The sequence below is a fragment of the Nicotiana tomentosiformis genome, chromosome 2 (assembly GCF_000390325.3).
Source record: "Nicotiana tomentosiformis chromosome 2, ASM39032v3, whole genome shotgun sequence".
Taxonomy (NCBI): domain Eukaryota; kingdom Viridiplantae; phylum Streptophyta; class Magnoliopsida; order Solanales; family Solanaceae; genus Nicotiana; species Nicotiana tomentosiformis.
The window spans coordinates 122,150,536-122,294,714 of NC_090813.1; the positions used below are offsets into that span (position 1 = coordinate 122,150,536).

A 144,179-nucleotide genomic window follows, 5' to 3' on the forward strand; every position below is an offset into this window, starting at 1 on the left:
AGAGTGATTGTGAGGTATGCCCGAGTGGCAAGAGTGATTGTGAGGTATGCCTGAGTGGCACGAGTAACTGTGAGGTTTGCCCGAGGGGCTGTATATGAGTGATGTTTTGCCCGAGGGGCTGTTTATGATTTCATCATTTTTGCTCACTTTTGCATTGAGCCTTCGTTTGAAAAACTGTTGGAAAAATATCTTTAAATGATTTTTACCGGAACTGGGTTTAAACGAGATGTTTGATTCAAATCCTGATTTTAAAAGCATGTGGTATTTTACTGAGATTTCCTGATATGAGCGTTATATGTTTTATTGCTCACCATTACTGCTCAGTCTTTATTTATTGTTGTTACTTACTGAGTTGGCGTACTCACGTTACTCCCTGCACCTTGTGTGCAGATTCAGGAATAGCTGGACACGGTAGCGGTTATTGAGTGTTCGGGTTGCAGATTTTCTTGGAGATAGCAAGGTAGTTGTTTGGCGATCGCAGCCCCTGCTCTTCTCCCTCTTATCTTCCTCTAGTTGTAATTAGCTATTTTCCAGGCTGAGTTAGCTTTGATATTGTTAGACAGATTATAGCAGATGGTCATGACTAGTGACACCCCGATGTCGGGCTTTTCTTTTTCACACTTCTGTTTTTCTTTGATTTGAACTCTTTAAATGGAGGTTTTATGTTAAATAACCTTGAAATTATCTTCAAAATGAAAATATTGGTTTGTTTTGGAAATGAGTCGGCTTGCCTAGTTCCACGATAGGCGCCATCACGACATGGGTTAGTTTTGGGTCGTGACAGATTGGTATCAGAGCCTAGGTTACATAGGTCTCACGAGTCATGAGCGGGTTTAGTAGAGTCTTGCGGATCGGTACGGAGACGTCTGTACTTATCTTCGAGAGGCTGCAGAACCTTTAGGAAACTCCACATTCTTGATATCTTGTCGTGCGAATCTGTTGATTCTAGTAACTAAACATATGTTGTTTCATTCTCTCATAGATGGTGAGGACTCGTACTACCGGTCAGGAAGGCCAGCCACCAATACCACCAGCCAGGGCCGCGAGAGGCCGAGACCGCGGTAGAGGTCGTGGTAGGGGCAGAGGTGCAGCCCGTACAGCATTTGGGGCAGTACCCACAGATCCACCGGTTGTCCCAGATCAGGACCAAGTTCCAGTTGTTGATGCACCAGGTCAGGCACCACCTATGCCTATTGTGATTCCAGGCCTTCAGGAGACCCTAGCTCATATTCTGACAGCGTGTACTGGCCTTGCTCAGGCGGTCTCTATTTCGACGGCTGCAACCACTTCTCAGGACAAGGGAGGCACTCAGACTCCCGTCGCTAGACACCCGAGCAGGTTATTCAGGGACTTAAGACACCAGAGGCACCACCAGCCCAGCCAGTTGCTGTTGCTCAGGATTATGTGGTTCCTGCTATGCCTGAGGATGATCAACGCAGGTTGGAGAGGTTTGGGAGACTTCAGCCACCACCTTTCAGAGGCACAGAGAGAGAGGATGCTCAGGACCTTTTGGACAGGTGTCAGAGGATACTCGGTACTGCTGGTATTTTGGAGACTTGTGGGGTCTCATTCACTACCTTTCAGTTTTCTGGGGCTGCACTCAGATGGTGGGAGACTTACGGAGGCGTAGGCCTGTTGGCGCAGCACCCCTTACTTGGCAGCAGTTCTCCGTAGTCTTTTTGGAGAAGTTCGTGCCTTGATCCCGCAGAGAGGAGTTGCGTAGACAGTTTGAGCGGCTCCGCCGGGGTGATATGTCTGTGACGCAGTATGAGATGCGGTTCTCCGATTTGGCCCGTCATGCTATCTGGTTGGTTCCCACGGACAGAGAGAGGATCATGAGGTTTATTGATGGCCTTACTTATCAACTACAGTTGCTCATGACCAGGGTACGGATTTTGGGTTCTACTTTTGATGAGGTTGTCGACATTGCTCGGTAGATTGATATGGTTCGCGGTTAGGAGAGGGTTGAGCGGGAGGCCAAGAGGCATCGTGGTCAGGGTGGATTCACTGGTGCTCCTTTTGGGGGTCAGTTCCAGCACGGTAGAGGTTGTCATTTCAGGCAGGCTCAGTCAGCTCAACCATTTCATCGGGGTGCATCATCTGGCCATAGTTCTCACAGTTCTCATCATGGCCACTCATCACTTAGTGCCCTTCCAGTTCAGAGTTCGTCCCGTGCTCCACCTGTTCAGGGCTCTTCCATGCCAGGTTCTTCTACCAGTCATCCCGGTGCTAGGGGTTCCTTCAGTTTCCGCCGCCAACACCAGGGAGTTATTTTGAGTGTGGGAAGCTTGGGCATATGTGGAGGCAGTGTCCTCGTCGTCATGGAGGTCCATCACAGTAGAGGAGTCAGCCTCCGACTACAGCACCAGCTACCTCACCACCCGCTCAGTCAGCTCGGGGTGGAGGTCAGTCAGCTAGGGGTTGCCCTAGAGGGGGAGGCAGATCAGGGGGTGGTCAGGCCCGTTTCTATGCTCTCCCTGCCAGACCAGATGCTATTGCTTCAGATGCTGTGATTACAGGTATTGTCTCAGTTTGCCACAGAGATGCCTCAGTATTATTTGACCATGGTTCCATGTATTCATATGTTTCCTCGTATTTCGCCCATTTCTGGATAAGCCCCGTGAGTCCTTAGTTTCATCTGTACATGTATCTACTCCTGTGGGCGATACTATTATTATGGACCGTGTATATCGGTCATGTGTGGTGACTATTGGGGGTCTGGAGACCTGAGTAGATCTATTGTTGCTCAGTATGGTTGACTTTGATGTGATATTGGGTATGGATTGGTTATCTCCATGTCATGTTGTTCTAGATTGTCACGCTAAGACGGTGATGTTGGCTATGCCGGGAATTTCGAAGGTTGAGTGGAGCGGTTCTATAGATTATGTACCAAGTAGGGTGATTTCATATTTGAAGGCTCAGCGCATGGTTGAGAAGGGTTGCCTATCTTATTTGGCTTTTGTGAGGGATGTTAGTGCAGATACTCCTGTCATTGATTCTGTTCTGGTGGTACGTGATTTTCCGGATGTATTTCCTGCAGACCTACCGGGCATGCCGCCTGACAGGGATATTGACTTTGGTATTGATTTGGTGCCGGGCGCTGAGCCCATTTCTATTCCACCGTATCGTATGGCACCGGCGGAGTTGAAGGAATTGAAAGAATATCTTCAGGAACTCCTCGATAAGGGGTTTATTCGGCCTAGCGTGTCACCTTGGGGTGCACCCGTTCTATTTGTGAAGAAAAAGGATGGTTCCATGAGAATGTGTATTGATTACAGGCAGTTGAACAAGGTCACAGTCAAGAACAAGTATCCTTTGCCTCGTATTGATGATTTATTTGACCGGCTTCAGGGAGCGAGGGTGTTCTCCAAGATCTATTTGAGGTCCGGTTATCACCAGCTGAAGATTCGGGATTCAGATATTCTTAAAACAACTTTCAGGACCCGATATGGCCATTATGAGTTCTTGGTGATATCTTTTGGGCTGACCAATGCCTAGTAGCGTTCATGCATTTGATGAACAGTGTATTCCATCCCTATTTGGACTTATTTGTTGTTGTATTCATTAATGACATCCTGGTGTACTCTCGTAGCCAGGAGGAGCACGCTCAGCATTTGAATATTGCATTACAGAGATTGAGGGAGGAGAAGCTTTATGCAAAGTTCTCCAAATATGAGTTTTGGCTCAGTTCAGTTGCATTCTTGGGGCACATGATGTTCAGCGAGGCTATTCAGGTGGATCCGAAGAAGATAGAGGTGGTACAGAGTTGGCCTAGACCATCCTTAGCCATGGAGATTAGGAGCTTTCTTGGTTTTGCGGGTTATTACCGTCTCTTTATGGAGGGATTTTCATCTATTGCATCGCCCTTGACCAAATTGACCCAAAAGGGTGCTCCATTCAGGTGGTCGGATGAATGTGAGGAGAGCTTTCAGAAGCTCAAGACTTCTTTGACCACAGCTCCAGTGTTAGTTCTGCCATCAGCTTCAGGTTCTTACACCGTGTATTGTGATGCTTCGAGGATAGGCATTGGTTGTATTTTGATGTAGGAGGGTAGGGTGATTGCCTATGCCTCGCGCCAGTTGAAGACCCATGAAAAGAACTATCCTGTCCATGATCTTGAGTTAGCAGCCATTGTTCACGCCTTGAAGATTTGGCATCATTATTTGTATGGGGTTCATTGTGAGATCAATATAGATCACTGGAGTCTGCAGTATCTGTTAAAGCAGAAGGATCTTAATTTGCGTCAGCGGAGATGGTTGGAACTTCTTAAGGACTATGATATCACTATTCTGTACCATTCGGGGAAGGCCAATGTTGTAGCCGATGCTTTGAGTCGTCGGGCAGAGAGTTTAGGGAGGCATATCTTCTAGTAGCATAGAGACCTTTAGCATTGGATGTTCAGGCCTTAGCGGGCCAGCTTGTCAGATTGAATATTTCGGAGCCTAGTCGGGTATTGGCTTGTGTGGTCTCCAGGTCTTCTCTTTATGACCGTATCAGGGAGCGTCAGTATGATGACCCTCACTTGCTCGTTCTTCAGGACAGGGTTCGGAGAGGTGATGCTAGAGATGTGACTATTGGTGATGATGGGGTGCTGAGAATGCAGGGCCGGATATGTGTGCCTAATATAGATGGGCTTCGAGAGCTGATTCTTGAGGAGGCCCACAGCTCGCAGTATTCCATCCATCCGGGTGCCGCGAAGATGTACCAGGATTTGAGGCAGCACTATTGGTGGAGGTGGATGAAGAAGGATATAGTTGGATTTGTGGCTCGGTGTCTAAACTGTCAGCAGGTTAAGTATGAGCATCGGAGACCGGGTGGCTTGCTTCAGAGGTTAGAGATCCCAGAGAGGAAGTGGGAGCGGATCACTATGGACTTTGTAGTTGGGCTCCCACAAACTTCGAGGAAGTTCGACGCTATTTGGGTTATTGTGGATCGGCTGACCAAGTCCGCGCACTTCATTCCAGTTGGTACTCCTTACTCTTCAGAGCGGTTGGCTGAGATATACATACGAGAGGTCGTTCGCCTGCATGGTGTTCCAGTTTCCATCATTTCAGATAGGGGTACTCAGTTCACATCGCAGTTTTGGAGGGTCGTGCAGCGAGAGTTAGGTACTCAGGTTGAGTTAAGTACGATTTTTCACCCTCAGACGGACGGGCAGTCCGAGCGCACTATTCAGATATTGGAGGACATGTTGCGTGCTTGCGTCATTGACTTTGGAGGTTCATGTGATGTTGAGTGACTGGGAGGCATGAGTGATTGTGAGGTATGACCGAGTGGCATGAGTGATTGTGAGGTATGCCCGAGTGGCAAGAGTGATTGTGAGGTATGCCCGAGTGGTAAGAGTGATTGTGAGGTATGCCCGAGTGGCACGAGTGACTGTGAGGTTTGCCCGAGGGGCTGTATATGAGTGATGTTTTGTCCGAGGGGCTGTTTATGATTTCATCATTTTTGCTCACTTTTGCATTGAGCCTTCGTTTGAAAAACTGTTGGAAAAATATCTTTAAATGATTTTTACTGGAACTGGGTTTAAACGAGATGTTTGATTCAAATCCTGATTTTAAAAGCATGTGGTATTTTACTGAGATTTACTGATATGAACGTTATATGCTTTATTGCTCGCCACTACTGCTCAGTCTTTATTTATTGTTGTTACTTACTGAGTTGCGTACTCACGTTACTCCCTGCACCTTGTGTGCAGATTTAGTTATAGCTGGACACGGTAGCGGTTATTGAGTGTTCTGGTTACAGATTTTCATGGAGATAGCAAAGTAGCTGTTTGGCGATCGCAGCCCCTGCTCTTCTCCCTCTTATCTTCCTCTAGTTGTATTTAGCTATTTTCCAGGCTGCGTTAGCCTTGATATTGTTAGACAAATTGTAGCAGATGCTCATGACTAGTGACACCCCGATGTCGGGCTTTTCTTTTCCGCACTTCAATTTTACTTTGATTTGAACTCTTTAAATGGAGGTTTTATGTTAAATAACCTTGAAATTATCTTCAAAATAAAAATATCGGTTTGTTTTGGAAATGAGTCGGCTTGCCTAGTTCCACGATAGGCGCCATCACGACAGGGGTTAGTTTTGGGTCGTGACAGGTTCGGCGATGGTTTCGCCTGAAAGGTTCCAAAGTTGTAATTCAATCCAAATCCTTTTTACCCAAATCCTTTTCAAGTCCTTCCGATCAATCAACGAGAAAGTTCAAGAATTGGATTACAGTTACTTGGATCTGATACAACAAAATGAGAGAAGTAAAATGATAGAGTCTTATTGGTGAAAACCCTCACGGGCATTGTAAGGCGATGGTGAGTAAAGAAACCAAAATGAGAGTCTTGTTAGTGAAAACTCGCAAAGAGCATTATAAGGCGATGTCGAAAAGATAAATGAGAGAGGTCAGTTGGTGAAAACCCACAAAGGGCGCCACCGATCGAAAAGAGGATCCTCACACCCATTGGCATTGACACAGTCCTAGGCAAGGTTTCTCGGTTTCAAGGCAAAAGTTGTGATGAATTTCTGAGAGTTGTACAGTGGACACAGATAGGGCATCCAGTCCAAAAGGCATGTCATGTTCATTGAAGTCCGCATATACTCTAGATAAGTCCTTCTTTCCTTCCCCCGAAAGGGATATCTCTTGTCTAAATTCATTGTCCATTTCATTATTTGTTGTTCTTTGAATCCCTTTCGGTCTAACTCTATTCCAAAACTAAGGCAAAGAAGAAATAGCAAGACTGATTTACAGGGTTTTCGTTTGATACAAGCTAATATTCAAGAGGCACCCAGCCTTGGCAGGGGCATCAAGTCAACCCCAATTCGCCATGGTGGCTGATGCTTTGAAATCAAAAACTCTCGAAAGGAGGATATAAAATTGAAAGTGCCTACAAGGCAAAATAAAGTTGAATAGGTTAAGTCTCAAGTGGATAACCATTTTGGTAAAGTTTAAAAAGCCAAAGGTTCCCCAATGCTCGGAAATTGAAAGTTTTGGAGGAAAGAAGTCGAAAGTAAAATGCCACAAAGGCAAAAATAAAGTTGAAAAGGTTAAGTCCCACGCGGCCAACTGTCATGTAAAAGTTTGAAAAGTCAAAGACTCTCCGAGGCTAGAAATGCAAGTGGTATTCACGAAACATCTAATGGAAGGTAGAAATCATCATAAAAAGAAGATGGGCACAAAGCCAAGTTGCCAAAGACATCAAGGCATCAAACCGACCACCACTTTTAAAGCTCACAATTTTTCTTTATTTTGAAGTAGGAACAAAGCAGTGTAGTATGGCGATTCTTAAAGGACGAATGTCACCAAAGGTAAGTTTCACAAAATCTCCATTTTCTTTTATTTTCAACATGCATCACTCATAGTAGGTTTTTATACATAGCTTAACCCAGGTAAGAACCTTTTCGCTAAGGGTATCCAACTCATAGTTTCCGGGTAGAAGTACTCTTCGCCCAGGCTTATTTTTCGTAGCTTAACCCAGGTAGAACCTTTTTGCCTAGGGGGATCCAGCTCATAGTTCTGGGTAGAAGTACTTTTCGCCCAGGATGTTTTACGTAGCTTAACCCATGTAGAACCTTTTCACCTAGGGGGATTCAGCTCATAGTTCCGGGTTGAAGTACTCTTCACCCAGGCTTGTTTTTCATAGCTTAACCTAGGTAGAACCGTTTCGCCTAGGGGGATCCAGCTCATAGTTTCGGGTAGAAGTAATCTTCGCTCAGGTTGTTTTACTTAGCTTAACCCAAGTAGAACCTTTTCGCCTAGGGGGATCCAGCTCAAAGTTTCGGGTAGAAGTACTCTTCGCTCAAGTTGTTTTACGTAGCTTAACATAAGTAGAACTTTTTCTCCTAGGGGGATTCAGCTCATAGTTCCGGGTAGAAGTACTCTTCGCCCAGGCTTGTTTTTCATAGCCTAACCCAGGTAGAACCGTTTCGCCTAGGGGGATCCAGTTCCGGGTAGAAGTAATCTTCGCTCAGGTTGTTTTACGTAGCTTAACCCAGGTAGAATCTTTTTGGCTAGGGGAATCCTGCTCATAGTTCCGGGTAGAAGTACTCTTCGCTCAGGTTGTTTTACGTAGCTTAACCCAATTAGAACATTTTCGTCTAGGGTGATCTAGCTCATAGTTCTGGGTAGAAGTACTCTTTGCTCAGGCTTGTTTTTCTTAGCTTAACCCAGGTAGAACCTTTTTGCCTTGGGGGATCCTGCTCATAGTTCCGAGTACAAGTACTCTTCGCTCAGGCTGTTTTACGTAGCTTAACCCAGGTAGAACTTTTTCGCTTAGGGTGATCCAGCTCATAGTTCTGGGTAGAAGTACTCTTCGCTCAGGTTGTTTTATGTAGCTTAACCGAGGTAGAATATTTTCGCCTAGGAGGATCCAGCTCATAGTTTCGGGTAGAAGTACTCTTCGCCCAGGCTTTTTTTTCTTAGCTTAACCCAAGTAGAACCTTTTTGCCTAGGGGGATCCAGCTCATAGTTTCCGGGTAGAAGTACTCTTCGCCCAGGGTATTTTTCGTAGCTTAACCCAGGTAGAACCTTTTCGCCTAGGGAGATCCAGATCATAGTTTCCAGGTAGAAGTACTCTTCGCTCAGGATGTTTACGTAGCTTAACCCAGGTAGAACCTTTTCGCCTAGGGGGATCCAGCTCATAGTTCCGGGTAGAAGTACTCTTCGCTCAGGTTGTTTTACGTAACTTAACCCAGGTAGAAACTTTTCTCCTAGTGGGATCCAGCTCATATTCCGGGTAGAAGTTATTTTCCCCCAAGCTCGCTTTTCGCAGTTTAACCCAGGTAGAACCTTTTCGCCCAGAGGATTCATTTTCATTTCAGTAATACATGGCACCAACCCCTGGTTACATTTCTTTTCCGTAATATAGGGTGTCATCCCCTGGTTACAATTCCTTTCAGTAATACAGGGTACCAACCCCTAATTACAAGCTTTTTTCGTAATACAGGGTATCAACCCCTTGTTACATTTACTTACCAGTATCAGGGTACACCAATCCCTAGTCGTTTTTCCAATATAGGGTCTCCACTCCTTAGCTTCTTTCATTTTAGACATAGGGTCTCCATTCCCTAGTCTCTATTTGTTTTTTTTGGGTACACCATTCCCGACCTTTTATTGCTTTCAATAAAGAACTAGTTTAGAATTTTGTTACAATAACACACGAAATTTTCCTAGTGCAAACTGGGGCAGAAAAATTTCGTTCGTTTGTTTGTTTTGGTATCTGAGTAGGTTTTACCTCGAGGAACAGGGTTCGAGATGGCCAAAAGAAGAAGTCTCAATTCAGAATAAAAGAAAAGAAAAAATAGGTAAATCCAAAATGCAAAAGCAGTTGAAAAGATGTGGAATGCTCAAGACATGACTGAAGCCACGAGCATTGGAGTCCCGTTTTGATTAGAAGAAGCTATAGAACAATGAACGAGCACCTACAACTAGCGAGCATCAAGGTTTAGATCAGAGTCTGCATGAAGAACCAGTCAAGACTCAATATCAAGTTTTAGAAGACTCATTGATAGGAATCTTGTAACTCATAGCTGATAGGTTTGTTTAGTTTCTTTTTTTTATATATTTTATATAATAGCAGGATCGCGGACCGAAGCCTCGACGGAACCTCACTCGACTCCTCAACTCATCATTTCACCATTCTCCTTGAACTACACGTGACATGATTCCCCTATAACCCGGGATATGTAGGCAGTCCAAAATCAGGACTCGGTTACACCCTATCTTTTATTTCTTTTTCTTTTGAATAACGGTTTGGTCAAAAATTAGTCATATGGCTCACCTAGTCTTTGCCTTAAAACTTTTCATGTTTCCAAGCAAAGAGGAGCAGCTGTGAGCACCTAACTTTTGACTATATTTGAATTTTTACCACCTTCTACTATGTAAATATTTTTAGAAATTTAATATATATTATTTTAGCTTTGTTACATTTTTTCTAATATAGGATAAGAATTAAAAATAATTTAAAAGGTCAAATTATTATTATTAATATTATTTTTATTTTTTATCTTTATTTTAAAATAAAATAAATTTAAAAAAAACCGAATTGTTTTTTTTTAATTTTCGGATGGGAATAAAATAATAGGAAAATTATAAGTATGGAATAAAAATTTAAAAGTAAAAGTAGGTGGAAATAGTTTTTTAAAAAAAAGTAAAAGGAAGTGGAAAATTAAAAAAATAAAAGTAAAAGAATGTGAAAATTTAAAAAAATTAAAAGTAAAAGAAAGGTGAAATTAAAAAATAAAAGTAAAGATAGCTGAAATTTTTTTTAAAAAAAGTAAAAGAAAGTGAAAATTTAAAAAAAAAAGTAAAATAGGTGAAAATAAAAAAAAAAAAAAAAGTAAAATAAGTGGAAAATAAAAATAATAATAAAGTAAAAAAAAAGTGGAAAATTAGAAAATAAAAGTAAAGGAAAGTGGGGAATTATTTTTTTTAAAAAAATAAGAAAAATAGGAAGTGGGAATTCTTTTTAACTAAAATATAATAAAATAAATAGAAGGAAGAGAAAAAATAGAGGAGAGAATTGAAAAATAATAATTCTTCTTTTGCGCTAAGTGAATTTCTACTCGTTTCATTAGTTCTTTCGAAAATTCAAGCAATTCATTAAGACCCAAAAATGCCTCAAATTCAAGCCTAAAAACACCTTGTGAAGCTTCATTGATAGTCACCTCTCTCACGCCAAAAACCAGCAGTCTCACGAGGTACAGTCGAGTTTCGGTCTGGGCTCGAATTTTAGAAGGTTCGTCGCTAGATTTTCTGCTCATCTGCGGATTTGCCCTTGGTTTGGTGTATTTGCTCGGCTCAAAATTGTTTTTGCATTAATCAAGTTGTGAAGAAAATTTTTTGCTTAAAGGTTCATTGCTTATCCTCCCTTTGTTAATTATTTCATTGTTTTGTGTGATGTTCTTATAGAGGTTCATGTGATAGTTTTTTGTGTTGTTTTATTTATACACATTATCATGTTGTGATTTCTTTTAAATATAGTAGTATGTTGTAAATATTTCTAAGTGTGGATGACTTTTCAATACTTTAAATAACTAATATATTTTCCGACTTCCAAATAATTTCCTATCCATAAATTCTTGGTCTTACAATAAATTCAAATTAGTTTAGGAAAATAATACAAGTGCACGTTCACATGACTTGACCAATCAACTTCGAATAATAATAAATGTGTTATTGATTGTGTACACGTACGAGTTACATGATTCTTGACGCCAAACAAAAATGAGTACACGTACGCGTGACTTATTTCAAGATAATTTTTATATATCTAATCAAGCAATAAAAGCGGACATAGGTAAAACATGAGAACCAATAAAACACAGGTTATCCAAAAATAATATAAGCCAAATGTAGTCAATAAAGCGACCGTGCCAGAACCACGGGAATCGGGGAATGCCTTACACCTTCTCCCCGGTCAACAGAATTCCTTACCCGGACTTTGTTTTCGCAAACCAATAATAATAGAGTCAAACCTTCCTTTGACTAGGGATTCAAATAAATGGTGACTTGGAACACCCAAAAAATCAATTCCAAGTGGCGACTTTGTAAATAAAATAATCTCAACTCAAATTTGTCACTTTACTTGAAAAAACTCTTTAACCCACAACAATTCATAACACATATATATCTTTTGGGGCAAAAAGAGGTGTGACAGTGGTGTTTGGCCAAACCTTTTTGGAGAAAAAAAGTGTTTTTGGGAAGAAGCAGAAGCAGTTTGTTTCTGAGAAGCAGAAAAAAATAGCTTCTTCCCAAAAGCAGAAGCAGTTTTGACTTTTCTTCTTACCAAAAATACCCTTAACAAAATATAGTATATATCAAAATAACAGTTAAACCTAATACTTAGGATATTAATGTATAAATATTTTTTATTATTTTAAGGATAACTTTCTAATATATAGTGACTTTAGGGTTGAATGTTTTTATATTTGTTGAATGATTTTTAATATATTTAATTTATATTAAAAGAATTAAGTACTTTTAAATTTTACTTTGATATTTTATTTAAATAAAATGAAAAGATTTAATTATTGCCTGTAATAACAAATTTTTAAAATTATTTATTTACTTATAATATTAACTATTAAGTAAATCTATTCATGTCATTATTCGTAATTTGATACTTAAAAACACTTTTTGAAAAGCTTTGTCAAACACAAATTATTGCTCAAAAGTGCTTTTTAGAGTGATTAGCCAAACACAAACGGCTTCTCTTCAAAATTATTTTTTTCAAAAGTACTTTTGAAAAAAATATTACTCAAAATAAGTTTGATTTCTCCAACAGGCTATTACTCTATCAGACATACACGGAAAATTATAGGGCTTGTAAATAAAGACAATGATAGATCCTTAAATGCACTCTCAATTCCATTTTTGTTGGTATACAAGTACAGTGGGAAAAAAAAGAAGGAAAATGGCAGTGCATCAACAAGGATAGCCTAGTGTATGCACACACAAAACCCAGCATGGAAGGTGAACCATACATATGTATATGTAAGTTGCACTGTTCCATGTCCAAAGGGACTCAACCCAGTTCCAGAAGTCACCAATTCTTGCATTGTCAAGACCTACTAATGCTCCCTTCCACAAATAAAAAGTGACTGGAGGGAAAAACAGAATTATTAAGACTACATTGCAAGCCGCCCTAGAAAATGACTTCAAGGTTTTAGCTTTAGCATCGATCCTCAAGGGTCTAGCCATCAAACACATAGGGACCAGCATAAGTGCTCCGATTTCTGCAGTTGCAAAGTTTATGACTGACATTATACAAAGTCCAGTACAGGCGGCAGCAATTGTCACTGATTTCAAAAGAGTCCATTCCATTCCTTGAGTTTGATTCATGCTTGGAAGAGAAAAGGAGGAACCCAGAATCACTTGCAAGATCAAGAGGCTGGACACTGAAAGCACGATCCAGGTCAAGAGGTTGGTCAGAGGTGGGGAATCTGGTACTAGAGACAGAAAGTGTGGAAGCAATGTTACAACGGCACCCCAAAAGTGGACAATAAACACGGTCTTGGCTGCATGAAGCCATCTCCAGGATCCAAATGTGATGGTAGGGATATCAGAAAAAGCTGGAAAAGTTGTGACCTCTTTGTTTTCCATCCCAGAATTCTTTCTGCTAGCATCAGCAAAAAGAGAAGCTGCGACCATTGGAAGGGGAGCAACAAGCAAGGCAAAAGGTATCATGTAGACTCCAACAGACACAAATCTATTTGGAGATGTCAGAAGATAGAGAAAAAAGGACTGGTGAAACTTCTCGAGCAGATTATTTACAGACCGGATCACTCCTTCAACCAATCTGCAACAAGACCAGAAATTTTGGAAGACAAATCAGCTGTGCTATTACTACAAAATATAGGGGAACAAATAAGAGGTAATGCAATCATTAGCAAGCCAAAACCACTTCCAGAGTTCCAAATTGGCCTTCCCTTTTCCGTTTCAGGGGATGCCCTAAAATGACCATCCCTATCTAGTAGTAGAGTTCATTATCCCATCTTGTCCTTTTTTGTTCCCTTGATGGGCCCATTTTTGTCCATAAAGACTTTAAGCTAAACCATGAAAAAGATAAGGTTTAACTTCAGAAAGTAAGATAACACTGGACCACATGATGTGTGGGTTAGGCGCACTTCACAGGTTCGATATCATAAGGTCGAGACAAATAAGAGGACAACAAAGATAACATCGAGCCATATGTGGACTGTGGAGATGAGTCTTATTACTCAAATAGCAAAGTTGACTTCTTTTCCTTCCTTTTTCTCTTTTGTCTTTCAATCTTTTAAAGTGAGATTTGAAGAGTCAACCACTTCTTATTGGATTGCTATTGGCTAAACGCATAGTTCTCTGAAGCACACGACTTCACTCATGAAGCCACATGCCCTTGTTGCATGCTTTGCCGCTAAGAGATGGCTTTTAATAACACTGGGGGAGGGAAGGGGCACTGAATACTGACCTGCCACCTTGCAAAAGTAACTCGCTATGTCGGTTCTTGTAGTTTGCTAAACGTTTTGATAAAATTTCCATAGTAATGGCATCAACTTGATAATCACGAAAAACACCATGAGGACCTGTGGGAACACCCAGTGCCTAAAATAGAATAACAATTGCAACATATGAAAAGGGATCCAACTTGAACAGAGTAACATACCTAAAACCAGATGTACATAGATTAATCCTGCATATTAAGATGTTTTTCGTGATTGAAACTTGTGGCCTCCAACTGGAAGGACACGCAATCCAACCACCAACAATCCAAATATTCTGCTTCTCGGGGGGGGGGGGGGGAGTTTAAAGCATGTACCCACACAGTAAAAGTGTTACACCGAAGTGTTATCAAAAGGGTGCTAGACTGAAGTATATACCTGGTTATATAATGAGCTAGCAAGTGTAGCAGTGCTTTCAATATATTCTGCAACAGAAATACCGAAGTTCCATTGGGGATTCAAACTTCTAGCAACTTTCCCCAGTTTCTGAAACAGTTCACCCAGACTTCTCAACCACCAAGAGTCGAGCAATGACCCTAATTTTTCAACCTTCACCCGTAACCCCTGCCCATTTACAGCCAAATAGTTCACAACATTGATCAGATCAAGGTTTGGCATCTGCCCATTGGATGCTTCAGCATATAAATTGAGAACATCTCTTTCTGCTTTCTCACTGCCATCTGTAACCTTTATGACAAGGGCAGCAGCCATCGTGCCAGCACGTAGAAAATCATTATGTCTCTTTTCTCCCGTTGTTGGACTTGCATTTGATTCAAACAGACCTCTCCCAGAACGACCAAATGATGGTGTGTGATACTCTCTTAGCCATGCAGCAACTGCAGCATATTCCCCGTGTTGTGAATCCGCAGCAAGCCATATGATATCTTTAGCTAACCACGTCACTCGAGTAAGCAGGGAGAAAATTGAGTATGCAATGCCTAGTGATAAAGCCTCACCAGTGCTGGTCTTTACAGAATTATAAGGGGTCACCAATACAATAGCCTCCTTCCCGTCACCATTTGGAGCTCTTATAAATCCAACTGTATTGATGCCATATGATGAGCAACTATAATTCTCTTGGACTATTCCTTGATCAGGACTGGAGAAAAAATGCAGGGGGTTAAACTTATTCACTTGAGGTAGGAACTTATGAAAATTAACTTCACCGCCCAAATCTGCAATATGTTGTGCAACCAATTCTTGAAGTCCTCTACATCCATGAAAACAAATGAATATATTAGTTATATAGATGCATAGTAGATTTAGGCCGTCGAAAGTACATAAAAAAAAACAAGGACTTACAAAGGTACTAGTGACCTCAAATAACCTCTTCCTATCCCCCTTACAAACCTCAGTATAAGTACAGTGATTTTTTATAGGAGAAGTACGGTGGTTTAGGTTGGTGAAACGATACTGCACTCCCCAGACTTGGCGAAATCAGACAAGACATTAGTATCCAACTTCCCAATTAAGTTATTACCTTAAGTTTTCGTTTTGCTCCATTATTATATCACGAAGGAGACGAAAGGGTATAAACAGGTCAGAACCTTAATCAGCACAATGCTACTAAGCCAATTCAACATTTTACTACTCAATCTTCTTTATAGAAATAGCACTCGATCAAAGGGGAGCACAAGCAAGTTCAGTGATAGAAACATTTGTAATCGATCGATGAGAACCTCGAAGCTGACTGGGCAGGAGAAAACTCATATTAAGCACTGCCACAGAATCAACTGGCACAAAATTGTAAACAAAACTGTATAGAATCTTTACTATATTTAGCTTTCCCTGGCAACATAGTACAAATAGAGAAGGAAGTCCCTTATTAGGTGATCATCTCTAAAGAGTATCTGAGAGTGTACACATTTCACCGAATTAAGGACATCAGTATATTTCATAAGAACATATCAGTCAGCAAGGAAACAATGTTCAATTACTGGTTTCTACTAAGGACCAGGTCTACATTAGAAAACAAAAAACATGGAGGAAAGATATTCGGCATAAATAATGTGGAGGCAAGTACATACATGCTTGAGGTATCAGATTTGGAATCAAAGCTAACGACCTTGTTCACAAATGCTCTAGCCCGTGAAACATCATCATTTGAGAGCATGGGACTAGCAGAACCTGCAAAATAATGGTCGAAACCAAGTGTTAGGGTGAGTCTTTTTGGAACAGTAAGCACTAGAATTACACATCGATAGATTAAAACAAACCAGGCATGAGGGCATTTTCGGAAATGTAGGTGTTCTTAGCGAGAACGGGTAAGAGCAAGAGAGCAAAAACCCCAGCTACGCAGCAAACCACACTGAAGACATACCAAAATGCAACATTAATCAGCGAATAATTCAAAACCTTTATAGCCTTCATTCATATGCTTGCTTCTTTAAAAGTCTCCGCAAGCAACAAAAAGAGAAAAAAAAAGAAAAAAAAGTGTTATGAATTCAGTGTAAGAGGCGAACCTGACGACGAAGCTGTGGGAAATAAGGAAGAGACCAAGACGGATGATTGGTCGAGGCTTAGGCTTGGCTGACTCATCTTCCGCCATCGTCTCGATCGGCCTCTATACTTTCTTACTTTGAATTCGGATCTATCACTCTGCGCTCTTCATTGCTTCATCAGTTCGTTGTCTTCAAACGTCGTCGTACAAGTTACTCTCTCCTCAATTCGGATCCCGACAATGGGGCTTTTGGTATCTCAGTGTTTTTTTTTTCCTTTTAATTTCTATTTTGGGAAAATGTTTGAGCTGAAATTGAAATTGAAGATGAAGTTAGGAGTTGAAAAAAGGAATGATTTTGAATCTGTGTTTTAATATGAAAGACTTATATTTTAATATTTCATATAAAGTTCAAATAATCATGGTGAAATCGTATAAATTTATAAAAACTGAAGTTCAGTATGTTTAAATATGAAATGCAATATTTATTTGCAAATTCAATTTTAATCATGTATTGGATTTGGTGTGGCTTGAGTCCCTTCGTTATTAATAATTTCAATTCTTATCGTCATGATACCTAAGTTAATTGTTATCACCTCCTTATGTTAATTAAAAAAATGATAACTTTGTGAATTTGGTTAGTGGAGGATCAAAAGCACACAACTCTATGTCAATATGGAAATAAGGATAAGATTTAGAGACCCTCTAGTTTGAGTCTTTGAGATAATCATAATCTGATTAAAAATATAAATTACTTAATATTGGGCAAAAAATAGACCGAATAAAGAAAATGTATATGGAGGCTACATGTAATTGACCCAAATCATTTCCGGATTGAGATGCTATTGATTGATTGATTTCATCTGTTAAAATTTTAAGTGCTCCATAATTTTGGCTATCATATTTGCTCTTTTATGATGTTCTGAAAATCTTGATATATTTTCCCCCTAGTTTACCATGGTTACCGTATGGGTCAAAATCTATCTTTAAAATAATATTGGTGGATTGTTCCCAGTTGTCGCTTATCGAAATAATCTAAGAAACGATGAAGTTTGTGGTCGAAGAATCAGCAAGGGCTGAAGCCGAAGAGTCATCAAGGATCAAGGCCGAGGTCGAACACCCTTGACAGAGTTATAACGGCTGGTTTCAAGAGAGGACATAAAAGATTCTCTGCATTTGTACTGTTAAGGTTTTTAGGAACATGTTCCCTATAAATAGAAAGAGACATAATGATTGGGAACATATGATATTCATTTGTAAAATACACTTTGACTTTAGATGAGAGAATCGGATCTTATTGCAAGCATACAAACACAACTTTTTCACCAAGATTCTTGTCTACATTTTTCTACTAGATCCGAGAATAACTCAGATACTCAAAGGATTATCTATCACTCATCATTGTTGTTGTGAACAACTAATTTTTTACCACACCCAAATTCTATACTATTTTAGTATAAATATTTTTTTTAGGTCTAATTTTAATATTTTAAACTTTTATCTTACTCTTAATAGGTTTTATTAAAAAATTAATTAAAAAAAAACTACAAAAATATTCACATAATTATAGTACAAATTTTATTTTTATTTATAAAGAGAAAAAAAAAATTTACAAAAAATATTTGCTTTCTTTTAATTAATATTTTAATAAGCAAGCTATAGAATCTTTCTTAGTATCATTTAAAGTACATGTAAATATTTAATTTTCTTATATTGTAAGAAATGTTGGTTATTCTTCTTATCTTCATAATTTAATTAGCTTTTAAAATAAAAGACAAAAAAAATCAAAAATGAAGTAAAAGCACGTTAAAGTGATAAAGTTTGTTAAACTTTATTTAAAATCTGATTTTTACTTTAAAAATAAAATATCATAAGCCCCATTTTCTCCAATATTCCTCACGTATCCCCCACATATACACCCCTCATTTCCCATTTCTCCCACTCTTCTCGCCACTTCCTCACATCAGTTATACAACATACACATCTATATAACATACTTCACAAGAAAGAAGGAAAGGATTAAGAGAAAACATAATGGAAAAAGTATGACTTTCTTCTTCGGATAAAGCTCTAGTTCAAAAAGAAAGACACAACCTCTGTTTTCCTTTTATCAAAAGAAACATAAATTCTATCTTTGTGGTCTGAGTTCGAAAGATTGCGGGTTTGCTCGAGTTTATTGCCGTTGAGGTTCGTGTTTTGGTCGTGGTTCGCCTTTATTGATCTAATTCAGTCGCCGGAAGTTGTTGTATTCCAGATTCTTTCTATATATACTAAAATCTCCTTAAGGTCTGCTCTTCCCCACTTTCCTTTTGCTAGTAATACTTGATAATGATGAATGAGATAATTGTTTTGAGTATCTCTTGTTCTTCCTTGAATGATTTGTTGCGAAATTTCCTTTTGATTTGATATGTTTCACTAAATTAGTTTAAAGAATATCTAAGCTATTTAGATGTGTGTATTTCTATTCAAAATATACGAGGGAATCGGATGATTCAATAGAATAAACTAACGGAGATAATAATAATATGTAAAAAATTCCTAAGTTACTTTCTGGGTTTTCTCATATGAATCAATATACTGGGAGTTGTAGTTTTCCTTTAATCATATTTTGTGAATTATTTAAACAACTTAATTTTGCAATTCTTATCTCATTTGTTAGGTTCGTTAGTTTTGTTTTTAGCAGTTTAAGTCTTAGATATTACCAAATTCCTGATCAAGTGCAGTACATCATGTCTATCAACTTTGTGTTTGGTCGAGGTAATTATACTTTGTTACGTTGTTCTTTACTATATATTTCAACTCATCTTAGTCTTAAATGAATAATCTCATTGTATAGATATATTCTCATTAAGTAAGTTCAGCTTGGTTAATTTTTTTCAAGATGAAAATAATAATATTTTTAAGCTTGTTTATGAGGTTCTAAATCCCTACGGCCTAAATCGAGATTTGAGTAAACAATTTTAGGAGGAATGACCATTTGGTAAACCTATATAAAAGTTGGCTGAATTGAGTTTGGCAGACTGTTCAGTTTAGTGTAGCGCAAAGTCAAGCCTCATTTTTTAAAATTTTATTATTTATGTGTATTTAGATCCACTTGTTTCATTAGACTGTAGCCTTTGAAGACAATTTAAGGAAATAAAAGTCACCAAAAAAAAAGTTCACTTCTATCTCACTTTATCTAGGTGTTTGTTATCGTATCTCATTTTTGTATTGATCTACCTGTTATTAGCCATTTTTTATGTATCTAGGTGTTTGTATCTCACTTTTATCTCACTTCTATTTAAGAAAATCTCATTGTATTGATCTATCTGTTATTAGCCATTTTCTATGTATCTAGGTGTTTGTTATCGTATCTCATTTTTGTGTTGTGATGGAACTTTGCTCGTTATTAAGAGGCCTATTAGCTTTATTGATAAATAGATATGAAACATTGTTTGGATATGACTGAGATTAGAGTTGCTTTTGTTATATTGTCTCCATTCTCTTTTAATCTGCCAAATTCGCTAGGAACAAGTTAGCCACAATTTTATTTTTGTTTTATAACTTAGTGGTATAATCGACCTTGTAAATAAATTAGCAAAAAGATTTCATATTCCTTCCATAACCATATATCCATAAATCATGACCTCAAAATAATCTCAAACTTAGAAAAGAAATAAATTATGAATACGCTAGAAAAGTTTTAGATGCACTTTAAATATTAGCCTATGTATTCATACCCGAACCTTGGATTAATATGCTTAAATAATAAAAGGATCATGTGCGCATTTCGTGTCTTGATACCTTTAAATTTAAAATAATTATGTTATAACCACGTGTACATTCCGTACCTTGATTTAACATTCAATTTTAAATAAATACCTTGTATGCATACCGCATCTAGGTCAAAATAATTAATAAAAATTAATAATTAGTTAAGTGGTAATAGGCAAACCATAATCAATAAAAATACAAGAATAGCCAAGAATTGATTTAAGCCGGACATAAGTCAACAAAGCGATTGTGCTAGAATTACGGGACTCGAGGGGTGCCTCACACCTTCCCCTCGGTCAACAGAATTCCTTACTCAGTCTTCTATTTTTGTAGACCATAAATTAGGAGTCAAACCTTCCATTTGATGAGGGATTCAAATAAAAGGTGACTTGTGTCACGACCCAAATTTCCCCTCCGTATAACGTCGTGACGGCACCTAGTCTCTACGACTAGGTAAGCCTAATATTCGCGGAATAATAAAATGAAAACAAAATTTTAACACCTAACTGTTCAAAAATACACAGCAAATCCCAAAACCCGGAACATCATGAATCACAACCTACAGAAGGAAAAATCTAGTGTCTCTATACATCAGAATTCTTACAAGGAAAATACAGAAGATAATGGACATGAGAAAGAGTAGAAGGGGACTCCGAGGTCTGCGGACGCGGTAGATATACCTTGAAGTCTCCAAAGCTGTCCCGGCTCACTGATAGTGCGGCTGATAAGGTGCACCTGGATCTGCACACGAAAAATATGTGCAGAGAGTAGCATGAGTACACCACAATCGGCACCCAGTAAGTGCCAAGCCTAACCTCGGTCGAGTAGTGACGAGGTCAGGTCAGGGCCCTACTGATAATTATATAATAAAATAATATAGAGTGTAATATCGCAATAAAATAAAGGCTGAAATTTAACAACAATGGAATCATAAAAGGTAACAGCTCAGTACACAGAAATACAACAGGGGATCTCCCGAGATACCGTATCGTAGTCCTAAACGTAAATGAGCAGGGGAATCTCCTAGAATACCGTTCCGTAGTCCCAAAGTAAATGTGTAGGGGAATCTCCCGGAATACCGTTCCGTAGTCCCAAAGTAAATGTGCAGAGGAATCTCCCGAAATACCGTTCTGTGGTCCCAAAGTAAATATACAGGGAAATCTCCCGGAATACCGTTCCGTAGTCCCAAAGTAAATATGCAGGAAAATCTTCCGAAATACCGTTCCGTAGTCCCAAAGTAAATATGCAGCGCGAGTGATAGAAAGACAACTACATCACAAAATTCTTACAATTTAGACTGAGTACCAGTCAGGGAAGAAGCAGGAAATTCACTGAGCATGCTGCACATAATTCACATAAATAATTAAGACACGTAGACATACTGTATTAGACTAAACATGATAGCTACACATATTGGAATAACTCAATTAAGAATGAAAATAGATTAGTAATCATTAAAATGGTATAACTCAAAATAACAGGAAAACATGTTTCTTCTCGGCAAGAAAATCGGGTTTTTTCACAACTAGCCCGTGTACGTACTCGTCACCTCACGTACACGGTACTCACATAGCATAATAGTTCCAAATCTTAAGGAAGTTTCCCTCATGCAAAGTTAGGCAAGCCACTTACCTCGAACCAAGCTCAATCAATCGGCACAATACCTTTCCCACGAATATCCGGCTCCGAATGGCCCAAATATAGCCTAAAGAAATTACATAACATAAATGCGACAATAATAGACTCATCTAATTAACGAAATCAACATTTTAACGAAAATTCCGAAATTAACTCAAAATCGCCCGTGGGGCCCACATCTCGGAATCTGACAAAAGTTACAGAATATGAACGCTCATCCAACCACGAGTCCAACTATACAAATTTTATCAAAATCCGACATCAACTTGAACCTCAAATCTTCAATTAGAGTCTATGAAGATTTTTATCATTTTCAACCCAATCTTTACCCATTTGAAATTAAAAATCTTTTCACAACCTTATTGGTATGTATATATAATACTCTTATACCCAAGAATCATACTATTAATCACCCATCTTTACTCCAACCCAAAATTGAAAAATTGAGGAAAGAAATTCTTACCTCTATGAAGCCCTAGCAAGATCCTTGTGAAATCTTCAAACCTTGAACAAGAAATTGATGGATAAAGGACTAAGTCTTCACTTTCTCTCTCTAAAATGCTCTCACCTCTCGCTAAAATATCAGATGAAACCCTTCAAAATGACCCCCAATAGTATTTTATAAGAATGGGGTCGGGTTTATAAAATCAGAAAAATAAAGCTTCGGAATAGGTTATGCGGTCGCATATGCGACCGCATAACGGTTATGCGGACTGCATATCGGTCGCATAATCGGTGTCCAAAATTGGCAAACATCTGCCTGTGTATGCGGTCACTATGCGGCCCGCATACCTGTTCTGCGGTCGCATAGTGACCGCAAAACAGTTATGCGGTCGCATAGTCGACCATAGATTTCATCCAAACTAGCCCTCTTCTGCCTCACTTCTGCGGCCATTATGCGGCCCGCAGAGTAATTATGCGGTCGCATAATAGACCGCAGAAATGCATTTTTCTGATAAAAATTTTTCTTTATTTTTCGGTGCATTGTTCAACCCAAAAAGTCCGAGCCGTGGCTCACAAGCTCGCCGCGAGAAATTTCTACAACCTTTGTACTAATTGATCTACCTCGACGCCACAAAACCTTAATTTCCTTAGAAAATATTTCTCCGGGGTCATTACACATAAGTCAACATCTGGTCAACCTTTTCAACTTAAATTGTAAAACTTGGAACTAAGTGCTCCAAATCATTTCAAAACCTCACCGGACCCAAACCAATTACCCCGGCAAGCCAAATAACAACTATAATTTACAATTTGAGCAGTAAATGAGGAAACGGGATTATAATACTCAAAACGACCGATCGGGTCGTTATAACTTAGAACACCAAAACTCAATTCCAAATAGCGACTCTAAATAATAAATAATCCCTTTTTAAATTGTCACTTTAATTGGAAAAACTCTTCTAACTCAACCTCGTAATAAGGGTTGCGGGAAAATAGAGCTGTGACAACTTTGGCGACTCCGCTGGGGAACTACTAATAAGAATTAGAGCTTTTTATATTGATTCTTGTTTGGCTTTTATCATGTTTGGATATTATAGTGTTTGGAAGCCTAATGTGCTATTTGTCGCTTATTTGTCGCTTTAACATTTATTTGAACTATGATATAAACTGTATCCTCTCTCGCACCCCTCTAAGTCTTCTGATAGGTAGTTATGTTGTGTTTGCCTACCAGCATCACAAAATTTCTATCTTGAGATAAAGTCAGTTAGCCTACTAGCTTCTGGTGAAGGATTTAGTCACACATGTTTAGGTGGGAGAGCCGTTAGCTAGACAGTGCTATTCTACTACAGGTGACACTTGACGCTCCTCGACTCGGGTTGTCCGCCCAGGTAAGCCAAGTCTAGATACCATCTCCTTTAGGATTTGAAAACTTAGAAGAACAAGCCACAAGTAATGAATATCCCTAGTAGGCTACGCTTTATTTACATCATGTGCATTGGACTTAGCGGGACTCGGCACAGGGGTCGGGCCCGTCTAGGACATGTACCAATTTTTAAGACCAACATGTTCATTTTTTGTGCTATATGTAACATTATTTCGTAGGCTTTACTCAAATGTTGACTGGCTTTAGGATAGATTAATTAAACAAAGGAGAGAGAAAGAGAAATTTTCCTCCAAGTTTGCATAAAGTCCCCTTTTTTAAAAAAATTTTAAAAAAATAAAATTTTGAAGGGTTTTGGTGTGTAAAATCATAATTTTAAAAAAAAAATTTATTTGTTTTAACCGGACTACGCGAGTCTGATTCTCACCGGATGTGAGATACATAGGCAAACCTCATCGGTTCCGGCCCCCAATTTTCAAAAAACAAATCCAAAAATATTTTCTCTTTCCTTAATTCCTTCTTATAATTCTTTCCTCAGAAAATTCAAAAAAAAAAATCATTAAATCCAAAAATATTTTTCGTTTTTCCAAAGTCTTTCATTCGAAAAAAATAAAAAATAAATTTGCAAATCAAAATCCAAAAATATATTTTTTCCTTCTTTAGAAGTCTTTCTTCCAAAAATTCAAAGACAAATCAATCAAAATCCAAAAGAATATTTTCTTTCTCCTTTTAGAAGTCTTATTTTTCAAAAATCCCAAAGAAAAAAATAGAGCTAGCTTAGGTACTTTGTTCCCGGTATTCCCGAACTACGTAAGATCTGATTCATGCGGTATCATGGTACGTAGGAAATCCCCATCGGATTCGATCATTGCCATCAAATAAACTGAGTGAAAAAAGAGAGAAGAAAGAAAAAGAAAGAAAGAAGTGACAAAAATAACAAAGAAAAACAAAGAGCGAAAAGTAACAAAAAAAAGGAAGAAAGAGTGAAAAAATATAAAAAGAGAACTCTTTGTCTAATTTGAAAAAGAAAACAGCGTAAAGTCTCCGTAAATGCTGTCAAATGGCGCATGCAAGCCGTCAGGGTAAAGCCTCCAATAGATAAAGCAAAAATGGTTACGGTCTTCCTACAGGCCCAAGAGGCAGACTACTTCCAGAACATGATGTCCGTTATAAGTAATCTGTTCGCCGAGGCTATCAAAATTGGGGAGATGGTCGAAAATAGTTTTAAAACGGGCCAAAACTTGAGTCATGCTGCCTTTAAGGCCACATCACAGACCTTTAGAATGGTTCGGGGGTTTGATGAACAGACATAGGAGGGAAGAGGGAGCCATGATGGCTTTGAGCTCAAGAGGGACCCGCAGGTCATTCAACCAATCATATATACTTCCTAAGGTACCACAACACTATTTTCCCCATCAAGATGTTGCTTATGCCGTGGCACTGCCTCTCTATGCGGTGATGAACACGCAACCTTACACACGGCCACAATATTAGACACAAAGTCGAGCTCCACCTCCCATAAAAGCATGTCCCTACCAAGCTCCATATAATCCCTAACCAAATGTTCCCCAATACAATCCTCGCCCAAGAGAGCCCCTCAAAAGGAATCATTTCACCCAAATTGGTGAATCATAATCAAGTTTGTTTCAAAAGCTAATCGGGCTAGGTCTGCTGCAACCAGTGGCCCCGAACCGGCCAAATCCCGAGTCCCCCTCGCACCAAGCTGATGCTAGATATGAATACCACTATGTAGCAGTGGGACATGATACGGAGGACTGTTGAACCCTCAAAATGGCAGTTGAAGAGCTTGATCCGGCACTGAAAGCCATTGTAGCCATTGTCGCGACAAAAAAGAAACCTAAAACGGTCGCCAAGCCATGAAAAGTTCTCCATCGGATGGGATCTCAGTAGTCGGTCTTGCTGTCCTTTCTGCGTCCGAATTATTTTAGGGTATAATCTAGATGTTTTACTTTATTGTCTTACTTTCTGATGTAGATCCTTCTATTTTTTTTAAAAAAAAATTATTCAAATAAATGAAATTAATATTTCATCATCCATGAATTCTCTTTTATAAATCTTGTCACCTTTCTTATTCTCTTTTAAATTTTGTTAATGCATATTTTAATAGCATGACATGCTTGCAGACTTCTTGCCCAGATCCTAATACAATGTCAGACCTTGAAATAATAAATCAAGAAATAGAATGTGCCAAAGATAAGGCTTGTAAGAAAATAAACAAAGTAAGGACAACAAGCCTAAACCAAGTCCAAACGAAAATCACCCTTACTTGATTGGTTTATGGCATTGACGTCGTGATATCAGTAGAAGTTGAAATTCCCTCTCTTCGGATCATTGTTGAAACCGAGTTCGAGGATGAAGATTGGGTCATGACCCGATTGGAGCAATTCACTTTGGTTGATGAAAAGCGATTGGCTGTAGTTTTTCACAGGCAGTTGTACCAACAAAGAATGGCCTGTGCCTACAACAAGAAAGTGCGGCCCAAGAAATTTGAAGTAGGGTAACTCGTTCTGAGGTGTATTCTTCCGCATCACGAGGAAGCTAAAGGGAAATTTGCCCCGAATTGGATGGTCCATACATTGTAACAAGAGTGCTGCCAAAGGGAGTACTGTATTTGGGAGACATCGAAGGAAATATTCCCGATACAACTGTCAATGCAAAAGCGGTCAAAAGATACTATGTTTGACCCTTTACGCAGCTTTAATGCTCTCTGATTGGGATGACTAAGGCTTTCATTCTCAGTATCCAAATACTATTAACCCTTTGAGCCGGATACTTTTTCCTTGGCCATCCTCTTTGGAACCTTGTATGTAATGAGAAAGAAAAGGAAAAACAAAAAGAAAAGAAAAAAAACAAAAAAAAATAGAAAAAAAGGAGAAAAAAGAAAACAAAACAGAAGAAAAACAAAACAAAAATCAAAACAAGTTCAAGTTAATTGAACTACGTCCGACCTAATTCTGAAAGGATATGTAGGTAGCCTCACTCTAAGGTTCAGTCATACCAAAAAAAAAATCCACATTCCCTAAAACTGAAAACTGAGGGAGATGTTACAATGGTTCGACGATGGTTTCGCCCGAAAGGTTCCAAAGTTATAATTTAATCCAAATTATTTTTACCTAAATCCTTTCAAGTCCTTCCGATCAATCGGCAAGAATGTTCAAGAATTGGAGGATACGGTTATTTTGATCGGATGCAACCAAATGAGAGAAATAAAATGAGAGAGTCATATTGGTGAAAACCCTCATGGGCACTGTAGGACGATGTTGAGTAGAGAAAATAAAAATGAGAGAGTCTTGTAAGTGAAAACCCGCAAAGGGCACTATAAGGCGATGGCGAGAAGAGAAATGAGAGAGATCAGATGTGAAAACCCGCAAAGGGCACTGTTAATCAAAAAGAGGAACCACGCAGCCATGGCATCAACACAATCCTGAGCAAGAGTTTTTGGTTTCAAGTCAAAAGTTGTAATGAGTTTCTAAGAGTCGGACAGTTTATACAAATCAGACATCCAGTCCAAAAGGCATGTCATGTTCATTGAAGTCCGCATGTACTCCCAGATAAGTCCGTCTTTCTGTTCCCCGAAAGGGACCCCTCTTGTTTTAAACTCATTCTCTATTCCATTTTTTATATTTCTTTGAATCCCTTTTGGTCTAACTTTGTTTACAAAATAAGGCAAAGAAAAGACGGCAAGACCGATTTGTAGGGTTCTCGTTTGAAGCAAGCTGATACTTTCAAAAAGGCGCCCAGCCTCGGCAAGGGTATCAAGTCGACCCCGACTGGCCATGATTGACCGATTCTTTGAAATGGAAAACTTTGAAGAAGACAAAAGCAAAATGCCGACAAACGCAAAATAAAGTTGAAAAAGGTTAAGTCCCACACGGGCAACCATCATGGCAAAGTTTGGAAATGCCAAAGGTTATCCGGGGTCAGAAATGCAGTTGGTATTCAGGAAATAATCAATTGCAATTGAAAATAAGATGAGCCGAGATCAAGAGATCGAAATAATCAAGGCCACAAACCGACCTCCATTTTAAAACTAACGAATCTTTCTTTGTTCAGAACAGGAACAGAACAGTTGTAGGAAACAGTTCGTGAAAAGACGAACACCACCAAGTGTTCTCAAATCCTTCATTTTCTTTATACATGTAATCATTTTATTTTTAGTTTCATTTTAGGGAACCAATACTATATCTTCAACTTAAGGTACTACATCCCTTGATATTATTCTTATTGCCAACACAGGGTACTGCATCCCTTGATTGCATTCTTATCGCTAATATAGGGTATGACATTCCCTAGTAGCATCCCAGAGTGCCAAGAGCCTCACCTTATTGCCAACACAGGGTACTACATCCCCTGGTTGCATTACTTTATGCCAAAATAGGGTACGACATTCCCTATTAGCATTCTAGAGTGCCACAAGCCTCATCTTATTGCCAACACAGGGTACTACATTCCCTGGCTGCATTCCTTTCTGCCAACATAGGGTACGACATTCCCTAGTAGCATCCTAGAGTGCCATGAGCCTTATCTTATTGCCAACATATGGTACTACATCCCCTGGCTGCATTCCTTTCTGCCAACATAGGGTACGACATTCCCTAGTAGCATCCTAGAGTACCACACGCCTCATCTTATTGCCAACACAGGGTACTACATCCCCTACTTTCATTTCTTATTGCAAACATAGGGTATGACATTCCATCGTAGCATCCCAAAGTGCCAAGAGCCTCACCTTATTTCCAACACATGGTACTACATCCCTTAGTTGCATTTTTTGTTGCAAACATAGGGTACGGCATTCCCTAGTAGCATTTCAGAGTGCCAAGAGCCTCACCTTATTTCCAACACATGATACTACATCCCCTGGTTGCACTTCTTGTTGCAAACATAGGGTACGGCATTCTCTAGTAGCATCCCAGAGTGCCAAGAGCCTCATCTTATTGCCAACACAGGGTACTACATCCCCTGATTGCATTTCTTATTGCAAACATAGGGTACGACATTCCCTAGTAGCATCCCAGAGTGCCAAGAGCCTCACCTTATTGCCAACATAGGGTACTACATCCCCTGGTTGCATTTCTTGTTGCAAACATAGGTTATGACATTCCAAAGTAGCATCCCAGAGTGCCAAGAGCCTCACCTTATTGCCAACACAGGGTACTACATCCTTTGGTTGCATTTCTTATTGCAAACATAGGGTACGACATTTTCTAGTAGCATCCCAGAGTTCCAAGAGCCTCACCTTATTGCCAACACAGGGTACTACATCCCCTGGTTGCATTACTTTCGGCCAAAATAGGGTACGACATTCCCTAGTAGCATCTTAGAGTGCCACAAGCCTCATCTTATTGCCAACACAGGGTACTACATCCCCTGTTTGCATTTTTTGTTGTAAACATAGGGTATAACATTCCCTAGTAGCATCCAGAGTGCCAAGAGCCTCACCTTATTGCTAACACATGGTACTATATCCCCTGATTGCATTTCTTATTGCAAACATAGGGTACGACATTCCTTAGTAGCATCCCAGAGTGCTAAGAGCCTCACCTTATTGCCAACACAGGGTACTACATCCCCTGGTTGCATTTTTTGTTGCAAACATAGGGTACGACATTCCCTAGTAGCATCCCAGAGTGCCAAGAGCCTCACCTTATTGCCAACATAGGGTACTATATCCCCTAGTTGCATTTCTTGTCGCAAACATAGGGTACGACATTCTCTAGTAGCATCCCAAAGTGCCAAGAGCCTCATCTTATTTCCAACATAGGGTACTACATCCCCTGGTTGCATTTCTTATTACAAACATAGGGTACTACATTCCCTAGTAGCATCCCAGAGTGCCAAGAGCATCACCTTATTGCCAACACAGGGTACTACATCCCCTGGTTGCATTTCTTTTTGCAAACATAGGGTTCGACATTACCTAGTAGCACCCCAGAGTGCCTCGAGCCTCATCTTATTGACAACGTAGGGTATTACATCCCCTGGTTGCATTTCTTGTTGCAAACATAGGGTATGACATTCCTTAGTAGCATCCTAGACTACCACGAGCCTCATCTTATTGTCAACATAGGGTACTATATCCCCTGGTTGCCTTCCTTCTTGTTAACATAGGGTACGACATTCCCTATTATAAAATATTTTAAAATATAAAAAATATAAAAAATAAAAAAATCTCATTTCTTTTTCAATTCTTTATTTTGCAATAGAAAGATAGTTTATTGTATTTTCAATAACTCACAAAAAATTTCGACTGCAAACTGGTGCAGAAATGTTTTGTTCATTTTGTTTGTTTCTGATGGCTTGCAGGCTTTTCTGCAAAGTACAGATTGGATGTGCAAAAATAAGATACAAGCTCTCGCCAGAGAAAGTGAAATTTTTTATCTTAAATACCAGTCGCAACCAACTTTGACATAATGCATGCAAGCGGAGACATAGAGTCTCAAGATCTATCATCTTATCATTTGATCAAGGAACAAGCTGTGAGAATATTTCATAGTCTGTTGCATCAAGAGGATCAAGTTTCAGTCTAAAGTCAATGGGGGAAGCAAGTCAAGAATCAAGACAAGACTTCAAATGGCATTAAGATAGGAATTTTGTAACTCTTAGATTTCAAGAGTATGTAATCTTCTTTTCATTTTGATGTAATAGTAGGAATCGCGGATCGGAACCTCGACGGAACTTCACTCGACTCTCCCTCTAAGCATTCTCCATCACTCTTCTTTCACTTGAACTACACATGACCTCATTCCCTTATAACCCGGGATATGTACGCTGCCTAAAACCAAGGCTCGGTCACATCTCTTTCTTTTATCTTCTTTTCCTTGTAAAATAATAGTGAGGTCAAAAATTAGTCACCTTGTTCATTTTCTTTGCCTGAAAACTCTTTATGTTTCCAAGCAAAGAGGGGCATGCTGTGAACAACTAATTTTTTTACCACACCCAAATTCTATACTATTTTAGTATAAATATTTTTTTTTAGGTCTAATTTTAATATTTTAAACTTTTATCTTACTCTAAATAAGTTTTATTAAAAAATATTTAATTAAAAAAAACTACAAAAATATTCACATACTTATAGTACAAATTTTATTTTTATTTATAAAGAGAAAAAGAAATTTTACAAAAAATATTTGCTTTCTTTTAATTAGTATTTTAATAAGCAAGCTATATAATCTTTCTTAGTATCATTTAAAGTACATGTAAATATTTAATTTTCTTATATTGTAAGAAATATTGGTTATTCTTCTTATCTTCATAATATAATTAGCTTTTAAAATAAAAGACAAAAAAAATCAAAAATGAAGTAAAAGAACGTTAAAGTGATAAAGTTTGTTAAACTTTATTTAAAATCTTATTTTTACATTAAAAATAAAACACCAAAATTTTCTAAGTTACTTTCTGGGTTTTCTCATATGAATCAATATAGTGGGAGTTGTAGTCTTCCTTTAGTCATATTTTGTGAATTATTTAAAGATCTTAATTTTGCAATTTATCTCATTTGTTAGGTTCGTTAGTTTTGTTTTTAGTAGTTTAAGTCTTAGACATTACCAAATTCGTGATCAAGTGCAGTACATCATGTCTATTAACTTTGTATTTGGTTGAGGTAATTATACTTTCTTAGGTTGTTCTTTACTATATATTTCAACTCATCTTAGTCTTAAATGAATAATCTCACTGTATAGATATATTCTTATTAAGTAAGTTCGACTTGGTTAATTTTGTTCAAGATAAAAATGATAATATTTTTAAGCTTGTTTATGAGGTTCTAAATCCCTACGGCCTAAGTCGAGATTTTAGTAAATAATTTTAGGAGGAATGGCCATTTGGTAAACCTATATAAAAGTTGGGTGAATTGAGTTTCGCATACTGTCTAGTTTAGTGTAGCGCAAAGTTAAGACGAATTTTTTAAAATTTTGTTATTTATGTGTATTTAGATCCACTTGTTTCATTAGACTGTAGCCTTTGAAGACAATTTAAGGAAATAAAAGTCACCCAAAAAAAAAGTTCACTTCTATCTCACTTTATTATATCTCATTTTGTGTTATTGATCTACCTGTTATTAGCCATTTTCTATGTATCTAGGTGTTTGTTATCGTATCTCATTTTTGTGTTGTGATGGAACTTTGCTCGTTATTAAGAGGCCTATTAGCTTTATTGATAAATAGATATGAAACATTGTTTGGATATGACTGAGATTAGAGTTGCTTTTATTATATTGTCTCCATTCTCTTTTAATCTGCCAAATTCGCTAGGAACAAGTTAGTCACAATTTTATTTTTGTTTTATAACTTAGTGGTATAATCAACCTTGTAAATAAATTAACAAAAATATTTCATATTCCTTCCATAACCATATATCTATTAATCATGGCCTCAAAATAATCTCAAACTTAGGAAATAAATAAATCATGAATATGCTAGAAAAGTTTTAGACGCACTTTAAATATTAGCCTATGTGTACATACCGAACCTTGGATTGATATGCTTAAATAATAAAAGAATCATGTGAGCATTTCGTGTCTCGATATCTTTAAATTTAAAATAATTACGTTATAACCACGTGTACATTCCGTATCTTAGTTTAACATTCAATTTCAAATAAATACCTTGTGTGCATATCGCATCTAGGTCAAAATAATTAATAAAATTTAATAATTAGTTAAGTGGTAATAGGCAAACCATAATCAATAAAAATACAAGAATAGCCAAGAATTGATTTAAGCCGGACATAAGTCAACAAAAGCGACTGTGCTAGAACTATGGGACTCGAGGGGTGCCTCACACCTTCCCCTCGGTCAACAGAATTCCTTACTCAGTCTTCTATTTTCGTAGACCATAAATTAGGAGTCAAACCTTCCATTTGATGAGGGATTCATATAAAAGATGATTTGGAACACCAAAACTCAATTCCAAGTGGCGGCTCTACATAATAAATAATTCCTTTTTAAATTGTCACTTTAATTGGAAAAATTTTCTAACTTAACCTCGTAATAAGGGTTGCGGGAAAAAATATGTGTGACAATTGTTAGAAAGAACATTCATCGATTTCATCCTTTCTTGGGTGACTCATTCAATTATTTACTTAAGTATCATTTATTGCTATTCATCAATATTTAATGCTACATTATTTCCTTTGACTCCTTAAATATTGGGTGTGTGTTGCCGCTGCTATTAAGATATATCTACGTAGTATTTATTGCACTTATGAGAACTTCATTTTTGGAATATTATTGTTAACTAAGATTAACCCTCATTTATATAAATTTAATTAGTTGACCCAAGATCTATATTTTTTGGTCAAACAATTTGGCGCCGTCTGTGGGAATTTCTTAGTTAAATTTTTAGTTTTCTCTAAATCTACGTTAACGCAAGTCACTAACATCACAAAACCCGAGATATTTTTTCTTTGTACGTACAAAAACCTACATGGCAGGTTACCAAGGAGAAAGGACAAAAATAACAAGTGATTTCCTTAGCAACCTCATGAATGTTATAACCGAGAGCTGCAAAACAGTAGGCGAGGATGTGACGCCCAACGCGTCCCCTAGGCGCGTGAGGTCGCCCCCACCCCACTGCAACATAACAAAACCTCGTGGAAAAGGGGCCTCCACGTCCGCAGAAGAAGGGGCGCCCCCAACTGTGAAAAAACACCTCAAAGCATGGATGACCGACATGTTAGTGAGCGTCCTCAACAAACCTGCTCCAGGCATGACTACAGAAACCGCAAGAGCTAGCATGATGCAATAAACAGACGAGCAGTACAACCGACCAAGACCTTCGACGACAGGTATAACTCACAATATTACTAACAGTGCATGTGACATCGCCCTCGCCGCCGTTCTAAAGAGGATGGAGGAAATGGAGAATGAAAACAAAGCATTCCGAGACCAGATGAAAGAATACCAAGAAGAGTCGAAAAGATACCGGACGCTCCAAAGTTGCTGCCAAAAGGGGACGCCGACAGGATCATAGAGCAGACGTACAGTGATGATACAGCCCTGCATGCCATATCAAAATATCGCCCTACCTCAAGATATACGATGAAATGACAGATCCTGAGGATCATGTGACTCATTACGTCACCGCCGTGAAAGGCAACGACCTCGCCAAGGAACATATATCCTCTATTTTGCCGAAGAAGTTTGGCAAAACCCTTACGGGAGGGGCATTAACATGGTATTCACGGCTACCAGCCCGCTCCATACAAACTTTCGAGAAAATGGCCGATAAGTTCGTAACTTCCCATGCCGGAGCCAAGAAGGCCGAATCAAGAGTAAACGACATATTCGCTATCAAGCAGTCCTTAGGAGAGACACTAAGGGACTTCCTCGCCCGATTCAACATAGTAAGGATGACTCTGCCGAACGTATCCGAAGGGATGGCGGTTGCAGCTTTCCAGAAAGGGTTGAGTAGAGATGGCTCAAGAGCGACTAGAAAATTGTTAAGCCGGTTGATGAAAAATCCTCTAATCACTTGGGACGAAATCCATAATGCTTATTGTGCCGAGGTCCGAGCAGACGAAGATGACCTCAACGGACCAACTCAACGGCTAACCTCGGTACAAATCGAACCCATAAAGGAACAAAGAGACAACATCAGGAGGGATCACCCGGTGTCGCGACCCAACAGGGAACGACACCAACCATATGTCAGGGGGGCCGCCACACCTTCCCCCCGCTATGAAGAAGGCCCATCCAAGCCAAGCACGAGGACTCACCAGAACGAAAGAGGTATGCCACCTTTGTTATTTGCTCACAATTATTGTGTGTCACCTACAAAAATAGTCTACGCTCTTGAGAAACTCGGAACAAAGGTGAAGTGGCCGCCAAAGATGAGATGAGACCCGAATACCAAAAAATCTGACGCCCTCTGTGAGTTCCACCAGGAACGTGGGCACAAAATAAAAGATTGCATCGCCCTCAGACAAGAAGTCGTAGACATGTTGCGATAGGGACACCTCAAAGAACTATTAAGTAATAAGGGGAGAACCAACTTTGCCGAGGGACGTGAACACCAAGGCTTGTCGAAGTCGCCATCACCAGCAAGTACTATCAACATGATCATTGACGGCGGCGGCGACGCCTCTATCAATGGAATAAAATTCCACTCACAATCTCAAGCGGTCTATCACCCACGAACGGCGCGATGGACTCGAAAAAAGTATCAACTTCGATGAGTCGGATGCCGACGGTTTGACATTTTCTCATAATGATGCCCTCGTTATTACTTTAAGCATTTTAGATACCAATGTATAATGCATTAGGGTGGACGATGGAAGTGGAGCATGCATTATCCATCCCCAAGTCTTCACCCAAATGAGACTCGAGGATAAGATAATGTCGCTCTGCATCACGCTAACCAGCTTTATAATGCAAATGAACGGACGTCCTGGGAAATTACACTCCCCGTCTTGGCCGACGGCGTGACTCTGGAGACGACATTCCACATCATGGAACAGGACACCGCGTACAACGCCATCATGGAACGACCATGGATACATCCCTTGATAGACATCCCCTCCACCCTATACCAAGTAACTAAATTCCTAACACCATAGGAAATATTCAGCATACGCGGAGAATATCGCACGTCTAGAGAATGCTACCGCATTGCCTTAGATAGCACGACAATCCAACAAAAAAAGACAAGCAAAAAGAGGCATAATAATCAACAAGGCCGAGGTCGACGCAAGAAGAGATCGGGGACGTCATCATGGATCCCGACACTGTCGAGGCTACAGATTCGATCATAGAAGACCTTGACCCCGTTCAATTGGACCTCAACGACCATAGCAAAAAGGCCTATATCAGCTTCAAACTCTAGGAACCAGGTAAATTTAGTCAATTCTTAATATCTAATGCAGATTTATTTGCCTTCAGCCATGAAGATATGTCGGGCATCCCAAGGGAGATTGCCATACATAAATTAAACGTTGACCCATTCCACCCCCTAGTAAGACAGGTCAGGCGTAAGTTCAACTCCGCCATCAACGAGGAGGCAGAAAAACTGTTAGAGAACGGCTCCATCAGGGAGTCGAAGTACCACAAGTGGATCGTCAACGTAGTGATGGTCAAAAAGAAAAATGGTAAATGGCGGATGTGCGTATATTTCAAAGACTTGAACAAAGCATGTCCGAAGGATTCGTTCCCATTACCCCATATCGACTAACTCATCGACGCAATAGTCGAACACGAACTATTAAGTTTCTTGGACGCTTACTCAGGCTATAACCAAATTCTTATGGAGGAAGAAGACCAGGAGAAGACCACACTCATCACCCACCAAGGAATATATTATTACATGGTCATATCGTTTGAGCTGAAGAACGCGGAGCTACATATCAAAGATTGGTAACAAATATGTTCAAAGACCAGCTCGTTAAGACCATGGAGGTATATATAGACGACATGTTGATCAAGTCCGAAAAGGCAAAAGATCACATTGATTATTTGAAAGTAACTTTCAGCATACTAAGATGGTACGGAATGAAGTTGAACCCGGAGAAATACGTGTTTGGCATAGCCTCGGGAACGTTCTTGGGTGTTTTGGTGTCACAGCAAGGGATCGAGGTCAACCCAGACCAAATCAAAGCTATCGAGGGGATACTGGAACTCTTAACCACCAAAAAGCAAGTCCAAAGGTTGACTGGTCGAATCACCGCCCTATCGAGATTCATCTCGTGGTCGTCGGATAGATGTCATAAATTCTTTGGCGTACTAAAAAAGGACAACGACCTCGATTGGACTCCCGAGTGTGTCCAGGCTCTGCGAGAACTAAATCCATACCTATCAGAACCACCCTTACTTTCAAAACCCGAGCCTCGGTAGCAACTCCTCGTCTATTTTGCCGTCTCCGAAGTAGCAGTAAGTGTAGTCTCGATCCGCAAAAACAAAGGTACGCAATCTCCCATCTATAACATTAGCAAAACACTCATCGACGCCGAGATGAGGTACCCGCACCTCAAAATATTGTCTCTAGCCTTGGTCGTAGCTTCACGAAAGCTTAGACACTATTTCTAATGCCACCCCATCTCGGTCTTCACAACCTTTCCCCTGAGGAGCATTTTGCATAAACCCGAGCTATCGGGGAGGCTGACCAAATGGGCCATTGAGATAAGCGAGCACGACATCACATGCCAACCGCGAATGGCATAAAGTCGCACGTGCTCGCCGACTTCGTCGTCGACTTCAGTGCAAAAATAATGCCTAAAGTCGAAAGGGAAGCCGTCCAAGCTTCCCTCCAAACACAGGACCTCTGGGTCCTATACACCCATGGCGCATCCAACGCATCAGGGTCCAGACTGGGACTCTTACTCGAGGTCTCTAAAGGTGAAGTAATTCGTCAGTCCATAAGGTGCCCTGATATGACTAACAATGAGGCCGAGTATGAGGCCATAATTGCAGGGTTGAGGCTAGCACTCAAGTATGGAGGTAAATGGTTGAAACGCCGTTATGATTCCCATCTCATAGTAAACCAAGTCACAAGAACTTTCCAAATCAAGGAAGAAAGGTTGAAAAAATTCTAGACCAAAATCTGCAAGCTATTACCTGAGTTTGACGAATTCTATCTCGACAAGATCCCACAGGCGCAGAACGTGGAAGCAGGCGGCCTCGCCAAACTGGCTGCCGCTACCAAAAGCATCACGACCGAGGATAAAAGCGTAGTCCATCTCCTCAACTCTTCACTAGACCAAATCGATGTAAGAACCATAAACTTAACTTAGGATTGGCGTAATCGTATTATCGCATATTTGCAGGACGGCACACTCCCCGGCGACAAGAAAGAAGCCAAGAAACTAAGAATGTAAGTGGCCAAATACAGTCTCCTACATAGAGACCTTTACAAAAGGACTTGTGGCGTCCCTCTGGCGAAATATTTGGAGACGAACCAGACCCAGCACGTCCTCAAAAAAGTTCATCAAGGCCATTGCAATACTCACTCCAGCAATTAAGCACTGGTCAGATGCCTCATACGGGCAGGATATTATTGGCCTTCCATGAAAAAAGACGTCGCAGACTTCGTGAGGAAATACGAACAGTGCCAAATGTATGCCCCAATGATTCACCAAGCAGGCGAACATCTCCACTCAATCACCTCCCCTTGGCTGTTCATCAAATGGGGAATGGACATCGTGGGCCCCCTCCTAGCAGGATGAGGTAATATACGATTTCTTTTGATTTTAATTGACTATTTATCTAAATTTGTGGCAGTAGGAGAATTCACCCAAATAAGGGAACATGAGGTAATCACATTTATATGGAGAAACATCATCTGCCGATTCGGCCTATCCAAGGAGATCAACTGTGACAATGAACCCTAGTTCATGGGAAAGAAAACTGCTGAATTCGTCAAAAATGGCATATTAAGAGGATACTCTCAACCCCATATCACCCAGTGGGTAATGGGCAAGCAGAGTACTCTAACAAGTCCATACTAAATATCATGAAGAAAAAGCTCGAAGACGCCAAGGGACTGTTGCCGAAAATACTACCATAAGTATTATGGGCCTACCGAACAACCCCGAAGACGAGCACATGAGAGACGCCCTACTCTTTGGTCTATAGGACCGAAGCAGTAATACCGGTCGAGGTCGGAAAACCCAACCTAAGATACTCCCACAAAAGCGGTATGAGTAACGATGAGAGGAGAATGCAGGAACTCGACAAAATTGAGTAACGGAGAGATATGGCGTACATCAGGATGGTTGCCCAAAAATAACAAGCATAACATTATTACAACAAGAAAGCAAAGGTCCAGCCGCTTAAAGTCGGAGACTACGTGCTGAAAGCCAAAACTCAAGCGAGCAAAGACCCCCAGGAAGGCAAGCTGGGAACAAACTGGATGGTCCAAACAAAATCACAGCCAAAGCGAATAAGGGTTCGTTCCAACTAGAGACATTAGAAGGAAAGCAACTACCAAACAAATGGAACATTAGCAACCTCAAATACTTCAACTTCTGAGAGAAAAAGTGTCCCCCAAGTCGTACTCTTTTCCCCTTACTTGATATTTATCCCATTTGGGTTTTCTCAAGGAGGTTTTTAACGAAGCGACGAAGGGAACACTTTGAGTCGAAGTACGCGAGGGAGGGATCGTTGTTACTTTTTCATTGCTTGACTCCTCAATACTCTCCAAGTCAAATAATGAAGGGATTAGGTAGACTGGGACTGGAACACCAGCCAACTCCTAAAATCTGTAATTTTCTCCAAGTATGTAACCAAAGTAACAATGTCAAAGTAATAAGAAACTTACGTTTATCAGGACACCTTTTTCGTATTAAGGTTACGTTCGACCCCTCTCGAACAAACACCTACCAGCCCTCGGCCGCGACTTAACAAAAGGTTATGTTCGACGAAGCACGAACAAACACCTACCGGCCCTCGACCACGATTTAACGAAAGGTTATGTTTGACTAAACTTGAACAAACACCTACCGGCTCTCGGCCGTGATTTAACGAAAGGTTATGTTCGATTAAGCTCGAACAAACACCTACCGGCCCTCAGCCGCGATTTAACGAAAGGTTATGTTCGACTAAGGTCAAACAAACACCTACCGGCCCTCGGCTGCGATTTAATGAAAGGGTATGTTCGACTAACGTCGACAAACACCTATTAACCCTCGGTCGCGATTTAAAGGATATGTTCGACTAGGCTAAAACAAACACCTACCGACCCTCTATCACGATTTAACATAGTCACGATAATTTATTAAGACCCCCTAAAGTAACTAATATGCGCTTATGATTCTTCTTCCAAATTGGAATTTGATTTAAAAGATCATGGACGATGGGATTACTGTCGAAGAATTATTGAGCCTTTTGTAATTAATATGTGTCAGTTACTTTCGTCATAGATAAAATGGACAAGCTTTGGTATATAACGGAAGTGGGCCAACTATTACTACAAAGAATTGGTCCTAAAAGAACCGACTCTCCTATGGCACATACCAGTTAATTCATTCAAACTACAAGTATGCCCACTCATTATTAATCTTTAATTAAAATTTGGGGCCACTTCCATTATCAGATTTATGGGCAGTGTCGTTTTTCTTTCTCTTATTGTAACTAAATTACTCCTGTTTCCTTATTTTGTTATATATTAAAGGTTGTGTTCGACTAGGCTCGAACAAATATCTATCGGCCCTCGGCCGCAATTTAACGAAAGGTTATGTTCGACCTCGCTCGAACAAATACCTATCAACCCTCAGCCACATCTCAACGAAGAAATGTACGTGACCTATGAATATTCGGTTCATAGGGCATGGCCAATTAAAAGACAACAACAATAAGAAGGACAAAAAGCGAAACGAGCAAACAACAGAAGCAAAAAACATACAAGTACAAAATATAAACCACATGAACAGAAGAAGATGCAAGGAACAACTTTGATATTTCATACTTAAACTGTTTACAGAGGCTCATGAAGACGCCGACAAAAATACACAAAAAGTTCAAAAAGAAAACTACTGGTTAACGCCATCACGACCTTCAATGCCCTTGCCAACTCGGTCGTTAGCGGCGTCACCACCCTGACCACTGATACCCTCACAATCTCGATCCCTCTTGCCATTGCCACCTTCGCCCTCAGGATAAGCAGTATCATACCAGGCATTCTCCTCAAGCCGGTCTACACCCCCGTCCCCATCCTCCTCCCCGGCCTCAGGCGTAGCAGGATCATATCTATATGTGACTCAAGCTTCACGAGCCTTAACACGAAAGCCTTCATGGCAGCCTCAGAAATGGACCCCGCTACATGCAAATTTCGAAATACATCTAACTAGGCCTCGGCATGAATCCATTCTTCATATAACTCCCGAGGTACATTGGGAAAATCTGAAATATGGGAAGAGGACGTCTGTGCAAGTAATTGGGCCTTCTCAGCCTCCAAAGTGGCCACTCGTCATTGATTGATGGTTCTCCCGCTCGGCTCGGAGAGTCCTATTCACCAACTCAAGCATCTCCGTCTTCCTCTGAGCATCCAAATGAGAGGACTCTGCCTTCTCAATCTCCTTTTGCTTCTTGGCGATCTCACTATTGAGGGCCTCCAGCTGAAGTTGGAACTCTTCTAACTGCCCCCGCAACTCGACCACTTGAGCTTGAAGGTCACTGCAATGGGCCTCCACGCCCCTGCTGACCTTAAGCTCATATTCCCTACTCCTCAATGTCCCTTAAAGGACGCTACATTTCTTGATGGCTTGCACCAGTTCATTATCCTTCTCTTTCAACTCGTCCCAAAGGGCCTGCATATTGCCGCCTTCGCAAAATCGCCTGCGGAGATCTCCATACTTGCCACAACACTCAAAATACTTATCTTTCAATTTCACAAATATTTCTTTATGCCTCTTCTCCCTCCGGGCGCTCTCAATCTCCAAAATCACCATTTGTAATCATAAAAAGGGAAGAGAAGAAAGAAGTCAAAACAAAAGACACCCTAAAAAAAAAAGAAGAGAAAAGAGGTCGAAGCACAAACTCTCACCCTAAGAGTAAGGCAATCAATGCTCCTCGACAAAGCACCATCGTCTATTTATTTAAGGGTCTTACCCTCTATCTCGGAACAAAGAGGGTTGAGGGTAGGGACTACCTCCTCGATGTTCTTCAACAGGTCACGATCCATGGGGATCACGAAAGTCCTCTGATGGTAGGCTATAATCACGTGTTTTAGTCGCTTATTGCACTCTAATTCAATGCACTTTATTGAGCTTTAATTAGTAGTGTTTTGCACTTATTTTATGTTTTATGCCGTGTAGGAGTGATTTACGAGTTATGTATATATTTTGGAGCTAATTCGAGCTATTTGGAGCTTTAAAGTCTGAGTAGAAGCCCAAGCAATTAAGTCGGGATCACGTTCGGGGGTCGAAAACCAAGTATGGACATCAAATGAGAAAACGAATTTACTCCGAGAAAATTGCACTACCGCCCCGCTGGCCTCATAGTGCTAGTGTAATTTTCCTGCAAAGTGAAAAGAAACTCAATTTCTGGCCAAATTTACACTGCCGCGCCACTTGGGGCGGCATGAGGCGCGACGCGATAGTGCAAAAAGTGGCTAGAAATGATGTTTTCGCACGTTCAGGAATTTCCTACATGCGCACTGCATGGGGCACCGGGGGGCACGATGCGGTAGCACAAAAATGTTAGAGTGACTTCCCATTTTCGCTAAAAAAAAGGGGTAGTTTCGTTCGAGATTTGTTTTGGGGCGACTTAAATACATCAAAACACCATTTTAGAAGCGACTTTTGATACATTTTCAACCTATGAAGGCTAAGGAGGCTAAGGAGGAGTTGGAAGAACACAAGCACAACGACTTCATCGATCCTTCCTCACTCAAGATCCGGGTTTGGATTGAATTTATATTTTCCTATACTTTAGTTACCTTTATGAAGAATTTCTCCACGTCTATGGAGTAGATCCATTTGGGTTTTGATGTATTTGGTGTATTGATGATTGTTTGTGGATTATAACTCTATTTTTATGTATTTGAATTATTTTTTGGAAGATTTAATTATTGCATCTATATTCATTTGTTCTTCACTTGTTCTTGTAATCGAAAGAGGCATAACTTGTGATATCTTTGCATTATCTTGTTGGTTGAGTTCATAGATTCGTCTAAGTAAATGAAAGAGTCTAGTTGAATCATTGATTAAATCTAGTTAGGATAATAATCGAAAGAGGTTTTCCTAAAGACCAATCCACTATGCATTCTTGCATATCTTCACAGTGTTTAAATTGGTTCATCTCGTGAGGTTAAGACTTAATCAAGAGAGGAGTTTTTGCTGAACGTTTGAACTAATAATAGAGTGAATTCGAGAGACTTGCTTGAACATTGGAAATGAATTATCTAGAGGTCGACGCCTCCACTCGCCGCGAAATGTCAATAACGTCAGCAACCATCCCTTCAGTTTCCACCACCGCAAAAGAAAGAGACACATCCACATCATCTCCCACCGACCTCGAAACCTCGAAACTAGGCTCAATATCATCTCCCACAAGAATGGTCGCCGTCTCATGTAGCGAAAAGTCCCCTTCCATCGCATCAACGGCCGGGGTGACTCTGTCACCAACTTCTACGGGCCTCATCTTTCGAGGCAGGAGATCTCCATCACTAGCCAAAGGTTCATCGTCCTCCTCAATGAGAGAATATAGAGGAGAAGCCGAAGTCTCCACGGCCAAAGCAGGAACAAATTCAGACGCAGCGACAGAGGGAACTGGAACAAAGATAGGATCAGTCGCGGTTGAAACAAGGGTAGAAACTGAGGGCGCAGTAGCCTTCCTCTTCCGGAACGAGGGCGCGGGAGCTCTCGACCTCCTCATAGAACCCCGCCTGAAGCTAAAGAAAAACAGGAAAGGCAAAATCAGTGAAGGAAAACAAAAAAAAATCAAGACACTGATGGTAAAAAGGAAATTACCAATCGAAGGAAGAGCAGGCCCGAATTTCTTGAAAAAACGTAGTCATTCACGAACCCCTCCAATGTGATGGAGGAGTCGCTTGACCCAGTCAGAAATATGAGCATCCAAAGGAGGAGGCGAGGTCTTGGCTGCAAAAGAAGAAGGCGAGAAGTCAAAATTCAGGACCGAACACGGGGGAAGAACCAAAGTACTTATGAGTATAGTTCCAAGCCTCAGGAAAGCCGTTGACGTCGGCCACAACGTCCTCGGTTCTGACAAAAAATAAGTTAAACTAGAATTGACGACTGGACTTGTCGTCCATCTTCACCACCAAGCATTTACTCCCTCGATGGCAAAGGTTCAACATTGTTCCCCTTTAAAAGCTAGGAGAGAATAGATAAATTAAATGCCGCAGTGTCAATTCGACCTCGGCCAGCTCAACAAACTTGGTAAGCATCTTTATGACTTTATAGATATACGGCGCGAGCTGGGCAGGACAAACGTCGTAGTGATGTCAAAACTTTTCCACCAACGGAAGGAGGGGAAAAGAATAGCTGACTTGGAAGGGGTAGGTGTAGAGGGAGCAATACCTAGGACGGTGGACCTATACCGTATCCCCCTCGGACGAGATCAACTCGATATGATTGGGAAGGCCGAATTTAGCCTTAAGCTCCGCCAATTCCTTCACCGTTATCACTGACCAAAAAGTTTCAAGTTTGGCCTCTGGTGATGGTGATTTGGTAAAATCGGATCTAGAATCAAGGTTGCGTGGGATTATCTCCCCCACCGACGGGAAGTTCCATCCTCGACTGTGGCAGAAATGCTCTCCTCATGGGAGGGGAACACCATTGCCAAGGGAGCAACATGAATCCCTTCTCTAGCCTCAAAAGGTACGTTAGTCATGATTCAACATAAGGAAGGATAATAACCAACTAGATGGAATGAAGAACAATGTATGTCGCTAAAACAGAGAAGAGAAATTCTAAGAAGAAGAGAGCAAGAGAAACGTATGGGATTTTGAAGCGTTAGAAGATTTATACTCCAAAATTGTGTTCAAAGACCTATATTTATAAAGGTCATGGCACCGAAACCAAAAATGGCTCATCATGATTGGTACCAGAACCAAAGCGGGAAGTCTAATCAAAGGTCACACGCGAAACAAAGCGACACATCAGGAATATGCATCATAATGATGCATGACTTCATGACGTCATCCGAACTCATGAACAACATAACTCCAGCAAATTGCCCATGGAATTCGAAGCATTTGAAATGTGCGGCCCATAGAGGGCCACGTTACCTGCTCGTCGCAACAACCACGCCTCTGTAGTCCGCTTGATTAGCTCGACCACCACCAACATGATCCGCTCATCGAACCCGTCCGCGAAGGCTGCTTCAATAAGCGGAGGGACTAACTGTATGAGTCAAAATCTATCTTTAGAATACTTAAGTCAATATAGTATTGGTGGAATGTTCCCAACTGTCACTTGTCGAAGTAATCTAAGAACTGTGATGTCCGTGGTCGAAGAGTCAGCAAAGACTGAAGCCGAAGAGTCATTGTGAGCACCTAATTTTTGACCATGCGTGAATATTTTCCCGCTCATCTTACCAATATCTCACTTCTCACTCCATCTTTCCCGATCCAATCTTCCCACGCATGTCTCCACCCACTTTCTTTGTCCCTCATGCTTGTCCCCCCACACTTTGTCCCCACTCCACTTTCCCTTATTTCCCATGCTTGTACCCACTCATAACCCCCACATGTCTCCTCCTTCATAAAAATATCAGCCATGAACACCCTACGGGTGGTCTCGAATTCCAGCTTCAAAACAGTCCAAAAAACCGGACAAAATCCAGTCCCAAACCACCACAAAGCACCACCCAAAACAACCCCAAAACCAGCTGAAACTGACCGTGAAACAACCAAAAAAATGCAGCAGTGTTCATTTCCAAAATCGAGCTGCGTCACACCACATGAACCATCCAAAATTGTTCGTTTCCACCACCGTCAAAGCCCAGATGATGTTCGAGTTTAGAGAGGTTCGTTCAAGGTGAGTTTTTCCCGGTCATTTGAGCCCCGATCGAGGTGCTTGTATGCGGTCCTGTTCATTTTCGAGTTTCAAGTTGTTAGACAAGCAAGGTTCGAATTAAGTTTAAGGGTCTATTCTTTATCATCTCTCTTTAGAAATATTTTGGGACCTAAACGTGTTCTTTGTGATTAGATTATTCAATGAACTGATTCGAGACTTGATTTGGCCAGATTATGATTTGCATGTTACTTTATGATATTGCCATTTATCTGAGTTAAATTAAAAGCCTTGTGTGGGTTCATTTTGAGTTTATTTTGCAAATATTGTTCCCGTATCATAGTCATGATACGTAAATCCAAATTCAAGTGTGCGTTTCACGCGACTTGACCATAACTTGAAATAATTAAAATAAACACGTTGTGAATCACGGGTGCGTTTCATGTGGCACAGTTTGCAATGTGTACAAAAATGACAAGTGTATGACATCGTAGCTGGTTCAAAAATAACTTCATAAATACTAAAAAGCGATTGAGTTAAATAATTAAAAGCGGTAAAGAGTAAAATGCACAATAGGATCAAAACAGGTAATTAATCAGATAATTAGGCTAAGTATTAATTATTAAGAGACCGTGCTAAAACCACGAAACTCGGGAGTGCCTCACACCTTCTCCCGGATTAACAGAATTCCTTACCTGGTCTTCTGTGTTCGCAGACCATAAATAGAATCAAATTTTCTCGATTTGGGATTTAAAATAAACCGGTGACTTGGGACACCATAACTTATTCCAAGTGGTGACTCTGAATTAAATAAATAATCTCATTTCGATTAATGTCACTTAAATTGAAAAAACTCCCTATCTCTCGGGAAAAAAGAGGTGTGACAGCTCTGGCGACTCTGCTGGGGACAAGAACCCAAAACTTCTGGTTCAGGGTTCAGAATTCGAGCTTAGAATAACTGTTATACCTGGCTTTTATTTATTATCTGATTTTTTACGTGTTTGAGCCTAATGTGCTAAATGCCTCTTTTTACCGCTTTGATATTGCTTGAACTGTATATAGAACTGTTACGAAACCCTTCTTCCCACTGAGTCTTCTGATAGTTAGTTATGTTGTGTTTGCCTACCAGCATCACAAAATTTTTGTCTTGAGATCAAACCAGTTAGCCTACTAGCTTCTGGTGAAGGATTTAGTCACACATGTTTAGGCGAGAGAGTCGTTAGCTAGATAGTATTGTTCTACTACTAGTGACGCTTGACGCTCCTCGGCTCGGGTTGTCCGTCCGGGTAAGCCAGGTCTAGATACCATCTCTTTTAGGATTTTTAAACCTAGAAGAATAAACCTCATGCCGGATATCTCTCCCTAATAGGTTCGCTTTATTTGCATCATGTGCATTTGACTTAACAACACTCGGCATAGGGCTCCGGGTTCTGTTTTAGGATAGGTACCTTGTTAAGACCAACATGTTCATTTTTCTGTGCTATATGTAACATTATTTGGTAGGCTTTACTCAAATGTTGATCGGCTGTAGGATAGATTGATTGGACCGAGGAGAGAGAAAGAGAAATTTTCCTCCACGTTTTCATAAAGTTCCCATTTTAAAAAAAACTTTTGAAGGGTTCTAATTTGTAAAATCACAATTTTCAAAATATTTTTGTTTATTTATTTTGAGCGAACTACGCGGGTCTGATTCTCACCAGATATGAGATACGTAGGCAAATCTCATCGATTCCGGCCCCCAATTTTCAAAAATCTAAAAAATATATTTTTTCTTTAATTCCTTCTTTAGAAGTCTTTCTTTGAAACGTCAAATCCAAAAATTCAAAATATTTTCTTCCTTTTTAAAAAAAAAAGTCTTTCTCCCAAAATTCAAAAAAAAAATTTAAAATCCAAAAAAAATATTTTCTAGTCTTTTTAAATTTACAAAAAAAAAATGCAAATCCAAAAAAAAAAAAAAATTTAAAAGTCTTTCTTTCGAAGAATCCCAAAAAATAAAGGAAAATCAAAAAGAATCTTTTGAAGTTTTCTTTAAACAAAAAAAAAATCAAAAATAAAATCCAAAAAAAATCCAAAATATTTTCCTTGTTAGGAGCTTTTATGAGATTATTTGTATATGAGTAAAAACAAGTTAGTTTATTTACTTTATTCCTGATTTGAGCGAACTATGCGGGTCTAATTCTCACCGGATGTGAGATATGTAGGCAAATCTCATCGGTTCCGGCCCCCTTCTAAGAATTCTTTCCTTAGAAAATTCAAAAAAAAAAATCAAATCCAAAAATATTTTTTCTTCTTTTCCGAAATCTTTCATCCAAAAAAGAAAATCAAATCAAATCAAAAGTATTTTTCTTCTTCTTTAGAAGTCTTTCTTTCAAAAGTTCCCAAAAAAAAACATAAAACAATATTTGAAAAAATCAAAATCCAAAAATATTTTTTTATTCTTAAAAAAGTTATTCTTTCAAAAAATTCTCCAAAAAACATAAAATAAAAATAATAATTCAAAATTCAAAAATAATTCCCATTTTAGAAGCTTTAGTGGTCTGTTTTGTATATGAGTAGAAATAATAAAGGAAAAAAATGGTTAGTTTATTCATGATCTTTCCCTGAACTACGTAATGATCTGATTCATGCGGCGACATGATACGTAGGCAACCCACAAAATGTTCGATCAAAATATTTTTCAACGATTCTAAGATGAGGGATCAAAATGAGGCGTGGGTGAAAAGAAAAAAATGGTGATAATTTTAGGAGCGTGGCATATTACGTGTGATTCATATCTATAAAGTGCCTAACCCTAACATGTTTGCTCTCTCTTATATAGTAAGCTTAAGGTGGTTGGTTTGTGCTGAAACTCGCAACACATCATTACTTCACCAGATCAAAGGGAACGGTAGTAATGGATAACAGTGATGAAATCGAGTTAGTCAGTGACAATCCCCAAGGTTCGTCAGTTGAGCAAGAGTCGAAGGAAATAAGAAAATTGAGACAAAAACTGTCTGATGTATATCAAGCTTGGATTTTCGGTCATCCTCCACCCCATAGCCCCTCAGAGGGAACTTCTACCGTACCCCGAGCTACTCAACCACCGCTCCATGCAGTGAGCGATCACATTCTACCACCAGGGTATGTGCCAAACTACAGTCTTCATGCTACCCCTTGTACCTCTAATATGCGACCTCCAGTCGCACCGGTCAGGAACACCCCTCTCGTCGTGTCTGGCGCGCCGGTATATACAATCCTGCCACTACCTCCTGTGACGAGGCCAAACAACGAGCCACCACCTCATGCTTATGATGGCCAATACTACTCTCCAAATATGGCTTTTAGGGTCTCAACTCCATACAATCAGACTCCTCAGTACGAGTCATGAGTGAAAAATGAAAAGCCTGCCTCGGTTGAGCCGGATGAGATGGCCAGAAAAATAAAAAGTCTTAAACAGAACATAAAGAACATACAAGGACTAGGTGGACACAAAAGTGTTTCATTCAGTGATCTATGCATGTTCCATCACATCCATTTGCCACCAGGGTTCAAGACTCCAAAATTTGAGAAATATGATGGACACGACGACCCTATCGTCCACTTGAAAAGGTACTGCAACCAGTTGAGGGTGCGGGTGGAAAAGAAGAATTACTTATGGTTTATTTTGGGTAAAGTCTTGTGGAGGTAGCCTCCGAATGGTTCATTGACCAAGATATCTCTCACTGGTATGTCTGGGACGACATGGCCCAGGCCTTCGTCAAATAATTTCAATACAACATTGATATTGTGCCAGATCGCAATTCCATGTCCAATATGAAGAAAAAGCCAACGGAAAGCTTTAGGGAGTATGCCATCAAGTGGAGGGAGCAAACGGCTAGAGTTAAGCCACCCATGGATAATCATGAGTTGATCACTGTTTTTCTAGAGGCTCAAGAGCCAGATTATTTCCAGAACATGATGTCTGCTATGGGTAGACCATTCGCTAAGGCTATCCAAATTGGGGAGATGGTCGAAAATGGTTTGAAAACGGGCCGAATCTTGAGTCGAGCTGCTTTTAAGGCCGCATCACAGGCCATTTAGAATAGTTAGGGGGGTTTGATGAATAGAAACGGGAGAGAAGATAGAGCCATGATGGCTTCCAGCTCGAGTGGGGACTGCGGGGCATTCAACCAATCATATATGCTTTATGAGGTCCCACAACACTATTATCCCCACCAAGATGCTCCTTATGTCGTGGCACTGCCTCCCTATGCGGTGATGAACGCGCAATCTTACACGCGACCACAATATTATACACAAGACCGAGCTCCACCTCCCGAAAATGCTCGTCCCTACCAAGCTCTATATAATCCCCAACCAAATGTTTCCCAATACAATCCTCACCCAAGAAAGCCCCTAAGAAGGAATTAGTTCACCCCTATTGGTGAATCATACTCTAGCTTATTCCAAAAGCTAGTCAGGTTAGGTCTGCTGCAGCAAGTGGCCCCGAACTAACCAAACCCCGAGTCCCCCTCGCACCGAGCTGATGCTAGATGTGAATACCACTCTGGAGTAGTGGGACATGATACTGAAGATTGTTGGACTCTCAAAAGAGCAGTGGAAGACCTCATCGAAGTCAAGGCAATAGTTCTTCAAGACGGGGAGGCTCATGATGTGAGAAACAATCCCTTGCCTGCTCACAACACTGGGCCAGTAGTCGGAATGATTTATGAAGATAAGGAATTTGATCTGACACTGAAGGCTATTGCAGCCATTGCCGAGATAGAAGAAAAGCCAAAAAACAGTCACCAAACCTGAAAGTTCCCTATCAGACGAGAGTCTCGGTAGCCGGTCTTGCTATCCTTTTCGCTTTCAGATTATTTCAGGGTGTGATTCGGATGTTTAACTTTGTTGTTTTACTTTCCGATGTAAACCTTTCTATCTTTAAAATTAAAAAAAATCAATTGAAATAAATATTTCATTATCTAGGAATGTCTCTTTTCTTAAACTTGTCACTTTTCTTATTCTCTTTTCAGTTCTGTTAAATGCAGATTTTGATGACATGACATGCCTACGAACTTCAGGCCCAGATCCAAAAACGTTGTCAGACTTTGAAATAATGAATCAAAAATCAAAATGCAATGAAGATAATTTTAAATAAAATAAAGAATCAAAAATGTCAAAAGGTCCATACATTGTAACGAAAGTACTGCCAAAGAGAGTGTTGTACTTGGAAAATATCGAAGGAAATATCCCTGAAACAACTATTAACGCAGGTGCAATCAAAAGGTATTATGTTTGATCCTCTATATAACATTAATGTTCTCCGGTTGGGATGAAGAAGGCTTTCTTTCTCACTATCCAAGTACTATCAACCTTTTGCAAACCCTTTGAGTCGGTTCCCTTTATTATTATTATTTTTATTTTTTATTTTTTTTAGTATTTTTTTTATTACCCTCTTTGGAACTTGGAAGTTATTATTGAAAAAAAATGAATGAAAATCTAAAACAAAAAGGAAAAAGCAAGATAAAACAAAACAAAACAAAACAAAAACAAACAAATAAAAAAATTGTTACATTGAACTACGTTTGACTTGATTCCGAAAGGATATGTAGGCAGCCTCTCTCTGGGCTTCAGTCACACCAAAATAAAATTTAAATTCCCCCAAAAGTGAAACTGGGGCAGATGTTATAATGGTTCAGCGATGGTTTCGCCTGAAAGGTTCCAAAGTTGTAATACAATCTAAATTCTTTTTACCCCAAATCTAGTTCAAGTTCTTCTGATCAATCGGCTAAGAGGTTCAAAATAGGAGGATACAGTTACTTTGGATCTGATGCAATCAAATGAGAAAAATAAAATAAGAAGGTCTTATTTGTGAAAACTTTCACGGGCACCGTAAGGCGATGGTAAGCAGAGAAATTAAAATGACAGTGTCTTTTTAGTGAAACTCACAAAGAGCACTATAAGGCGACGGTGAGAAGAGAAATGAGAGAAGTCAACTGTTGAAAACCCGCAAAGGGCACCATTGATCAAAAAAGGTTCCTCACAGCCATTGACATCGACACAATCCGGGGCAATGTTTCTCGGTTTTGAGGCAAAAGTTGTGATGAATTTCTGAGAGTCGGACGGTTTACACACATCAAGAATCTAGTCCAAAAGTCATGTCATGTTCATTGAAGTCCACATGTAATCCAGATAAGTCCTTCTTTCCTTTCCCCGAAAGGGACACCTCTTGTTTAAACTCAATTTCCATTCCATTGTTTGTTTTTATTTGAATCCATTTCGGTCTAACTTTGTTCCAAAACTAAGGCAAAGAAGGGATGGCAAGACTAATTTATAGGGCTTTCGTTTGATACAAGCCAATATGCAAAAGAGGCACCCAGTATCGGCAGAGGCATCAAGTCGATCCCGACTGGCCATGGTGGCTGATGCTTTGAAATCAAAAACTCTCGAAAGGAGGAAATCAAATTGAAAGAGTCTACAAGGGCAAAATAAAGTTGAAAAGGTTAAATCTCAAGTGGCTAACCGTCTTGGCAAAGTTTGAAAAGCCAAAGGTTCCCCAATACTCTAAAGATAAAATTTGAAGAAAGAAGTCAAATGCCCACAAAGGCAAAATAAAGGTGAAAAGGGTTAAGCCCACACGACCAACCATCATGGTAAAGTTTTGAAAAAGCCGAAGATTCTCCGGGGCCAGAAATGAAATCGGTTTTCAGGAAACAACCAGTTGCAGTTGAAATTATCATCAAAGAAGTAGGGTTGGTATCAAGTAACTGAAACACTCAAGTCCATAAAATCAACCACCGTTTCAAACTAACAATTGTTCTTTGTTTGAAAAACAGGAAACAGGTGCAATCCAAAAGCAACCTTGCAAGAAATAGGTGCAACCATAAAAAAGAAAACAAGAAGAAATATCACGGGAGCTAGAAATAGCTTTGCAACAACAACAACTCCAAAAGGGAAGTCTTCTCCAATTTCTTTCCCGTATTTTACTCATTCTCTTTTTAGAAAAAAAAAAAGGTTCAAAATCATGGTAGTATAGGGTCTCCAATCCCTAGTTGCATTTTCCAACATAGAGTCTCCACTCCCTAGTTAATTTTATTTTAGACATAGGGTCTCCACTCCCTAGTCGCTTTTCCAACATAGGGTCTACACTCCCTAGTTGATTTTATTTTAGACATAGGGTCTCCACTCCCTAATCGCTTTTTCAACATAGGGTCTTCACTCCCTAATTGATTTTATTTTAGACATAGGGTCTCCACTCCCTAGTTGATTTTCCAACATAGGGTCTCAACTCCCTAGTTGAAGTTATTTTAGACGTAGGGTCACCACTCCCTAGTCTCGTTTCCAACATAGGGTCTTCACTCCCTAGTTGATGTTATTTTAGACATAGGGCCTCCACTCCCTAGTCGTTTTTCCAACATAGGGTCTTCACTCCCTAGTTGATTTTATTTTAGACATAGGGTCTCCACTCCGTAGTTGATTTTATTTTTGACATAGGGTCGCCACTCCCTAGTCTTTTTTCCAACATAGGGTCTCCACTCCCTAGTTGATTTTATTTTAGATATAGGGTCTCAACTCGCTAGTCGCTTTTCCAACACAGGGTCTCCACTCCCTAGTTGATTTTATTTTAGACATAGAGTCTTCACTCCCTAGTCGCTTTTCCAACATAGGGTCTCCACTCCCTAGTTGATTTTATTTTAGACATAGGGTCTCCACTCCCTAGTCGCTTTTCCAACATAGGGTCTCCACGCCCTAGTCTCCCTTTCCAACATAGGGTCTCCACTCCCTAGTTGATTTTATTTTAGATATAGGGTCTCCACTCCCTAGTCTCTTTTCCAACATAGGGTCTCCACTCCCTAGTTTTCTTTTCAGTAATACAGGGCGCCAACCCCTGGTTACATTTCCTTTTCAATAATACAGGGCGCCAACCCCTAGTTATCTTTCCTTTTCAGTAATACAGGGCACCATTCCCTGGTTATATTTCATTTTCAGTAATACAGGGCGCCAACCCCTAGTTACATTTCCTTTTCAGTAATGCAAGGCGCCAAATACAGGGCGCCAACCCCTGGTTACATTTCCTTTTCAGTAATACAAGGCGTCATCCCCTGGTTACATTTCCTTTTCAGTAATACAGGGCGCCAACCCCTGGTTACATTTTTTTTTCTGTAATACAGGGCGCCAACCCCTGGTTACATTTCCTTTTCAGTAATACAGGGCGCTAACCCCTGGTTATATTTCTTTTTCAGTAATACAAGGCGTCATCCCCTGGTTACATTTCCTTTTCAGTAATAGATTGCGCCAACCCCTGGTTATATTTCTTTTTTAGTAATACAGGACACCAACCCCTGGTTACATTTCCTTTTCAGTAAATCATTATAGGGTACCAACCCCTGATTATATTTTCTTACCAGTATAGGGTACACCAATCCCTGATCTCCTTACCAGTATAGGGTACACCAATCCCTAGATATGTTCTCCAACATAGGGTATACCACTCCCTAGTTGATTTGATCTTAAATGCATGGTACACTACTTCCTGATATCATTGCAAATATAGAGTATACCATTCCCTGGCCATATTTTCCTAACATAAGGTACACCAATCCTTAGTTAAGACATTCTTTTGGACAATAAATGAACACCATCCAAAAAAAAACACAAAAAATCATCATGATCTTTTCAGGGTACATCATTCCCGATTTTTTTTTAATGCTTTCAATAAAGAAGTAGTTTAGAATTTTGTTACAATAACTCACGAAATTTTCCTAGGGAAAACTGGGGCAGAAAAATTTTGTTCGTTTGTTTTGGTGTCTGAGCAGATTTTACCTCGAGACACAAGGTTCAAGATGACCAAAAGAATAATTCTCAATCCAGAATAAAGAAAAGAAAAGGAAAAAAAGTGAATCCAAATGCAGAAGCAGATGGAAAAGATATGGACTGCTCAAGACATGACTGAAGTTACGAGCTTTACATTTCCCGTTTTGCTCAGAAGAAGTCGTAGATGAACTAGCACCTGCAACTAGTAAGCATCAAGGCTCAGATCAGAGTCTGCATGAATAATCAGTCAAGACTCAAGACCAAGTTTTAGAAGACTTATAAATAGAAATCTTGTAACTCATAGCTGATAGGTTTGTTTAGTTTCTTTTGATTTTGATGTAATAACAGGACCACAGACCGGAGCCTCGAGGGAACCTCACTCGACTCTCCAACTCATCATTCCATCACTTTTCTTAAGCTACACACGACCTGATTCCATTATAACCCGGTATATGTAGGTTGTCCATAACCAAGACTCAGTCGCACTCTTTTCTCTTATCTCTTCCCTTCTGAATAATGGTATAGCCAAATATTAGTCATATCGCTCATCTTTCCTTTGCCTGAAAACTCTTCATGTTTCCAAGCAAATAGGGGTATGCTGTGAGAACATAATTTTTGACCATGCTTGAATTTTTCCCCACTCATTTTACCAATATATCACTTTACACTCCATCTTTCCTGCTCCCATCTTCCCACGCGTGTCCCCACCCCACTTTCCTTTATCTCACATGCTTGTCCCCCCACACTTTGTCCTCACTCTACTTTCCTTTGTCCCACATGCTTGTCCCCACTCACAAACCCCCACATGTCTCCACCTTCATAAAAATATTAGCCATAAACACCCCACAGGTGGTCTCGAATTCCAGCTTCTAAACAGTCCAAAAAAATAGCCAAAATCCAGTCCCAAACCACCAAAAAGCACCACTCAAAACAACTCCAAACCCAGCTGAAACTGATCGTGAAACAACCAAAACAATCAGCAGTGTTCATTTCCAAAATCGAGTTGCGTCGCACCACATGAACCATCCAAAATTGTTCGTTTTCACCACCGTCAAAACCCAGCTAATGTTTGAGTTTAGAGAGGTTCGTTCAAGGTGAGTTTTTCCCGGTCATTTGAGCCCCGATCGAGGTGCTTGTATGCGGTCCTGTTCATTTTCGAGTTTGAAGTTGTTAGACAAGCAAGGTTCGAATTAAGTTTAAAGGTTTGTTCTTTATCATCTCTCTTTAGAAATGTTTTGGGACCTAAACGTGTTTTTTGTGATTAGATTATTCAATGAACTGATTCGAGACTTAATTTGGTCAGATTATGATTTGCATGTTACTATATGATATTGCCATTTATCTGAGTTAAATTAAAAGCCTTGTGTGGGTTCATTTTGAGTTTATTTTGCAAATATTATTTTCTGTTTGATATATAACAAAATAAGGAAACATGAGTAATTTAGTTACAATAAGAGAGAGAAAAACGGCACTGCCCATAAATTTGATAATGGAATTGACCCCAAATTTTAATTAAAGATTTAATAATGAGTGGGCATACTTGTAGTTTGAATGAATTAACTGGTATGGGCCATAAGAGAGTCATCTCTTTTAGGCCCAATTCTTAGTAGTAATAGTTGGCCCACTTCCGTTATATACCAAAGCTTGTCCATATCCTCTATGACAAAAGTAACTGACACATATTAATTACAAAAGGTTCAATCACAATTCTTCCACAGTAATACCATCATCCATGATCTTGACTTTACATCAAATTCCAATTTGGAAGAAGAATCATAAGCGCATATTAGTTGCTTTAGCGGGTCTTAATAAATTATCGTGACTATGGGTATGGTTCTCATGGCATAGTCATGATACGTAACTCCAAATTCAAGTGCGCGTTTCACGCGACTTGACCACAATTTAAAATAATTAAAATAAACACGTTGTGAACCGCTGGTACGTTTCACGTGGCGCGGTTTGCAATGTGTACCAAAACGATAGGTGTATGACATCGTAGCTTGTTCAAAAATAACTCCATAAATACTAAAAAGCGGTTGAGTTAAATAATTAAAAGCGGTAAAGAGTAAAATGCACAATATGATCAAAACAGGTAATAAATCAGATAGTTAGGCCAAATATTAATTGTTAAGCGACCGTGCTAAAATCACAAAACTCGGGAGTGCCTCACACCTTCTCCCGGGTTAACAGAATTCCTTATCTGGTCTTCTATGTTCGCAGACCATAAATAGAGTCAAATTTTCTCGATTTGGGATTTAAAATAAACCGGTGCCTTGGGACACCATAACTAATTCCAAGTGGCGACTCTGAATTAAATAAATAATTCCATTTCGATTAATGTCACTTAAATTGGAAAAACTCCCTATCCCTCGGAAAAAAGGAGGTGTGACAGTCATCAAGGATCAAGGTCGAGATAAAGCACCCTTGACAGAGTTATAACGGCTAGTTTCAAGATAAGACATAAAAGAGAAAATTTTTAGGAACATGTTCCCTATAAATAGAAAGAGACACAATGATATGAGACATGTGATATTCATTTGTAAAATACAGTTTGACTTTAGATGAGAGAATCTGATCTTATTGCAAGTATACAAACACAACTTTTTCACTAAGATTCTTGTCTACACTTTTCCACTGGATCCGAGAATAACTCATGCATTCAAAGGATTATCCATCACTCATCATTATGAGAAAGAACATTCACTGTTTCCATCTTTTCTTGAGTGACTCATTCATTCTATTTACTTAAGTGCCGTTTATTGTTATTCATCAATATTTAATGCTACATTATTTTCTTTGACTCCTTAAATATTAGTTGTGTGTTGCCGCTGCTATTAAGATATATCTACGTAGTATTTATCGCACTTCTGAGAACTTCATCTTTGGGATATTATTGTTAACTAAGGTTAATCCTCATTTATATAAATTTAATTAGTTGAACCAAGATTTATATTTTTTGATTAAACAGTTACGATGAACAATTTCTTGGTCTCATTTAGGATATTGACTATTCATTTTTTTTAAAGGATACTTTGATTCAACTGCAACACATAGCATTACTAATTGCCACCATCTTTGGAGGAAGAAAATGTAAAACATTTACCTGAGAAAATCATGTATAGAGAAAGAATTGTTTGGCTTCTCAAATCACTTCATACAGATGGGGCATATGATATAGTAAAGGTAAAAGATGTGTCTACCAAAATCATTTTTGCAAAACATATATTTTTTTTTAATCGTTTACCTTCCCCCCTCGGCATGCAAAATTGTTTATACTTGCATTACTCCACGGTCTTCAACTGACACAGGAAATGAATATTATTTCCTACCTCAAAGTGTGCTAAAGGAGGTCGATAGTAAGTGTAGGAATTATTTGTTGGGCCGGTATGATAAGCACAAAAGGGTAGCACTTGTTTGGGATAAAGTATACGTTCCTAAAAAGCACTGGGGCTGAACATTAAAAAATGCAGAAAGTAGACTATAGCATCAGTAGGAAAGTTGTTGTGTCAACTGGCAAGCAAACAGGACATCCTATGGGTGAGATGGGCTTTATATGAAACATGATGTGTCTATCTGGAATCACCAACCACCAATTGACTGTAGCTGGTATTGGAAAAACTTAATTCCCTTACGTTGATAATGACTCAATGGTATCAGGATGAGAGGTATTTACTTACTTCAAATGGTGCCTACTGAGTTACTATGAGCTATAATACCCTAGTAGGGAATATGGCGGGACTGCAAGAGGCTAATTTAATAGGGATAAGGATAATGCTACCAAATCAAAGGTTTATAGTCTGGCTTGCTAGCCAAGATAGGTTGTTGACTAAGGAGAAACTTCAAAAACTACAAATGCTAGTGAATAATGCTACATGTTGTTTATGTGAGGAGGAACTAACTGAAACTCAGACTCATTCGTTTGTTGAATGCACATGGATTACTGAAGTAAGGGGCAAATTGTCTGCATGGTCAGGCTTCCAATTCCAAAAGCATGGGGTCAGGCAAAGCATAAGGTGGATCAAGAGGAGGCATTAGAGACAAATAAAGAAGGAACTAGTCATGGCAGTGTGAGGGCTCATGATTTACTATACATGGAAAGTTAGGAATTGAAAACAGTTTTGGAACATAACTATAAATACCTATTTTTTATATAATAGATAGGAAACTAAGTGTAGAATAGAGACAATACGGGTTACAAAAAGAGCTCGCATATATCAAGTGTTATTTTAAAGATTATGTAATCAGAATTTCTAGTGAGGCCTGATGACTATTAATACCATTTCTAGATGGTTGTTGTAGTCATAGGTGCTCCTTAGGTGTCAATTTTGTTTGTCTATGATAATATTTCACAGTTATTACCAAAAAATGAAGGAGAGTTGAACAAAAGAAAAACTAAAGTTGGTGAGAAATGCTGAAGGTAGTTCTTGTGAAAATCATAAGTCGAAGGCTATTTCTTGTTGTGTTCTTGAGCTTTTCTCCTTCCTATGTGGATAAATAAAATATCTTTTAGACCTAGCCCACTTTATCATATAGCTCACTAATATCACGACATATAAATATGACCTATTTTATGTTAGAAACACAACAAGAGAGAAAACACAAGGGAGTAGCCGTTTTTGAAGCCTTGTGAGAGAGAAAAATATGTTTTTTTGCTCCAGAAAATTTCTGCTCGGACAGTCCACTTCGTTAACCGTTGGATTGTGCTCAAATTTGAACTGAGAGTTATCAACATCTGGTTCTTAACGTTCAACAGTGAAGATTGGATTTGGAGGCTTGTAACTTTGATTTTGGAGCCATGAACAATAGCTCGTTCTTGAAGATGGAAGCACTCAAGCAGCAGCTAGAGTCACTGGAGTTGTTGCTCTGGCTGAAGTCCAGGCACTTTATTGTTCGGCTCCGCACTTGATTGTGCGACTCCGCACTTTTCAGAAGAAATGAAGCTGAGAAACTAAGTGAAAGGAATCTATCAAACTGTGTCAAGCATGGGGAACAAAGGGATTATTTCTAATTGGTATAGTACAATATGCACTTATTTTCCTCCTTAATATATTAGATGCATTGATGTACTAGAAGAAAATGAAACAGGGGAGAGGATGCGGTGAAAAAGGGAGAAAAGGATGCCATTAGAAAGTAATTTATCAGTTCAAAAGGAACCAATTCCAATTGTTAATGGCATAGTGATATGAACTTCATTGTCATTGACACTTTTACATTAGAGTTAGAACAAAGAATAAACTATGTGCTTTTCTTGTTCCAACGAAAGTGGTAGATGCTAAGCTTGACAAGAAACCTCAAGAAGCCATAAGCAGTGCCACAGTTCCATAGATGCCTTTCCTATATGCAACATTCATGTCATACCAAAAGAAAAGGAAAAAGTGTGACGTTTGGGTCATGTATTCAATAATGTTACACTAATTCATTGAACTGCTTCATGCATAGGGCCTACAAAAGATTTCCGAATTGAAAGACAACTATATAAATGCATTGCAAGTGGAGAATAGTTCATTTAAGTTGCAGAACTTGAAGTGCTGTAGAGTGTAACAAATTGAAAAAGAGAAGTAATAGTATAACGAGTTATGTTATATATTGGAATATTTACCAGCACAATCTTGACTTTGATGTGATTTTCATTTGCTTTGTCAGTCATCAACTTAATTTCAAATAAGTTAAGCATTCCATGTATCTATTTTGCTTTATTTCGATTCATATTCAGTATTAGTAGGATTATTATAATTAAATTATTTTTATAAGCATTCCCGTATGAAATCCTAAAGTAGAAGCAGATAGAAAGGAAAAGACGGTAGAGAGAAGCGAAATTTGTGCATTCCCGTATCTAAAGCCAATGGGGGAATGTATATGAGGAAGGCTTTTGATGGCCTCCACTAGAGTTAATCAAGGCTAATGATGTTATTGATATAAGTATGTCGCGTTGATTACAGACAGTGGTCCGTTGGCTTAGCACACACTGTCTCTTCTCTTTTCCAACGCGTGACAAGGCACCAAGTCTTTAGATTTCTATATGAACCATCACTAACATGATTATAATAGCAAGATTACATAATAACATTATTTAGCTAAATTTTTCATTTGTAGATATTTAGTTTAATATAAGTCTGATCAGTGTCGGGGTCAAGATTTTCGCTAAGGGGGTTACAAAATTAAAGAGACTGGCCAGTGTGAATTGAACCAGCAACCTCATATAGGTTTTGAACTCCCTTGACCAATGAGCTATGCTTTTGAGATTCAAACTATAATATATAGATGTACAAAATAGATTTTGCCTTTCCGGCAAAGGAGGTTTGGGTGAACCCCTTTCACCCCCTAAATCCGTCCCCGAGTATGATAGCTAATTAAAAAACTTAAATTGTTTATGAAAAAATATTTTATTTATATAAATGTGTCTTAGGTTTGTAAAACGCCTTTGATATGTGCTCTCAATCTTTTGTTCGGAGTAACCATAAGATTTTAAAAAAAAAAAAAAAAAAAAAAAGTGATGTAAAAACTTGAAATCAAGACCTTTATGTACTTTGATATCATATTAATAGTGCGATAACTCATTGTTAGCATGGCAAAAAGAGAAAAGAAACTATAGAGTAATTAGTAATAGCGTTCAATTCATGATGGACAAGAAGACATTATAGGTAAGTATTCAATAATATTCCACAATGATGCATATATATAGGCGTGCTGCCTAAACATTGACCTATGTTCTTATAGGATGAATTTATGTCTAGATCAATTGCCTGGTTTCTATTTTTCATTTTGTTTATGTACAAGTACAGGATTAACTTGCCGTAAACAGAGATTAATTTAATGGCCAATCCATTTAATGAGCGGAGAAGGACCGGCGGTCAACTTGCGATGGTTCTAATTCACGTGCGTGCATGTGACACCTCTCCTCTATGCCCGCAATAGTAGTTGTTTTTCAAGTTTCAACTTAAATACTTAATTAATGATGGTGCCCCTCAACCTTGTAATTACTTTTGATACAGATATAGAATTTTACTGTAACCAAATACAAGTACAAAATTACTCCATTTTAGTTTATTATGATTAATTACATTTAATGAAACAAACGTAACTTATTAGTCGTACAATTAAATATATAACAATGAGAAGCCTTATTTAAAAGAATTACAGTCATGCGCTCATTACTTTAAACTTTAAAGTCATGGTGCGAATAATCATTTCTGCATAAGGACAGCTGGCACTTCGTCAAGGACTCTCACATTGTATTCTACATAGTTTGATTTTAAAGAAACCATAGTTATTTTTATCTTAATAATTTCATAACTTTTATTTTAAATAGGACGTGGTCAAGTATAAAAGTTGAACTTCAGATTTTTCATTGAAAGTTGTGTTAGTCCCGCCAATATTGCTGTATTTGTAAATAATAATTCTGTAAAATATAAGTTATCGTAATGAAACAGTAATTAATTCGAGCCCACTGAATTCACAGTGTTTCCTTAAGGAATTTAATCCCCTCCTAGTACCCAAGGTTATGGATTATTTCCTCCCAGGATAGAACGAATCACACACTGGTGTAGCGGTACTTCAAATCCCAGTGTTTCAGCGAACACAAAGTTCGGTAGTAAATCATACTTACAGTTGCTTTGTTTGAAGTTAAAACAATGCAGAACAAAGGAGTAGAAACTCAAAAAATCATATGAAAATGCTGAGAGGAAGGAGTGCAATGTATAGCCAAAGTTGAGCATTTTCAGTTTTTGTGTTGTGTGTATTTCTTCAACAGCTGCTTCACATATTTATAGCAGTCAGCTTTGAAGATGAACGACCCTCCACCCTCCATTGTGGAGCATGCACTAGCTTGTTTGTGGAGCAAGCACTTGGCCATGGTGGGAAGAGCATTAGGCGGCTGCTATTGCAGCTGGTGGTCAATACACGGATTGGAACATATCCGTTACAAATGCGGATAATCTTACGTTAATATTTACTATTAACAAATAAATTTGGTCCAAAAAATTAATCAATCAATCGATCATTTGACCAAATCCAAATCCAAATCCGAAGCCGAAGCCGAAGTCGAAGCCGAGCCTAGCGAGCGACGACGACGACGGCGCGAGGCTTGCTTTCTTCTTAACTCTTTAAGAGCTACAAGAAGAGCAATTATATATATACCCACCAAAAATCTTTTTCTCTTCCAATATGGGACAATGTCTCATTGTCAAGAGGGGAAAACTTAAAATTTTACTCAAAAGTTTTATTTTTCTTCCATTTCCCATTCACCTTCATTTTAAGACTATTTCATCTTAAATAACAAAAACCTCAACAATCCCCCACATGAATGGGGAATGGCTATATCATGGAAGTATGCATGGAAAAACTGTGTGATTTGCAAGCAAGGATTAATCGCATCTGGATAAGTAGGTTTCCCTTTGAACTTTCCGTAGTGAACTTATGTCGGATATACTCGGTCAATCAGTAGATTTGATATCTTTGAACCGTCGAACTTTGGTGTATACCTAGACAACCATAAGTCACACAACCGACCCTTAACCGTCTTTGGCTCTCATTGTTGTGTTCGTTTCAGCCATGAACACCGCCTGGTTTCATAAGTGCGTAGAGAACTGGCCTTACAAAGTTCTCCTTGAAGCGGCTAACACTTCACACTTACATAGGTGATTCCTAAACGTGTCATCCTGTAGATACACTATTTGATATACCCCGTATCAAATTTAGAAATTATTAAAAAACCTTAATGCTTTATCCTTGGTACTGAACATTGTCTCATCACGAGAACAGACTAAAATTTTATTTGACAATGTTGAATCGTCATTAATGACTTTGTTTGATCTCCTTGAACCTAGATCTTGGGATCTCCAGTCTTCTAGGTAGAGTTACCGCCACAATGACTTGTTCTCGGCCATAGCCCCATTCCCCTTGATGATTTCTCAACTACCTCTCTAGTTAGGCCTTTTGTAAGTGGATCCGACACATTATTACTTGACTTTACATAGTCAATCGTGATAATTCCTCTAGAGAGTAATTGCCTAACGGTTTTATGTCTTCGTCGTATATGACGAGATTTACCGTTATACATAACGCTCCCAACCCTTCCAATTGCTGCTTGACTATCACAATGTATGCATATTGGTGCCAACGGTTTAGGCCAAAATGGAATGTCTTCCAAGAAATTCCGGAGCCATTCAGCTTCTTCACCAGCTTTATCTAAGGCTATGAATTCAGCCTCCATTGTAGAGCGGGCAATACATGTTTGTTTGGATGACTTCCAAGATACCGCTCCTCCACCAATAGTGAATACATATCCACTTGTGGACTTAGAATCAGTTGAACCGGTGATCCAATTTGCATCACAGTATCCCTCAATCACCGCAGGAAATTTACTGTAGTGCAAGTCAAAGTTCTGGGTATGTTCTAAATATCCCAAAACTCGTTTTATTGCCATCCAATGAGATTGGCCTGGATTGCTCGTATATTGACTCAGTTTACTTATAGCACAAGCTATATCTGGTCATGTACAATTCATGATATACATTAAGCATCCCAACACACGAGCATAATCCAATTGTGATATGCTTTGTCCTTTATTCTTTGCTAATGCAAGATTCACGTCAATTGGAGTCTTTGCAACTTTAAAGCTCAAGTGCTTGAATTTTTCAAGTACTGTCTTAATATAATGAGATTGTGATAATGCTAGACCTTGAGGAGTCTTATGGATCTTAATTCCCAGAATTAAATCAGCAACTCCCAAGTCTTTTATATCAAACTTGCTATTGAGCATACGCTTAGTAGCATTTATGTTAGCAATGTCATTACTCATTATCAGCATATCATCTACATATAGGCAAACAATGACTATGTGATTTGGAACATTTTTAATGTACACACATTTATCACATTCATTTATCTTAAAATTATTTGACAACATTGTTTGGTCAAATTTCGCATGCCATTGTTTGGGTGCTTGTTTTAGTCCGTACAGAGACTTAACAAGTCTACATACCTTCTTTTCTTTACCTGAAACCACAAACCCTTCAGGTTATTCCATGTAAATTTCTTCCTCCAACTCTCCATTTAAGAAGGCCGTCTTAACATTCATTTGATGAATTTCAAGACTATACACTGCAGCTAATGTTACTAACATCCGTATGGACGTAATTCTTGTAACTGGAGAGTATGTATCAAAGTAGTCTAGACCTTCTCGTTGTGTATACCCTTTGACTACGAGTCTTGCATTGAATTTATCAATAGTGCCATCATCTTTGATTTTTCTCTTAAAAATCCATTTAGAACCCAAAGGTTTATTTCCAGGAGGAAGATCAACCAATTCACATATATGGTTGTTCAATATGGATTCTATTTCACTATTGACTGCCTCTTTCCAAAATAATGATTCGGAAGAAGTCATAGCTTCTTTAAATGTTTGAGGCTCATTCTCCAATAAGAAAGTCACAAAATCTGGTCCAAATGAAGTAGAAGTTCTTTGACGTTTACTACGTCTTAGATCCTCCTGATTACATGTACTTTCTTTTGTTTCTTCCCGAGGTCATTTAGATCCTTCACCAAATGACTCACATTCCTTTTTATACGGATATATATTTTCAAAGAACTCAGCATTATCTGATTCTATAACCGTATTATTATGAATGTCGGGATTTTCTGATTTATAAACCAGAAATCGATATGCTTTACTATTTGTCGCATATCCTATGAAAACACAATCAACGGTTTTCGGTCCTATCTTTACCCTTTTGGGTTTAGGAACTTGCACTTTTGCCAAACACCCCCACACTTCCCCCCACAAGTTTTGTGGCAAACCAGAACTTATCAACAACGCGTTCATCATCTCCTTTAATGTGCGATTCTTTCTTTCCGCAATCCCATTAGATTGGGGCGTGTAAGGGGCTGTTGTTTGATGAATAATTTCATATTCTAAATATATTTCTTCAAAAGGAGATTCATATTCACCACCCCTATCACTTCTTATCATTTTTACTTTCTTGTTAAGTTGCGTTTCAACTTCATTTTTGTATTGCCTGAATGCGTCTATTGCTTCATCTTTACTATTCAGTAAGTAAACATAGCAATATCGAGTACCATCATCAATAAAAGTTATGAAATACTTCTTTCCACCGCGAGATGGTATTGACTTCATGTCACAAATATCTGTGTGAATTAAGTCTAAAGGATTTGAATTCCTTTCAACTGACTTATAAGGATGTTTAACATACTTAGATTCCACACATGTTTGATATTTTGATTTTTCGCATTCAAACTTAGGCAGTACTTCCAAGTTAATCATTTTCCGCAAGGTTTTATAATTGACATGACCCAAACGTACATGCCATAAATCATTTGACTCAAGTAAGTAAGAAGAAGCTGAAATATTATTATTGTTTTCCACAACCATTACATTTAGATTGAAAAGGCCCTCGGTGAGGTAACCTTTTCCTACAAATATTTTATTCTTACTTATGACAACCTTGTTGGACACAAAAACGTACTTAAAATCGTGCTTAACAAGAAGTCCAGTAGAGACTAAATTCTTTCTCATTTCGGGAATATGAAGGACATTGTTCAAAGTCATGACCTTGCCAGAAGTCATTTTCAGAAATATCTTCCCATATCCTTCAACTTTTGCTGTTGAAGTATTTCCCATATAAACTGTCTCTCCGGGTCCAGCAGGAGCATAAGTAGCAAAAGCTTCTCTAACTGCACAAACATGGCGAGTGGCTCCTGAATCAAACCATCACAGTTTAGGATTTCCCACCAAGTTACATTCAAAAAGCATGTCACACAAGGTATCAACATCATCATGCTTTACTACCATGTTTGCTTGACCCTTTTTCTTGTCTTTCTTCGGAGCACGATACTCCGTAGATTTATGTCCGATTTTCTCACCGTTTTAGCAGTTTTCACTGAACCGCTTCTTGCTTGGGTTGTATTTCGGACCAGAAGCCTTCTTCCTCTTTTTGTTATCTTCAACAATATTTGCTCCCATTATTGTTGAATTTCCACGGCCTCTCCTTTCAGCAGCTTTATTGTCCTCTTCGATTCTCAACTGAACAATGAGATCTTCAAGGGACATTTCCTTTCGTTTGTGTTTCAAATAATTTTTGAAGTCCTTCCACAACGGAGGCAACTTCTCAATCATTGCTGCTACTTGGAATGCTTCATTGATGACAAGACCTTCAGCAAGTAGATCATGAATAATCACTTGCTATTCCTGAACTTGGGTAATAACAGACTTGCTATCTACCATTTTGTAGTCCAAAAAATTTGCGGCAACGAATTTCTTCATCCCGACATCTTCAATTTTATATTTCTTTTCAAGCGTATTCCACAATTCTTTTGACGTCTCCATGCTACTGTATACATTATACAGATTATCATCCAATCCGCTAAGAATATAATTCTTGCATAAAAAATCAGAATGCTTCCACGCTTCAATCATGATAAAGCGTTTATTCTCTGGAGTTTTATCTGGCAGATCAGGAACATCTTCCTTGATGAACTTCTGTAGACATAACGTAGTTAAGTAGAAGAACATCTTCTGTTGCCAGCGCTTGAAATCAATCCCGAAAAATTTTTCGGGTTTTTCTGCCGGTGCCAACGCCGGTATTCGGCTTGTCGATGCGTTGACAGTCACCGTCGGAACAACTTGGTTTTTGCTTTCAGTCGTCATTTTTTCTGTAAAAGAATGACACAAACAAACGTTTAATAAACGTTTTCAAACTGGAGTAAAAATCACGTAGATTTTAATCTCCAACAAAACGCCACGAAGGTTTTACTCTCCAAAACGAGAGTACACAAAACCACAAAGGTTTTAGTTTGCAGAATAATAAGAATAACACAAATACAGAAATAAATATTAAATTTCTTAAGATTGTTAGTCCCGCCAATATTGCTGTATTTGTAAATAATAATTCTGTAAAATATAAGTTATCGTAATGAAACAGTAATTAATTCGAGCCCACTGAATTCACAGTGTTTTCTTAAGGAATTTAATCCCCTCCTAGTACCCAAGGTTATTATGGAGCAAGCACTTGGCCATGGTGGGAAGAACAGTATTGCAGCTGGTGGTCAATACACGGATTGGAACATATCCGTTACAAATGCGGATAATCTTACGTTAATATTTACTATTAACAAATAAATTTGGTGCCGAAGCCGAAAGCCGGAAGCCGAGCGAGCGACGACGACGGCGCGAGACTTGCTTTCTTCTTAACTCTTTAAGAGCTAAAAGAAGAGCAATTATATATATACCACCAAAAATCTTTTCCTCTTCCAATATGGGACAATGTCTCATTGTCAAGGAGGGAAAACTAAAAATTTTACTCAAAAATTTCATTTTTCCTCCATTTCCTATTCACCCTCATTTTAAGATTATTTCATCTTAAATAACAAAAACCTCAACAAGTTGCATTTACCTCCATTAAATGAAAAAAGAGAAAGATAGAAATTGCGTTTTGTTATACTTCTTGTATCTTAAATTAGCTAACATTTAGACGTTTGCAAACTCTATAAATAGTAAAGAAAGAAAAGACTGTTTCACATTTTAAAAATATGATGAAAAGACTTTAGCCAAAAATAAAGAGTTTTACTTTCAAGTAAATGAAATAAGGCTTCGGCATTTCTTATTTCCAAGTTCCAACAGAAATTTCAAAATTGTCAAAACCGAAAACTCATTAGTCCTTAATTACAACCGGAAAATTTGCTTTTCAAGGTTTGCATGAAATTCAGTTGGGTGTAGGCGCCACGTCAAAATTCGAACTCTTTCACACCAATATCTAGTCTATGTGAATTTAGTAAAATACTTTTTGGTTCATATTATCTGTCTGTTAAAATTATTGTGCATTCTTTTTTAAAATATTTAATAGTCTTAATTATATGAGTACTCGTCTAAATTATTTCTTAAATACCTCACTTAGTTAACACAATAACAAAAATAAGTTTAAAAACGTCAAATATTTTGAAGTACATTAACTAGCCAAAAAACTAATATTTAGGTCGTGGTAATATAATCTATTTGAACTTAAATAAAAGAGGGAAGTCCTGCTAAATTAACAATAACATAAAAATAGTCCTCTATACACAAATTAAAAAATAAAAATATTTATGTAGCTGGTCTCAATTAATTTGTGATTTAATTGCTCTCCGAATAAAAGTTGAGAGTGCGGTGAAAAAAAAAACAGAATAGAAGTTTGAGAGTGCCAATAATAAAATGCATTTTCCAGTCTTCTCTCTCACCTCTCTCAGACTCACTGTGATAAGTTACAGTATAAATTTTTGTATTTTACGATAAAGAAGAGCTCTGTATAGTAGTTCAGTATAAGCGTTTACATAAACAAGAAAGGTGAAGGTAAAGCAGAAAGACAGAGGCGAGAAGTTAGATTTTTCATTCTTTTCTTTAATTTCTCTTAAAAGTGAAGACAGCTTTACTCTTTAGCTTTGCTTTGTTTCCCTGTCTTTTTGCTTTGCTTCTGAGTTTTCTTTCATATCATTCATATAACTTTCTCTCCTTTTCTTGTTTCTTTTCTTCTCCATTGTAATTACTAAAAACTCAAACTCACAAAATCAGTAGAATTAGAATACTTAACATTCTTTCTTGTTTTCCGATCGGATCTGAAAAAGAAGTCCGAAAAACAATACAGGAAAAAGCAGTTACAAAGCAAAAGATTGTTTCACTTTTCGAGTGAAGTTCTTGAAAGGTTCTCTGTTTCGCTCTAGCTTTTGTTGAATCTCAACAATCATGAAAGATTAATTTACTGTTCTCAGTTCTTTAATCAGGTAATTTTCAAGAACCCGTTATTTGTATTTATTTATTTCTCTGTCTCTGTTTTGGTTCTTGTGGAAGAAGCAAAAGAGGAAACTTCTGAACCATGCAAGCTTTCTGTTGTGAAAGATCTTTGATTTCTGCTGTAATGCAATTGGGCAGTTAAAATGTAATCTCTCTAAATTTTAAGTTCTCTTGGATTTTAATTAAAGCATTTATCCGCTCTTAGATTTTTATTAATAGGAATGAAATGGACCCTAATAGAGTGTAATGGTTAAAGTTTGTTCATACAGATACAGCCGATTCCAGCTAGTTTTATGTTGCGTCATAGTTGATTGATTTGTTAATTATAAGTTAAGTAGCTTTTTCTTGTTAATGGGAAACTGTGAATGATATTGTACCTCTTATTTCTCTGCCAAAGATTCCTTCCCATTTGTTTAAGGATTTTGTGCTACATTTTGGGATCATAGAGCCAATTTCAGATTTATTACTTAAAAGAAAAACCTTTGTTCAAAATGGCTTTAAGTGCTTATTTTGTCTCATAGAGTAAGTATGAGGTAATACTCTCATTTTTTGATTGTACAATGGCAGTGTCTAGGCCAAAAAGCAGAATGGAGTCACTTGCTGAAGGAATTAGTTCCTTACCAAACAGTCATACTTCCTTCACTCCTATTAAGGGTGACGCCTCCTCAGCTTCCCGGATTAGCCGTCCTCCCCATCCTACATCAATGAGACAATCTAGATGTAAAGAGTTGTCCTTCGATCCAATAGCTACTGACTTTGGGTCAAAGACAATTGATACCCCAACAGGGTCGGTGACTGCTTCTAAGTGTTCATATAAAACTTCCAGTAATCGTATAAAGAGGGATAATATGTCTGATTCGATGAGACACTATTCGACTAAAGGAAAAGAGGACATAGAAGATACTCTTGATCAACAATCACAAGAATGTTCACTGGATCGGGTTTTAATCTTTGAAACCAAATCATCTATCAAGGATTTACTTCATGATAACAAGAACACTACTTCAAGTAGCTTTGTGGAGCGCAAGGATTATATGTTACATGCTGTCGCCAGAGGAGATGCTGACCTTTTAACATCTCAATCTGGAATAAGCTATTGTCCTAGTCCTCAAAACAGCTTTTACACTGCAACGCAGTACATAGAAGCCAAACAAAGTTTCACCACTACAGAAGTCATCAGTGAATGCGCTAGCAGCATTGCCAAGTCTGGTGAAAGCGGTGATGTTAGCAACTCGTGTGATATCAGTGAGAGCAGAAAAACAAGCTTCTATAGAGGCAGCACAGGTAGTGATATCAGTGACGAAAGCAGTTGTACTAGTTTCAGCAGTGCAATATATAAACCACATCAGGCAAATGATACAAAGTGGGATGCAATTCAAGCCATTAGATCTCTTGACGGAACACTGGGATTCAACCACTTCAGACTTCTGAAGAGATTGGGAGGTGGTGACATAGGAAATGTTTTTCTAGCACAGTTGATTGGCACAAGAGATTTCTTCGCCATGAAAGTGATGGACAAAGCAGCTCTAGAGAGTCGCAAGAAAATCGTGAGAGCTCAGACAGAAAGAGAGATACTGCAGTCTCTGGATCATCCTTTTCTACCAACACTCTATTCACACTTTGAAACAGACAAATTTTCCTGCTTGGTGATGGAATTCTGCCCTGGGGGAGATTTGCATGCACTTCGGCAAAGACAGCCAGGAAAGTTTTTCCCTGAGCATGCTGCCAGGTTAGGCTAGTTTTTTATTGAATATTTGTTGATGTTGTAGCTATTTTACTTTGAATCTCCATTCAGCTGGAAGCGTTTTCTTTGTCCATGTATCTATATATTCAGGACTTCTTTGATCTGATGATCAGTTTCATGGTCAATATGTTCAGTTCTTGCTGCAATCGTAGTGATCAAAGTACAATACATTAATTTCCCGATAAACCAGTCTTCACATATGATTGGTTTTGGTAATGTGAACATATCTCTTATCACAACCTGCATTATTATCATGATTTAAGGGTTCCAAGAAACCTTGTTAAATTGGAATTCTTTTTCCTAGATCTCTATGGCATAAGGGAGATCCTGCATAAATAGTAGTTAGGTTAGAATATTATTGTTTGGCAAATTCTCTCACCTCTAGTGGTCTTGCTGTTCAACCCATGATGATGCGTGTTGTCATATTCAGCACTATGTTTATCACTTATCACTGTTCACTTGATGTCAGGTGAGATAAATAGATTGCTTATTTTACCTAACTCTCTTCTCTTTTACTCAACATTAGGCTCAAAGTGATACTTGCCTTTTATCCAATATGCAGATACTGCATTTATATTATTTTCTTTACCAATACATGTCGACATTCCTAAGTAAATCATTCAGTTAAGAAACGGAAACTGACTGGTGTAGGGTTTGTAGCGTTGGTTATTAGCTCTGCTAGAGAGTCATAGATAATGGTGTAGTCTTCTCAACTCAAGATTAGTTTACTCATTGAAGATCCAGAAATCCAGTCTTTGATGATTTTGTACAGGAAATGTGATGACTGTTTGTTGTTTTCAATATCATGCACAAAATCACAAGGACGCCTTGATTCAATGATGTTAACTTGCACTTGTTATCTTGTGTTTTGGAGTATAGGTTCTATGTAGCAGAAGTTCTCCTTGCTCTAGAGTACCTGCACATGCTTGGAATCATTTATAGAGACCTTAAACCAGAGAACGTTTTGGTTCGAGAAGATGGTCATATAATGCTATCTGACTTTGACCTCTCCTTGAGGTGTGCCACAAGTCCAACTTTGGTTAAATCCTCAAATTCAAGTTTAGAGTCGAAGACTTCATCATACTGTGTCCAGCCTGCTTGTATTGAGCCATCTTGTATCATCCAGCCTGCATGTTTTTCACCGCGTTTCCTAAGCAAGCCCAAGAAAGGAAAGAGCACGAAACAGAAAACAGAGATGCACAATCAAGTGAGCCCCCTGCCAGAGCTCCTTGCTGAACCAACAAATGCTCGATCCATGTCTTTCGTGGGGACACATGAGTACCTTGCTCCAGAAATCATTAAAGGCGAGGGACATGGTAGTGCCGTTGATTGGTGGACATTTGGGATCTTTCTCTACGAGCTCTTGTTCGGGCAGACACCTTTTAAAGGAGCAGGCAACAAAGCCACCTTGTTTAATGTCATTGGCCAGCCCCTGCGATTCCCTTCATCACCTAGTGTTAGCTTTGCTGCAAGGGACTTGATAAGAGGTTTACTTGTGAAAGAGCCACAGCATCGCCTTGCATATAGGCGGGGCGCTACAGAAATAAAACAACATCCTTTCTTTCAGAGCGTGAATTGGGCACTTATCCGATGTGCTAGTCCTCCTGATGTACCAAAGCCGTTCGTGCTACATGATGTCCCCAGCGCACCAGCAACAAAGGTCCCAGGCGCTGATGTTAAACCTGCTGATAATTATTTTGAGATTGATTTCTTCTGAGTAAACTTGTTTACTTAGCACTTAAGTCCATGTCAGGTTATATGAAGAGCCCCTTAGGAAGAACACCGATTTGTTGTTACCTTTCATATGAAAATGTAAAGTGCATACTCTCCTGAAATGCTAATGCATAGGAATTGGATATTTGAAGGTCACTTTTCTAGTATCTTCTTTATTTGTCAATGTTTATGCTTGCTGCTATTTGTTGTCCTCTTCTCTGGTTGATAAAATCTTTGAAGATCACTTTTCACCATCACTCTATCCACAACCACCACCAACCACCACCTCCACCATCACAACCACCACCACGGTCAACCACCACCGCGTCAACCACCACAACCACCACCTCTAGTCACTACCACATCAACCCACCTCCGCCATTACAACTATCACCACTGCCAACCAGTCAACTACCACCAAAGCTACATAGGGATGTCAAGCGGGGCGGTGCGGGAACGGGGCGGGTTTTCTCTTAACCCGCAAAATTTCAACCTGCCTCACCCTGCCCTGCATAGCAGTTGCACCCGCGTTCACCCGCCCTACATCCACACCTGCGTTCGCCCGCCCCGCCCCGCATAAATGTTTTATTTTTCATTTTGTTAGTTTTAAATTTTTTTAATCTTTTGGCTAGAATTTTTTTTAAACTTTTACTATATTTACTCGTGCTTTTTATTAATTCTAACGATTACGGAGTACCTCAGTTATGGAAAGAAGAAGATAAGATACTTATGAGAATTAAATCTTGCACATATGCAATAAAAGTAACTTAAAAAATGTTTTTGATATCATAATGCCTCTTTGTTTTTTAACTTTTAATATTTGATAAAAGTATATATGTTAGTTTTAGGAAAAAGATTCAGTCAAGTAATATCACCTCAAGTAATATTCAATGAACTTTTAGATTTATGCCACGTGGATCATAAAATAATTAATGGCTAAGATTCATTTTATTCTTATACTTATCGATCAGAAGAACTAATATTGGCAAAAATTACTAACAACAGTCGTTAAGATTAATCATGTTTCTTACTTTTAAAATGCAAAATAAAGCAAAATATGGGCAGCAGATGAATTTTCCGAAGAATCGTTGTTAAGAAATTTGATAATATTTGGCACCAAGTACATAGAAAAGATGGATACTTGTATTTGTAATTTTGAGTTATTATTTGTAAAATTGCTTTCGAAAAATGGAAGAATTATATGCACTACATTTTACTTTATTTTGCTTCAATATATTACGTTGAATCAATTTCATTGTAGAAAGTCAGAAATTTGAGTTTTCTTTTTTGATGAAGTTTTTAAACTCGCACCCACACCGCACCTACATAGATTTAAATATTTTTTATTTTGCCCCGCCCCACACCCGCATATGTTTAAACACGTCCCGCCCCCGCCCCGCCCCTCCCATTGCCATCCCTAAAGCTACACAATTTTATTACTATTAACACCACTGGAAGAAAAGCGCACAAATTTCTTGTAATACAAGTAGTTTAAACTCATTTCTACTAAACTATATTATAGTTAACTTTCAGGATTTCAGATTGTCCTCAACGTATACAATTGAAAATATACTCTCCATTAAGCAGAGTTTTGTGTAAACCTGAACTAGAGTTTATCAACTTGTTTTCTAATTTTCAAGAGGGGAAATTATTCAAATGTGTTCCTTTCTATTTCTATCCACACCCACCATTCAGAGTTAGAAAAGTTGGTAGCTGGAATATGGCCTAATGCCCACAACACGCACCTTAATTTTTTTATCTGTAGTCCTTCTGATTGACCCTTTACTCTCAATAGCACTAAGCTCCAGTCCCCTAGCCATTTTTTACGAGCGAAGAAGTAAAGCGGTCAAGATTAAAATCACAATGTCACAAGTTTGACTCTTAAGTTTAATCAATTTTTCTCTATGCTTTATAATTAGCTAATTGTTGGTAAGGTAATTTCTTGAATTGTTTAAAATATTTTTCTTAAAGAAAGTATTTAGACAAAAAATGAGTTATCACGAAGTCATTTTTTCGTGTGCAATATTTCAACTTTTATCAAATATGTATCACTTATTTCAATCAATACCTAAACCTTGTCGTCAACTGTTAACACTAAAAATAACAGAGTACCTGTATCTCTATATCAATCATCCATATTTTACCACTAACATATGTCACATACATTTATACTTAATTATAAAATGTCAACGATTATCATTCCTCACTGTTCAATTTCTCCCCCATAATGTCCAAAATTCCAAAATCTCCCCAATTAGTCCAAAAAGGAAAATTGTCCTTTTGAGTTGAGCAAGCGACCTAAGACCAAATCATTAGCCCATTACTTGTTACTATTTAATCCTTGGCTCGTTCTCTCCACGTTCCCATTTTAATTTCTCTGCTCTCCACCAATCTCTCTCTCTAAAATGGCCGGAAACTCGGAGGACATCGTCACTGACGACGTTAACTTCGGGTTCAAACGTTCAGAAATGTACGAACTTAAACTCGCCGGGACTGCTACCGTTTACGATCGTCACGTTTTCCTCTGTTACAAATCACATGAAACTTGGCCTTCTCACGTTGAATCCTCCGACTCCGATCCACTTCCCAATCTACTCGCTGCTTCTCTTAGAGCTCGTAAGGATGAAATCAAGCTTAAGGTTAGTTTTTTTCAACTAATTTCTTTAGTCAACGGCGTTACATTGAGCTTCGTTTCTATTATTTTTAGTTTCCGACTCACAAATTAGCCGATCGGTGCTTTTTAGATCTAGTTTAGATAATAGTTTTGATAACTTTTGATCTAATATAGATAACATTAATGTAGTTTTTAAGCTTTTGGAAGTTTATATAAAAGGATTGAAGTATATATACTGACAGTATAAATGATTTGTGCATACTACTAGTGTTGTTTAACCTCCTTAGCTACCTTTTTTTTTTATCAGGTTACTCATAAATACTTATTGTAGATATTTACTTGTACTTACCTTGCAATGAATTAATATTGCATAGTCAGTGCACAAAACTTAACCTCTATGCGAAATAATGAAAAAATGTGTCGTATAATTTTAAGAATTCTACACTAAATGTTTTAAGTTCGATACAAAGTTTATAAGAATTTTACCTGGTCGATTAGAATGCAATTAGTAGCTTTAAGTTATTAGCCTTTCAAATGTGTAGTGGATAAATTTAATACACAATATAAGAACTCTATCCGGTCAATTAGAATGCCTTTAATAGTTTTATGATGTTAGCTTTGCAAGTGTGAAATTGATTTTTTTTGTGTTTTTTTGCCTCGGTGATTATTTGCGGTAGACTGTTTTGACGATTTGCGAAGTACGTGAAGACATTGGACTATCTGATGGAGATGTTCTGATTTTTCCAGAAATGATCAAATATAGGTAATATTCGACATTCTTCTATGGGGTTTTAATTCTATTTTGTTATTTTTATTTTTATATCATTGTATTAAGCTGCAGAAAACTCTTCCTTCTTCAGTATTATGTGTGAAGTAGTGATGAAATGCATAACTAGTCTATCTGAAAGCAAGAAAAGAGAAATATACATCGTGATTTTGACTTGATTCACTTTTTAACAACCTTATGCTATTTCGAAAGAAATTAGTCTGAGTAAAATGAAAGTACCCACACTGATGTACTCTTCTATCTCAAAATATTTTTGGCACTTTTTGCATTTCTAGATTCAGACCAGGTGAAATTTGACCAACATATAAATATGTGCTTTTTCATTTGAGAATTGTAATGTATAGTATTTTTTTTAGTAATTTCTAAATATCCAAATTTTAATTAAAAATAAATGAATTAATCTAATTCAATTTAATTCCAATAAGTTAGTCAAATTGACTCTCAATTAGCAAAAAGTAACAAACAAGCTGGGACCAAGGGTGTACGTTTTTAGTTACCTCTTGATTTTGTTGCGAAGTATTTGACCTAACCATTGTATGCATCTCCAAGCATTACCTTACATTGAGCTCGAGTTTATGTCTGGTACTTTTAATCAGGAATTTGAAGGAGTCGGATGTCGATGCTTTTGTTGAGGATGTGCTTGTGAATGGCAAGCCCTGGACTTATGGAACGCAGGAGCCACTAAGCGGTTCTTATGTATTTGTCTGTTCTCACAACAAGCGAGATCGAAGGTGTGGTGTCTGTGGACCAGTTCTGATTGAGGAATTTAGCAAGTTGATTGAGTCCAAGGACTTGAAAAACGAAGTTCATGTGACAGCTTGTTCCCATGTTGGTGGCCACAAGTATGCTGGTAATGTCATAATCTTCAGTACAGATAAAGAAGGGAAAATTGCTGGGAATTGGTAAGCCCTAGTTTTGTACTTATAGAGGTGTTCTTTTAGTTTCCATTAGTTTCTTGACCAGTTCCTTAGTATGTGGCTTTTTAATGGATCAAAGTGGTGAAGCTCCTTGTTAGACTGTCAATTTTACATATATATGTGATCCGTTGTCATAATGCAGGTATGGCTATGTTACCCAAAGTGATATACCTATTTTGCTTGACGAACAGATCAGAGAGGGAAAAGTCATTGAAAGACTTTGGAGGTTTGTATTGGTTGTGCTTTGCTATGTTTCTTGCTTGCATGATTTGGGGTTTGCTATATACATGGTACAAATTCTTTATTTAATTTTGAGAAAATCCCATAGTGCACTGTTCCAGATTATCTTTTTGCAGTTTCCTTAACAGAACCAATCACAATGAGTTTAATGTACTTAGCCAAGCTCAATTGCTATTTGCACCATGCATCCACCAATATTTCTTTTTTTTTATCCAACGTCAAAAATAGCTTAATCACTGGCGTCAGTAATAGAAATATTGCTGAGTGATTATAGGATAATGTTGTATAATTGCGTCATTTGCTTATGTTGCCAAATTTGCCTTAAAAGGTAAAAAAAAGGGTTGTTATAATAAAATTTAGTCCATTTGTTTTTCATGCTTGATCATGATCTTTGCTTTTATAAAGCTTTAATGATTGCATGTTAATTAATAAACTATCTTAATTAAAAGTAAGTAAAGAGTGGTAGAGGATGATGGATCTTTTGCTCTTGTTATTTGGATCTATCTTCTTTTCTCTGTTGCTTTTTTGCTGGGAGCTGGATGCTATTCTCAGCATTCATTTTGAGATGGGCATGGATGGGTATGTGAAGGGTTTGAACAAGTTAGATCAATTTTGCTGACTAGTTATGAAATAGAGTGCAAAAGGAAAAGCCTTTCCAATTATAGAACAGGGAATTTCTCACATTCTAAACTTCTTATTTGATCTCTCTAAGTTTCAGTTGGAGGCAATCTCTTTAGCAGTTGCAAAGTTAAATATGTTCTGCTCCTTTTCTCATATTATTGTGAGTACATTCATGAAACACTTTATCCTGGTTAACCATAGGGGCCAAATGGGACTGCCTGCTGAGATAACTGATAAGGTGAATGAGCAGAGGGTTCCCAATGGAACCAGTGCGGACAAGAAAGGGGAAGCGCCTGTAGAAACTGCTAGTCAGGGCTGTTGTCAAGGTACTGCAGGATTTTCTTGTTGTAGAGATGCGAGTGCGGAGGTGAAAGAGGAAAAGGGGCAGGGAAGACTTCCGTGCTGGTCAGGGAAATGGGACCGGCCTGAAGTTTTCACAGCCATTGGCGTGGTTGGAGCAGTGGCTTTTGTGGCTGTTGCTTATGGATTTTACAAGAAGTCACACTGAAATGCTGTCACGAAGTGCATGCACCCAGAGATTCCAGACATTGTCTTTTTCAGAGAATAATGATGCAACTCTAAACCATGGCATTTGATACGTGTTTGGTGTGAATTTTTCTGAAGAAGTAAACGCAGAGTATGTCACACTATGGAGATGAGCTCCTCTTGTTCTCTTCAAGTGAGCACCCTAAAAGGGCTTCTTAGTTACACAGCTCTAACTAGTTACAACAGATACCTGCAAGTTTAGTCTACACTCTACAGATATGCTTTAAATTCCAATTCCAAGTCTGGAAGTCTTGCTTCCTGGTTGTTTTTGTTAAAGGTGAATAAGGCTTTCTATGGGCTTGTTGGAATTACCTCGTTTATTGTTGTGTTGGTATTTCCTTTATTGTCTGGGGATGTTGGATGACTTGTTGAAATTTTGTGAGAAATTTGACTTTTGCTTTGCGACATGAATTTCACTTGACTATTATTTTTCATTTGAAATACTCCTTAAACTAATATTTCAATATTTCAAATACAGAGTTCAGTATTTACACATGCTGATGGCCAAATCATTAGGTGAAAATACTAAACCTCAATATCTGTGAATACTGAACTATTATTTCGTAGCCAAACGAACAGCTTTGAAGCAATTTGTTGACAATAGCTAGTAATGGGGTGGTGTTTACTTTCTCCTATAAAAGAGAATGATTGTCATCTGGGTCCCTTTTAATGCGCGCTCTCTTTGACCACTTTGACCTCCTGGAAAACTTTGCAGCCATTCTTCATTTGAGATTACATACATACCCCTCGACCGATGCATATTCTACCGTATGACACACACCAGTCATTTGGTGCATCTTTGCAAGAATTGGATATGTACAATTCTAACTTAGTTTTGAAGGAGGTTAGGAATCATATCCCCCCTCCCCACCAATCAGGTGGCTTTTGATTAAAAATACAAAACCACTCGAGATAGTAGATTCTTAGTATCTGAGTCTCTTGATGAAAATCACCAATTTAGCTTGAATAAGGTAACTTTTTCTTTTTCTAATTGACTATTGGTTGTTTATTTTCCTCATTTCTGTCCTTGAAGAAGATAGGAAATAATTATGGAGGGGGTGTTCCAACTTACCTTAAGCGCAACCTGGTGCACAAAGCATTCCGCGTTCATGCATGGTTTGTGGAAGGGCCGCATCTCAAGGGCAGGGACGGCTCAACGGAGCTCGTGGCCTAAGGCGAAACCATATTGAGAGGCCCTCAAATTTATTTTATAAAACACTAAAAAACAATTTTACTTTCTAAATACCAAATTAATCATTTAAGACACAAAATAGCGAATTAAAAAAAATTAGGAAGAAGAGCATAAAGAATAAAGTGGTGGAATATTGAGGTACGAAACTCAAAGCGAAAATTTTAATTTGACTATCATCACAAACATAAAAAAAAAAATAAACGTACATAGCGCAATAGGTTAAGTTTTGAGCATTAATAGTGTCACATTTTTTTACACCTTCTGATTAATTTAAATATTAATTGAAGTTCATAATTAAGTAGCACTCATTGGCGAGATATTTAAAATAAATTATTAATAACCTAATATAATATATTGAATTACACTAAAAAAAATTGGTGCATGAATACTTTTGTGTTCATATGGTTTCAGAGAAGATTGTAAAATAAATTCATTATATTGTCGATGTATAACTTAATTTCTATATAAAAAGGATAAGTTTAAAATTGAAGAGTGAAGCAAATATACTAATAATGAGTGAAAAAAATATCGTAATTTATAAACTTATTGGAATAAAATAACCTCAATCAAATAGTAACCAAAAAAATACTGTAACACTTTTATTTATAATAATTATTTATATAAATTATATAATAATAATAATAATTTGGGGACTTCAAATTTTGGGGCCTAAGGCGACGGCCTCACTGGCCTAGCCTTAGAGCCGTCCCTGCTCAAGGGATGTGATATAGACAGCCTACCCTATCGCAAGCAATAATGGTTGCTTTCACGGCTCGAACTGACCTAGGTCATACAGAAACAACTTTATCGTTGGTCCAAGGTTCCCTATATTTGGTGTTTCGACTTACCAAATATGTAAAATTATTCATTCCTCTTACTTTTCTCTTGTTTTCCTCCTTTCACCCCAACCAAACATTTTTGAGCTAAAAAGACAAAAGGAAAAATACTGAGCTGAAAAGATAGGAAATGGACTTTCTTTTGTCAAATTGTAGTGTAGAATAAATGATGCCCTGCCAAGAAAATAATCTAAATCCCAAGTTTATGTGCAGATATATGATATAATAATCATACAACATTGGTCATGTACCCCTTCCAAAACTCAGAAAGCAAATGAAGTTTACTGCAATTATCAGCACAACTCGAACATCTAGCACATGAAAATGTCATGTTCTAAGTTTTGAAATCATTTCCTCCAAGAGAGCAACTGACATCCCTGCTCTCTCTCCAACTCCTTGCTCAATTTGTCTCATAACATGTTCCAATAGCAGAATATTCTTTGGCTGTTTATTCTTTGGGCTGCAATGAGAACGGTCTCTCAAAAGCAAAAGCAGTCTTTTAGCATTGTCTCTGGCTCTCCTTGTCCCATCCACACTCAACTGAAGCAGTTCTGCCATAGCTCCTTCCCTCAATATCATCCCTCTGTATCTCTCTCTGCAGCTCTCACATATTAGGAGTAAAATTGCCACTGCATCTTCTTTACATTGACTTGAACCTGTTGAGACGTAATACAATTAAGTAATTAAAAGTGTACTCTCTCAAACAACTTAAGTTTTTAGACGATATAATCACTCGACTCAAAATGGTATTAGAGCATGCAGGGGCGGCAAAGCCTTAATAAGAGGCCTTAATATATATATATATATATATATATATATATATATATATATATATATATATATGAGGATGTAGAATTAAAAAAAATGAGAACTTAGTTTTATAAAGTACAGAAAATTAAATGAATTTAATATTGATTGCATCACAACTGAAATGAGAGAACCCAGAAAACATACTTCCTTCGTCCCAACTAAGGTAACTCCTTTTTTTTAGTAAGTCCCTTTCTATATTTGGTAACAATTCAACTTTAGATTTTTCTTTTTACCATTAATGAGATAATTTCTAGCCCACAAATTTTTATGATTTATTTAAGATTACAAGTTTCAAAAGTCTTCCTTTATTTTATAAACTCCATGTCCAGTCAAACACTTTCATATAAATTGAGACGGAGAGAGTATAATTTATGTAAGGAAAATAAATAATAAGTTAGATTATTAGATATAGTTACGTGACCAACTAATGAATAGAGAAATATAATTAAATAAAAAAATAAAATAAAATTGATAGAAAACTATTTTAGTTATATTAATTAGAGGAAGAAATTGAGTTATTAAAAATTAATATGACAATAAAAAAATAAATTTATCAATAATAAGAGATAATTATATAAATAATATACTATTATATATAAAAAAATAATAATTTTAGGGCCATTAAATTTTTGGGGCCTAAATTGCTTCGGGGCGAGGCCGCCCTTGAGAACATCCAAGAGGTCCTAGATTCAAATTTCACTGCTTCCCAAAACATTAAAAATATTTCCACGGATTTGGACTTTGGCCCATGAAAAAACAAATTTCCATGTGTTTCGGCCCTTGAAAAAAGAAGAATCAGGCCGACAGGAGTGTTGAGAGTTGAAAAGACAAAATACAATTAACTAATTATAAGTGTGAAACTTTTAGACGAGATTATGATGCAATTAACCTTCCTCCATGGCCTCAACCAAACACTGAATTGCTCCATCTGTTCCTGCAGCTTCCTCTAGTCCAATTCTTGATAAAGAAACAATATTCTCTAGCAATACCATGGCTTTCTCCACAATCACTTCTCCTTCTGTTTTCGTTTCCGACGCCAGGCTAATTAATCCAAGCAGGGTAGCTACCCCACCAGATGAAACAATAGAAGGGATGAGCTGATGGCAAGTTGAAAGATTGTGAAGTATAGACAAGATGTCCAAATTAGCCTGCAAGCTCATGCTGTTGTAGGCTTGTGAATTTAACAATTCAAGTAGAAGTGGGATAGTCCCAGATGCAGCAATTTCCAACTTGTTTGAAGCACAAGAAGAGAGGGTCAAGAGAGCTGCCACTCCTAACTCAACTAACAACTCGTTTTCGCATTGAAGCACATCTAATAACACTGGTATAGCCCCTGATTTTGCTATGAGTATCTTGTTCCTGCAACAAGCATATTCACAATTTTAGTTCTGAAAATCAACGAGGTATAGATACACTCGTGTTACTTAAATATTGAGAACAAATTTTGTTTTTGGTATGTTTGATACAACGAAAGTCATTTTCCATAAGAAATGTTTCCCTAGAAATGTTTTCATGCATTTTTCTCGAAAATGACTTCCATCGTACCAAACACGTTCCTGAATGAAGTATGCGCATCCTAACCTTTCACTGCGAAAAGCTATACTAAGCAGAGCAAAAAGTGCAGCTTCAATGACTTCATAATCATTAGTACTCAGCATCAAAATCAATGGAGGAACTATGCCTTTTTCGACGATCTTGTGCCTTTGCTTGCTGGAAAATTGACCAAGTTGTCTTGCAGCAAGGAGCTGTGCTTGTCTATCACCAAAGAGGAGAGCTTCCACCACCATTTCTTCCATGGCTTGAAAACTCCCTCTGCCTTTAGTCACACTTGTTTGTTTATGAATATTTTTGTTTCTTTATATGTATATAAGGATATATGTGTTGCTTCAAGAGTATGTAATGTCTGTGCCTTTTCAAGATTCTCCTTTTAATCTAGAGTTCTTGATTTGAAGCAACTGATCCATTCCCTTTTCAACCCTTTCTTTATTTAACTAAGGTGGAAATTCCTTGGCTTGAATCTTTAACTTCCCTCTGATGCAAGGAACTGTCGTCAGCTTTATCGGCTAGTTAACTTAATATCAAGAGATACCCGTCAATATACTAAAAATGTGTAAAATGTAGGGGTATCTTTGATGTGTGATGACTTCAAGATTTATTCTATTCAAGAATGAGCTTGAAGCACAAAATCACCATTTACTCATAAGAGTGTATATGAATATGCATGTATTTATTGGATTGATATAAATACTGAATACGAATAAATTTTTTTTATCGTGAGTCAAGCCAAACTACCTCAGACAAGGGCACAAAATTTTAGGGAAAAGGCAGTAATCTTGATTTGGTTTGCCTAGTACATCGAAAATTACATAGTCAGCAACCGAAAAATCAAAGGAAAGCAGCCGTTATACATTCTGTTTTTGAGGAAATAGCTTCGCTTTTCCTTTTGCCTCTATACGGCATCCGCCGTAACTTTACCGAAATCAATGCATGCCCCTGATCTTCAAGCTTTCCTTAATCTCTTTGCTTTGTAGTAGCTAGCTTTTTGACTAATACACCATTTGGGAGGATATAACAAAGGATTAAAATTCAAAAAGTATTAATTTTCACAATATAAAAGCAGTTAAAGGATGCAATACAAGTAATCATTACTTATCAACAATATATATGACTTTATGTTGTACTAGTTAGCCTAAAGAAAAATAAATATCAAACTTACAAATGAAAGGAACATGTTGCTGACTAAAATCTAAATATATAAAGTATTTAACACTTTCAGCGTTTAGATAAAACGATAAGACAGAGAATCTCAAAAATCACTAACCACCATTTAACACTTTACACCTAAAATATATCTTCAATGGATAAGCACAGGAAGTCGGATTAAGATGATTTCTTCACTGGTTGTGCACATTGGTCGTTGACTCGTTGTAAATGAGTATTGTTTGAGTTAACATAGTATATTATATAGGATAAAATATGCTATGTTAAGTGATGCATAAGAGAATGTCATATGGAGTCGAAGACAAAGTATAGCTAAAACCGAAGACAACTATTTCATCTGCTGTTACCGGAAAGAATGTTGCTCATAAAGATGAAATAAATGCCTACCACCCGGCAGAGGCGGTCTAGGATTTGAAGGTGGCGGGTGTCACAATTTCCTTTAATGTACACCTTGTAATGACTAATATAGAGTTTATTCGAAATGTTTCTTTGGTTTATTTTTTTAGTTTATTCAGGCAATTTAACAAGCATTTTTTATTTGTAAATATGAAAATTACATCTCTTTCCCAGACTCGACTTGTGGGGTTTCACTGGGTATATTGTTATATATGTAAATTACATCTCAGACATCAAGAAGCAAATGTAATTAGCATTTTAAAGAAGAAATTACACCTTTATTATTAATAGCACAAATAAAATCAATATTTTCACTAGAAAATTACATCTTTTTTTGTATACTAAAAATAAATTTGCACAAGTAAAATAATATCTTCAATAAGAAAATTTCACCAATAAAAATAAGTAAATGTAGAATTAGATAAGCTACAAGATCCCAAAAATTTAAATCATAAATCTCATATTTTTGTAGGCAATACTTGCAAAATATTCATCATAATTTAATAGCAAATAGATTCAAATTGTATTTAACAACCATAGAATAGCACAATTTTTTATGTTATAATAAAAAAAGAAATTATAAAAATTAATTTGATCCCAATCCAAAATTTCCATCAAGATTCAAGTTTTTCGATTTTGAAAGAAAAAAAACTAATAAATTTGAGATTAAGAGAAATGCTTATTTTATAGAATTTTTAAATTATGGAGGCTCTTTTTTAATTTAGAGTTTTTACTAGATCACAAATAAAATAATAGAATAGAGAAAAAAATATAAAAAATAATAAACGACAAATAGAAAATTGGGAGGTAGCCAAAAAGAAAAATGACTTGGACAAAGGAAATAAAAAGCACAACCCAAAAGGGAAAATCAAACAAGGTTCAAGAAAATTCGAACCTGAATTTTACATACCAGAAAAGCTTTCAAAAAGATCTATCAACCATGACACCTTTGTCTAGTTTGCGACTCGGGGTGGCAGAATCAAAATTTAACCTAGTTTAAATCTTTTTACATAAATATATGATAATTTTACCAACTTAGTGGGTTCCCCACCCTAAAGGGTGGATCCGTCCCTGCTACCCGGTAGCATTTAATGGAGAATATTCTACAGTATTTAGTACACTGCCCGTTATAAAGAATTTGTCATTCATGCCCGTCGTTACACATTCTTCAATGGCCCTCATAATTGACATTAAAGAAGGGCATGATCCTAGGACCGTGTTCCCTAGGTGCAGCTATAAATAGTGAGCTCTATTATCATTGTAAAAGAGACGAATTTTCTGGAAAACTTATGCGATAATCTATTAAAAGCCTTATACAATTTTATCCTCTTACTTTCTGATTTTACTACTGTTGTACCCGGAAGCCCTGCTCCCGGAACTACTATTTTTGCTATTTCATCTTTATCTCAAGGCTAAGTGTTGCATATTTATTCAATTATTCTATCATTTCAGGATCAAATTAATTCACTTTTCTAGAAACCAAGTATAAATTCAACTGTACCGTTTTACGTGTAAACAGTTTGGCACCCACCATGGGGCCTAGACAGTCATGGTATTAAGTTGGTACTTGCCTCTTTTACTAACGTATTTTGATTATTTGTTCTTAGTAAAAAATATCAGAAAATGGCAAATAATAGTGTTAACAACACATACAATCTTGAGGCCCAAGGAAACTAGCCTCAACATGAGGATTCAATCAGTGATACCCGCAATGAGGGAAACGATGCCACGCCAGTCCATGGCAGGCGATACCCGCGACATGTTCGGGAGGCGACTTACCGGAAGCATCATTCCGGCCACAAAACTCCTCGCCGGGTTCAACCTCGCAAGCGTGACAACCCGAGGAGAGATCCTGCTACCCACAAATTTCGAGGAGGTGATGAAGACGACCATTTTTGAGGTTATGGACGGTGATATAGGTTACAATATTATTCTGGTAAGATCGTGGTTGCACGAGATGAAAGTCGTACCATCAACGTATCATCAGTTGCTGAAATTCCCAACTCTCGAGCGGATTAAACAGATAAAACGCGACCAACCGGTGGTAAGGGAGATGAATGCGATTTCGGTCTCCAGTATCAAAGGGAAGGAGCATGCGGCATAACAATTACAGGAATCAGCCCCTGCTCCCGAATCAAGTGAAGTTAACCAAGGGGAAGAAGCGTCGGACTCTTATCAGGTGCCAAGATATTTCCATGTACCAGAAGAGACAGGCGCAACGAAGTCCACAACAGAAAAGCTTGAGCAAGTCGCATTATTTGAAAAGTTCTTGGAGAGGAAATTCCACTTGGGGACAGGACTGTACCCCGAGCTCAGGTCTGGATTTATTGAATTTCTTAAGTTTAACGCCGATTATTGCATGGTCTCATGCGGATATGACAGGTATCCCGACGGAAGTGGCCGTACATAAGCTAAGCTTGGATCCAAAAATTCTTTCGGTAAGACAAAAGAAACGTCCTATTCCCGAGGCCAGAAATAAATTCGTCAAGGAAGAGGTAACTCGCTTACTTGATATCGGTTTGACATGAGAGGTAAAATATGTAGACTGGCTAGCTAACATAGTAGTAATTCTTAAGAAGAACAATAAGTTTCGCATGTGCGTAGACTATAAGGACTTGAATAAGGCATGCCCAAAAGACTCGTTCCCACTGCCAAACATCGATCAAATGATCGATACAACGGCCATGCCTGAGTTAATGAGTTTTCTCGATGCTTATTTTGGGTACAACCAAATTAAAATGAACCCGGAGGATCAGGAAAAAAAAACTTCGTTCATAACGCATTTTGGCACATATTGCTAAAACGTGATGCCTTTAGGGCTAAAGAATGCCGGAACCACTTATCAGCGGCTCATAAACAAGATGTTTGAAAACCAGATAGGGAAAACTACAAAAGTTTATATAAACGATATGCTTGCTAAGTCTTTGAACGCAGGTAATCATCTTAAGCATCTGCAAGAACTTTTGACATCCTGAGGAAGCATAACATAAAGCTTAACCCCGAGAAGTGCGCGTTAAAGGAGGATTGAGGTAAATCCCGATAATATCAAAGCCATTGAATATATTCCGGACCAATTATCAAGCCTAAAAGAGGTTCAAAGGGTCACATGGAGATTGACCTCTTTGAGTAGGTTCATTTCCCGGTCATCAGAGAAGTACCACCATTTCTTCCCGTTGCTAAAAAAAAAAGAACAACTTCGAATGGAACCCGGAATGCCAGCAAGCTTTGAGGGATTTGAAAAGGTACTTATCAAGCCCTACGTTATTGTCAAAGCCGGAGGAAAGTGAAATTTTTTTAATCTACCTAGCAGTCTCAAAGGTAGCAGTAAGTGTCGTTTTAGTCCGTGAGGACGAAGGTACGCAATCTCCCATTTATTATGTTAGTAGAATTATAACGGGAGCAGAAACTCGCTACCCGCATCCGGAGAATCTTGCCTTAGCAATTGTAGTCGCCACTCGGAAGCTAAGGCCTTAGTTCCAATATCACCCGATTACTGTGGTGACCACCTTTCCCCTGCAGAATATCCTTCATAAACCCAAACTCTCGGGTAGGTTGGCTAAATAGGCCGTCAAAATGAGTGAATTTGACGTAGAATATAAATCTATGACTGCAATTAAGTCACAAGTTTTGGCCGACTTTATGGCCGATTTCAGTCCGGGATTGCTGCCTCTGGCAACCAAAGAAGCAGTGATGGTGTCAGAATCGACATAGGGAGTTTGGACCCTATTTATGGACGGAGCTTCCAACGTAAAGGGGTCCGGGCTTGGCATAGTATTAACCACGCCTTCAGGAGAAACCTTAAGGCAAGCCATAAGAACGGTCCCTTTGACTAACAACGAAGCAAAGTATGAAGCTTTGATTATAGGTCTCGAATTGGCCCAGAGACTAGATTCTGAGATCTTAGAAATCAAATGCTACTCCCAGCTAGTGGTAAATCAGGTCTATGGAATCTTCGAAACCAAAGAGGAGTGCATGCAACAATACATAGTAAAGGTTCAGGCTCGGCTTCCTCAGTTCCGAGAGTGGTCAATTACGCATATCCCGAGGGAAGAAAATGCAGAAGCGGATGCATTAGCTAACCTCGGTTCATCAACAGAAATGAAGGGATCGAATTCCGGGATGGTAGTACAGCTCATGCACTCAGTTCTGGACGCAAATAGCTACTATGAGGTGAATACAACAAACTTGGTCTAGGACTTGAGGAATGAGATCATTGATTATCTCGAACATGGGAAGTTGCCCGAAGACTCCAAGGCCTCCCGGGCACTATGCGCCAAAGCAGCACGATATAGCTTCAAAGTTAGTCAACTGTATTGGAAATTTTTCCAAGGCCCGCTGGCCCGATGGTTGGGAGATTCCGAAGCTAACTATGTTATGCGAGAAGTCCATGAAGGGATATGTGGAAATCATTCAGGCGCAGACTCCTTGGTACTTAAATTGGTAAGGTGACGAGCACAAAAAACACACTTAAATTATGCTCTCTAGTCAAAGATAGTATAGTATAATATCGTATCCACATGGATTGGATTTAAACAGTATTATCGTAGATTGTAGCTAGATTTCTATCCAGGAGGATCAACAATGGATATATATATATGAATTCTAACTATAATTAACTAAGAATATAAAGCTATTAACTAATGACAATCGCAACAAAGGTAAGCAAGGAAGTTATCAATGGGAGAAAATATGGGTTGATAGGATAGGTGCAAGATAATTGTTTGGGATCTAACTCTAGATAATTCACTTCTAATGTTCAAGTGAGTCTCTCGAATTCACTTAATTATCAGTACAATTATTTAGTAGAAACTCCCCTCTCGATTAAGTCTCAACCTCACAATATGAGCCAATTTAAGCTCTGTGAAGATAAGCAAGAATTTGTAATGGATTGGTATTTAGGAGAACCTCTTTAGATTATCCTCCTAACTAGGTTTAATCAAGGATTCAACTAGCCTCTTTCGATTACTTAGAAGAATCTATGAACTCAACCAACAATATAGTGTAAATATATCACAAGTTATGCCTCTCTCGATTACAAGAACAAGTGAACATAGATGCAACAATTAAATCTTTCAAAAATGATTCAAATACATAAAAATAGAGTTATAATCCACAAACAACCATCAATACATCAAATCCATCAAAACCCAAAAGGTTCTACTCCATAGACATGGAGAAGTTCTTCACAAATGTAACTAAAGTATAAGAAAACATAAATCCAATCCAAACCCGGATCTTGAGTGAGGAGGGAATGATGAAATCCTTGTTCTTGTGTTCTTCCAACTCCTCCTTAGCCTCCTTAGGTTGAAATTGTGTCAAAAGTTCATCTAAAATGGTGTTTTGGTGTATTTAAGCCGCCCCCAAAACAAACCCCGGATGAAACTACCCTTTTTAGTGGAATTGGGAATTCACTCTAACATTTTTGGGCTACCGCGCCACATGCCTGATATCGCTTAAACTCACACCACTAATTTAGGTTGCGAGGCGGTCGATGCAATAATAAAAACCCAATGCGAGTCGGGGTCGATTCCACAGGGAGCTTGATGTGGGATTAGGTATATACCTAGTGTGAATGTATGACATGCCTAATATTACACTTCCACATTTTAAATTGTTGTTTCTACTTCTACTTTTATGCTAATGCTTGTAATTGTAAAGCTAAGAGACAATGTTTTTGATTTTGGTTGTTTTTCAAGTTATAAAAGATGTTGCGACTTCCGCCTTGTTGGTTACCTAACAGATTTATAGCTTTAGGGCATGTTTGGTTGATCGGGATACAATATAGCAATCACACATAATTACTCACTCTATACCTCTTGGTAGTTTGAGTGATTTTGCCCAATTCGGCTTTCTCAAGTCCAAATGGGTATCTCACGAAACAAGTGATAAATGCTCAAGTCGGGTCTTACTATCTCTAGATTCGACCCTTTAATTGGGGCTATCAATTTCTTGAGTTCACCCCAATTTCTTGTTAGTCAAGTTTTTCTAGACTTAGTCTCACTTTCTCAAGTATAAACTAAGTCAATTAGGCATTAATCAATATTTGCAACCATCACTTCTCAAATTCAAGCAAGAACTAGGCTAAAATTCATATACCCAATCACAAATAAGCCCTAAATCAATCACCCATTAAGTACCCATACTAAGGTTGGGTCACAACCCTAGCTAAGGGTTTAGCTACTCATGAAAAATAAAGAAATTAAAGAAGAAACTAAGATAAAATGCATAATAATTGATTAAGGAAAGAAAATCTATTGTTTAAATGCTAAACTAGTACAAAGTTGCCTAATACAGTAAAGAAAAATGGCTCTAAGTGTTCAGGTACACCCAACTTAACCTAAAAATGACAAAAAGATCTATTTATATACAGCTAAAAATATCTGACAAAATTGTCCCTGCAAAGGTTGTACGGCCGCATAATTCTGTGTGCGGTTCGCACTTTGAGACTGACTGGTCAGGTTGGCTTTCTGCGGTCGCATAAAAGTGAGATGTGGTCGCATTTCCTCTAATTGTGCTGACCGCACATTTCTGAGTGCGGCCGCACTCTTGCTCTTGGATTGGATCTCGGCTTTATTCTGCGGACCGCATATTTATGAGTGTGGACGCATTTTGGCATCCTGCGACCGCACAATAATGGTGTGGTCCGCACATCTTCAAGCTCCCAAACTATAAGTCTCTGAATCTAGTCTTCTGCGGTCGCACAATAATTGTGCGGTCCGCACTCTGTGAAGAAATTCTATCAGTGCCTCTTCAGAGTTTGCGGCCGCACATAGTATTGTGCGGTCCGCACTGTAGCCCTTTTTGCCTTGTTTTGGTTCTTGTCCAATTTTACTCCTTTTTGAGTTGATTTTCACTGCTTTGGCTCATTTTCCAATATTCTTGCAAGAAAGCACATTTCATTAGTTCTCGGGAATACTTTTAAGCATTTTTGAACTAAAACGTAAGTAAAAGAGAGAAAATAAGCCGTCAAAATCCCTGCTTATCAATGTTGCGTCGCCCCATGCGGCGTGCATGTAGGAAATTCCAGAATGTGCCAAAATATGATTTCTGGCCACTTTTTGCACTAGCGCCCCGCACCTCGCAGGGCGGTAGTACAAATTGTGGCCAGAAATGAGTTTTTCAAATTTTTGACATCCAGACTTGGTTTTCGACCCCCGAACGTGATCCTAGCTTAATTGCTTTGGCTTCTACTCAGACTTCAAGCTCCAAATAGCTCGAATTAGCTCCACAACATCTACATAACTCGAAATTACTCCTACAAGGCATAAAACACACAATAAGTGCATAAACACTACCAATTAAAGCTCAACACAAGTAAAGTGAATTGAATTAGAGTGTAATAAGCGACTAAAACACAGGATTATAGCCTACCATCATAAGGGCAGGATACTATTGGTCCCGAATGGAACAAGACGCCAAAGCTTTCGTACAAAAATGTGATAAGTGTCAACGCTACGCACCACTGGTACATCAACCAGCAGAACCATTACACTCGGTTCTATCTCCATGGTCGTTCATGAAGTGAGGACTGGATATCATCAGACCACTGCCGCCGGCCCTTGGCAAGGTAAAGTTTCTTTTGATTTTGACTGACTATTTTTCTAAGTGGATTAAAACAGGTCCTTATCAGAAGATCGGCGAATGTGAAGTGGCGGATTTCTTATGGAAGAACATAATTTGCAGATTTGGAATACCAAAAGAGATAGCCTGAGATAATGGGCCACAGTTTATAGGCACAAAGATCACAAAGTTCCTTGAAGACTTGAAAATCAAAAGAATCATAACCTCTCCCTATCATCCAAGCACAAATGGTCAAGCGGAATCAATGAACAAAGTTATTATACAAAATCTCAAAAAGATATTGGAAGCAGCTAAAGGTAAATGGCTTGAGGAACTGCCTAGAGTGTTATGGGCATATTGAATAACGGCCAAATCAAGCATAGGAGAAACCCCTTTCTCCCTTGTGTACGGAGCAGAAGCCTTAATCTCTGTGGAAGTAGGGGAGCCTACCTTGAGATATTTCCAGGCAAGTGAAGAGGCAAACAACGAAGCAATGTTAGTCAACTTGGAGCTACTCGATGAGCACAGGGACTTGGTGCATATTAGGATGTTAGCCCAAAAGCAGAGAATAGAAAGATATTATAATCAAAGAGCCAACCTCTGTTATTTCAAAGTGGGAGATTTGGTTCTAAGGAAAGTAACTCAAAACACCCGGGAACTCAACGCAGGGAAGCTAGGTCCAACATGGGAAGGCCCATACTGGGTTTTAGCTGTCACCAAGAAAGGTTCATACGAGTTGGTGAATCAAGATGGAGAAACGTTGCCAAGCAACTGGAATGTGGAACACCTAAAGAGATATTATTGTTGATGAACATTATCTGTACTGAAAGTGTGTGCTGCACTCTTTTTTCCTTCGTCCAGTTTTTGTCCCAATTGGGTTTTTCTGGCAAGGTTTTTAACGAGGCAACAATGGAAGGCATACTATGAAGAAGGTTTCAGCAGCAGCAATAAGACCTTTTAATAGCAAGGCACACAAGCGAAGAACCACTCCAGAGCGGTTAGATAATCTTTGGCTCGGTAGAAAAATTCCCACCAGGAAATTAATTTTGTTATCGAGCAAAGGTTACCCGACCGTTCACAAGTGCAAACCACTAGAGGATTGTTAGATAGTCTTTGGCTCAATAGCATAAATTCCTAAGGGGAAGTGAAGTTTGTTACCGAACTGAAGATTATCTAGCAATTCATTAGTGGAGTCCTCAAAGGTGCAAAACTTCCAGTGTTCAAATTCGCATTCTTCACATTCGAACACAGGGGGGAATGATATGAGGATACGACAACAATGACTGCCACATCGACCAAAATACGAAAACCGGTAACATAGTTGTAACATCAAGATCGAGGACTGCACGGTTAGTCCCGTAGAAATAAGTTGTACAAGTTAGTCACAAGGAATGACAATTTCCTTTTAATATAACGAAGGCTTATGTACTTTTTGAAAATAAAAGGAATAAAGTAAAGTCCTTTTATTTCTATCTTGTTTCTTGTCTGAATGATGAATTGATTTTGCATTTGAAAGTTAAACAAGTACATCAAATGATAGTGCCGTAATGAACAAGAGATCTCCTCTTCAAGAGCACCGTAAACATAAGAGGGCCCTCTCTTATAAATACCCTCACGATAAAGGGTTGATTTTGAAAGAATTTGTGCACGAAATCCAAACGCTTTAAGGGAAAAATACACCCAAAGCCTTGCATGATCAGACGCAAACAGTAAAATTTGCGCAAAACACTTAAGCAAGAAAGAACGCAAAGATTAAAACTTGCATAAATATTCAAACAAAAGAACGCAGAAAGACTCATGTAATACTTGAGCAAAATATGCTTTTATTTACAATAAATGTGCTAAAATGGCACAGGTACAAAAGTTGGGATAAGAAATGAAAAACTAAACTATTGCATCTCCGGAACCCGGAGAAAGAGAAGCATCCGCGCCCCCAGGGGAAGTAGGTAGATCCGCCGGTGGATCAATACCATGATCCTTATAATTTTGGCCTTCAACATCTTTGCACTCCGGTTCCTCTTCAGTTTTCGAGGATTCGAAATCGAAACCAGAAGAACCAGAAGCATCAGGCCCTGCCGGGAGACCCCTTTTAGCAGTTGACTCCAGCTCACGGGCTTTAGCGATTTCGGCATCAAAGTTAATGACACATGCTTTAGCCTCTTCTAAGGTTTTTCTCCTCATGCTGTACATAACATATGTTTTTTCAACAATGAGGTAAGTCGCTCAGCACTTGAGTTCTTCTTTAGGTTGGTCAACCTCGACAGAAAGGTTTTCCCGGACGGATCTAATAGACTTGAGGCTAACGTCGAGTTCGCGGACAGTAGAGCTAAAAAGTATATTATACTCAATGGTCTTCTTATACCTCTCCTCTAATTGGGCATATTTCACCCTGGCAGCAGCAAACTCTTCAGTTTTGGAGTTCAAGGCTGCCTCCAAATTGGTCAATCTTTCAACGGAGGTAGCCTCACGATCGGATGTAGCAAGAATGGCACTATGGACTTCAACCCATTTGTCCCTAGCCTCTTAAAATTGAACTCTCAGCTGGGCGATCTCTTAGCTAAGGGTCTCCACTTCTTGCTCGCTTTGCTATAAAAGAGCCTCCAATACAGCAGCCTCAGCAGCTTTGGCTTCCAGTTCTGAGAGGAGAGCATCAGTTTGGCCTCGCTTGGCCAAAAGTTGATCCTGCTCGGAGGTAAGTTCTTCTTTTTCCCGAATGAACCTCTGGAGGCCCTAGGAAGTAAGGAAATTGGCCTGCGAAACAAGAAGGGTGAACTCAGGATATTTCCAAATCAAAGACAGGAGAAATGACAAAGGAAATGAAGAGTGTACCACTGCGGCGTTGTGCATAGCATTGTTCAACTAGCACTCTCCCTAGAGAGCCTGTATCTTTTCCCAATCTTTTTCTGAAGCCAAAGACTTCAGATAGTTTGCAAATTCCACTAGCCGGGGTATCAAATTGCATCCAGTAGAGACCGAGAGAGTAACACTCCTCTTCCTTTACGGATCTTCTGAGGGGGCAGCATAATTTCGCCCCAAATTCCTATGAACCAGGGACTGGTGGAGAGAAACACCCTTTTCTCTGACAGATGCGGCCGATGGAGATGATGTAGCAGTTGCTGGTAGAAGAGTTGGTGAAGAAGGAGATGAAGTTGACGGCGTTAAATGGTGAGAAGCAGCTGCGGCAAATGCAGTGCTGGTTGTTAGTTGCTCGTCAACCGAAGATGGCAGGGACTCAGTACTCAGCCCTACAATACCAGGCGCAGCGACTGGGATCCGAAAACGGGAGGTGGCATTTTCCACTATTTCAAACTCCCCAGAGCGATGAGGTATCATCCTCGATTTGTGTAACTAACTTAACATATTTAGCAGTCTGTTGAGTTGAGGAAGGTCATCGTCTTCTATGTAGAGAAGCCCCCTCCTTACTATCTTCTCCGTCATCGTCAACCATCACGGTATATATGGCCGGCCCGGGCGGAGGTCTCATCACCACAACTTTAGAAGATGACTCGAGGGCAGTATTCTTCGCCCTCTTATTCTTTCCCCCGACCGCGGAGGAACACCTTCTTTTTGGTTGCTTGTTCTCTGGCCGGGGACTCCGAGAAGAAGTACTCGCACCAGAAGTAGGTCCAGAGACGCCTGTCTGTGAAAAAGCCTTCTGCAGCAGCCTCGCCGCATCAGTAGGATCGGCCAAAACGTCCTCCCCAGGGATGACAACCGAGCCCTGGGGTAGACCTATATTCAACAGGAGAGAAGAATTAGACAACTTTCTTATAAGAAAAGGTAAATACAAGATGAGTTCAACTTACCATGATATTTGGCTTTCCACCTATATTTCACGGATAGCTCTTTCCACGTGCGGGTTTCGGGCGTAGTACCATTCAAAATTTTCTGAACCCATTGGTCCAAGCCCTCAACCCTAGAGGGAACCCACTGAGTCGCTAAGACAGATAAAGGAAGAAAAGTCAACAATGACGAGGAATGGTCTTTAACAAAATCAGAAGCAAACTATATACTTACGAGTGCGGTTCCACAATTCCGGGAAAGACGGAGCCGATGCTGGGATGATGTCACCGATGGTAACTGAAACAAACCGTTCCATCCACCCACGGTCGTTATCATCATCCATGCTGGATATCAGTGCATGGTGGCTTCGCTTGCTGAAGTTAATCATCACCACACGGAAGATCTTGGGGGAATAAAGATTCATCACGCGAGCTAGGGTTAGCTTCTCCCCCATTTATTGGCACAGGCGCTGAAGACAAGCAATCGCCCTCCACATAGAGGGACTCACCTATGCCAAACATACCTAGTAGCGAAGGCACAACTCCACAATAACAGAGTCAAGCTCTCTACTCAGAGAAAATATCCCAAAAGTGAAGGGATACGTATAGAAGTACGTAAAACCCTTCTTGGGGTAAGGTTACCCGCTCCGCCAGATTAGGGGCGATAATGTCCAAATCCTGGCAATAACAATCTTCCTTCACAACAAGAATACTAGAAGGACGAATGGAAGAAGGATATCTGCCAACGTCCCATGTACGAGGATTAGCAGAAGGAAATTTCTCTTCGAAGTTTTTAGTTGTGACAAGACTCCTAGGGATGATGATGCTCACTGTAGGAGGAGCGGCTTCATCGACTTTGCTTTTGTTCTTTGAGGAACTGAGATTTTTTGAAAAATAAACCATTCTATGTTAGAGAAAAAGGAAAAGCTTTTCTCTTATGAAGAGAATTAAAAAAAGGTTGAAGAACAGAGTACAAGTTGAATGAAGAGAGTTTGAGAGAGTTTCGAGAATTATGGGGTGTGAATAAAGGAGGTTGATGCGTATAAGTAAAGGTTTAGGTGGCTAAATTCGCGGCCATAATTACCTCGATAGTCGGCAAAAGTTATGCTGAATTGTGGGATAACGCGTGTTTGGAGCATTAAATATGGAGAGACGTGCGTCTAATCAACTATCGGTAGCTTTTCAGAGGGGGTCAGTGAAATTCCCGCCAAAACAAATTTCTACCAACTTTCCGGTGACACAAAGTTATGTCACCGGAAAGCAGGGGGACTATCTATCTAGGGTAAAATATGCTATGTTAAGTGATTGCTTAAGAGAGTGACACGTGGAGCCGAAAGCAGAGGATAGCTAAAACCGAAGACAACTATATCATCTGTTACCGAAAGAATGGTGCTCATAAACATGAAATAAATGCCTACGACCTGATAGCATTTAATGGAGAATATTCTACCGCATGTAATACACTGCCCGTTATAAAGAATTTGTCATCCATGCCCGCCGTTACACATTCTTCAATGGCCCTCATAATTGACATTAAAGAAGGGCATGATCCTATGACCTTGTTCCCTAGGTGCAACTATAAATAATGGGCTCTATTATCATTGAAAAGGAGGCGAATTTTCTGGCAAACTTATGCGATAATCTATTAAATGCTTTATATAATTTTATCCTCTTGCTTTCTGATTTTACTGTTGTTGTGCCCGGAAGCCCTGCTCCCGGAACTATTGTTTCTGCTATTTCATCTTCATCTCAAGGCTAAGTGTTGCATATTTATTCAATCATTCTATTATTTCAGGATCAAATTAACTCACTTGTCTAGAAACCACGTATAAATTCAACTGTACCGTTTTACGGGTAAATATATATATATATATATATATATATATATATATATATATATGAGAGAGAGAGAGAGAGGGAGAGGGAGAGGGAGAGAGAGAGAGAACTGGATAAAGATCTAGCCCTATAGTATTTGTGAAAAGTTTCATATATGAGAAACTGAAGCACTAAGCTCCCGTTATGCACGGGATCTGGGGAAAGGTCAGACCACAAGGGTATATTATACACAACCTTACCTTGCATTTCTGCAAGAGACTGTTTCCAAGGCTCGAACCGTGACCTCTTGATCACATGACAACAACTTTACCAGTTACGTCAAGGCTCCCCTCTTTACCAGTTATGCCAAGGCTCCCCTCTTTACTAGCAACTGCATTTATGTGCACCAACTTACCTTTTTTTAATTAGGTTAGAACATAAATTAAAAAATATGTTTAAAAAATTGGTGGGCCAGCCTGTGGGGCCCACAACCCGCATAAAGTTGAGTTGACCATTTTAAGGCCCATAAAAATGGTCCGGCCCCATTCATCAAATGCAAGGACCATGTGGGCTGGGCTAGGCTAAATTGAGCTGACCCATATTGATAGCTCTAGCCACGGTCCAAAGACAATTGGACTAAATATATAAATCTTGACAACAAAGAGAGCGGAGGCCTTAATCATGCAGTAGAGAATGTCAAAAAGTAGTCTTTCATTTTCACTACTACATTTCTCAGCAATCATATAGATATGGTCAGAGTCTGGGTGATATTTAGGGGCCGTTTGGTTTGAATACGGTTTATGTTGGGATAAGTTATGCTGTGATTAGTTATGTTGAGATTAGTTATCTTGGTATTATTTTTTATCCACTGTTTGGTATGTTGTATTAAAAATGACAATTGCATAATTTTTAAGAAAAAAGTATAAGTTATCCCGACACTAATTACCCCACCCTCTACAAGGTATAAGTTATCCCGATACTAATTTTAATCTCGAGATAACTTATATCAGGTTTGCTAAACAAACAAAATATTAAGAAGGTATTAAATTTTTATACCAGTACTATATTCTGTCGGTCACTTGGTCTTTGTTCTTTGGTTTGTCAGTCATTGATTCGGACCATTAAAGTGTCAATATTTCTTTTACATCTCAATTAAATGCAAATGGGGATTCTCACCAACCAAACATCTGTCTGGATCATCTTTTGATTTTTCGAGTTATAACCGAGTTGATTTGAACATAAAGAGTTTGGCCCAAATTCAACTTGACTAATTGAACAGAGTGGAAAATCAAACTCAACTCTATAACCGAAAAGCAAAAAATGATGAGTCGATATTGCGGTGTCGAGCGACTTATCTTTATCAAGAAAAAAAAAACGTGTTTGTTTGTGCAGAGCTAGGGAGTGGGTGAGTAAAAGGGAAATCTTTTCAAAGGCAAAGTGTAAATGACACTAATGTTAAGACAAACTAATTAATCGCCAAAAGGGGAGACAGTCAGACAATCTCTTATCAACTAGTATGTGAATAGTATGTATAATTGTATACAACATATGGTGTGTTCCATGTTTTAAACTACTAAACTATTTGTCAAGGTATTTTGTTTATAATTACAAAGATTTTATGGGTTCAATTTGTTGGGATCGAAAATAACAAGGCGTCATACAGAAACTAACAATGCAAACCTTGGTGACGATAAATCAGGTTCCATAAAAGATATAAAAAAGAGGCATATTTTGTCAAGTGACCTACATCAATTTACTAATATAGAAGAAAAAAACCGGATGAAAGAATAAATTCTTCTCCTAAACAAGACTCTTAAGGACTACATTGTGGATGATATGTTGTTGTTTATGAAGGATAGATCCTCAACTTATAAAGGCCATAACTTTTTCTCCAAGAAAGAAATCTATTAAATATGGAAGAGATTTATATTTTTTTTTATAGGAAAAGTAAAATTAATTATGGTAACACTTTTATTTTCCTTTAAGAGAAAAGTACAACTCAATTATGGTAAAAAAATCAAGACACAAAACCCTAACAAAATTATCACAGACAACAAGATAATCTTATATTACTCAATGATTAATCTGTTTTATCTTATATGTAATTTGTTATTATTAATTTTTTGATTCACGAGCTTTATATAACTTTCTGCAAGTGGACCAGTGGCGGCTTAATTCCAAAGCCATTAAAGTAGTGGCTTTAGGCCCCCAAAAAATTAAGGCCCCAAATTTACTCAAATTATATATAATATAAATAATTATGTATTTATTATTAGTGATAAATGAATTATTTTTAATCATTTAGTGTCAATTTTTAACCAATAATTATTTATCAATTTATAAAGTTTATACTACCTTTTAGAAATATGAATGATGTAATTATAGTTGAAATTTAGACTATTAAAACTACAGTTACTTCCTATTTTTTTTTTTTTTGTTACCTCACCCATGGTGGGTAGACTCTGACTTCTTAATTTATCTAACTCACTTCAACTTGAATTAATTTTGTTTATAATTATGATTTTGTAGAATCTTCTTCTATTCTTTACGTGCTTTTTAAACAAAATTTCAGTCTCAAGCTAATGAAATTATCCAAGGATTAGATACGAAAAGTATTTTTTAACCTTGAATGTTAAGGCTTCTTTTTAAATTTTGAGTTTAGGCTACATGTAGTGTTGAGCCGCCACATGGACCGGTATATAATTAAATTACCTAGTTAAATCGTTTACCAAGTTCAAAAGATCAATTAATATCTGGATTTACGCATACGTTATTCCTCTTTAAAGTAGTAATGGAATTGTGGCACCAAACAAATTTAACTAGTGTCTTCTTCGTGTGGTTGTTGATTGATTGTGTGTTATATAATGATGAAATGTCTTGACAAAAAATAAATGTCAGGACAAATTGGAAATATGGCATTGGTTTTGTAATTTAAATAAAAGCCAAAAACTTAGAAAGCAAAATAGCAGAAACTTGAGAAGCCTGTCTATAGCAGGACCTTTTGGTACAAATGTACTCTACTTGAATCCTATGGACCTTTTGGTCAATTACTCTGATGCATCTATTGGTGTTTACATTTTTTTTTTAATTGGCGTTTACATTGAAATCTTCTTTGAAAGCTAAAACCAACTACTTTCTCAATAAACTTATTTCCTTTTTGGTCCGTTTCAAAAAGATTATCCATTTCTAAATTTGGTAACAATTTAGTTTAAACTTACAATTCTAGCCTTAATGAGAAGCTTTTATAATCACACAAATACTTTGAGTCCCTTTTAACTTGTTTAAGACCACAAATTTAAAAAATCTTCATTTTTTCTTAAACTCTGTGTCCAGTCAATCAGATTCACATAAGTTGGAACAGAGGGAGTAATATCTTTTTTTTTAAAAATTATTTTTTAATGATAGTATTCACAAATTTACACGCATCTCGACTAATTCTATTGGGTGCCTACTACCTTCACCCAGCACAAGTACTACGTAACAATCTACTAGTATCTTATTTCATTTGAAAAGTGATTAAAAGGTTTTCTAATAGCTAAACCTAATTTTTCTTATTTTCCCTATTTTTCAAAAGAAATATCAGAAAACAATCCTATTGCCACCTTGAACAAGTTACAATATTTATGACAATTACCAATAAATTATAAACAACTTAATACTAATATGAAATTTAAAATTTCAAGCATGATGATGCTGCATTTACATTTAATATTAAACATAAAATATGCTCTTCCTTCTCTGTAGATTTCTTTCTCCACGCCCTCTAAAATAGTTAACTTCTATTACAAGTGTTATTGTCTCTTGCTTTATATGATTTGCTACTACAGTTTTGCTGTTTTGGCATGACGTGACACAAATTTGGTGTTTTTCTATAGTAATTTGTACTGCTATTTTGATTTGATGAGATACATATCAATACATATATGTTGTTAAATGTGAGTCATAGATTACACAAGGCATGAATTGTAAGTGTCTTCAATATTTAAATATGTAACTTCATTTATTGGTTATAGAATCATGATTGGCATTTGCCATGAGTTGGACGTTTCAAAATTTATCCCATTTTCAAGTTAGTGATGAGAATGTTGCTGCTCATCTTCTCTTGTTATTATATTAAATCATTTTTTTATGATCTTGTAAATCAATTTTCTAGTACTAGAGATGTTATAATGCAGAAGTGGATCTAAGATTGAAATTTAATGAAATTTAATTTTGCATTGGATTAATTATACTGTTAAAATTATGGATTCAAATCTAATATTTATTGAAATTTTAATAATTTTTTACAAACATATTTATACTTCGTGTCCAAAGTTATGAGTTCAAATGAACTCGTAATCAAAAGGCTACATATCCTCCTAGTGAGATGAAGTACTATATGATCTCTCGAATAATAGAACATCAGTCTACATATTTGAAATTAATATGCTTCCTTAATAATCTCTACAATAGTTTATCTTTATTGTAAACTACTTATTCAGTTTCATATTACATATTATTTTTTTTTATTTTAAGAAAAGCAGCAAAATGCACTAAGCTCTCGCTATGCGCGATGTTTAGGCCATGGTGATCTATTATATGCAACCTTGGGCATTAAGCTCTCGTTATGTGTGGGATTCGGGAAAGGGCTGGACCATAGAGATCTATTATACGCAATCTTACCCTGCATTTCTGTAAGAGACTGTTTTCACGGTTCGAACCCGTGACTCCCTGATCACACGACAACAACTTTACCGGTTACTATTTGTACCATTTAAATGTTTTCTGTTTGATTGTTACTCTTCACATTGTAGTTTAAGTTCGTTGTTATGTAATCATTGAATAAGGTAATTTGTATCTAATTTATAGAGATACTACATTTTTCCTACTTTTCTTCAAATATGTCTTTTTGATATCTTATTTATAGAATTTGTAGCTTTTATCAAACTTATTTGTAAATATGTACATAATATTCTACCTTCTAAAATTGTTCCAAAATAGACCTCCTTTTTGCTTCCAAAAATTAAAGCAATTTAGAGGGAATCCTCCTTTTAACTTGGTTCAAAATTTAAAAAAATAAAAAAATCCATGAACCTTGTATGCCAACCAAGTCCCACAAAATGCACGACCATAATAAACTATATTATCGAATATTAAATTCGACAACCCTCAATTCCTCCTATTTTCTAAACAGTAAAAACAAATTAAAATTAGAGACATCTCAGAATCAGAATTTATTTGGTCCCTCCCGTCGCCCACTGCGCGTCCACACTCACCCCCACTTCCCCCTCCCCCCGTCTTTCTCTTTCTCGGTCAATTTATTACTCTATAAAAATATAAAGTCGTAGAGAAAACGCTAATGTACGACATGAATTTCTCATGAAGCAGAAGTTGGTGGCCTGTTCTACACAATAAACAACACAAAATTCGTTCCAAAAAAATATGTAAGTTTAATCTTTTGATTTCCTATTAATATAATTCATCCTTTCTGTTTTAGCGGCTCAGTTTCTGCCAGCCAATTATTCACAATATTCTTTACTTATCGCATCACACTTTGCGTTTTCAGGTTTATTTTTCTCATTTCTTCCTTTTTCTGTATCTTTTGTCTTCTTCTGTTTCGTCCTTTCTGATTGTGCTTATAATTATTATAAACTGTTTGCTTGTAGATTTTGATCAGTATTCGAAGAAGAAAAATAAAACTATGTCGTCGAACATAATTCACGACGCCGATGGATCGCCTTCGCGAATCGTATTGTCGGAGCATACTGGATCAACTGCTGAGGTTTTTTAAATTTCTATTTTCTTTTTTTAAGTTTATTCGTACTATTCGTGCTGGATAATTGTGATAAATTTTGCTTTATATTTAGCTTACGAAGGATTTTAAATGTGTTCTCCTAAAATTACGACTATTTGTGCTGCATAATTGTGATTAAGTTCTCTTCTTTTTTTTTTTCCGGTTTTTTGTACATGCTTGTTTTAGTTCCTGAGGTGCTCCGATTTTTACATTTTTAAAGTTTAATGAGTGCTACAATTTTTCCTTTAGTTTGATACTTTGGACGTGGCCTATTGGTTGAAGTGGAAGGAAAATAATAAGGTCTCGGAATCCCGAGTCAAGAAATACTAGGTGATTTCTTCCAATCTATCTAAATTTTGATTGGCAAAGTTACCCAATATGTGTGCTGGTGGGAGTAACAGATAGCCGGTGGAGCAGTCGAGCTAGCCCGAATACCACGTTAATCAAAAAAAATATTGATCATTTTGTGGATTATATTAGGTTTAATATCTCAAGATTTACCTTTAGTTGAAGCCTATTGGTGAAAGTGTTTTGGTTTCTCCATAAATCAGTAATCCTAAATCCCATCTTCATCTAAGTGAGATTAATTTTTTTTTTGCTTGCTTGCCTTTCAAAACTAAATATCACCTCATTGATGAATTATGGCTTTATTTTTCCTATCTCGAACATTTTCCAGAAGTTCTCGAAACTACTTAGTTTGGATAGCAAGCAACCTGTTGATTGAGAATATCAAATGGAGCAATTAATTTAAGAGGTGGACTCTTTTTGTTGAAGCTACTCTGTATAAGCGCAGTGCCTTGCTTGTGAGAAGTTGAAATAGTTAACGGGAGATAACAAATCAGAAAGGAAATACTTTCCTCAGCTTTTCTTTTCCTTTTTCCTGTCCAATTCATTTTTATCTAAACGATCGTTTCGACTTCTAAACTTTCAATTCCTGTTGATTTTTTTTTTTTTGTCTTGCTAATGGTTTAGTCTTTCTTATATATGGTCTTGCCTTGAACTTTAGTCTTTAGAAAGTAGCTGTTTTGTAGTCAAACTACGTAGTTCAATGCTTCTGAGAAAACAAACGAGGTGGTGATTACCTGGGCTCTCCATTGTACCAATGAAAAGCTCTCCGCTGTCCATTTAACTTAGAGATGATGTGCTATCTTTTTAAATTGGAAAACGGAGGATCCTCTATTAACCCCTGAACGGAGAGATCCAAATGCATGAAGTAAATGTTGTAGCACTACAATGATGGTGAGTTTTATGGGTTGGAAATATCTTTTCCTTCATTTCACATAATTCTAGTACATATTCTCTGCTGCAGGTGCTTTTTCAAGGTGGACAGGTTGTTTCTTGGAAGAATGAACGAAGAGAAGAACTGCTATTCAGGATTAATAAGGTCTAAATGACCTTCCTCTATATACTTAAGTAGCTGACTATGTTTTTTGCTACTGTTTGGATAGCAATATGTTGACCTTCCTGTATATACTTAAGTAGCGGACTATGTTTTTTGCTACTGTTTGGATAGCAATATGTTGCATGACATGCATGCAGGCACAAAGCTTTTGCAACTAAATGCTATCAACTTTAACGTGTCAATGCAACAGCCCATTCATAATCCTGTTCGTCTTGCAACTTTGTGAACATGAAGTGGATAGTTGTCTCGTCTGGAAGTTCACAATTTTGGACATGTGCATTAAAAAAAAGAATTTGCATCTTCACCTGGATCCTGTCCAGTCTTGACTCCATATTTGAAGATATGGGGCACCAAATTTGAATTAAGATCAATTTATCAATCAAAAAAAAAAAAGTTTGAATTTAGGATCACAATATATATCGGAGTCTAAAAAGCAAAATTGAAAAGTGCTTTCCCCTTGGAGAAATCTATGAAATGGCACAAGGTAACGCTAGCATTGTTCTTTTTCCATCCTTAGCATCTCATAGGTGGTTACATTTAGTAAAGGTTGAATTGCTTTTGTCACTTGCGTCTTCACTTGGTCTACCATACTTCTGGAACCAACTAATTGCACTGTCCTCTCCAGCATTGTGCAGTATGATAAGCAATATTTGATTTAGTTCCTAAATCATGAGATTCACTTTGACAGCATATCAAGTAGGACTCACATCTAACGGGCTACAAATATTATGAGAGGGCTTTTCCTTTATGCAATTTTGCGACACCTTCTACTAGGATTCGCAGGTTAGAAGGGATGATTAGTGTTTTCTCGATGATGTGCATCACTGAGCAGGTGTCCAACGTCTCAAGATAAAATATGTCTTGCTCTTTTGTAAACTTTACCTTGTCAAAAGAAAATTGTCTAGTTCTTTTGTACAGTCCACAAATTCTATCCTCTTGTGAGCCGTTGCGGGGTGAAATGCTATTCAATTATCTAAGATATGTCAAATCTCTCAAGGAATGTTGAGTTTAGTTCAAAATCAGCAAAGCATGGAATGTTGAGTATAGTCCATTTGCTCGGGTAACATAAATCTGATTGTGGTGTAAGGAAACTTCTTCAGGTTTCAAATATGTAAAATTGGCTAGATCTCTCACATAACTTGATCTGCTTGTATGTTTGAAGATACACCTCACACTGAGGATATTACTATAGAACATTGTTCAATCATTTACCTTGGCTGCTAGATTCTTCTGTAGCCCTCTTGTCTTATCATTGTCCTGACTGAGGGTTCTTGCACTGTCTTACAGACCCTCTGGAAACCTCCTAAAGCCATCAGAGGCGGAATACCTATCAGCTTCCCACAGGTTGGCCCACTAACTGAACTAGCAATTTTAGGGTTCTTCCTTGTTCAGTTCTGCATCTTAACTGTAAATATCTATTGTAGTTTGGAAGTTTTGGTTCTTTAGAGCGACATGGTTTTGCAAGAAACAGAGTGTGGTCATTGGATGATTCTCCTTCTCCTCTACCTGCAGCAAACAGTCAGTCAACCGTGGATCTCATCTTGAAATCCACAGAAGAGGATCTGAAAACTTGGCCGCATAGGTGGGGAGAATACATGGTCTTACATGTCTATTAGCCTATAGTAATACACATCTCCTCCAATTCAACAATTTTATCAAAATCTACAAAGGTAACCCTAATCTTGTTTCGCAGGTTTGAGGTGCGGCTACGTATCTCTGTCAGTGCTGGCAAACTGACTTTGATCCCTCGTGTGAGAAATATAGATAACAAGCCATTCTCATTCACGATCTCTCTGCGTAACTATTTATCTGTTTCTGATATCAGGTTTGCCTTGTCGGTTCGCTATTTTTTTTTTTTTTTTTGAGATGTGGTTCGCTAGTTTTCCCCCCGCTAAGTAGCGCTAACAAGTTGAAATTCGTAATAGCTATTATAGTCCCCTTTTAGGGTTTCTTGCAATTAATTCAGACCTATCATTTAAAGTATCTTGCTCATTCAATCGTGGGCGTTCTCTTAAATTTTTGTCTCTTTATAGCTGAAATTTGCTAGATACGTCACTATCCTTTTCAGATAGGTTGCATGATGCAGTTTGATTTGCAGTGAAGTGCGTGTGGAGGGCTTGGAGACACTTGACTACTTCGATAATTTACAGCAGAGAGAAAGATATACAGAGCAGGCAGATGCAATTACCTTTGATAGTGAGGTAACATTACTATGTTAGGTTGTTCTCCATATTTTACTGAGGATAGACACCTTCATTTGAACTCAGGACCCCTAGGTGCCAGAGGAACTTCTCTTACATCACTTCAGTATGCTTGGTTTTTTGAATTTTCCATAATTCATTGAAAAGAGTACTTGATTTCTCCTTATTATTATGTTGACCTAGACCTTTTCCTTTTGTTAGATTGATAGGGTATATCTGAGCACACCAAAGAAAATTGCCATAATAGACCATGAGAAGAAGAGAACCTATGTCATTCAGAAAGAAGGCATGCCAGATGCTGGTATATTTTTACCTTTTTTTTCTTTTGGTCTGGATCTCTTTTGTTCCCAATCTCCATTAAATATTTTAAAGTATAATATGGATGTGATATGCAGTTGTTTGGAATCCTTGGGACAAAAAAGCCAAGTCTCTCCCTGATTTAGGTGATGAAGATTACAAAAAAATGCTGTGCGTGGATTCAGCTGCTGTTGAAACTCCGATTGTCTTAAAGCCCTCTGAGGAGTGGAAGGGGCGGCAAGAGCTCTCTACTGTATCTTCAAGTTATTGCAGTGGGCAATTGGACCCTAGGAAAGTTCTTTATGGCCTTGCCTGATCTCGTTCATGGTGGGATTGAGGTGCTATTTCTACGAGTCTATTTTTGTACTATGCGCGCTGTTTTACTATTCCACAAACACCTATTCATGTTTGGTTTGTCAGTTTCTGGAGGGTTAAATTTAACATTACTGGATCTATTCTATAAGCACATAATTTTAGCTGCAGGTGGTTCACTGACTTTCTGTTTCTTTTTTCAAACTGTGAGATATCTTGTATGTTTTCAACTTATCATAGCATAAACTTTCCTGAGCCTAGAAATTCCTTCTTGGTGTTGCAATAGTTTGATGGATGAATAATTTGAATAACAGAATATAACATCTAAAGGTAAATACACAATGCACGCTTACATAACGTATGAGTTGAGAGAGATAACATGGGTTTTGTTGGGGAGGGGGGTGGAGTTTTGAAGCTTGCGTATTAGAACTTACGAAATACTTATGAAAAATCAACGTGTTTTAAGCATTCCTTTATTGAGCAATTATTCATCAGTTAAAAGACCGCTTTATTCTTTAACAACCTAGAAATTGCTGGAAAGACATAACTTAGAACATAGAGACCATGGATGCCCCGAACTTCTCCTTGGCTTCTTTGTCAAAGGGATCATCACCTAAATATATGTAGATGAAGGCCCTGCAGAGTAGTTCACTTTCCACCTTGCTCACAATTTCACCCTTTACTGCATTTAGTTAAAGTTGAGGTTTAATGAAGTTAGCAATTCAACTTGATGGCATGAAATTGACAAGAATGATTTTTGTGGTAGATTTTACCTCTGGTCTGGAGAACATATCCCGGAAGTCTTGAAATCTCAATTACAGAACCAGAAGTCAGCTTTATGTCATCGGATGCTTCACCCATGATCCTAATATAAAAACAGGATATTAGAGTTTAAGCATTCAAGTTTTCCATTTCAAAAAAGCATTCGAGTTATGGCTGATTAGAAATGATTAGCAATTAAAATGGTTGTAGTACTTTTTTGTGAGCTCTTCGTTCTTCCCACCAGTGAGTTTCTTTATGGCAGCTCCTAGGCCTTCGTCAAAGTTCTTTCTTACCATGCTCATGGTTAGGTTAGAGAAAACAATTACCAACCGCACCATCATCCCAAAATCGCTATCAATCACGATTTGGTACATTTCCTTTGTTGGTTTTGATGGTGCTTTCCCAATCTTGGACTGCATAAGGTCCTTCAATTTCTCATTGTCTGCATATATTCCTGCAATCAAATAATCAGGAGTGGTTAATTTCCGGAGGCCAGTTTGATATAGCTTGATATAGGTTAGAACATTAAACTAATAAGAACATATGTTAAAAGCCAACTATGCTGTTAAATAGATCTTTCTCGAAGCGCAGTATGATCCTTATTCGTATGTTTGTGTAAAGAAGATAGTTTAAATGGAGTATTACCAAAGCCATAAATTTTGAGGCCCATGCCAAGCATGCTCTTCTTCCTTAAACCTACAGCTTTCAACTGCATTCCATCTTCAAGTTTGACAGCAAAAGAGATTCCAGTTTTAGGTTCAACTTCAACTGGAACTTCCTCCTCCTTTACAGTTGCACCATTGGGTTCTTTCTCCTGACCACTCTTCTCGTTCTTTTCCTCTTCAGTTTTGGCTCCATTGGTACAATTTGGCTTCTCTTGTGCTGTTTCTGTAGTCTTTGGTTCACCTTCGCTCACCAGCTTCTCCTTCTCCATTGTTGGTTTTAAAGCAAGACCACTCTTGGGGTCAATTTCAATTGCCTCAGTCTTTGCTGTGACATCTTCCATGGTGGTCGGCATTTTACACTGATAGTTATAAGCGAAGAGGAAGAGATAGGAATTGTTTTCTGTTTTGCTGTGGTTTGAAGATTTAAGGGCAATGAGGTTTATATAGGAAGAGATTTGCCCGAGGGTTGTTGTAACTCATTGATGTCTCATGCAAGTGGGAGTCTCATTGCACAGAGAAATGAGGCATCTTTTCGTCCTTCCTCGGTTTGAGCATTGAGATAATGGGAGGCAAATGTTACATATTATCATCCACTGTAGCTCATTAACTGATTTTTCTTGGTGAAAGAAAACACTAGTGTGCTTTATTTCCTTGCATTAGTTTGCATATTTTGGCAAAAATTTACGGAACACATTTCAAGGACCTGTATTGTTTGCTATCATAAATGTATGATCTCATTTCAATGTGAATATCTTCTTTTCAAACAATTCCAAGGTGGTGGATAAGTGCTGACGGAATATGATGAAATCATGATTAATAGCGTGTAACTTCAAAAATTAGCTTATTTGTTTTCCGAAAGTGCTCTTCTTAAAAATACCTTTGATCAGAAGCAATTTGTGTTTTGCTAATTACTTTGAAAAATACTTTCGAGTAACAATTAATGTTTGGTTAAACTTTTAAAAAGTAAGTATATTTTTCTCTAAAGTGCTTTTGGGGAGAAGTTATTTTTTTTTGCTTCTCCAAAACTGATTATGGTTCAATTCAAAAGTATTTTTTTAATTTTAAAAGTTTGGTCAAACACTTCAACTTTAAAAAAAATATTTTTTTGAAAAAAAAAGGGTTTAAAGAAGCTTGACCAAACAAGTTATGAGTTTTATACATTGATGGGGAAAACGAAAAAGTATTACACGTTCAGCGTAATTGACCGGCTTTAACATATGTTTTTACACTTTTTCAGGTTTCCAGCTTATGTTTACCGTAGACATTACACGCATTTATAATTTACTACTTCCTTTAACATATGTTTTACACTTTTTCAAGTTACTAACTTATGTTTATTCGCAGTTTAACTATTTTATGAACATAAACTGCAGATCATTTCTAAACCATTGATAATCCAATTCCCCAGTGTAACCGCCTTGATTATCTTTGAATGAGAAATTTACTACTTCCTTTTGTTTTCCTCTTACTCTTAGCTAGCGTTTGAACATAGATTTGGCTAAAATTTGAAAAAAAAGTTATTGAAGTTTTGTAAAATAATAATTTTTGGAAGTTAAAATTGTGTTTGGACATGCATTTTATTTTTTTAAAAAAAGTTAAAGTTTTTTGTGAGCGGAAGAAAAAAATTCACCCAAAAATTGTCCTAAATTAGATTTTGGGAACTTGAAAAAAAATTCAATTTTTTTCCAAAAACTGATCATATTCCATGAACAAATAATGTTTTCGAAAATTTGCCAAAATCTATGGTCAAAGGGGAGTTTAGTATTGGGATGAGAAAGTCATCATTATTTTTACGTTGCTGCTTCTACATGCCTAATCTAAAGGAAGCATTTCATGTTTTGTGTTAATAGTAATATTGGGATTGTATGTAAGCGATTCAATGCTCAGAAAGGTCTCATCGCGTCCTAGTGCAAAATCGAAACAAATGGTGATGCATCAACTTCTTCGTTTTTGGAAGGTAAAAATACTTTTTCATCAAAAAAACTATAGTGTACTACCTTTTTTAGAGATTTGAGGTGTTGGCTTAAATGCTCGAGCATTATAAGTAGTTTTTTTTTTCTCGGAGAGAAGCCACAAATTCTACCTTATTTTCAAAAATAGAAAATTAATTTTTTTTCAAGATAAAGATATCCTAATTAATAATTTTTATTTACAAGGCTTTCCGTTATTGTACCTCCTTGCATTAGTTGCATATTTTGCGTATAATTTACACTGTTCCGAACACATTTCAAGGACCTTTAATCTTGGCTTTCATAAATGCATGGCCTTCTTTCGATGTGAAGATGTTCATTTCTAACAAATTCCAACGTGGTGGATAATGTTGACAGAATATAAATATTTAATAAAATCATAAATTTAAATTTTATATACTGATGGGAAGAAAAGTTCACACATTCAGTGTGATTGTCTAGTTTTATTTTTTAACTAGCAAAAGTATAATTACATAGAGTAAGAAAGTAAATTTGATAGTAGTACCTGTAATAACATAAAAATTTAATTCATGGTAGCGCCTGATTCTCTTTGCTCCAGAGTCTATTTAGTCTTCAGCATGAGTAACCCGTAACCAAAAAGCCAAGAGAAGGGCAATGTGTATCACTTCTAATTATTCTTACAATTTTTATATCAAATGCCAATTACAACACATCAATATTATGGTTTAAAAAAGGCATTATACTTTATGCTTACGGCAAAACAGTACCGATCAAGTGGAAAAGAAAGAATATAGAGTTAAAAACTAAAAGATAACAAAAATGAAAAAATCGGAAGAAATATTACCTTCTAAAGCCAAATCATCATCGGATTTTAATGTTTTCTCTTGAATCAGCAGGAGAAAGATGATGAAAATTTTAGTATGTGTAACGACCCGGCCAGTCATTCCGAGAGTTATAGACCTGTTTCTCCATTTCTACTTCTTTATGTGTTGTTCAACGGTGTTGAGTTGTATCGAGTTGGTAGGTTTAGGTCCGGAGTAGTTTTGGAGTGAAATGAACATTTAGTCTCTTAGTTAGAAAGTTAAGTTAGAAAAGTCAACCGAAAGTTGACTTATGAGTAAACGAATTCGGATGTGAATTTTTATGATTCGATTAGCTTCGTTGGGTGATTTTAGACTTATGAGTGTGCCCGAAATATAATTTGGAGGTCTGTGGTAGAATTAGGTTTGAATTAGCGAAAGTTGAAAGTTTAGAAGTTCTTAGGCTTGAATCCGAGGTTGATTTGGTGTTTTGGTGTTGTTTTGGATTTTTCGGAAGGTTCGACTAAGTTCGGGTAGTGATATATGACTTGTTGGAATTATTGGTTGAGGTTCCGAGGGCTTCGGGTGAGTTTCGGATATGTTTGGGTTGTGTTGCGCTCGTTTTTCTTATGTTTCGACGCCATTTCTTCAAGCATAAATGATATCATATTGAACAAATGAGCTCCGATTTCTTTTTTGATTGAAGCATTAGATCCGTATCATAATTACGGACCCGTAGGAAAAAGAATCGTCAAATTTGAACATTGTATGAGGATTTTATGGTCATTTTACTAAGAATTAGGTTGCCAGATTTTTCAGATTAATTACGCAATTGCCACTGACGGTGTATTTAAAAATCTGCACGATTTACAAATATTAAAACCTACATATCTCCTTCATTATAAGGTCAAATTGAGTGATTCAAAAGCCTAACTTGACTAAAATTTTACAAGGAATTCATTGGAAGCATGAAAAGCGAGTTTCAGGATCGTTTGACATGAGAAACAAGGTAGAATAGCTGGCAGAAATATATATAAAACGAAGGTTTGTTCATTCGGTGATATTTTGAGTTGGGGAGCTCGGATTTGGACGATTTTGGGGGCGATTTTCACCATAAGGATTGAGGTAAGTGTTCTCTACTCAGTTTTGGTTATATTTCATGAATCCATCTTCATTTTTAGAATTTGATTAATGATTTCAAAGTGAAATTGAGGGAGTAAGGGTTTGAGTTTTGGAGAGTTTAATTGAGGATTTGAGGGACCAAACAGAGTCCGATTTTGATGAATTTTATATGATTAGACTCGGGAGAGGACGAGATTTATTATTCTGCCATTTTTGACTGATTTCGAGAAGTGAGCCCGGGGGCCGGGTTTTGGTCAGTTTCGGATTTTTGGCATATTTTTTAGTTTTTATTGTGAAATTCGATTCGTTAGCCTATGTTGATGGTATTAATCTGATTATGGTTAGATTTGGAGCTTTTGGAGACCGAGTCTAGAGACGAGGGCATCCCGGAGTAGGATTTTACGCTGTTAAGGTAAGTAACAGTTTTAACTCTGGCTTTGAGGGTATAACCCGGAGAATTTAATATCGTGTGACTGTTTGGAGGTGATATCCACGCTAGGTAACGGGCGTGTGGGTGTATACCTCGAGGGATTGAGACTTGGTCCATCCCGTGAGGCCTCATGGCCATCATCTGTGTTTACGTAGTTACTTGTTGTTGAACTTATATGTCTTCATGTTAGAGATCATGCTTAGGCTTTATTCATGCTCACATTATTTGTACTCAGTCATAGAAATTATTGTACATGTTTACCTCAGTCTCTATTATTTGCTAATATGCTGTGATACTTGATGCGGGCTGCGTTCCCTTATTTGTTGATGATGGTGAGTCTAGTAAGGTACATGATTGAGTGAGGCCGAGGGCCTGGTTGTGAGGATATTAATACCATAGCGCGTGACTTGTCCGCGTAGCACGTGAGTTAACTGTGCGGGTCCAAGTATTGATACCATAGCGCGTGAGTTATCCGCGTAGTACGTGAGTTGACCGTGCGGATTCAGGTATTGATATGATGGCATGCGAGTTGTCCGTGCTTAGTGCTTGGGCTTTGGGAGCCCCTCCGGAGTTTGTACACACCCCCAGTGAGCGCAGAGTGTTGAGTGCGAGTGATGAGTGATTGAGTGATATTACTGTGAGGTTGTATTTATTTATGTTGTTGCTGCATTTATCTGTTAAACTTCTTTGTGGCATTTACTGAGTTATGGAATTTACCTGTTTATTTCTGTTTATTTTTAAATTGTGAAAATAAATAATTGGATTATTTTACTTAGCTCGTCACTACTGCACAGTTCCTTAGTTATTTCTGCTACTAATGAGTCGGTTGTACTCATACTACACCCTGCACTTTATGTGCAGATCCAGGTGAGTTAGAGCGCGACGATCGTTGAGTTCAGGCCGACTATCTGTGGAGATTGCAAGGTCGCTGCTAGCGTCCGTAGGACCTTGTTACTCCTTTTGTCATTTCTTCTTTTGGACAGTTAGACAGTATATATATCTTAGTTTATAGTTTTAGACGCACATGACTTAGTGACACCCCGATGTTTGGGGCTCATTTCCGTATTTTCTATAATTATATTTAGAGTTGATTTAGTTTATGAGAAATTTAAATGTTGGTATTGTTTTATTAAATTCTTATAATCAATTTAGTAGTAATATTTTAGGAAGTAGGCTTGCCTTGTAATACGATAGGCGTCATCACGACCATGGTTAGATTTTGGGTCGTGACGAAAACTTTTGAAATAAAAGATTGACCAAAAACTGAATGGCTATAGGCCAAAAGAAAAATAAACCGAGGAACAAAAATAAACTCTAGCAAAAGTAAATTTGAAACAAAACATAGCTCTGATTGTCATAATATTGACTCTGCAATACATAAAGAGCATTTGCGGACGGAAGAATGAAAGAAAATTTGAAGGTGGTATAGAGAAGGGTAAACAAAGAAGATGAATGAGTTTTGACAAGTTTCCGGTTGTAACGTTTGAGGTTTTAGTAGTCTTAATAGGTGTAATTATGTAGGGAATTAATTAGGTGACTTTCGGACTTTTTAAAATATCTCATAAATTAAAAGATGAAAAGAGAGCCAAAAAAATTGAGGTAAAAGATAAATAGAGATCCTAGATGTAGAGAGTGCCACATCATCTCTCCCATTCCCCGTTTTATATAGATTTATAGATTATAGATTTATAGATATGTTATGCACCTTTTTTAAGTTATCAGCTTACATTTAGTGTAGTGCGAGGGGTGTACAAAGAAAATCGATAAACCGCATCAAAACCGATAATCCGAGTCAAACCGAAAAAAAACTCGATGTGGTTTGGTATTGGAAAATAAAACCCGACTATAATTGGTTTGGTTTGGTTTTAATTAAAAAAAGTCAAACCGAAATCAAACCAACCTGATAGTACATTTATATAATTTTTAAAAATATTTTATACATATAAATATTTATTGTAATGTAATTTATAAATATTTCTTAAACCTTTTTACAATTTTATCTTTTAATGTATTATTTCAAGTTTAGACTTAACATTCTTGAATGGTAAATAAATTTTATAGCCCATAAATGTAGTAACTCAAACAAAGTTCAAATCAATACTAACGCTAACAAAAGAAATTCAATTCAATACTAGGAATGACGAAAGTGTTGGATAATTATTTTAGTAAATTGGTTTATAATGAAAATGCATAACTTAGTTTATTTTTTTCTTTAGTACTTAGTTATGTAATAAATATTAGTACTTATTAGCTATACTTATTTTAGCGTGACCTATATAGTATTTTTAGATTATGTTAATTTTTATTATGGCTTATGAATTAACAATATTTGTTTTATGTAATTTTATTATTTTATCTTTGTTATTGAATATTTTAGTATAATGCTATAACTTATCTTATATTATTGTGTTAGTTTCTTGAAAAACACATTATATAGTTGTATTTTACTAGGACTTAAGAAATATTTGGAGCACAAGTTACATATTTTATACTATGAAGACTTTACCGGAAAAAAATCCGAAAACTCGAAAAAATCCAAAAAACCCGAGATTGAAAACCCGACTTTGTTGGTTTGGTTTGGTTTATAAATTTAAAAATCCGACACCATTGATTTAGTTTGATAATTGAAAAATTCGAACCAACCCGATCTATGTACACCCTTGCGTATACATGTACATGCAATGTGCTTCTCAGTAATTTTGGCTAAGTAAATATTTTTATGAATTTTACTTGTAAAATAATTTCTAAAACATTGAATATCCGACTACAATCTTGCTGGGTACACTGCTTACTAGTTCCTTTTGTTGGCTCTTACTCTTAGCATTGAATCAGAAAGTCGCCGTTAATTATCTTTTCGACATGCCTAATCTTTGCTAAACCATTGTTTGTATTAATGCTTAATAGTGGTTTTGAGTAAGCGAGCCAATGTCCCATAAGTTCTCATCGTGTCCAAATGCGAAATCAAAAAAAGTGCTGATGCATCAAATTCTTGGTTTTTGGACTTTTTGATCCAATTGAAGGGATCAAACTATCTAGTTAAATGTCTTGCCACTCGGTGTGAAGTACTTGAATATTTTTAGTGAAATAAGTAGATCTCCTCAATAGTTTAAGTTTCCTGCCGGGTTAAATGACTTGCTTTAAATTATTTTACTTTCTAATTTATTTTTTTTTGGTTTTCTTAAAATGCTTTTAATAATGAAAATACCTTTTTCTTTTCTGCATTTTTGCATATTAATTTTGTAAATACTTGAATCTTATTACTTTTTTAAAGAAATTATCTTCTGATCTTTATTATGGAGAATGGTTTAAAAATTCTCACGAGCACAGCAGATGCAAGTTAAGATCGAGTAATGTTAGAGACTTATATGTTTAGTTTGATTTAAATAATAAATGCGAGTAAATATTTTTTATCATAAAACAATGTATACGTGCACTATGCACATATATGTATAACAATTTTATAAAATGGAAGTTTTCGACTTCTCCTCTTTCTTTCTTTAAACAAGTTTCATGGGAAGTTGGAAGATGAAATCGTTAAGAAGAAAGCTTTATCGAGATCCCAAGGTCAATCCAAACTTTAAGCAAACTTAACTTTCGCATATTTGAATGTGTTTACCTAAAAAATAAATAAGTGACAATTAAATTTGTACGCAGTTTAAATGATACGTGATTTAATTCAATACGAATGATCAAAAAACAGTAAGTAATTAAATTAAAGAAAAAAAAATGAATGATCGAACCAATCGTAATGTGATGATCAAGCCCGATCTTAAGTTGAATACTGAAATTCGGCCTTCGATTGGACCCTCGATATAAACTCGGTTACAATTAAAGAAGAGAATAATTGAAGAACACTATGAATAATAGCTAGAAGACAAAAAAATGAACTTTTATTGCTTTGGTTTTCGTGTCAACAACATGTGAAAATAAAAGAAACTCTCCTCTTTATATAGCAGGGGAATTTCAGTCATAATACAAGTCTAAATAAGGTAAAAAACTTCTTTTTTCGGTAAATGCCAATCCGCAGTTAATATCAGACAGGATTCGCGCCGTAATATCCGGTTAAGGGCGAATATTATAGCTCCCTACTTGTCATGCCTAACCGTTCTTCCTTTTCCTGTGGTCTCGAAACTCTACTCGGTCCGGACCCTTTATTTTGCCGTGCCCGATCCCAGATACATCGTTCACTCCTCCTGGGTTCCGATACGAGGGGTTCTGACCTTGCTTGTAGTGGTGTCGAGCCGTGCTTCCCTCTTGTTTCCTTATCGGAGAATCGGAGAAAACTTGCCCCCGATTTTACCCGTACATAGATAGTCCCCTTGCTTTTCGGAGAACAGATTTATTGGAGTGACAGAAAGCGTTTAACTGACCCCAATTCCTTCTTTCATACGCTATAATCGAGTTAACTGGTCAGTGAAACGTTCCATCAGTCGTGTCGTTTTGACTTCGAACACGTGTCAACAACCGATTGACCGTACTCGAATGTGAAATGTCACGCATTGATTACTCTCTCTCTATAAAAGCTTCGGTCCCCTTTTTCTCACTTTTTACTTTTCGATTCCAGAACTCCCTAACTTACCCTCGAACTTTTCACTTATTCTTAACCCCTTCAAATCTTCATACTTTGTTCCATATATCTTCATATTTTCATCTTCCCATCTTTAAATCTTCATATTCCATACTTAAATCTTCAAGTCTGACCATCAAACCTTCATCCTCATATTTAAATCTTCATCCTCACCTTTAAATCTTCATATTTTCCAGAGTTCGATGGTGAAGACTTCGAAATCTGTACCTCAACAGACCGTCCCTTCAACTTCTAACCCGGATGTTGAGGTGGCCGTACCTGAAGTGGCCCCAGAAGAACCTCCCCTGAAGAACTTCATCCCCGGAGGCTGTTCCATTGAAAACTACTTTAAGGTTGAAAAAGCCTCAGCCAACAGGACCGAGGTGAAGAGGTATGGAGGTACATATGCTCCATTACCGAGGATACATTCCCTACAGTTCGGGAGGACTGCAATTGGGAGGGCAAAGAAGTGGTTGTCCCTGGTCCGGATAAGGATATTACCACTCATGTGGAGGGGTATCTAAGTGTTTACTGATGGTAGGCTAGAAACCCGTATTTTAGCCATAGTTTACACTCTAATTACTGCATTTTACGTGTGTTTGAGCTTAAATGATGGTGATTTATACTTATTACGTATTTTATACCTTCCAGGAAATGATTCCAAGTTAAAAGGATAAATTGGAGCTAAATCGAATAATTGGAGCTTTGAAGTCTAAGTAAAGTCCAAAGAATTAACCCGGGATAGCATCCAGGACTCGTGGACAGGCGTTGAATACAAAAATGGGAAGAAAGTGCAAGGGAAAGAACAAATGTACTAATGCGGCGCACTAAGCGTAGCAGCGTGCGATGCATTAGTGCAAATATGCGTCAGAAGTTTGACATGTTCAGAGATTGAGTTTTTTGGTCTGACAAAAAAATACACTACTGCAACGCAGCCTGCGACGCATAGTGCGACGCACTAACACAAATATCTGTCAGACTCTAGGAGTTCAGAGAGTTTGCAACTGTGTAAACTACACTAATGCGACGCGTAGTGCGACACATGAAGTGTAAAAAGTTTGCAGGTTTCCCTACTTCGGCTCAAAGAGAGTAGTTTCATTCGGGTTCGTTCCTACTTGGTATAAATACACTGAAAAAATATTTGTTTGAAGGACTTTTGGCCTACAAAAGATTTGGGAACCAACCAAGGCAAGAAGACTCAAGAGTTCATCAAGATTTCAACTAACGATCGGTACAATACAGGAGTTTGTATCGAATCATTAGCATTGATATTTTCTTCATTTTTAAATCTTATTGAGATGACTTTTTCCATTGCTATGGAGTAATTTTTATTAGGGTGTTGACAAATACGGTGTTTTGATAATTCGATTAGGGATTCGATTCTTGATAATTGTTGGAATTAATTGATAGAGTTTTAATTCGTATTGTGAAGTTATTTCTTATTTTTCTTAATCGAAAGAGGAACTTGATATTGAATTGCTTTACATCTTATGATCTAGTTTAAATTAGTGATTCAAATAGGTAATGGAAAAAGCTTCTTGAATTGTTAGCTGAACTAGAAAATAGGGAAATATTCGTGAGAAGTTACCCTTTAGACCATAATCATCATTTTATTCGTTGTAATTGTTTATCGCACTTCAATTGGATTAATTACTGAAATTAATATTTAATCGAAAGAGAAATATTAACTTCAAGTGTAATTTAATTATCTGTTAAATTCTTGAGAATTGACCGTATTATAGAGTGAACTAACTCAAGAATTGGATCTCGAGTCAGTTATCTTGCACCTATCTAGTCAATCACCCTTATTTCTCTCATTGATTTTTCTTCGTTGCTCATCTACTGTGTTTTGTGATCAATTTTTAATTGCTTAATTTTTAGTAGTTAATCGTAGTTGATAATCATCAAATAAAGTGTTAATTTTTCTGGATAGTAGTCAACTAAAGATTATTCGAACACTGACTAAATTCAATCCTTGCGGAGACAATAAATAAACTATACTATCTTTGACTAGCGAGCAATAATTTTGTGTTGTGTCATCAAATTTTGGTGCCGTTAATGGGGATTGACAATCAATAGTGTTTAAAATAGTTTTAGTACTAATTTAGAACCAATTTTTACTTTAGTGTATTCAGGTTTCTCACTTGCTGCACTGCTGTCCTAGTATGGGGTCAAACACAAAACAGGAACCCCGTAGCATGCCCAAAAAAATGGGAAAATTGAAGTGGCTAACCGTGAGGTTAAACGAATTCTTGAAAAGACGATTAGTTATTCTCGTAAGGATTAGTCTATAAAGTTAGATGAAGCTTTATGGGCGTACAAAACTGCGTTCAAAATAACTATAGGTACTTCACCGTTCAAATTAGCATATGGAAAATCGTGTCACCTACCTGTTGAAATATAGCATAAAACTTATTGGGCAATTAAGATGCTTAATCTTGATCTTAGTCTTGTAGGTGAACAAAGATTATTGTAGATGAATGAATTGGAGGAGTTTAGACTAGACGCGTACAAAAATACGTGAATCTTTAAGGAGAAGACAAAGAGGTGACATGATCGCCTGATTAAGCCAAAGGATTTTCATGAAGGGGACAAAGTCTTACTATACAATAGTAGACTTAGGTTGTTCCCCGGAAAATTCAAGTCAAGATGGACAAGTCCGTATGTGGTGAAATATGTCTCACCGTATGGCACCATTGAGATCCAAGATGAGGAAGGGAATGAGAGCTTTAAAGTGAATGGGCACAGGTTGAAACCGTACCTTATTGGAGGATTTGACAAGCAATCCTCTAGCATCGTGATCAAATGAGCGAGCTGGCGACTATAACTCAGAACTACTTCTAACCCTTTTTCTTGTTTTTTTTAAAGAATAGTTTAATTAATTATAGATTAGGACTAATTATATTTTAGGAGTTATCAGAATGAAGTTGACGTAGAATGAAGCTCGAGCACGAGGTAGTAGTAAAGAAGCAGGAAAATGAGAACTGTGCAAAGTTTTTGCATTTCCTGTGTCACTCAGTGCTATGCATTAGACGTCGCATTAGTGCAATTAATTATCAGAATTCAGTAATTAATGAAAGACTAGGCAGACCTCGGAATGAACTAATTGCGCGACGCGCTATGCATCACATTAGCACATATTTTCATCAGAGGATTGTCAAACATCAGAGAGTTGGCAGACGCCAAAATACACTAATGCGTCGCACCATGCGACACACCTGGCAAGTTTTTTTTTTTGAAAAAAAGAAATTGAAAGAAAAAAAAAGAGAAAAAGAAAAAAATCCGCCCACCCCCTAAAACACTAAGCCTGTCCGACCCCAAACACACCAAGCACTCCCCCTCTCTCTCTAAACCCCCAAAAAATAAACAAAAAAAAACCCAGTGTTTTCCCCCCAAGCTCGTCCTCTCAAAAATATTTGGGAACTAGCTCCGGAATTCTTACCAAAAATTCTCTCTCTAGAATTTTTTCTCTCAAAATTCCTCCGTCACTGTAGCAGTGAACAGTGCCAAACAGTGCACGAAACAGTACTTTCGCTACTGTTTCATCGCGGACAAGCTAGATTTCTGAGCTTCAATGGCCACTATGGCCGGCGACCAACCATCTTTTCCGACTGGTCAGCCCTCCTCATACAACAATTAACTCCAACCCAGATCCTCTAGATTACTCTAAGGTTTTGTAACCAAATACTTTAAATCCTCCAGTGATGGCTACTGCTGCAACTTTAGTGTAACCCATTCCATTGCGACGAGCTATGTATTTGAATGGCCAACTAGTGGTTAAATTCACAGAGGTAGAAGTAGATCGAATGAACGTGATTGAAGGCCTCCAATATGCTGTTGTTGGCAAGCTTTCATATAGATCTTCAGAGATTCACGAGCTTCGCCGAATAATTCCAACTCAATGTGGTATCAAAGGTGAGTGCAATATCGGATTCCTAAGAGATCCTCATGTGTTAATTAGATTAACTCGATGGCAAGACTTCCTCGATTTCACATCGAAGAGTATGTACTACATCAAAGCCAAAGATGGGTATGAATATCAATTGTGTACTCTTATCTACGATGCAAAATTTAAGGCGAGCGAAGAAACTCCGATGGCGATGGCATGGATTTCTTTTTCTGGACTGCTGCCTACCTTTTTTGTAAAGGAAACTCTGTTTTATTTGGCTATAGATGTGGGAAGGCCACTGTGTCTTGACGCGGCAACGATAAACAAAACTAGGCCGAGTTGCGTGAGGGTAAAAATTCTTGTCAATTTGTTGGCTGAACTACCTAAAAAGGTACGTTTGGATATTGATGATGAAGTTTCTGGTGGTGTTCGAACAGAATGGGTAAAAATTCAGTATGACATGCTACCAAAATATTGTAAGGAGTATAAACTACAAGGACATGATGAAATAGAATATTGGCGTTTGCACCCCGAGCTTTTTGAGAATCGAAGCAGCGAGAAAAGGGATGATATTCTGAATCGAACAACTGGAACGCTACTGTGGAAGAACAAGAAAAAATCAAAAATCACACTGCTCCTTTAATGATTCTCACAAGTAGTAAAGTTGTGGGCAATGTATCTGGAAATTCGAAGGAACAGTGGAAAGAAGTCAAGGATAATCGAGTTAGGACAGTTGTGAATCAAAATGCAAAAAAAGGAAATACTGGAAAAGAAATTATTCCAGTTCAGCAGGGTGACAATCAACAAACAAATGGAGGCAACAAGGATAAGAATTCAAGACAATAAATTGAAGTTCAAGGGAAGACTGGAAATGAGATAGTACCAGTGGACCATGGAGCAAACAAACAGGTTCAAGTGGGAAATAAATTTGCAGTATTAGAGGTGGTAGATGAGGAAGAAGTAAATGATAATCAACTGGTGTTAGTAGCAGACCAACCAAGTCCTAAAAGTCCAGTAACTGGGAACCAAAGTGTAGCACAACAAAAGCAAAATGATTCTGTCAATAATGCTGGAGAGTTTAACACTGCAGCACCACTTTTTAATCCCAGCTTAACTGGGATTGGCTAAACTAATGGTCGTGTGGATACAACTCCAATAGGAAAAGGGAAGGAAACACCTAGAATTAAGGAAACCACTGCACAGTGGGTGCAAAGAGCTTTCAAGGCTAATGAAGTGGATAATGCAGTTGGGATTAACACTCCATGTTAGGATATTCCATCACAGGATACTTTTGTTGATAACGAGCTGGCCAAAACCCCTCAAATTGAATCTGCTGGAGGTAAAACAAAGAATGATTTTCTTGAGGTGAATAAAATAGCTCAATGGAGTGGGGGCAGGCTATGGTCTAATCAAATTGAAGAGGATTCAGATGAAGGGAAAGTTTCAGAAGGAGTACCTGCTGATGAGGAACCAATTGAAGATGATCAAAAAGGAGAAGAGCAAAGTGTAAATAGGAATCCCATTGTTACAGCTAAATATACAAATGATGAGGCCATAAACAATGCTACTAAAGAAACAATAGACCATTAAGCAGATAGGTTGATGCATGCTACATCAGGAACTAAAGGAGTAGGCACTGCGAATTCTGAAGGGAAAGGGATTGATGCTTTGGATCCAGGAGGAACTGGGGAGTTGGCAAATGTCAATCAAGAGAAGAATGGCAATGCTGGGAATGATCGGTTGACTAAACAACCTCCAGTTGTTCCAAAAAACACTGTTACATTGGAGTTTAAACAATTAAAGTTGCTGAAGAAAGGAGAGGAACATGCTATGATACCTAAAAATCAAAAACCAAACACTGTGGCTGCTATAGGTGTTACTAATGCCAATGATGCAAATGATGAAATTGATAGAACATGAAAGGATATGGATCAAGAATCTACTGCCCAAAATTTCTTCAATGTAGCAAGGCAGGGCGATCTATCACCTAGGCATATGGAAAAGGTAAAATCAGCAGCAAAAGGAAGGAAGAAACAACAGAAAGACAACACTACTGTGCACACAGGTGGTGTACAAACAAGGAGGACTCTGACCAAATCAAATAATCAGTAATGGATGCACTAATATGGAATATAAGGTCAGTAAATACTCAACAAGCATTTGAGAGACTTATCAAAATGCATAGGCAGCACCACTTTGAGTTTATAGGATTAATGGAGCCTATGCAACAAGCTAGAAAACTAAAGAGATATAGAAGTAAAATTGGTTTTGCGCAGGCAATTTCAAATGTGTCAAACAAGATTTGGGCTTTCATAGATGAGGTCTTTGAGGTTACTGTGTTGTATAATATGGTACAATAATTAACACTAAGACTATGTCACACAGAATCATATGTGGAACTTGTTCTTACGTTGGTATATGCAAAGTGTGATGTCATCGAGAGAATTGAGTTATGGGATTCTATGTATGCAATGGCAAGGGACATGAATGTGCCATGGCTAGTAGGTGGAGATTTTAATGTCATTTGGGATGAAGAAGAGAAGTTTGGTGGATTACTAGCGTCCTTGAATGAAATTGATGATTTTCGACACTGCATTAATACTTGCAACTTAACTGATCTTGGCTTCAAAGGGAGTATCTTTACTTGGTGGAATGGGAGAGCAGAAGAGGACTGTATTTTCAAGAGGTTGGATAGATGTCTAGCAAATGTTGAATTTCAACAAACTCTACCAGGAATCAAAGTAATTCATCTGTCAAAGATAGGCTCACGGTCCAATGCAATTGAAATGTGATATAGAAGCTACCCCAGTAAAGAAACCTTTTAGGTTCCTTAATTTTTGGGTTGAACATGAATCTTTTAAAAGTGCGGTGAGAGAGAATTGGCAGGCAGATTTCTGTGCAAGTCCATTCATTATGTTCAACTACAAGTTAAAGAAGTTAAAGAAGGCTTTATCAGTATGGAGTAGAGCTACCTTTGGTGACATATTTCAGAAGATAGCTAGCCTGGAAGAGGTAGTTATGGTTTATGAGGCTGAGTTTGAAGCTAATACTACAAAGACGAAAGAGAAAGGCATATGACAGGTTGTCTTGGATTTTTCTGACAAAGGTGCTTAGGAAGATGGGATTTTCAGAGAGATTCATTGGCATGGTATTTGGAATTGTCTCAAATAACTGGTATTCAGTTCTCATCAATGGCCAGACTCATGATTTTTTCAAATCATCGAGAGGAGTCAAACAAGGAGACCCACTGTCTCCTACACTATTTATTCTAGCTACAGAAGCACTGTCGAGGGGTCTAAATTCTTTGCATTTGAATCTGTACTTCTGTGGCTTTGGTTTACCTAAGTGGAGTCCCAAAATTAACCATATAGCCTACGCAGATGATACAATTATATTCTTTTCATCTGATGCTACATCATTGTGACTAATCATGGAAATATTAACAGCATATGAGGCCGCATCTGGGCAGTTAGTGAACAAGAGCAAATCAGTTATTTATATGCATCACTTAGTAGATATAGAGGTGGCTACTATAGTGGAAAGGATAACTGGGATCAAAAGGCAGGATTTCCGATTCATGTACCTGGACTGTCTTATTTTTTATTCGAGGAGAAAAATAGATTTTTATCAATGGCTGATCACTAAGATATTGGACAAGCTGTAATCATGGAAAGGGAAGCTACTTTCTATAGGAGGTAGAGCAGTATTGATTGCTCATGTATTGCAGAGTATGCTCATACACCTACTATCAGCAGTAAATCCTCCTAACTATGTGATAAACAAGCTACATAAAATATTTGCTAAGTTTTTTTGGAGCAGTTCAGTGGGAGGCAGTAATAGACATTGGACATCATGGAGCACCTTGTGCATGCCAACTGAAGAAGGGGGGATTGGCTTTTGATCATTGCATGATTTATCAAAGGCATTGTTCTGTTAATTGTGGTGGAACTATCGAACCAAACCAAGTATGTGGAGCTCATTCATGAGACAGAAGTATTGTAAAAAAATGAACTCTGTAATAGTACCATGGAGGGGAGGGTCTCATATATAGAGGAAGATGTTGGAGTGTAGGGATCTAATTGAGCACCAAATAATATGGCAGCCAAAGATGGCATTATCACTTCTTTGGTATGATAACTGGACATGACTAGGGGCATTGTACTTCGTCGTTCCTCAAGATTGATGAGACAACTCATAATGTGTATGATGCTGTTCAAGAAGGTGGCTGGAATGTTGATAGGCTATTGAAAGTTTTACCTGAAGAGTATGCATTGCACATTATAGAAAAGATCAAGCCACCTATTGCATATGAGGTTCTTGATGTACCTTATTGGACGCTGGAAACTCGAGGTTTTTTCAGTGTTAGAACAGCATGGGAGTATTTGAGAAGGAGAAATGAGCCAAGGACAACATATAAGATGATTTGGGTGAAGGGCTTACCATTCAAGATTGTATTTTTTATGTGGAAGGCCTGAAAAGTAAAGTTACCTCTAGATGACTACATGAGGAGGTTGGGATATTTCATGCCCTCAAAATGCTGGTGCTGCACACTGCCTAAAGAGGAAACTTTTCAGCATTTGTTCTTCAAATCTGAGACAGCAAGGAGTGTATGGAGGTACTTCTTATCGAGGGCAGGTATTGCTATGGAGGGATTATCTATGCATCAAGCTATAACTAAGTGCTGGACAACTAAAGTGTGTCCTAGATTAAAACCTATTTTGCAAGCACTACCTTCATGTATAGTGTTGAAATTATGGAAAAGGAGAAACATCATGAATATGGAGATGCAATGTCAACTAGTAGGGTGATCTATCAAGTTTCATCTACTCTTCAAGCACTTGTTAAAGTAAGAAAACTATGAGTAGTTAATGTACCTCACAGATGGAATGAACTGCTATAAATGATAGAGAACTATACTCCTAGATTGAAGGTGGACAGAGTAATTTGGGAATTCCCAGGAGAAGGCTGGCTTAGGGTCAACACATATGGTGCATCTAGGGGGAATCCTGGCAGGAGTGAAATTGACTACTGTGTTAGAGATAAAAAGGGAGATATAGTGTTTGCAGCAGGGAAGGAAATCAATGAAACAACAAAAACTGAAGCAGAGGCAATGGTGATTGTAGAAGCATTGAGATTCTGCAGAATGCAGCAGTACCCTCAGGTGTGTATTCAAACTGATTCGATGCTCATGAAGAAAATAATGGATGGAATGTGGAAGCCACCTTGGTGTATAGCTGAATAAGTGAAGGAGATCATGGATCTATTGGAAGGGAGCAACTATGTGGTGTCACACATTTTTAGAGAAGGGAATAAATTGGCAGATCATCTTACCAATTATGCATTAGATCATGGTAATATTGAATGTCTGGAATTTTGGCATCTGGATATTCAAGGAAGGAGGCTAGTGAATGAAGATAAATTACAATGTCTATATTTGAGGGTGAAGGTTGCCAAGAATTAAGGGGTGATGGCATAAGGATGTGCAGGGAACATGAGAACTCTTTGGATCAACATATTCAAATCCCAAGGGAGGAGAGTATGTTGATCACTTTTTGTACTAACACTATTTTCTTTTTTGCTGGAAAAGATAATGTATCTATGCCCTATTATTTTAGGAACTCCCATGTGGTGGTATTAGTACCTAGTACACATTCCACTGGGAGGGAATTCAAGGTAGGCACAAGCATAGAGGCAAAGAGGAACACTTTACTGACCACATTGTTGCACAGAAATGGTGTGGTATACAATTGCTTTTGGGAGCAAATTTTGGAATAAAAAGGGTGCTAAGGGATAAGATGCAAATATATAGTAGCACCTCAATGCCACAAGAAAGGACCTGCATAAGAATTCAGTCCGATAAGATATGGAAAACACACGCAAATTTCATAAAAAAATGTTGTTTCAGCTGTACTCAACTTTGGTGCAAATTTGGAATCATTTGCTTGTGTGTGGAATTTGGTGGCTTATTGATCAAAAGTAAAAAGCATGCGAATAAGCCAACTAAGTACACAGAGAGACAGAGAAAATGCAAGGAAGAACACTTTGGTTACGAGGAAGAACTCACAGTCATTTGTCATGTTCAAATCCTAAGGGAAGAGAACATGGAGATAATTGTTTTAACTAACACAGTTTTCTTTTTTGCAGGGAACTTTACTGTAACTATGCCTCATTTAATGACGAACCTTTACTTGGTGGTATTAGTACCTTGTACTCATTCCATTGAAGGGGAATCATGGAAGAGCACAAGCATAGTAATAAGGACAGGAAGGGACAAATCTGGTGCCCAGTTTTCTCTCAGGAAAGGACATTCGACCTGTTGGTTTTGGCAACGAATTCTGGGTAAAATGGCTATGTTGAGATGCATAATCTCAATGCAGCACCCTTACTCAAAAATCCAGAGGTCAAACCGTAAAAAGATATCAGGTGAAAACACAAGGAATGCATACGAATTTGGTCACAAAAACAGCAAGGTGGAGCAATATTGGCTAGGACAATTGACAGGGCAACTTTGGCAACATATTTTGGCCTTATTAGATCCAGTCTGGGTGTATATGTCAATGCGACATAATAGTAGGATAACCCAGGAGGAATTCTAGGCTATGACTTCAACAAAATACAGAAGGAAATCATACAATAATGAATACAAAAACAATGGCGGTCAATATTTCTGGGCAGTGCTTCATGTCAAAATTATGAGCCGCTCGGATCAGTGATACTTATGCAATTGTTACTGGGAGGACATATTGGATAATTGGAATGATATGGAACTATCAATGGATTCACAAGATCATCTTATGGATTTCCACATCAACACAATGTGGGCAGTGCTATTTTTGAAAGGAATAAGGGGCTATGTATGCAATCAGCGGATTTGGACTGAAATTTCAATGGAACTGGGCTATATGTGCAAGCAGCGGATCACTATCTTGGGCTATTCATGTAATCAACGGAATTGGAACGTGCAAATAAAATGGGCCTATATGGTCGTGAGGTACAAGGCGGAGTTGGACAACAATATTTATGGCCTTCAATGGCTATTTTTTATATATCATTTTCTTAGCTTTTTTAGTATGCATTTTGTGATACCAGTGTTGAGCTCATTGATCAACATTGGTAATAGGAATTATGTATTAGTCAATTTTTATTTCTTTCATCTCTTAAGACCTCCTGACAATGTACTTCGTTCTTTTTTCTATATATATAAAAACTAGCCCTAAGCACATCGCCTAGTGGATTGAAAAAAAAAAAAGCTCGTCCTCTCTATTCAATTCCCTCTTGTGTCTCTCTTCTTGGAGCCAAGTAAGTTCTTCTCCCTCTCTTATGGGTTCTTTTTGTGTAGTCATTGTTAGGAGATTTTACTGAAAAAAAGAAAAAAAATCAAAAAAATAAAATAAAAAGGAAGAAGATGAAATTCGAAATTCTGGAGTTGGTTGTGACCTTGGGACCGAAATTTATCCACCCTCTTGTTGGGTAATGATTTTCCCTAGTGCATTGTTGGTGTGAGTGTTGTTTAGGGTGTGATTTCTCTTGGATTTGTTGATTTTGGAAAAGATTGTACTTTGATAATATGCGTAGTGACGAGTGCAAAACACAACACAAAATTATTGCTCGCTAGTCAAAGATAGTATAGTTTAATTATCGTCTCTATATGGTTTGGATTTAAACAGTATTCGAATAATCTTCAGTTGATTACTATCCAGAAAAATTAACACTTGATTTGCTAACTATTACTACGATTAACTACTAAAAATTAAGCAATTAACAATTGATCACAAAACACAGCAGATGAGCAACGAAAAAATATGAATGAAAGAAATAAGGGTAATTGACTAGATAGGTGCAAGATAATTGACTCGGGATCCAATTCTTGAGTTAGTTTCACTCTATAATACTGTTGATTCTCACGAATTTAACAGATGATCAGATTACACTTGAATTTAATATTTTCGATTAAACGTTAAATTAAGTAATTAATCTAATTGAAGCACGGTAAACAATTGCAACAATAAAATGATGGGTATGATCTAAAGGGTAACTTCTCAAGAATATTTCCCTATTTTCTAGTTCGATTAATAATTTAAGAAGCTCTTTCGATTACCTATTTGAATCACGAATCTAAACTAGAGCATAAGATGTAAAGAAATTCAATATCAATTTTTTTTTGATTAATCAAAATAATAAATAACTCCACAATACGAATTAAAACTCCATCAATTAATTCCAATAATTATCAAAAATCGAATCCCTAATCAAGTTATCAAAACGCCGTATCTGTCAACACCCTAATGAAAATTACTGCATAGTAATGGAAAAAGTCATCTCAATAAGGTTTAAGAACAAAGAAAACATCAATGCTAATGTTTTGATACAAACTCTCGTATTGCATCGATTGTTGGTTGAAATCTTGATGAATTCTTGAGTCTTATTGACTTGGTTGGTTCTCCAATCTTTCGTAGGTCAAAAGTCTTCTAACAATCGTGTTTTTGGTGTATTTATACCATGTTGAAACAAGCTCAGACGAAACTACCCTTTCCTAGCCGAAATAAGAAATTACTCCGACAATTTTGTACACCCGCGCCGCGCCATGCGACACGGTTGTTAGGAAATTCAGAGAGCTTGCAAAAACGCATGTTTGACCTCATTTACACTGCCGTGCCACGCCTCGCGGCGCCCCGTGTTGTGCGACTGTGTCTTTTTCTCAGAGTAATTTCTTTTATCCACTTTTTAACATACAGACTTGGTGCTCGACTCCCGAACGTGATCCCGACTTAATTTCTTGGGCTTCTACTCAGACTTCAAAACTCCAACTTGTTCTATTTAGCTCCAAATTACCTTAATAGCTCGAGATCATTTCCTGCAAGGCATTAAACACCTAATAAGTGTAATTCACTATCATTTACGCTCAAACACACATAAAATACAGTAATTAGAGTGCAATACTATGGCTAAAACACGAGTTTCTAGCCTACCATTAACACTCCACACTTAGACCATTGCCCGTCCTAGAGAAATAAAACTACACTTCACATAGGGATGACCTCTTCATCAAACGATTTCCCTAACACATCACGCCAAGAATATTTAAAATAGACTAAGTACCATATCATAACATCCTAACCTCAAGACTCGACTCAAAAGCACCACTCATTTTTCACAACCTGTTCACTTACTCTAACACAGAGGTCAAAGACTTTAACTTACCTTCACAAGTCATATGCCCTCACACAAACAATAGACTGTAGTTCCACACACAATAAAATTCAAGAACAAATAGGAACTCAAGATAGAAAGAATTCACTCACTCTTAGAAATAAAATTCATGCGCCACGGAGAATGTACCATAGGCTTATTTGTAGTGTAATACTCTACTAATTAAGCTCATTCAGTCAAGGATCAAGTAGGACTTAATTTTGGTTGTAATGTAGGCTGCTGGACAGGTAGGATACATATGGATATAGTGGCTACACCTCCCTGAGCACTTTAATACATATACATTAACAATTCAAATCTCTCACTTGTGTTGAACCAATTCCTAACCTTCACATCATATTAACACCAAGCTCCCAATTTCTTTAAGCACAGATAAAGCAAGATTTACCAATAGCAAGGAATAAGTTTCTTTATAATATATACAAATACCAAATTTATTTTCTTTTTCTAGATTCTGATTTTTTTTCTTTATTTTCCAATTCCCTACAAGTGGCTCTCACAGTTTTTCTTTCAAACAGCGCACCTTTCTCCTTTTCTATAGTTACACTCAAAAACCCAACCATACCTCCACTTAGCTTTTAACAAGCTCATAAATATATCAAATGCTCAAGAAAGGTAAATGGTTCAAATAAATAGTTAATTCAAACAAAGGGGTCAGGCTTGTAGTGTGGTTGCCAAAGAAAATACGATTACAAGCTCAAAAGGGCTAACTAGGATACACAACAATTTGTGATGACCCAAAATATCACCTTTAAATTTAATAATTAATACTGTATTCTAAATCCTCAAAAAATACTATTTATCATTCTTCGACTTGCGTGCGCAGTCCATAAAATTTTTCGGAAAGTTTTTATGTGAAAAATGGATTAAAATGTGAATTAGAGATATAAAACTCAACTGAATTGACTTTGGTCAATATTTTGAGCAAACGGACTCGGATTAGTATTTTGACAGTTCTGGTAGGTCCGTATGGTGATTTTAAACTTAGGAGCGTGATCGGAATTTTAGTTGGAAGTCCGTAGTGAAATTAGGCTTGAAATGGCTAAAACAAGAATTTAAGTTTGGAAGTTTGACCGGGGAGTTGACTTTTGATACCGGAGTCGGAATATAGTTCCGAAAATTTTCATAGCTCTGTTATATCATTTATGACTTGTGTGCAAAATTTGAGGTCAATCGGAGTTGATTTGATAGGTTTCGACATCGAGTGTAGAAGTTGAAAATTCTAAGTTTCATTAAACTTGACTTGGAGCATAATTCATGGTTTTAGCGTCGTCTTAGGTGATTTGAGGTTTCAAATAAGTTCTTATGATGTTTTAGGACTTGTTGGTATATTTGGTTGAGGTTTTGAGGGCCTCAGGTGAGTTTCGGATGGTTAACGGATCAAAAGTTGGACTTAAAAAGCTGATGCAATTTTCCATTCTGCTGGATATTCAGGGCTGTGATCGAGCCCAGATATCGAGCCTAGGGTTGACGGCCTTAGTCGAAGCTAGGGACGAGGCTCAGTATCGAAGCCACGATCGAGGGACCAGCACGAGGGCCATGATCGAAGGCAAGGCTCCAGGGTCATGATCGAAGTCAAGGCTCGAGGGCTAGGATCAAGACCCAAGATCGAGGGTCACGATCGAAGGCACATACTCGATGCCATGATCGAGTCCATGACCGAGTCTCGGGATCGAGGCCATTACCGGAGTCCCAGGTTCGAGGCCATGATCGAGGCCATGACCAAAGCCAGGCTCGAGGGCCACGATCGAAGCCACGATCGAGGCCCAATTCCGAAGGCTGCCTTGGCAGTTTTATAAAAGAGGGCATTCGTCCCATTTGCCATTTTTGACGAACTTGAGCTTGAGCAGAGGCGACTTTTGGCAGATTTTCAAGGGAAAAACAATTGGGGTAAGTAATTCTAACTCGGATTTAGTCTACATATACAAGTATATCATTGTTTTCACCATAACTTAGTGTTTTGAGATTTAAATTTGGGAAATTTTTAGAAATCTCATAGAAATGAATTTTTGAGATTTCGGTATCGATTCAGTGTCGGATTTGAGTGAAACCGGTATGGTTGGACTCGTAATTGAATGGGTCGTCGGATTTCATAACTTTTTCCGAATTCCAAGACGTAGGACCCACAGACGAATTTTTAATTAATTTTGGAATTTTATTGAAAATGTAGTATTTTCTTAAAGAATTGATTCCTATAAATTTTAGTGATTGTATCGAATTATTCTTGGTTAGATTCGAGCCAATCAAAGTTGGATAATGGAGAAAAATGCCTACTAGTGGATTAAATTGGAGCAAGATGAGGTAAGTCTCTTATCTAATCTTGTGAGGGCGAAATTACCCCATAGGTGATTAAATTAAATAATTATTGCTAATTGTGGAGGTTACCTACGCACGAGGTGACGAGAGTCCGTGCGTAGCTACTATTAATGCTAAAGTCTGGGTAGTTTAGGACACAAAGCACGAATTACTTGTGCAAATTGCATTCTTTATTTAATTAATATTATTCGATATATATATATATATATATATGTATATATATATATATATATATATATATATATATATATATATATATATATATATATATATATATGTATGTATGTATATATTGTGAATTGTTAGGTAAAAATATTAAAATATGGTAATCTCACATGCTTAATTTTCTGTTTAAATTAATTCATTATTAAAAGGAATTGTTCATCCTCCCGAATTTATCTTATAATGAATATACTCTTTTTCCGTAGGTACATAAGAAAATGTCCTCCTTTCTTGTGGAGCGGGCCGAACATCTCGACAGGATAGATGCATCTATAGATCGTGTCGCACGTCCCTCTGCAGTGTACACGACACTTTGGATCGGACCGTATGACCTCGGCAGAAAATCGTGCCTAATAATAATAATGAAACGATACTTTGATAGTTTATTGCAGCTTATAAAGCTAATTGATAAATTGGAAATTTTGTTGGAATTGAAGGAATTTAATTAATATATTTAGAATTGTTGCATTTGAAGGAATTTAATTATTTCTACTGGTTAAATAAATTATCGTAAATTCTGTGAATCATGCTGATTTAAATATTCTAGTTTTATCTCAATTATTATTATTGACTCATATAGAGTGTCAAAGTCGGCCAACTCGTCTCTACCACTTCGAGATTAGGCTTGATACTTACTGGGTACATGCTGTTTACGTACTCATACTACACTTGCTGCACTTTTTGTGTAGGACCTGAGGCAAGTACTAGTGGTGGCCTATCGCCTTACACCCACGTTATCCAGGGGCATAGTGGTGAGCTTCCTTTTTGAGCCGTTCTGCAGCTACCAGTGTCTCTCCTTGTATTTTTCATTCTGTCTATTTTTATTTCAGATAGTATTTGAGGTTTTGTATAATCTACTACATTCTCATATATTTGTGACACCAGGTCTTGGCACATACATTGGTATAATTTGGTGTCTTATTATTTTCTTGGATTTAGATTTTATTGATATACATTTAATTTATTAGTTGGCTTGCCTAGCTATAGTGTTGGGCGCCATCACGACCTATAGATAAAATTGGGTCGTGACAATATGGTATCAGAGCACTAGGTGCACGTAGGTCTCACAAGTTGTGAGCAGACCTAATAGAGTCTTGCGGATCAGTACGGAGACGTCTGTACTTATCTTCGAGAGGCTATAGGGTGTTAGGAAACTACCTTTATTCATATTCCATCGTGCAATTAATGTAGTACTAAATATCCTTCTTTTATTCTCTCATAGATGGTGAGAACGCGCTCTAATGAGGTTCCAGACTAGGGAAGAGCGACTCCCCCAGTTGCTAGAGGCCGAGGGAGGGCTCCAGCCCGTGGTAGAGGGCGAGGACATCCCAGGACTGTTCCAGTTATGCCGCAAGTGGGTCCAACAGAGGATCCCATTATTGAGGATCAGGGTGAAGTGCCTGTGGCAGAGCCAGCTCTGGTGGATTTCACATCCGCACCGGGATTCCACGATGTTATGGGTCGTATGCTGCGGTTCATGGACAATATGACTCAGGCCGGTTTATTTTCGGCAGACCTAGCCACATCTCAGACGGGCGGGGGAGCACAGACTCCGACCGCGCAGGCTCATAGACAGAAACTTGCTGTATATCAGACCCAGGGTGCACTACCCATAGGTGGAGCCCAGCCAGTGGCAGCAGCTACACCTGAGCCCCGGCCAGCTGTAGCCGCTGATCCGCAGAAACTATTGGACAGATGGACTAGACTACATCCTCCTGTCTTTGGGGGTGAGTGACATAAGGATCCCCAGGATTTCATTGATCGGTGCAACGATAGACTGTACAACATGAGGATATTGGAGTCTCATGGGGTAGACTTTGCTACATTTCTGCTAGAGGGCAGAGCCCGTAGATGATGGCAATCTTATGTTCTTTGCAGACCAGCAGATTCTCCTCCCATGACTTGGGACAGGTTTACCTGTATCTTCCTGGACAGGTATATTCTACCCTCCCAGAGGGAAGAGTTGAGGTTTCAGTTTGAGCAGCTCCAGCAGGGTCAGATGTCAATGACTGATTATTTGGCAAGCCTTTTTGAGTTATCTCTCCATGCACTTATGATACTCCCTACTGAGGCAGAGAGAGTGCGGAGGTTTGTTGCGGGTTTACATACTGGCATTCGAGCCACTATGGCTAGAGAGGTGGAGATGAGTACTTCTTATGAGCTAGTCATGGAGATAGCCCGCAGGATTGAGGGCATACGTTAGCGGAGCCGAGAGCAGGTAATGAGAGATAAGCGGTTCAGGTATTCTGGAGAGTTCAGAGGTGCTCCGTATGGGGGAAGAGGTCAGTTTGTGAGAGGGCAGTCCAGCAGGCCCCCATATCCAGCACCACCACCTCTTCGAGGTGCTCCAGTGCGACCTTATCTCAGTACTATACCAGAGAGTTCTTATCGCCCAGTAGCTATCCAGGGTCCTCCCAGTGGGTATTCAGTTCCCTAGGGCCGGACTCTTAGTCAGCAGCCCATCGCGCCGAAGAGTTATTACGAGTGCGGGGACCCTAGTCACATACGGAGATTCTGCCCTAGGCTGCGGGGTAGACCAATACAGCAGGGTCAGCAGCCTATGCTTACCGGACCAGTTTTTCCACCCGTTGTCCGACCACCAAGAGGTAGAGGACAGGTGGGTAGGGGCCATCCTAGAGGTGGAAATCAGCCAGGCGGAGGCCAGCCAGTTGGCGCTCCAGCTCGGTTCTATGCTTTTTCGGCCAGACCGGATACATAGGCCTCAGATACCGTGATTAAAAGTATTATTTCTATTTGCAGCAAAGATGCCTCAATATTATTTGATCGAGGATCTACGTATTCATATGTGTCATCTCTATTTGCTCCATTCCTGGGTGTTTCTCGTGTGTCCTTGAGTACTCCTGTTTATGTGTCCTCTCCTGTGGTCGATTTTGTTGTTGTGAACCGGATCTACCGTTCCTGTATTATTACATTCTGTGGTTATAAAACTAGAGCAGATTTCTTATTGTTTGAGATGACCGATTTTGAAATTATTCTGGGCATGGACTGTTATCTCCATATCATGCTATTCTAGATTGTCATGCCAAGACTGTTACCTTGGCTATTCCAGCATTGCCTAAGCTGAAGTGGAAGGGTTCGTCTATTAGTTCATTTAATCGAGTTATTTCTTTTATAAAGGCTCAACACATAGTTGAGAAGGGTTGTTTGGCTTATCTAGCCTATGTTCGGGATACTAATGCAGAGGCTCCGGCTATTGATTCAGGGCTTGTAGTTTGGGAGTTCTCCGATGTATTTCCTTCAGATCTTCCAGGTATGCCACCTGATCGTGATATTGATTTCTGTATTGACTTGACTATAGATACCCAGCCTATATCTATCCCGCCATATCGTATGGCTCCGAAAGAATTGAAAGGATTGAAAGAACAACTTGAGGAGTTACTAGCCAAAGGGTTCGTCAGACCGAGTGTATCGCCTTGGGGTGCACCAGTATTATTTGTAAAGAATAAGGATGGAACAATGCGGATGTGTATTGATTATTGTCAACTGAACAAAGTCACTATTAAGAACAAGTACCCGTTACCGCGTATTGATGATCTATTTGACCAGTTGTAGGGTGCTAGGGTGTTTTCTAAGATCGACTTGAGGTCGGGGTACCATCAGTTGAATATTCGGGATTCGGATGTTCCAAAGACTACTTTCTGGACTAGATATGGTCATTATGAGTTTCTGGTGATGTCCTTCGATTTAACTAACGCCCCGGCAACGTTGATGGATTTGATGAACAAGGTATTCAGGCCATATATTGATTCGTTTGTCATTGTCTTCATTGATGACATTTTGATCTACTCGCGCAGTAAGGAAGAGCATGAGCAACATATAAGAGTAGTGCTTTAGACGTTGCGGGAACAAAAGTTGTATGCTAAGTTCTCTAAATGTGAGTTCTGACTTGAGTCTGTAGCATTTTTGGGGCATATTGTATCGGGTGAGGGCATTAAAGTTGATCCCAAAAAGATTGAGGCAGTTCAAAATTGGCATCGTCCCACTTCGGCGACTGAGATCAGGAGTTTTTTGGGTTTAGCAAGTTATTATCGTCGGTTCGTGGAGGGTTTTTCGTCTATTGCAGCACCTTTGACCAAATTAACTCAGAAGGGTGCTCCGTTCCGATGGTCTGATGATTGTGAGGTGAGCTTTCAGAAGCTCAAGACAACATTGACTACAACACAAGTGTTAGTGTTACCTTTCGGTTCGGGGATGTATACAGTGTATTGCGATGCTTCATGCATTGGCTTGGGTTGTGTATTGATGCAGGAAGGACGAGTTATTGCATATGCTTCACGTCAACTGAAGCCCCACGAGAAGTATTATCCAGTACATGATTTGGAGTTAGCTGCGATTTTTCACGCTCTTAAGATTTGGAGGCATTATCTTTACGGGGTATCTTGTGAAGTTTACACTGATCATCGCCAGTTTGCAACATTTGTTCAAGCAAAGGGACCTAAATCTGAGACAACGCATATGGCTTGAGTTACTAAAAGATTATGATATTACTATCCTGTATCATCCGGGCAAAGAAAATGTGGTTGCAGATGTCTTGAGTAGAAAGGCAGAGAGTATGGGTAGTTTGGCTTTCATTTCAGCAGAAGAGAGGCCATTGGCTTCAGATATTCAGTTCTTGGCCAACAGACTTGTGCGGCTGGATATTTCAGAGCCCAGCCGAGTTTCTGATTGTGTTGTAGCTCGGTCTTCACTATTTGAACAGATCAAGGCTCGCCAGTATGATGATCCATAATTAATGGTTCTTCGAGAAACGGTACTATGGGGTGGTGCCAAGGAAGTTACTATTGGAGCGGATGGCGTTTTGCGACTCCAGGATCGTCCATATGTCCCTAATGTGGACGGACTAAGGAAAAAGATCCTAGAGGAGGCACATAGTTCTCGATATTCTATTCATCCAGGTGCTACGAAGATGTATCGTGACCTGAGGCAGCATTATTGGTGGCGATGAATGAAAAATGACATTGTTAAGCATGTAGCTAGGTGTCTAAATTGTCAGCAAGTTAAATATGAGGACCAGAGGCCAGGTGGCCTACTTCAGCAGATGACTATACCGGAGTGGAAATGGGAACGCATCACTATGGACTTGGTAGTTGGGTTGCCGCGGACCTTGCGCAAGTTTGATGCAGTTTGGGTCATTGTTGACAGGTTGACCAAGTCGGCACATTTCATTTCGGTTGTCACTACGTATACTTCAGAGAGGTTGGCCCAAATTTATATTCAGGAGATAGTTTGGTTGCACGGTGTGCCAATTTCTATCATATCAAATAGAGGTCCTTAGTTTACTTCTCATTTCTGGAGAGCAGTATAGAGTGAGTTGGGGACCCGTGTAGAGCTCAGCACAGCCTTTCATCCGCAGACCGACGGGCAGTTAGAGCGGACAATTCAGATTTTGGAGGATATGCTCAGGGCATGTGTGATTGACTTTGGATGTCAGTGTGATCGTTTCTTGCCTTTGGCCGAGTTCGCTTATAATAACAGTTACCAATCTAGCATCGAGATGGCTCCATTTGAGGCTTTATATGGTCGGCGATGTCGTTCCCCATCGGATGGTTTGAGCCCGGTGAGGCTAAATTATATGGTACTGATTTGGTGAAAGATGCCTTGGAAAAGGTAAAGTTGATTCAAGAGCGACTTCGTACAGCACAGTCCAGACAGAAGAGTTACGCAGATCAGAAAGCGCGAGATTTATCATTTATGATGGGTGAAAAAGTTCTCTTGAAGGTTTCACCGATGAAGAGAATCATGAGATTCGGGAAGAAGGGCAAGTTGAGCCCAAGGTTTATAGGCTCATTTGAGGTGTTGATACGAGTTGGGGAGGTTGCTTATGAGCTTGCATTGCCTCCTAGACTATCGGGAGTTCATCCGATTTTCCATGTATCTATGCTCCGAAAGTATCAGGCCGACCTATCACATGTGCTAGACTTCAGCATAGTTTAGCTAGATAAAAGCTTGGGTTATGAAGAGGAGCCAGTTGCCATTGTTGATAAACAAGTTCGCTAGTTGAGGTCCAAGAGGATTTCTACAGTTAAAGTCCAGTGGAGGGGCCAACCAATTGAGGAAGCGACTTGGGAGGCCGAGGAAAACATGCGTAGCAGATATCCACACTTATTCAGCACTTCAGGTATAATTCTAAACCCGTTCAAGGATGAACGTTTGTTTTAGAGGTGGAGAATGTGATGACCCAAAATGTCATCTTTAAATTTAATAACTAATTCTGTATTTTAAGACCTTGAAAAGTACTATTTATTATTCCTCGACTTGCGTGCGCAGTCCGTAAAATTTTTTGGAAAGTTTTTATGTGAAAAATGGATTAAAATGTGAATTAGAGCTTTAAAACTCAACTGAGTTGACTTTGGTCAACATTTTGAGCAAACAGACTCGGATTAGTGTTTTGATAGTTTTGGTAGGTCCGTATGGTGATTTTAGACTTAGGAGCGTGATCAGAATTTTATTTGGAAGTTCGTAGTGAAATTAGGCTTGAAATGGCTAAAACAAGAATTTAAGTTTGGAAGTTTGATCGGGGAGTTGACTTTTTGATACTTGAGTACGAATACAGTTCCGAAAATGTTCATAGCTCCATTATGTCATTTATGACTTGTGTGCAAAATTTGAGGTCAATCGGAGTTGATTTGATAGGTTTCGACATCGAGTGTAGAGGTTGGAAATTCTAAGTTTCATTAAGCTTGAATTGGAGCATAATTCGTAGTTTTAGCGTCGTTTTAGGTGATTTGAGGTTTCAAATAAGTTCGTATGATGTTTTAGGACTTATTGGTATATTTGGTTGAGGTCCCGAGGGCCTCAGGTGAGTTTCGGATGGTTAACGGATCAAAAGTTAGATTTAAAAAGTTTTTTGCAATTTTCCCTTCTGCTGGATATTCTGGGCTGTGATCGAGCTCAGATATCGAGCCAAGGGTCGACGGCGTGAGTCGAAGCCAGGGACGAGGCTCAGTATCGAAGCCACGATCACGGGACCAGCTCGAGGGCCATGATCGAAGGCAAGGCTCGAGGATCATGATCGAAGGCAAGGCTCGAGGGTCAGGATCAAGACCCAAGATTGAGGGTCACGATCGAAGGAACAGGCTCGATGCCATGATCGAGGCCATGACCGAATCCCAGGCTCGAGGCCATGATCGAGGCCATGACCGGAGTCCCAAGCTCGAGGCCATGACCGGAGTCCCAGGCTCGAGGCCATGATCGAGGCCATGACCAAAGCTAGGCTCGAGGGCCACGATCGAAGCCACGATTGAGGCCCAATTCCGAAGGCTGCATGGGTAGTTTTATAAAAGAGGTCAGTCGTACCATTTTGCCATTTTTGACGAACTTGAGCTTGAGCAGAGGCGACTTTTGGCAGATTTTCAAGGGAAAAATAATTGGGGTAAGTGATTCTAACTCGGATTCGGTCTACATATACAAGTATATTGTTGTTTTCACCATAAATTAGTGTTTTGAGATTTAAATTTGGGAATTTTTTAGAAATCTCATAGAAACGAATTTTTGAGATTTTTGTATCGATTCAAAGTCGGATTTGAGTGAAACTGGTATGGTTGGACTCGTAATTGAATGGATCATCGGATTTCATAACTTTCGCCAAATTCCGAGATGTGGGCCCCATAGACAAAAATTTTAATTAATTTTGGGATTTTATTGAAAATATAGTATTTTCTTAAAGAATTGATTCCTATAAATTTTAGTGATTGTATCGCATTATTCTTGGTTAGATTCGAGCCAATTGAAGTTGGATAATCGAGAAAAAGGCCTACTAGTGGATTAAATTGGAGCAAGACGAGGTAAGTCTCTTGTCTAATCTTGTGAAGGGAAAATTATCCCATAGGTATTTAAATTAAATAATTGTTTCTAATTGTGGGGGCTACGTACGCATGAGGTGATGAGAGTCCGTGCGTAGCTACTATTAATGCTAAAGTCCGGATAGTTTAGGACACACGCATGAATTACTTGTGCAAATTGCATTCTTTGTTTAATTAATATATATATATATATATATATATATATATATATATATATATATATATATATATATATATATTGTGAAATGTTAGGTAAAAATATTAAAAGATGGAAATATCACATGCTCAATTTTATGTTTAAATTAATTCATTATTAAAAGGAATTGTTCATCCTCCCGAATTTATCTTATAATGAATATACTCTCTTTCCGGAGGTACATAAGAAAATGTCCTCCTCTCTTGTGGAGCGGGCCGAACGCCTCGACAGGATAAATGCATCTATGGATGGTGCCGCACGTCTCTTGGCAGTGTACACGACACTCTGGATCGGGCCGTACGACCTCGACAGAAAATCGTGCCTAATAATAATAATTACATGATATTTTGATAGTTTATTGCAGCTTATAAAGCTAATTGATAAATTAGAAATTTTATTGAAATTGAAGGAATTTAATTAATATATTGAGAATTGTTGCATTTGAAGGAATTTAATTATTTTTACTGGTTAAATAAATTATCGTAAATTCTGTGAATTATGCTTATTTAAATATTCTAGTTTTATCTCAGTTATTATTATTGACCCATAGTGAGTGTCAAAGTTGGCCATCTCGTCTCTACCACTTCGAGATTAGGCTTGATACTTACTTGATACACGTTGTTTACGTACTCATACTACACTTGCTGTACTTTTTGTGCAGGACCTGAGGCAAGTACTAGTGGGGGATCTATCGTTTTACACTCACGTTATCCAGGGGCATAGTGGTGATCTGCCTTTCTGAGCCGTTCTGTAGCTACCGGTGTCTCTCCTTGTATTTTTTATTCTGTTTATTTTTATTTCAGACAATATTTGAGGTTTTGTATAATCTACTAGATGCTCATACACTTGTGACACCAGGTCTTGGTACATACATTGGTAGAATTTGGTGTCTTATTATTTTCTTGGATTTAAATTTTATTGATATACCTTTAATGTATTAGTTGGCTTGCCTAGCTATAGTGTTGGGCACCATCACGATCTATAGGTGAAATTGGGTCGTGACACAATTAGGCGGGTCACATGCATATAATTGGCTCACAAAGAAATACCTATATCACTTTCTAGACTGAACAAGACTACTATTTTTCTTTGCAAACACACGGGGTAAGTTGTAAACATCAACTGACATGCACAAAATACCAACAAAAACCTCACTCACACATTGGCGCATAATTCACTTAGGATCGGATCTATCCCGATTCTCTAGTCAAAGTAGTTAAGCAAAGTTGCAATCACACAATTTAAGCTACTTACTTAAGAGTCAAGAACTGAGCCTAGGTGTCACAGCATATGCACTCACCACTCTCAAGACATATGCAACCAAGGAAAATTGCTTCAAATTAGCATTGACTCAATATTCTTTTATTCCTATAAAACAAAAAAACAAAGAAACTAGCTACACCCGATTCAATTAAAATCCTTGGAAAAGAATCGCGGCACAAAGAAAAACCAATGAGGAATTGTTACACCCCCTAAGAAAGTAAAATAAAATAAAATAAAATAAAATTAAAGACATATTTTTAGGTTTTCAAATTTTTTGATTTTTTTGTATTTTTCTCGTTTGACTTCAAATTCCTTAAGAAGTCAGTTGACGAAATCCGTCATCGGGAAGAGTCAAAACTAAATAATTAATTACTAACTATTCCAGGCCGATAAAATTTAGAGTTATAATTTACTGACCATATTGTCTAAGAAAGTAAGAAACAAATCAAACAAAACCAAATGGCAAATGGAAACAAATACAAATACAACCAAATAAGAGCACCCCACCCCACATATAAGAAATTGTATTGTCCCCAATACAAAACAGTAAAACAAGAGTGAAAAGGTAACTCCTTGAGGCCCGTGGCCTACTCCTTATCAACACCATCAAAGGTGTGCAGATACTCGTCATCATCGGAGGGATCAAAGTTTATGTCCTCATCCGGTGGCATCTGTGCTCCATCGGCCAAGCCCAACCACTACTGAGTGACCGTGGAGAGGGGGTAGTCCTCTTGCATCTCTGCCAAATCAGTCTCTCCCCGAGTAGCACGAAGGCGCATATCAGCAAATAGCAGATGCAGTGTCTCCTCGACATGAAGTAATCTCTGATCCACAGGAACAATAACAGAAGGGGGGGGGGGGTCTATCACAACTATGACATCAAAGGCCTTAAGAGGCTGCATCATCAAAATTTTCCGATCATAATGGAACTCCTCCTCCACATGGTGCGTCCTCAGAAGCCGCGTGACCATACTTAAGAAGTATAGGCGGAGGGCCCCAAGTGGTCCTACCCAAGCCATGTGCTCAAGCATAATCTTACCAAGATCGAACATCATCCGAGTCAAGATAGCATAAATGAGACACACCTTCAACCGAGAGATGTTAGTGTCGTTCTGGGTAAGCATGATCTTTGCATTAATCAACCGGAGAACGACTCTGGCTGGACGCTTTAAATTATACTTCTTCATGTCTTTGTGGAACTCATTAGCATCTCGCGTCCATGTGGAAAGAGAACCCACACCACACAACTTGCGTCTAATATCATGATAGGGGGGCCGACGCCGCAACCTCAGGAACAACTTATGAGGGTGCTCCGTGAACCCCATGATTTGATTGATTACCCATGAAGAAAAGAGAATCATCTTGCCTCTCACCTCCACTTCATACACCGCATCTAAACTAGCCTCAGGTTGCCAGTTAGCATAGAACTTCTTGACCATGTTCACGTTCACCAACTCACCAGGATAGAACAAGCTTTCAAAACCCAGGTATCTGATGTTGTTGTAAATCCCCGAGTACTTCCGGGCTAGCTTGCCATCATTAATACTAACTTCTGGGTCGAGACTCACCGCCGGAACAAAGGTCCGGTACCACATCCTAGCATGAGCTGGCACAACTCGAATGCCATATTTGCAGCTTGGTACTACATCCGCATCTGGATTAATGTGCTCCTCTTCCTCCTCCACTAGGGCAGGTGGGGGGAGGTGCTCGCCTACCTCCTCGACATCTACTAGAGGCAACCTCGGAGGAACCTGTGTTAGAATATTTGCTAGGACAACGAGACATTGTACCTGCACAAGATAGACAAAATTAGCCATAAAAATTAAAACAAAAACAAGACCAAACGGGGTAACCACCCCACACTTATGTTATTGGCATGTTCACAAGTACAATGTATATCGGGGACTTAGACTATCCCATTGAAAGCAGGACATAGGTAATCAACAACCCATCCAACTACCAACATAATATTACAACAACATAACCACAAACTACACTAGTATAAAATACAAAATTTAGAAGCTAAACTAGTAACTAAGAAAAGAAGAATAAGAAGTTATTCTAATTTACCACTAACAAAATTAAGAAGTTAAAATACAACGTACACAA

At 38.1% G+C, this 144,179-nt stretch overlaps 6 protein-coding genes across 8 annotated transcripts; 3 read left to right on the plus strand and 3 right to left on the minus strand.

Annotated features, from left to right (window-relative positions):
* Positions 1–12,326: 12,326 nt before the first annotated feature.
* LOC104107669 (uncharacterized) lies at positions 12,327–16,648 on the minus strand. Its single transcript, XM_009616530.4, has 6 exons — positions 16,425–16,648; positions 16,179–16,270; positions 15,990–16,089; positions 14,341–15,172; positions 13,932–14,065; positions 12,327–13,280 (listed from the first exon to the last, which is right to left on the minus strand). The coding sequence occupies exons 1-6, from the start codon at positions 16,508–16,510 to the stop codon at positions 12,407–12,409; spliced, it is 2,118 nt and encodes a 705-aa protein (XP_009614825.1). The 5' UTR covers positions 16,511–16,648; the 3' UTR covers positions 12,327–12,406.
* A 51,352-nt stretch (positions 16,649–68,000) lies between these two features.
* LOC104098234 (serine/threonine-protein kinase D6PKL1-like) lies at positions 68,001–72,219 on the plus strand. Its single transcript, XM_009604908.4, has 3 exons — positions 68,001–68,585; positions 69,163–70,324; positions 71,219–72,219. Exons 2-3 carry the CDS (start codon positions 69,183–69,185, stop codon positions 72,054–72,056), a joined length of 1,980 nt encoding a protein of 659 aa, XP_009603203.1. The 5' UTR covers positions 68,001–68,585; positions 69,163–69,182; the 3' UTR covers positions 72,057–72,219.
* A 2,041-nt stretch (positions 72,220–74,260) lies between these two features.
* LOC104098235 (uncharacterized) lies at positions 74,261–78,182 on the plus strand. The gene is made up of 5 exons (XM_009604909.4): positions 74,261–74,691; positions 75,344–75,429; positions 76,050–76,355; positions 76,513–76,596; positions 77,433–78,182. Exons 1-5 carry the CDS (start codon positions 74,458–74,460, stop codon positions 77,737–77,739), a joined length of 1,017 nt encoding a protein of 338 aa, XP_009603204.1. The 5' UTR covers positions 74,261–74,457; the 3' UTR covers positions 77,740–78,182.
* Positions 78,183–79,936: 1,754 nt separating this feature from the next.
* Positions 79,937–82,748, minus strand: LOC104098236 (U-box domain-containing protein 4). 2 transcript variants are annotated; one of them, XM_018771482.3, is made up of 3 exons: positions 82,161–82,748; positions 81,505–81,974; positions 79,937–80,461 (listed from the first exon to the last, which is right to left on the minus strand). In XM_018771482.3, the coding sequence occupies exons 1-3, from the start codon at positions 82,409–82,411 to the stop codon at positions 80,133–80,135; spliced, it is 1,050 nt and encodes a 349-aa protein (XP_018626998.1). In that variant the 5' UTR covers positions 82,412–82,748; the 3' UTR covers positions 79,937–80,132. The 2 variants fall into 2 exon arrangements, with proteins under 2 accessions (XP_018626998.1, XP_009603205.1); XM_009604910.4 differs by having other exon boundaries at positions 82,197–82,738.
* Positions 82,749–102,104: 19,356 nt separating this feature from the next.
* LOC104098237 (putative glucose-6-phosphate 1-epimerase) lies at positions 102,105–107,057 on the plus strand. 2 transcript variants are annotated; one of them, XM_033656632.2, is made up of 9 exons: positions 102,105–102,312; positions 102,535–102,650; positions 103,972–104,046; positions 105,352–105,408; positions 105,489–105,646; positions 105,758–105,889; positions 106,163–106,265; positions 106,467–106,566; positions 106,661–107,057. In XM_033656632.2, the coding sequence occupies exons 2-9, from the start codon at positions 102,570–102,572 to the stop codon at positions 106,876–106,878; spliced, it is 924 nt and encodes a 307-aa protein (XP_033512523.1). In that variant the 5' UTR covers positions 102,105–102,312; positions 102,535–102,569; the 3' UTR covers positions 106,879–107,057. The 2 variants fall into 2 exon arrangements, with proteins under 2 accessions (XP_033512523.1, XP_070052157.1); XM_070196056.1 differs by having other exon boundaries at positions 102,296–102,434.
* A 258-nt stretch (positions 107,058–107,315) lies between these two features.
* LOC104098238 (chalcone isomerase-like protein 1) lies at positions 107,316–108,728 on the minus strand. Its single transcript, XM_009604913.4, has 4 exons — positions 108,282–108,728; positions 107,850–108,090; positions 107,648–107,739; positions 107,316–107,556 (listed from the first exon to the last, which is right to left on the minus strand). Exons 1-4 carry the CDS (start codon positions 108,652–108,654, stop codon positions 107,423–107,425), a joined length of 840 nt encoding a protein of 279 aa, XP_009603208.1. The 5' UTR covers positions 108,655–108,728; the 3' UTR covers positions 107,316–107,422.
* Positions 108,729–144,179: the final 35,451 nt, after the last annotated feature.

Bases quoted from the DNA above. Each gene is read 5' to 3' on its own strand.
- LOC104098236 (XM_018771482.3), bottom strand. From the start codon at position 82,411: ATGGAAGAAATGGTGGTGGAAGCTCTCCTCTTTGGTGATAGACAAGCA. The intron at 81,975-82,160 runs GTACGATGGAAG...TGCTTGTTGCAG, and splicing joins TTCATTCAGGAACGTGTTTG to GAACAAGATACTCATAGCAA. The intron at 80,462-81,504 runs GTTAATTGCATC...ACGTCTCAACAG, and splicing joins GGTTGAGGCCATGGAGGAAG to GTTCAAGTCAATGTAAAGAA.
- LOC104098237 (XM_033656632.2), top strand. From the start codon at position 102,570: ATGTCGTCGAACATAATTCACGACGCCGATGGATCGCCTTCGCGAATC. The intron at 105,890-106,162 runs GTTTGCCTTGTC...TTTGATTTGCAG, and splicing joins TTATCTGTTTCTGATATCAG to TGAAGTGCGTGTGGAGGGCT. The intron at 106,567-106,660 runs GTATATTTTTAC...TGTGATATGCAG, and splicing joins AGAAGGCATGCCAGATGCTG to TTGTTTGGAATCCTTGGGAC.
- LOC104098235 (XM_009604909.4), top strand. From the start codon at position 74,458: ATGGCCGGAAACTCGGAGGACATCGTCACTGACGACGTTAACTTCGGG. The intron at 76,356-76,512 runs GTAAGCCCTAGT...GTCATAATGCAG, and splicing joins GGGAAAATTGCTGGGAATTG to GTATGGCTATGTTACCCAAA. The intron at 76,597-77,432 runs GTTTGTATTGGT...GGTTAACCATAG, and splicing joins GTCATTGAAAGACTTTGGAG to GGGCCAAATGGGACTGCCTG.
- LOC104098238 (XM_009604913.4), bottom strand. From the start codon at position 108,654: ATGCCGACCACCATGGAAGATGTCACAGCAAAGACTGAGGCAATTGAA. The intron at 108,091-108,281 runs GTAATACTCCAT...ATTTGATTGCAG, and splicing joins CCTCAAAATTTATGGCTTTG to GAATATATGCAGACAATGAG. The intron at 107,557-107,647 runs GTAAAATCTACC...AACTAAATGCAG, and splicing joins ATATGTTCTCCAGACCAGAG to TAAAGGGTGAAATTGTGAGC.
- LOC104107669 (XM_009616530.4), bottom strand. From the start codon at position 16,510: ATGGCGGAAGATGAGTCAGCCAAGCCTAAGCCTCGACCAATCATCCGT. The intron at 16,090-16,178 runs GTTTGTTTTAAT...ATTATTTTGCAG, and splicing joins CGAAAATGCCCTCATGCCTG to GTTCTGCTAGTCCCATGCTC. The intron at 14,066-14,340 runs GTATATACTTCA...ATTCTATTTTAG, and splicing joins CTAGCTCATTATATAACCAG to GCACTGGGTGTTCCCACAGG.
- LOC104098234 (XM_009604908.4), top strand. From the start codon at position 69,183: ATGGAGTCACTTGCTGAAGGAATTAGTTCCTTACCAAACAGTCATACT. The intron at 70,325-71,218 runs GTTAGGCTAGTT...TTTGGAGTATAG, and splicing joins TTCCCTGAGCATGCTGCCAG to GTTCTATGTAGCAGAAGTTC.